Source organism: Cenococcum geophilum (assembly GCF_001692895.1).
Source record: "Cenococcum geophilum 1.58 unplaced genomic scaffold K441scaffold_90, whole genome shotgun sequence".
Classification (NCBI taxonomy): Eukaryota; Fungi; Ascomycota; class Dothideomycetes; order Gloniales; family Gloniaceae; genus Cenococcum; species Cenococcum geophilum.
Window position 1 is genome coordinate 270723 of NW_027137648.1, and position 143076 is coordinate 413798.

A 143076-nucleotide genomic window follows, 5' to 3' on the forward strand; every position below is an offset into this window, starting at 1 on the left:
GGAATAGTCGCATTTAATAGCGGTAAGTACGCGGTATACTTCCTTAATAACGCAACACGAATAAATAAGGTAGAGACAATGGCTAAGAAGTCGTCCCTTACCCAAATTATTATTAAATATTGCAATGTCATTAAACAACAATATAGCTTTAAGGTAGCCATTATCCACATAAATAGAGAGACGTCTCTTATAAGCGAATTTAAGGAATGGGCAGCTAAATAAGGAATTACTCTTAAAAGATTAGCACCTAATACTTAATTATTGAACGGTCCAGCGGAATAATCTAGGGGGGTAATTATACAGAAGGCTTGGTGTATAAGAATTAAGGCCCATCTACTAAAGGAGCTATATCCTAAAGTCTATAAAGCAGCTGCCTATCTACTTAATTAAACGCCTAGTAGAAGACTTAGGTGGCAAACGCCTTTTTAAAAAAATCTAGTTAGCTATAGGTATATTACTGCTAAAACTAAATATAGGCTACCTATAAGTCTACGGCTATAGGGCCTACCCTCTTAAATATAATATTCTACGCCTAAACAAGCTCGCGCTAAGGGCCTATATAGGATATCTAGTAGGGTATAATTTAATAAATATATTCCGAATCTACATTCCTAGTTAGAAAAAGGTCATTAGAATAAGAGATATAAAGTTTAATAAGCGGTTGCTCTATAATAACTTATAGCTAGATTTAGTAAATATACTCTAAGTAAAAACTAACTAAATATTAGAAATTATTAATATCTATTAAATATAGGATCTCTAAAACGAATTAGAATTATTATCTAATAAAAGTAATAAAACTTAAGATAAGATTCGAGTTAACACTAAAGGGAAATAATAGGTAGAATCTAGTAAAAATAAGGAAGAGCCTAATATTAAAAGTAGTAAGCAATAAGATTTAAGCTCTAAAGATAACTTAGCTTTAGGGCTTTTTACCCTAAATAAGATACTAGAACTTAACTCACTAGAGCCTCTACCACCGTCCTTAAATACCTCGGTAAAGAAGCCGTACTATATCCTAGTTCTAACTAATAAAGCTAAGCTAAAGAAGAAGATTAATAGCGATATAGGAGAGTAAAATATAGTTAAAGGAAAGAGACTTAAAGGATAATTAAAGATCTACATAGGCTTTTTTGCTAACGTTACTAACTAGAGCCTTCCAGCTTAAAGATTAGCCTTTAATATAGGGCTTACATTTTATAAAAAGCTGTACTATAATTAGCTCCTACCGCCGCCTAGGAATTAAAAGGAGCTTTAAAAACATTAATATAAGGAAGAGTTCGCGGCTGCTGCCTAAAAGGAATATACGGACCTTTAAAATCGAGGAACGTTTTAAGTCGTTAACGAGACAATCTATACTAAAGCAGTGCCTATTATCTAGGTATTTATATATAAGACTAATATTAACGGATATCTAACGAGGTTTAAAGCATGTTTTTACGTACAAAGTAATCTACAAGAGTTAGTTTATAAGGACACCTATACCGCAACTTTAGCAGCAAGATTGTTTAGAGCCTTAATAGCTATTATTGTAATATTTAACCTAGACTGCTAGTAAGGTAACGCTACTAATGCATTCGCAAATAGCGTAATTAATAAGGTCGTGTATATTAAGTGTTTAGATAGATTTCTAATTAAGGATAAATGCGTACTTCTTTAAAGAGCGCTCTACGGATTAAGGCGATTACCTCTGCTATAGTACGGTGACTTAACAATAACGCTAAAAAAGGAAGGCTTAAAGCCAGTGGCGGAGGAGCCTTGCCTATATCATAACGATTAGCTAATAGTCTTCTTCTACATTAATAATATTACAGCTATATTTAGGAAGAAAGACCTACTTAAGCTCTAAACCTTTAAGGAGCACCTTATAAGAAAGTATGAGATAAAGGACCTAGGTAACCTCACCTAGTTCTTAGGAATTTAAATTATCCGCAATAGAAAGAATAGGAAGCTCTGGCTTAGCTAGGATTCCTATATTAATAAAATTGCAATAAGCTTTAAAGTTAAAGATTATCGCAAGATATATACACTAATGGGTATTAAGGAACTTAAGCCTAATCTAGAGTAAGCCTCTAAGCAGGATACCTACGCCTATTAGAGGAAAGTCGGATCTATGCTCTATACAGCTAATATTACTTGTCTAGATATAGCGAGAATAGTAAGTAAGCTGTTAGAATTCTTACAAAATCCGTTACTAGTTCACGACGCAGCTGCTATAAGGGTAATTACCTACCTTAATTAAACCAAGACTCTTGCGATTAAGTACTTAAAGGAGAATATAATAAACCAGATCTTCGCAAGGGCAAGCGACGCGTTATTTGGCAATAATTTAGTAAGTAGGAAGAGTATAGAAGGCTATCTATTTACCTTATTTAGGGGACTAATTAACTGGCGATCTACAAAGTAGAAGTTAGTAATAAAATTAAGCACAAAAGCAGAGCTTTTAGCCCTATCGCATGCAGCTACCGAGTCAATTTAGTAGCAGCGATTCTTTAAAGAAATCGGATTTAACCCTAATAAAAAGCAAACAATATATTGCGACAACCTATAAACTATTTAACTACTAACTAAAAGCGACACGGAGCTTAACACTAAGCTTTAATACGTTAATATTTATTACTACTAGCTCCGCCAGGAAGTTCGTAAAGGAAGCATTAATATTAAATAGGTGCTTACTGCGGATATAACAGCAGACGGCCTAATAAAGGCTCTACCTCGTTAAAAGTATAAAACATTCGTTCAGTAATTAAACCTCGTTAATATTAAGGATCTAATTTAATTTAATTTAAATAATATTTAGGCAAGGTAAATATATAGAGGATTTCCTTTAACTTAACACCAAATTGCTATTGTAACTTTTTAGTATTTCTACAGCAGCCTAGAAGGCTCTATGTAGCTAGGGGGGTATATTAACCTAAATCGAAGTTCCTTACTACCATCGTAATACTGTCTAACAACCTAGATCGTCTATATGAACTATGTCTTAGTTGTCTTATATCTTAAGCTTGTATATCTTATTAAACGTCTTATTACCTATTTCTCTTAACTATGACCTACTATATAACGACGTTGTTGTTATTGTATTTGGACCTACCTAATGTATATAAGAGAGCTTCTAGAGCCCTCTTTAATAAACAAAGTTCTCATTTCTAATCATCTGTTTAACAGATTAGTTCGAATATAAGGGTGTATAGTAGGGAGCAGGTAAGCCGAGCATAAGTTATAAGGAGAGTTAATAGAAGAGGACAATATAGTAATAAGGGTAGGCAATAGCCTAAGTACAAAGAAAGAGACGAACCGATAAGGAGGGAAGGGCTATAAGCCTAAGGGAGCTTATAAGGAGGTGCTAAGGCCTAGCTAAGGGCTGGCCTTGGCAGCCGCCAAAAGTACCCTTATATATTATAAATTATAGCCTTAACCTAGGGACCCTTATTTAGACATATACGGCTACTATATATAACGTAGTCTGCGGGTAAATAGGCTATACGGGCGTATAGGCCACCCTATTAAAATATCGTAAAAAACGCGACGCGTTACTTAACTATTACCTTAATGGCTATACCATAGTAACAAAATCCTCTTTTTTAAGAGGGTAGACTTATTTTAGCTATTAATGCCTATAAGCTAGGCCAATTTCTAAGCTTCTAAGCTACTACTAGCACGTATAATATACCCCAAACTATAGCCTAGTAACGCGATAAAGGTATTAAAGTAAAACGCGGTCCTATTGCCTTAAATCGCCGCCTTATACTAGCATAAGAAGAGAGCCTTAAGTAGTGGATCCTATTAATAAATTAACGCGGTATGCTACCTAGGGCTACTACTATATAGTAAATAGCTAGCCTTTTAGCTACCTAGTACGCTAGATTATAACTAGTTGGCGAGTAATAGGTATATAAATTTATTAAGCGCTATAACGACCTTTAATCTAAATAGAATTGCAAGTATAACTACTAGTGTGCTAAATATAAGGATCCTATACTTATTTAGGGCCAGTTTAAACGCGTTTAAGATATAAAAATATAATATAGGATTTTTAATAAAGATACTTAGAATTTTAATAAGACTAGCTTCTAAATAGGTATTATTATAACTATAAAAGTTGTTACTAGAACTAATAGGGCTAACTAGCCCAAATTAATATAGCTAGGCAATTAAGAATAGGTTATAATCATTAAAGCTATTAATGCCCTAGGGGTTATAATTCTACTACTTATTGTCACGGCACTGACTTACCGCATACTGTTCCATACTGTCTTGTACTATTTCCTACCGTTAACTAGCCCACCACTAGCGCCTTAGCGGCTGGCCCTACTATTCGTATACAATACCCCTTTTTACCTTCTTCTCCCCTTCATACCACAACGTAGTTATTTGGTCTACTTTATTGCAGCACTATAACAGTTTGTGGTATCTCCTCTTGCGCCCTATTACAATCTTTATCTTCCTAGTTTACCGCCTCCGCCCATAGTCTTAATAACCTTAGTATTACAGCTAGCCTTATAGGATTTTAACTACCCTACCTAGATCCCTTAAAATAGGCGACTAAAACACAAATAATACCCCGTTAACGAATACACGCGAAGCACTTACCCGCCTCTTTAACACTACCCACACTAATATTGCCTAGGCAATTAGGAATAGTCCTAAGGACCCTAAGGACCTTAATATAGTAGAAACCTTCTAGCACTTCTCTATATATACAACCTTTTTAACTAGCGTTAAGAGCGGTCTCTAAATAGTCTATAATAAAGGTTAAACTACAAAGTCCTAACTTAAAGAAGCTTAATATAGAATTAACTCCCTTATAACGCTTAAACTACATATATAATAATACAAATAGTAAGCTTTTATATATACTAAGACTATATAAAGTCTAAGCTCTTAGATCGCTATACTTACTTAGGCTATTACCAATAAGAACATAAACCCTATAACTAGCTCCTTTCTTCCAGCTAAGCCCCGTAGAAAAAAGCGTAAAGTAAAAAATCTAACCCTATTTAATAGCAAGGGATCACCAATTAAAAAGCAAGAAAAATTTAAAATATAGAAAATAAAGATCTAAGGCGTTTTCTAGAGGGATATAAAGTACTTTAAGACCCTAATGGACGAAGTCCTCTATATATTAGACATACTAATAGATAAAGCCTATAACTATGTCAAACATAGCCTTAATATGCTACGTATATACCTAAATAATTTAAGTAAATAAACTTTTTCTAACCGAGAGTCTAGGTTTATATATATAAGAAGATACTATAAGACTATAGATATAACCTAAGCGGCTAAAAATAAGTTAGATACTTTATATTAAAGTAAGCGTAACTACTAGTCCTAGAAAGCAGAGCTTAATAAGTTAATAATTAAAGTAAATAAGACTAAGGAATAAAAAATAAATTTACTTAAAAAGAATAATTCCCCTAAGATAAAGGACCTAGCCTTTACCCTTAGCCATAAGATTAATAATGCCGACTATAAGGGCTAGAGTAAGCAAATAGACGTATTTACTTATAACCTATAGAACTATACCTACTACACTAAGCTAAATGCCGCTAAGCTAAATACCGCTAGCGGATATTAACCTATATTACCTAATAATAACACCTTAGTACTAGCACTATAGAATAACCTAATAGACCTTAACGCCGCTAAATTCGGCAGCAGTAGTAGTAGCCTCCCTAATAACGTTTAAAGATATCGCATGGATAACAGACTCTATATAGTATATAGTTAATCCAGCCACTAAAAAGATGCCTATAACCCTTAAATAAACCTAAATCCCCTTTTAATGCTACTACGCTAACCCCCTTCCAGCCACGGCGGATCCCCTAGCAGAGGGGATGGTAACTAAGGCGGTAACTAGGGATAAGGACGTGGGTCTAAACACAGAGACCTACCCCTATAATCTCCCTCCCCAACGCAGCCCTAGCTGACGGTCCCGTATATAAACTATAGATAAGTGCTCCGTACCGCTACCAATTATAAAACCGGCCATATTATTAAAGAAATACCCTCTAGCACATATACACCGTTAGAGACTAACACGTTAGGATATACTAGCTAAGACTATAGCTACTAACTAAGCCCCACAATCCAGTTATTAAAAGGCCAACCCTTAGACTAAGTTGCCTTTAAGGATTAAAACTATACGAGGAGGAGGATAAAAGGATTAGATCTATATTACTAAATTAGTTAGACCTTATTCTAAGCTAGCTACTTCTTAATTTTAGAACAGTAAATAATAATAGAAATGCCATCCTTATTTAGACCTACCTCTCCTTACTATATAACCCACTCCTAGAAGTTTTCATTAAAACAGTAAGCCTTATTAATAGTAGTAATATAACACCAGCATTTATAGATGAAGACTCGCTTATAAAAAAGCATAATATTATAATAAAAAGACTCCTAGTCCTAAAACCACTCCGCCTTACTAACAGACTCCCATCCAGCTTTATTACCCATTACTTTATAGTAAAGATAATAATCAGCCACCATATAGAATCTATGCTTTTCTACGTCACGAAGTTATTACCCTTAATACTAGTAATTCTTAGAATGCCCTAGCTTAAAAAGCATAACCTAAGAATAGACTTCCCCGTTCTAGAGCTTAAGTTTAACTCTAATTACTATGCCTATAACTGTCTCCTATAGCATACCCCTAACTATAACTAAGTAGTACTATATAGACGCATCGCATAACTAATGCTTAGATACTATTAGCCGATAATAAAAAAGATGCCTAATACCAGTAAGCTAATATACGCAGTAAATAAAATAGAGATTTTAGAAGACTGGACTACTACCTTATCCTTAAAAAAAAAACACCGCTAGAACTATAAGTCCCCCGCATATACCCGCTTAACCTAGGTTAGCTAATAAAATACCCAACTTTAAAATATTTGCTATACGTATATATAACCACGCGTATAATAGCTACGGCCAAAACCAGAGCAATTAAGACCTTCCCCCCGTAACGCCTAACCTTACACTTATCCCCCGCGCGCACTATATAGGGCAGCCGCCTTGTTTCCGCCCCCTTAGGCTAACTAAGCTGTACTAGCCTAGTCATAGCACTGGAGAACTAGACACGCCCTAACCTAGACAATATTAAATGCACTTATACCGTTAACTTTACCTAGTTCTATAAATAAAAAGGCGTAAAGGTAATAAGGATCTATATGGCGGAGCTAGTAGAACTAGTTAAATAAGAAGAATATTAATAGCTGCTTAAGAAGCTGCCTATAGGCCTAATAAAAGTACCGGATCTATTAGAAAGGTCTTTCCGCCGGCTAGTAAAAGGCGACTATATAATAGAGGAAGCCTATAAAGCGCTACCCCCTTATTTCTATAACTTCCTTAAGATAAACCTAGGGACTAAGTCCGAGTCTTTACGCCAGAAGATAGTTAATACTAATATTAAAAAATTTCTAAAAGGTAAACTAGGATTAACCCGCGAAGATATTTTATAACGCTTACTAAAGGAGTTTTATAAATATATTAAATACTTCCTTTTTAAGAATATAGATAAGCTGCCCTCTTACCAACCATAGGACTATAAAATTAAGATTATACCTAAAAAGTAGGCCCTATATTATAAGAATAGACCACTCTTACCCGCTAAACTTAGTTATATAAAGAAGTGGATTAACGAGATGCTAGATAAGGGTTTTATCCATAAATTAACCTTACTAGCCGCTGTACTACTTCTCCTTGCTATAAAACCTGGCGGCAGTATATAAATCTACTATAACTACTAAGGCCTAAATATAGTTACTATTAAGAATTGGTACCTATTGCTACTAATCTATAAGACATTTAACGCACTCTATAGTACTAAGTATTTTACTAAGCTTAATATAATTACTGCGTTTAACCGGATCTAGATTGCGGAGGGCTATAAGTAGCTTATAGCATTTATTACCCGGTTTAGGCTCTATAAAATATTAATTATACTATTTAGTCTTTATAACGCACCTACTATATTTTAGAACTATATTAACTATATTTTGTATAACGCCCTTAATAACTATTACACTCCGTATCTTGATAATGTCCTTATTTTCTTAAAAACATATACTAAGCATATAAAATATGTAAACGAAATTATCTAGAGACTTGGTAATGCTGGACTCTAGATTAATATTAATAAGTTTAAGTTTTATGCTACTAAAACAAAATACCTTAGCTTAATTATCTTTACTAACGGCATAACTATAGACCCTAAGAAGGTGCAGGCCTTACAGGAATAGAAAAACCCAACGTTAGTTAAGGAACTATAGCAGTTTCTTAGCTTCGCGAACTTTTACTAATAATTTATCTAAGGCTATTCTAAGGTAGTCGAACCTATAACTAGGCTACTAAAGAAGAGCACTAACTGGTTATAGGGCCCTAATTAAGCACAAGCATTCTAGACCCTAAAAACAGCGTTTACCACAGCATCGGTCCTAGCGTATTACGACTATATAAAGAAGACTATAGTAGAGATAGACGCCTTAAACTAGGCTTTAGGTAGAGTGCTCTACTAAGCCAATAAAAGTAATAAGCTTAAGCCAGTTATATTCTTCTCCGCTAAGTACTTAGCCCCTAAATATAACTATAAAATATATAACAAGGAGCTCCTAGTAATTATTAAGGCACTAAAAAAATGGTGCCCCAAACTATAAGAAACTAAGCAGCTGTTTAAAATTATTATGGACTATAAGAACCTCTAGACCTTTATAATAACAAAATAACTAAACTAGCGTTAAGTCCGTTAGGCTAAGTTCCTCTCTTAGTTTAACTTTATTATTACCTATAGGCCTAGCATTAAAGCCACAATCCTAGACGCTCTTAGCCGCCTCCTAGGCGTAGCACCTACCAATATAGGTAATAAATGTTTACGACACTAAGACCGCGTTATCTTACTACTAAAAAAAGTTAACCCCGCTATTTTAGAAGAGCTGCTAAGCAAATCCTAAGACTAGAGCGTTAAAAACTTTATTATAGTAATAGACCTAAAGCCTAAGAAAAAACCCCTTAAGAAGCTTATTAGGAATGCCTATAAGGAGAATAAACTTACTAGGGATATACTGGCTATACTACGCGAACGGAAAGGCCATATAGTACGCCGTTGGCTAAAGTAGATTAGGAAGTTACTCCGCTATAATAAATCTAAATGTTTAATTATTAATGGCCTAATCGACTATAGGAATTAAGTATTTATCCCTAATTTACCTAAACTCTAATTAGAAGTTATATACCGTATATATAGTTTAGGTCCTATAGGCCACCTAAGCCGCGTTAAGACACTAAACCTCCTTAATTAAACCTATTAGTGGCTAGGTATTTTATAGTTTATAGCTACCTTTATAAAAGACTACGCTTTTTACTTCCGTATAAAGACCCTACACTTAGCACTATCCGGTTTCCTAAAACTACTAAAACTACTAGTCCGCCCGTAAACTAATATCTCTATTAACTATATCATTAACCTACCTAAGTGCCTTCGCAACGGCAAAACATATAGATATATCTTTGTTGTTATTAACCGCCTAATGAAAATAAGACACTTTATCCCTATTACTAGCTTAAATATAAAGGAGCTTATTAAAGCATTTATTTACACTATCTATAAGTTACACGGCGCCTTAAGTACTATTATCTCTAATAGAGGCTCTTTATTCGTTTCCAACTTTTAGCGCCGCCTAAACTAGCGCCTAAAGGTAACTTTAAGCCCTAGTTCCGTATAGTACCCTAAAATAAATAGCTAGACTAAGATTATTAACGCAGTAATAAATAAGTATCTACGCACTTTCGTAAGCTTCACCTAAGATAATTAGGTAGATTGGCTCCCCCTTATTAAGTTTACTATAAATAACTAGGTTAATAAAACCATAGAAATCTCACCGTTTTTTGCCAACTATAGCTATAACCTACGTTTAGGTATTAAACTAGCAGGCCCCTAGCCATTAGCCCTATCTATATATATAAAGAAAGAGTACCTATAAGCGGATGCTATTGCTAACCGCTTTAAGCGTATTCTAACTTAGCTTAAGGCCCTAGCTTATATCTCCTAGCAACGCTATAAAGATAACGCTAATATAAAACGGGATAAAGGTATAATATTTAAAAAAGGATAATATGGTTATAGTTAGCCTTAAAAATATAAAGACTAACTAGCCTAAGAGAAAATAGAATAATAATTAGGATGGATCCTGGCCCGTCTTAGCTACCTATAAAGGGGCAATTATAGTGGACCTCTTAGACCATATTTATATTAATAAGTCTTTCTATACTATAAAAGTCCGCCTCTAGTTCCCTAAAGAGATCCCTAGCTAAGCATATATTAATAAAAAGGAACGTCGCAATATTACAGGCAGGATAGCTAAAAGAGGTAATAACGGCAATATTACAAACAAGTGGGAATTTAAGAAGATTCTTAATATATATAATAAACAAATAAACGAGCACGGCTTAACATATTATATTAAGTGGAAGTATTATAATAAGGAAACCTAGGAACCTAAAAAATCCCTAAAAGGGTGCAAGCGCGCACTACTAAAGTTTTATAAGCAATACCCTAAAAAGCTAGGACCCCTAAACTGGGTATAAGATAAGGGAGAGTTATTACACTAAGGTTAATTACGTAATAGTTAAAATATTATAGAACTTTAACCGCCGGTTAAAGTTATCTAATTAATTAGATTCTTACTAAAGGCGTAGCGCTAGATCGATTTAGATGGCGGTATAAAATTCTACTAACTCTATTTACTAAGCCGACTAATTAGGATTTTCTATCCCCGGGATAGAAAATCGCTATTAGCCCAGTTAAGGGCGGTAAGTAAAACTAACATCCTTGCAACAAAAAACGCGCATTACCTATTTTTAGATTTACTTATTTAGTTTAGAGTTACCTGTTCGGTTTAGGGACTAAACCTTTTAGGGGAGGGGAGTACTGTTACGGCACTAACTTGCCGTATACTGTTCCATACTGTCTTGTACTGTTTCCTATTATTAGCTAGCCCACCACTAGCGCCTTAGCGGCTGGCCCTACTATTCGTATATAATACCCCTTTTTACCTTCTTCTCCCCTTTATACCATAACGTAGTTATTTAGTCTACTTCATTGCAGTACCGTAACACTTATTATCTTTAAGGTAGTAATATACTAGGCAGCCTAGTATAAGGATAATATTATACCACACAACTAGCTAATTAGTGTTAGTAATAATAGCTAGATAATAAACAAGATTAGCCTAACCTAGCTAAATCTATTCTACGAGTATATAAAGGATTATATTATTGGTGCGCATTAGCTACTAGTACTAGATGGCCATAACAGCTATATACTACCTAAATTTAATTAGTTCTACCTAGATTATTAAATAGTCGTCCTTTATATACTAACGCATTTATTATATTTACTACAGCCACTAGATATGGGCTATTTCTTAGTCTATAAGCAATTATATAGAAGCCTTATTAAATAGATTATAGCCTATAGCATTAATTAACTATATTAATAAATACGAATTCCTACTACTATATAGGCAGGCTAGGCAGGCAGCACTGTATTAGAATAATATATAGGTAGGACTTATAGCTGCTAGCTTAGTTCTATATAATCTAGATTACGTGCTATTGCTACTATATACTAAATATTAGATGCTATTACCCCAACGTCCGCTATTAAATGCCTCTTAGGCAGCTAAAACGCCTTATAATATTACCGGCCTATAATAGCAGACAGCCTTAATTAGGTATTATCTTAAATAGCGTATATATAGCCTACTAAGTTTAATAGAATAAGCTTTTAGCCAGCTTGTTAAGGGATGCGAAATGGCAATATTAAGTGCTATGCTGCTTGTAAGCGAAAATAAGAAGCTACGTATGGAAAATTAGCGCCAGAAAAGGAAGAGGGTAAAGGAGTGCATATATATAGCTAGGGGGGGTATTTTATTAGGAGTAGAAGGGGCCTCTTATATATAAGCTGTCTAGGGAAGTGTAGTGGGGAGGGTAGTAGAGTTAGTGGCTAAGTGACCGCAATAAGTACTACGCAAGTGCAGTATGTATAAATTATTAGAATACACGGCACGTATATGTCCTAGACGTTAGACAACTAGCTAGTAGATAGCTATACTAAATACAATTATTTATAGTTAACTAATTCGCTATATTGCCCTTAGTAGCTTAGTAGGGTGACCCATATACCTATATAGCCTACTTGCCCACAGACTACGTTAGTAGTAATAAGGCTAATAATACTATATAGCGCCTAGATCTAGGGTATAGAACTAAATAGTAAACTATTAGTAAAATGCTTCCTAGCGCCGCTAAAGAAGCTATAAAACTAATATCTATATAGAATTATAGGGGCCTATAAGAGGATACTACGTACTGTAATAGAACGTAAAATATTAATACTGCTATTAGACATATATATAGAAGTAACTACTATATAGAGAGTATCTATAGTATAAGGCCACCTAGTAGAGAAGGAGATACGCTAAATATTAGAGCGTATATAAGGAGCGAGGGCCCCCTAAAGAGGTACTACGCCTAAGCTTATAAGCTAAAAAGCTCTCTACCTATAAGTAGTAGAGAGAGAATAGGAAATATAAGAGCTATTATAATATTAAGTAGAGACCTAGTGTAACGAAGCCTTGTAGGAAATACTACGGTAGACTTGTTAATAGGCTGGGTATATAAGTATAGAATAGTTAACAACGTAAATATAACTAGTAGAGTAGTTACCTAACAGATTAACTTTAATTATATTCTAAGATTTATTATAAAGAAGAGAAACTATCTATAGAGACTATATATCCTTAAATATATAACTCCTCCCTATAGTAAAGGTTTAGTATATTAGTACGTTAGTACGTTAGTATATTGCGTTCCCACGTTCCTATATTCCTATGTTCCGAACTTATAATGTAACTAGCTATATAACTTAGCTACCCCTTATTCTATAGCTTAATCGGTTCTAGCGCCTCTTATACTATCTTAACTAACCCATTTATATCTCTTTTAAGTAGTCGTATTATTGCCGATATAAGGTCCATAACACTATCTCTCCTCTCTTTATTTTTGTCCTTAAAGATATCTCCTATCTCTAAGTTATCTATTAGAGGTATAGCATTCCCGTCTTTAATTTAATAACCTTTATCGTTTCTAATACCTTTTATTAGATCTTTTATGTCTAATCGTTATAACTAGCTAGTAACATTTATTCTGTTACTTAGTAAAGTTATACCGTCCTATTCTTAGTGTGTAGAGAAGAAGTTAGTATATATTACGATTACGGCTCCGTCTAGTCGCTAACCTTTTTCCTATGCTAAGTATACGCGAGCGAATATACAATTATCCTATAATATTTAATCCGTCTTTAACGCTAAGCATATATATTCTACCATTGCTTATAACCGCCTAGCTCCCTATCTAACCTACCTTAGAGCCCTACGTATTAGCAGCGGCTAAAAGACCAAAGAGCAAGCTGGCTAAGGCCCCTGCTAAGGTTTAGCCTCGTTTTAATAAGGCGTCTTAGGCTCTAAAAGCTTAACTAAATACTTATACTCGCCTAAGCCGTCTAGTAAAGGTCTATAAAAAGGTACGCTTAAAGGAGTTATATTTAGTGGAGTAAGGTCTATCTAAGCTTAAGGCTAAGGAGGCTAAAAAGGATTCTAATTAAGTTAAGGTAAAAATAGTTTATACGCTAGTAGTAGATCCCTTAGATAATCTGGCTCGTTTATTACCTTTAACTAATCCTTCTATCTTTAGCTCCTTTTTAATATTACCCAACCCGTTCTCTCTTAATACTCCTATACCTTTCCTATAGCGTTTTTTAAATTCTATAATAGTTCCTAGGTAGTTTTATTATAGCCTATTTACTTAACCTTATACTATATTTTATTGTTAATGTCCTTATAACTAACAATCTTTAAAACTTACTATTTATCTTCTTCTTATCCTCTATATATATCTGCTTTATAAATTAGTAGCTTAATATTCCTATATACTAGCTCTAGCATTACGATATACTATATAGAGTAGATCTTTATCTTAGCTAGTAGGTTTAACTTAAATATAACCAGTAAAATCCCCCAAATAATTTTAAAAGGTCCTAGTCTAATATAGTCCAACTTCTTACTTAGTTATTAACTCTTAAAATTTTTGTATAGTAGCCACACTTTATCCCCCTCCTTAAGATCTAGTCCCTTAGATCTCTTAATATTATAGTACTTTTTTAATTTCTTTTATACTTTTTTTACTAATTCTATAAGGTCTATATAAAGATTTATTAATATCTTTATTCTTTTTTTAGCTATGCTACTTATTTTCTTTACTTANTATAGTAATAANNATATTCTTAGCTTATATCTATAATTTGCCTTAAATAGTAATATGCCTATTCCTTTTTATAGCATTACGTTATATATAAACTATATAACTAGTAANAATAATACCTAATTATTCTATGCATAATTAATATAATGCCTTAGATACTATTCTAGTGTCTAATTTAATCTTTTTATTTGTCTATCCGTCTGCGGATAATATATAGTAGAAGTTACTGCTCTAACTCCTTATTCCGCTAAAAATACTTCCTAAAATACTGCTATAAATCTTAGGTCTCTATTAAATATAATCTTACTTAATACTCTATGTCTTGTAAATACTTCTTTAATATAGATTTTAGCGATATCTTCCGCTGAGATTTCTTCTATGCATGCTATAAAGTAGCCCTATTTAGTTAATTTATCCACTATTACTAGAATTGTATTATATTCCTATTTAGTAATAGGATCTCTTAATTTTAGTAACTTAATAATAAAGTCCTATAATATAACCTCCCATAGTCTCTTTGGTATTTTAATAGGTTGTAGCCCTCTATATAGCTTATACCTTATTAGTTTATTCCTTTAGCAATCTAAATACTCTTTTATTACTTTTCTAGCTATGCCCTAGATTCTATTAATAATATATTCTTTCTAAAGTCTTAACACTAAGCCTGTTGCTCTGTTATATCCTTAAGTTATTCCCTTATAGAAATCTCCTATAAAATGCTCTACTTAGCGCGTCTGCCCTTGCATTCTTAGTGCCTTTAGTATACTAAATCTCAAAATAGTATTCTGCAAGCATTTTTTTTTTAATATCCATTGTATTATACTACATATAATACTACGCATGCAGCCTTAGGCTATAGCGCTATAGTTCTATATACATAAATCCTTTCTAGGCAGCTTAATATATACTAGTAGCTATGTCCTAGTAGTTTATAAACCCCTAAACTAGGAGTTTATAGTTTCCTAGTAAAATACTAAGATACTACAACTACTAGGGAATGAGAAAATGGTAAGAAAAACTATAAGAAATCCTAACCCCTGTCCCTATTCTTTTGCAATTTATTTCTATCCTTTTGCTCTCTAATATCTTTTACCCAAAAGCCTAGTAGGAGGTATCTCCTTCTAGAATCCTATTAATTTTATTCTTCTATAGAATCTTCTACGCCAGTACTATGTACTAGTTTAGCTGCTTTAAGAACCTCGCAGTCTTTGCTATTAGCAAAGTGTTTTTCTTTACAATTGATGTAAAGAGGGGTAGTATACTTATAAGGCCTGCCCCCTACTATACAGGTAGGACAGACGTGGTCTTTAGATAGATGTGCAGCCGCATAATATCTATAGGCCCTAGTAGAGCATCTGTCTCCTATATGGCCAAATTTTTGGCAGCTATTATACTATATAGTAGGAGAGACTTTGAGGTATTTTACTACCTTAGTAGCTGTACCTGCAATTAATATCTCTTTTTATTTAAGGATTTCTTGTCTTTTTTCTTTGTTCTCTATAGTAAAAACTATAAAGCCAAATCTAGTTTATAGATTGTGTCTTTTTATACTAGATAAGATCTATCTAGGTAGTCCTTATATCCTTATAGGATTAAAAGTCTTAATTTCTTCTTTTAGAAGCTTAGAGCCTCCTTCTCCTAGGAAAGGTAGGGTAGGAACCCTATAGGCTATAATTTAAACCCATAATTCTAGTTTTTGTTCTCTTTAAAAGGTAAAGTAGTTATGCCAGATTTCCTTATATTTGACTAGGAAATCCGTATTATACTCTTCCGTAGTTATAAGAAGAATATTTTATTTTTCTTTAGTTCTAGCTATGGATGCTAAAACAGGTTTTTCTACTTACAGTTTTAATGCAAATAGTTAATTAACTTTGTTTCGTATAGAGAAGGTATTTAAAGGTTAGTCCTTTTAGTCTGTAATTAGGACTAGCTTTTTTTCTTATAGCTGCTTTTTCTTACTTCTAGTAGAAGTAGAAGGAGTAGGAAATAGTAGTAATAAGGAGGGTAGAGAGGACGAAGTAAGGAGGTCCTTCTTTAGCCTCTCTGCGTAGGTTTCTTTAGTAGGGGCTACCTCCTTACGGAGAGCTCTTACTTCTTTAACTAGTCCTTTTAGGACATCTTTTATCTTTTCTTTTCCTTTTATAAAGGGATTTTCTCCTACTAGGACACTACGTGTATAGTCCTCTAGCTATTTAACTTGTTCCTTTTTATCTTCTTCTTCTTTTTCTTCTAGCCCTTTATAGGCCTGGGTTAGGCTATCTAGAGCCTTTTATAGGTGTTGTTCTAGAGAAAAGGGGGAGAAAGATATACTAAGTATACCAGCTGTAAAAGTTATTAGTTTAGTTATCTTTTTTGCAGGTTTTTGGTTTTCTTTTTTAGTAGAAGACTAAGGATATCCTCTTTTTTCTCCTGTCCTAAATAGGCTAGGGAGAAGGGCTAGAAAAAGTGGATATAGATATAGACTTATTACATCGGGAAAATATTCGCAGGATGAGATTTAAGTAGACTTTGGTTTTCGCGTTTCGCGTAATTGACATGCAATTTAACTAACTTAACACGTAATTAACCAACTTAACACACAATTAACTAACTTAACATGCAATTTGACCAACTTAATACGCAGTTAACCTACTTAATATGCAATTTAACCAACTTAATACGCAGTTGACCTACTTAATATGCAATTTAACTAACTTAATACGCAGTTAACCTACTTAATATATAATTTAACTAACTTAATACGCAGTTAACCTACTTAATATATAATTTAACTAACTTAATACGCAGTTAACCTACTTAACATATAATTTAACTAACTCGATATGCAGTTAACCTACTTAATATATAATTTAACTAACTTAACACGCAATTAACCTACTTAATATACAATTTAACTAACTTAACATGTAGTTAACCTACTTAACAACTTTAAAAGCTAACTGTATATTTCTTAACGTGTAATTAAGGTAAAGTTATATACTATATATTTAACTATTATATATAATCCTATATAATCTTATACAATCTCATACAATCTTATAGTCTTATTACTTGGAGGCTTCTGCACGAGGCTCTACACGAAGCTCTACGTACAGAGGCTCTGTATGAAGCTCTGCGCATAGAGGCTCTGCATCGGGTCCCCGCTATATTCCCGATAGCCTCTACACGTGCCTCTACCCTATGTAACCACCTTATTTTTTACCTTCCTTCCTTCTTTATATCCTCCCTACCTAGGGAGGCACCAGAACGGCAGCCAGCAGAGGACCGTTGCTAGAACTAGACGACCGTCGCCAGAACCAGATAACCGTTACCAGAACCAGACGACCATCGCCAGCCAGACGACCGTCGGCCAGAACCAGACGACTGTCGCCAGAACCAGACAACCGTCGCCAGCCAGCGACCGTTACCAGAACCAGACGACCGTTGCCAGAGCCAGACGACCGTCGCCAGAACCAGACGACCGTTGCCAGCGCCAGACGACCGTCGCCAGAACCAGACGACCGTCGCCAGCCAGACGCCGTTACCAGAACCAGACGACCGTTGCCAGAGCCAGACGACACCGTCGCCAGAACCAGACGACCTTTGCCAGCGCCAGACGACCGTCGCCAGAACCAGAACGACCGTCGCCAGCCAGACGACCGTTACCAGAACCAGACGACCGTTGCCAGAGCCAGACGACCGTCGCCAGAACCAGACGACCGTTGCCAAGCGCCAGACGACCGTCGCCAGAACCAGACGACCGTCGCCAGCCAGACGACCGTTACCAGAACCAGACGACCGTTGCCAGAGCCAGACGAACCGTCGCCAAGAACCAGACGACCGTTGCCAGCGCCAGACGACCGTCGCCAGAACCAGACACGAACCGGCCGCCAGCCAGACGACCGTTACCAGAACCAGACGACCGTTGCCAGGAGCCAGACGACCCGTCGCCAGAACCAGCACGACCGTGCCAGCGCCAGACGACCGTCGGCCAGAACCCAGACGACCGTCGCCAGCCAGACGACCGTTACCAGAACCAGACGACCGTTCCAGACCAGAGCCAGACGACCGTCGCCAGACCAGACGGACCGTCGCCAGAGCCAGACGACAACGACTAGCCAGCAGCCAACACTATAACCGATCAATCGATCAGATCGAAATAAGGTAGCACCAGATAGGTAGCGACACAAACAGGTAGAGCTAACGGTAGGTAGATAATAGATAGTAGGCCCGATGCAGACAGGTAAGCAGATATAAAGATAAGCCAGCGAAGATAGCAGACAAGATTAAGAGATAAAATGCAGATTAGGTAACAAGATGCCAGAGATAGGTAGGATAAGAGGCTAAAACACGGGTAGGTAGATAAGTAGAATAAGGTACCGAAGATAGCAGTGAACAGTAAGGCAGTATATAGATAGGCAAGGAAAATGCAGATAGGTAAGTAGATGCAGATAGGTTAAGCAGAAGAAGATAGGTAGGTCAGATGCTAACAGGTTAGGTCAGATACAAAACGTATAGGTATAATGCAGAGTAAGCAATGCAGATATAATAATAACAAGATATTAAACAGGCAGGCAGATGCAGATAAGGATAGAAAAATGCAGACAGGTAAGCAGATGTAGATAGGTAATAATGCAGAGGTAAGCAGATGATAGAACGTAGGTAGATGTAAATATAGATAGGTAGGTAGATGCAGATAGATAGGTACCAAATGCAAACAGGTAGATGTAGATAAGGAGGTCCGATGCAGATAGGTAGGTAGATGCAGATAGGTAGGCGATATAGGCAGGTAGGGTAAGTCAATAGGTTATAATAGATAGGTAGAAGAGAACCATCGCTATATATAATATTAAAATTATCTAAAAATAATAATATTTATTTTGCTAGCCTTAATAAAATAGCTTAAAATGCTTTTTTATTTATTTAAAATATGCTATTAGTATAAAAGAAGGTAAATTATAATTATGGTTACCAAATGCGCAGATTGCTGGCCAGTTGCGCGCAGGTTGCGCGTAGGTTGCGCGCAGGCTGCGCGCAGGCTGCGTGTTAAAAAAACGATATAGGCTAGTCGGTCGAGTTGCCAAATGACCTCAACTGCGCGCTAATTGCGTCAACCACCAACCATTGAGGCCATTGAAAGGGTACCATATTTTGCCGATGTATTACTTATTTCTATAGGAGGTTTCTTTTTAGGCCTACTAGGCCTTGGCATTTTATATCTTATAGGGGGGTTTTCCTAGTTTTTACTATCCTTATACCCTTTTCTCCTTATTAATCCTATTAGAAGATTTCTGGGGAGATTAGGCTAAGAGGTAATAGAGAAACTAGCCCCTATTTTATAGTTTTGGTATTAGTAGTAGTAGTAGTAGTTTTAGTGTTCCTGTCCGTGCCTCGCTTATAAGCTAGGGCCACCCTTAGAGAAATTTTTCTGTTAGGAAAAGGGGGTAAAATAACAAATAAATCCACCTTTAGCTCGCTAGGTAGTAGGAATTAGGTCTTAAAAGTTAGAAAATCGATTGTTTTTAATGGTAAGATGGGTATGCGTAAGTTTTGGAGTATGGCGCTACCTTTTGGTAAGGTTGCATGTGCGGTAAAGGTTTATTCTACAAGCATCTCTGCCTATCTAACTTATTTTTAGTTAAGTTCCTTTATTATTAGGAACCCCATTAGGTTCTTATAATCCGTTTTAACCACAAATAGTTTCTTTACAGCTTATAAAAATGCTCTCTATTCCTTAAGTGCTGTAACTATACCTAATAACTCTTTGTTATAGATGTTATAGTTTAACTCTAGTAGTATTATCTTCTAACTATAGTATACTACTAGATGCTATATATTCTTATGCTTTTATAGCAAATATACTCCTAGTGCGAAGTTTAATATATTTATTTCTATAACCATATCTAGTCCTAGTTAATAGATCTTAAGGATTAGCTCCTAGGTAAATAACTCTTTAAGTTCCTTAAACAACTTTTTTTATTTATCTCCCTATGCCTATAGTTCCTCTTTCTTTATAAGCCTAGTAAGTGGTTTAATATTCTTTAACTATTATGCTATAAACCTTCTGTAGTAGTTGCAGAACCCTAAGAATAACCTTAACTGTGTTACATTCTCTAGTTCTTGCTAATTTATTATAGCTTTAATTTTCTTTAGGTCTATATTAATATAACCTAGTTTAATAATAAATTTAACAAAATCTGTCTTTCAAGTAAAGAACTCGTATTTTTTAATTGCTACTAGCATCTATTCTTCTTATAGCCTCTTTAAAAACTATTTAACGTGTTCCTTATATTCTTCCTTAGTTATTAAGTAGATAATAATGTTGTTAAGGTATGCTATAATAAACTTATTAAGGTGTTTTCTTAATATACTGTTAATTCGTTTCTAAAATGTTACTAGTGTATTCTTTAACCTAAATTGCATAACTAATAGTTTATATAGTCCTTCCTTTAACCTAAAGGCTGCCTTCTATTTATCGCCTTCTTTAATTCTAATTTAGTAGTACGCCCATCTTAGATCTATTTTTCTAAAGATTTGTGTATTACCTATCTAATCCTAGATTTCGCTAATTAAGGGTAAAGGATACCTATCCTTTTAAGTAATGCTATTTAACTATCTATAGTTAATACATAGTCTAAGTTTTCCGTTCTTCTTTAGTATAAATAGTACTGGATATCCCGCTAATAACTATAATGGTCTAATATATCCCTTTTATAAGTTCTCCTGGACAAACTCTTTAAGTGCTCTTAACTCCTCTTAAGTAAGCTTATAGGTTAAAAAGAACCTTAGGTTTATTTTTAGTTCTAACTCTATTTTATAGTCCTATACTATATAATCTACCAGCTTTTTACTTTCTAGGCTCTATAGTTTTTTGCCATACTTATAGTATCTCTTTAGTATATAACTTAAGCCTTACTCAGTCTCTTTATATATTACTCTAACTTAATACTATACTAACTTAGTCTATTATCGCGTTTTATAGCGTTAAGTATTTTTAATATTAACCTAACCTGTAATCTAATTGATTTTTAGGTTATATTCCTATAACTAAGGCATCCCTAATACTGCCTTATCCCATCCTAATAGTAGGATATTAAAAAATATCTTAATTTGTCTTCCTTTAATAGTTATCTAAATAGGTCCTATTTTAAGGTTAATTATCCCTCCTCTATAGGATATTAGATCTCCTAAAATTATAACTAATAGGTAAAGTTGTTTCTTCTATCTATAAGGTAATCCTATTTTTTTTAAACTACTGCTAGTAAGATATAGTTCCGCGTTACTCTACTATCTATTAGTGCTTTAAACTGTTAATCCTACTAATTAACTTATAAATTTAGGTGTTATCCTTAAATTCCTTTAAGGGTTTAAGGCTCTACCACTAGCTTCTTTTAGTCCTATAGGCCTCTACTTTTTCTAACTATTAGCTACTTAATCCTATTATACTTAGCTTACTCTTTAGCTAATACCTAGTTCGCTTTTTATCCTCTATATACTATAGATATATATTCTCTAGGCATTCCCACTACTGTTATTTATCTAAGTATTCTTCTGTAAGGAATCTTTCTAGTTAAAGTATTAAGTCCCCTAACTCTTAAACTTTTACTAGATGCTAGCTATATATATACTTAGTATTTTTATACTATTGCTTATCTAGCGCCTAATATATCCTTATAGGGTATTTCCGATTCTTTTTTTTTGGATTCTTATATATCTTATATATATTGTCCATATATACAATCCATAATAGCGTATAATATACTAGGTGTTTTAGGTTAACTCTTAACTTATCTTTATCTTTAAGTTTAAACCTCTACCATGTTAATTTAAACGTTATAACTTTATTTATAGGTACTAAGATACGTCTCTTACTTCTCTAGTCCTCTAATTATTCCTCTAGATCCTTTAATATTATAATTAAGGCTCCCTTAATATAAGTTATAGCCTTCTCTATAATTAGGTAGTCCTAAATAACTTATTCGTCTAACTATATATAGAAATCTTCCCACTTATCGTTATATCGTTGCCTATACTACTTTTGGTATAGCTACTAGAGTATATACAGTTTATCCATAAGAAAGTATCTTTTTATTACTATATTATAACAGCCCTTTATATACCGTTCTTTAAACCTAATTAAAATCCCTAAATCCTCTTTATCTTCTAGTTTAGTAAGCCACTTAGCTCTTAGCGTATCTGCTCTAGGCCTATTAGTAATTCTTTATATAGGTACTTTGTCCCTAGTATAACCTAATATACTAGATTTCTAGTCTAGTTTTTATTCTTGCTATATAAGGATTCTTTGTCTAAACTCCTCTATAGTTTCCCTTATTTTATATCTTATAAGTAGATTTTTAAAGTCTTCTTACTTCTTAATCTTAGTGTTAATTTTCTTAATAGTCCTTATTTGTGTATTAAAATTTTGGTCCTATAGAACTTTTAATCCTAAGCTTGCTTCTTTCTTTAGCTTAGCTCTAGCCTTAGTTTAACTAGGCTTCTATAGTGTTCTTATTTTATCTTAAGAATTTTAAATCTTACTTATCTCGTCTTAAGAATCTTATGCCTTTAGGAAACTTTATCCCGAGCTTATTTATATATTACTAAACTAAGCTATTACTCTACTCTATTGGTTTTTATCTATTATAGGTTCTTAAGCGTGTCTTATTTCTTTTTAAGAATCTTAAGCCTGTAGCCTTTTACCTTTATTAAGTGGTAAGCTAGCACTAGCAGTTATCTACTTACTTAATCCTTTTCTTTAGATATTTCTCCTTCTATCTTATAAAGCAATGGATACCGTATCTAATAGTATTATAATCTTTATTACTAACCCTTACTTTATAGCGGTCTTGGTCTTTACTTCTAATATAATATCTCTAAGGTCTATATGCTCCTAATAAGCTACCTTTATTACCTTATTATTACTAAATATTTCGCCTACGTTAAATTTATTATCCTTAATGTCCAATCTGTAAGATAATTTATTAGTTCCTCTAAACTTTAATAATTTCGGCTCCTATAGATAATAGCTTACGCCATACTTAGCGTCCTTATAAATTCGGTATGCGTTGTTATAATAAAACGCGAAACTTTTAATTAAACATTCTTTCGTTCCTTATAGCATATTATCGTCCCTCTATACATATATGTTGTCTACTAGTCTCATTCCCCTTACTATATAGTAACTCTACCCACTTTTGTAGTCTCTAATAAAATAACCTTATTTTCTATAATTTATACAAGCTCTTTCTTTAAACTATTTTTCTTACTATAGAGTCCGCCTAAACGTCTTCTACTACTAAGATCCCTGGTTTAGCCTCTGCTCCTTAAACCTTTAATTACTTAATCCTTATCCTTTAGGTTTTTATAATTTCTTATTCTATTTCCTGTTTTCTTTAATACCGCTTAGGTCTAACGTGGTTAACGGGGTTTTGACCGCTCCCTGGGTTATAACCGCTCTAGCGTACCGCCTGCTGTTTTAAGTAAAGTTTTATTGTTCTGCCAAAATTAAAGTAACACATACATTTAAAAGGCGGTATGTCGTGATAAGGCTTACCTAGGCGTGATAGATATAACCTAGGTAAAGTTTTGATATTCAAAACGGTTATAACCTAGGGAGCGGTCAAAACCCCGTTAACCACGTTATTAGCTCTGCGCTATACTATAGTTTCTAGTTTTAACTTTATTATTGCGTGCCCTATACCTTATATAACTATAGAACTTTATCCTAACCCTTTTTAGTTTACTTTCTTTGGTAGATCCTATTATTAATCTTAATTACTTAATTAATTAATTCCCTAAGAGTATCCGCACCTTCTATTAGGATAATTGCGTTCTAAACTTTTACCTTAAGTCCCTGTTTATACTGTGCCATAAGCGCCTTGTTATTCTATTTAACTTATATAGCTAATATCTAAAACTATATCGTATACTCAATTACTAAGGTCCGTTGCATTAAATTTTAAAGCTTTTGTTTTGCTATAGTGGTTGCTTCTAGGTCTCTAAACATTTGCGTTAGGTGTTTTACGAACCTATTCTAACTGGCAAATATATATTATACTTCTTAGTTAGTAGTTGCTATACCGCTTTCCTATACCTCTATAAGGTAAGATTTAAACCACTTAAGTGCTCTTCCTATTAGGAATAGTCCCGCGTAGGCTATTTAATTTATAGGTATTACTAGCTTCGCTCCCTCTTGCGTAACCTTAAAATGTATTTATATAAGGAATCCTTTAAGTTTTAACTTCTTACCTAAGAATTGCTTAATAGATGGTAGCTTAATCTTTACTGCTCCTATCCTATTAATCCTTTCTTTAAGTATTCTATTATTATCTGTTAATTAATTAACTATAGCTTATAATTGTCCAACTATAACTAGCTAAAAGTCAGTATTTACTATACTAGTGTTATTACATAATCCTAATATAGTTGCTGCCGTTAACGACGTTATAACTACTGCTTTTAGTGGCATATTATTTGACTTCTTTTACTATAACTTTAGTAGTAAATGTGTAATAAAGCCTTGTAGGAAATACTACAGTAGACTTGTTAATAGGCTGGGTATATAGGTATAGAATAGTTAACAACATAAACATAATTAGTGGAGTAGTTGCCTAATAGATTAACTCTAATTATATTCTAAGATTTACTATAAAGAAGAGAAACTATTTATAGAGACCGTATATCCTTAAATATATAACTCCTCCTCATAGTAAAGGTTTAGTACATTAGTATATTAGTACGTTAGTATATCGCGTTCCCACGTTCCTACGTTTTTATGTTCCGAACTTATAACGTAACTAGCTACGTAACTTGGCTACCTCTTATCCTATAGCTTAATTAGTTCTAGCGCCTCCCGTACTATCTTAACCAACCTATTTATATCTCTTCTTAGTAGTCGTACTACTGCCAATATAAGGTCCGTAATACCTAGCACTACGCTAGTAGAGTATTATTATGGCAATAGAGGATATAAGACTACTAGTATAAGTAAAAATCCACTATATGCATTGCAAGATGGGTAGATATTAAGTAGAAATAACGCTAGAAGAAGGCGGCGAAAGCGTAAAAAGTAACTACGTAGAGCACCTTATAGATAATATTAACTCTTCCCCTATATAAAGGACAGACGAAAATAGAGTCTATAGCTGCCTTTTTACTATAAATGGAGGTTTTAGGACTAAATATATAGCTAGTAAGTATTTATATCCTAAATACTATACCATACTATATATACGGATAGCGTATATAGTTAGTACGCTATATAATACTCTTCTACAACTACTATATAGTAAAAAACTAGCTATTTACTAAGGTGGGTATAAATAATATTACTTAAATACTTTCTATAAGTAGGGGCCTATATATAGTAGTATAATAGCTTATAAGTTAAGGAATCCTTTAGTAGTTTTAGATGTTATATAAGATCTAACAAGAGGATATAGGAGGATACGCCCCCTTTTAGCCCCTTAGGGATTAAACACCCCTATTAAGCTAAAGGCGATATATAAGCGAATTACTAAACCCTCCTACTACTCCCTAGACCTTTTAAGATACCTTAAAAGTATAGTATAAAAGGTAGATATATTATAAAGGTAAATAGACTAGGCGTAGGTAGAGCGCATAGGACTAGCTAAAAGGATATACCTAGGTTTTTCCTTTATAGGGATTTTCCTCGTAAATAGAAGGTAGGAGCCTATATAGACCTAAAAAAGGGACTAAATCGGGCAATAAATAAAACAAATATATATATAATTAGGTGCTAAAGATATAATTCTCTAGCTAGAAAGAGATAAATATCTCCTTTATAAAGTTTTTCCTTTCCTCTATATATAAATTTCCTTATAGATTAAACCTTATATAAGGGGACTTTATAAATAGGGGGCTATAAGGCACGATTATAGAAATAAGATAGATTGTAGAGGAGACAAATCCTTAAGGAGGTAAGGCCTTTAGAATTAGAGAGACTATATATTATAAGTACGCGCCTCTAGTATATAACTATTTAAGAGGTATCTAGGGGTTATCCTAAGGGCATTCTAAGACAGCCGCAATAATATCCCTTATATTACCCCCCCTCCCCCCCTCTTATAGTTAGCCCCTAATCGCTATTACCTTATAATAGAAAGAGATTATAAAGGGCTTATCCTAGAAGGGGTTTAGGTAGGTATTAGTATACCGCTATATATAATCTAGCTATTTAATCCCTACTTTAAACTCCTTAAAACCTCTATAAAGCATTATATAAAGTATCGCCCTTAGTAATACTAAGAGCCTTACTACCACCGCTTAAGGCTCCCGTTTTACTACCTAAAGAGGCCTATTAAGGAAAACTAGAATATAAAAACTACCTAATATATAACTACCTAGCTTATAGCTAGGCCTAAAACTAGCCTTATCTAGCTAGTTAATATAAACGCGCCCTAGGCGTATAATAGGACACCCTTAGACTTATACTAGCTCCAAAATTATAATATAATAAGGGCGTAGGAAACCTCTACTTATAAGAACTTATTAAGGCCCCTTTATAAGGGCCTATTTAGTATCTAGTATATCTAAGTAACTTAGAAGAGGGTCTTAATAGGTGTAGTATATATAATCTAATATATATATAAGGCGACTTATAGGAGAGTTTTAATAGGTATAGTGTATATAACCTAGTATATATATATATATATATATATATAGTAGTCTTAAAGAAAATATAGGTATTAGTATGCTTTAATAACGTGCAGAATACATATATCACAATAATATATACTATGCGGTATTGTTAGTAGATTGTTGTTTTTTTACTTACGACGCGCGCCATATATATATATTAGGCGCGTCCTGCCATATTCTGCCATGTTCTGCCACCTCGCTATTAGCTCGCTTACCACTAGCGTATTAGCCGTGTCCTGCCATATTCTGCCATATTCTACCATTATACTATTAGTTTATTTACCACTAGCGCGTTAGCCGTCCTCGTAATATATTTAACGCTTCTAGCTATACTAGGAGTACTTTAGAAAATATAAAGAACTAGTAGGCTATAACTATATAGTCCGAGAAATCCATATACGCACTTCTCCTCCCTTCCTTCCCTACCCTATGCCTTTAAATTAACGCTATTATTAGTAGAACGTTCTACCCATTCTACCGTCTCTAACTTAATTCGGTTTGTATTAATAAGTCACTTAAAGGCTAATAACGGTTTGCTTTTAGTTATAGCGTCTATAGAGTTACTATCTCTATTAATCTACTTAACTTTAGCTATTTTATGTCTTTTATATAACTAGCGTAGGTATATAACATTAATTATAAGTCTCTTCTCCTATATTGTTCCTAGCTTAATAAGGTATTTATAGATTAACTTAAAATCGGTATAAAGGATAAGCGGTAGGCTAATGTTAAGTTATAGTTTAACTATAGCCTTAATTACAGCGCTAATATTAAAACTATAGGCCATAGCGTATAATTCGGAGGCTAGTACGCTTCTAGTAACTCTTTTACACTTAACTAAGAACCAGTAGACGATATTCGCCTTATTTAATAAGTTTACTAGTACTAGGATATATCTAATTTATAATAAGAGGTCCTTATTATTTATAAATAAGGAATCAGTAAATATAAGCAGTTAGAGTATCTCTATATTAAGTTTAACAAAGCTTAAACCTCTTATTAAGTTTTTAATTTGCCACTAAATTCTCTTATTAAGTAGTTTTATGTCTTTCTCATTAGGGTTAATTACCTAGGCAGCGTAGGATAAATTAAAAGAAGCTTTAGGCTAGCATATAGACGCAATATAAGCTCCTCTTACTCATTAGGCGACGTATTAGTCCTTAGGTATAAGTACCATATAAATAGTACCTCTAGAGCTAGTTATTATAATAGCTTTCTTAATATTAATAAGGGTTAGGTTCTAGCATTAGCGCTCCTATATAAGTATAATTATATAGTCCTGTTATTAAATAATACCTCCATTAAACTTAATTAGGTACTCTAGTATAAGGTACTCGCGTTCCTTAATTAAAAACTTTACTTTCTTAATCTTTTTTTATTCTAAAGCTGTAAAAACCAAATTAGTTAAGAAGAGGGTATTATTAGTCTAAAGGCCAACTATTCCAAAGCTTGTAGAATTATTAAGGTAAAGTAAGTAGGGGTTATAAGTGGATTAGTTTATATTTAACTCCTTAGTATAGTAGTTATAATAGGTCTTAAACTAATAATTACCTACTTCTAGGATGCCGTATAAAGGTCTAATAACCTTAAGGATTATACCTTATAAGACTCTAAGTGCTATACTAAGTTTAAGAGGTGCTCGGATATAAAAGTCTTAATTTAGTTTTATAATTAACTAAACATAGGCTTATAAGATGTCTTATAAGTAAAGGTATATATTATTAGTCTAGGTTATAGCCGTAATATAGAGAATAAGGCGTTAGCTAACTTATTAAATTATAGGTAATTAGGTTAGTACAAAGTCTTTTTCTAAGTTATTATAGGCCTATACAACTAGTCTTAATTTCTTAAAGGCCTTATCAGTACCGGGATTCTTAATTTTATCAATAAATCTAGAGTTAAATACTCTATTGCCTTAAGGTATATCCTTAATATTAACCAATTTAAAGACTCCTTTCTTAAGTAGTTCTTTAACCTCTTTCTATTATAAGGCTGTAAACTAACTATTAGTTTTATTCTTATCTTATAAGTATATAGATATATTTACAGTATTAACTATAATAGGATACTTACGTAGTCTGCCTTATCCTTGCTTAACTAGTTAAGGTTCCTAAGGTAGTTCTATAATTAACTAAGGTAGTTTATTCTCGTTATTAGGTTATACATCCTTTATATCTCCAGGTTCTTACAAGTATAGTTTTATAACTATACTGCAAAAGTTAACAGGGCCGTAGGGGAGTTATATAGTATAGGTCTTATTATTAATACTAAGTAGATTATAGGGACCTAACTAGAAACTAGGCTGGCCTATAGGTCCTTCTCTCTATGCTAGTACAAGTAAGTTAAGTAGTAGGTTATAAATTACGGTTATTTTAGGGCCGTTGCACATATTAAGAGCATTTATTACTTAACATTCGGCTCTAATCTTCTTAACTTCTTCTATAGCTTTCCTAAGGGCTATAGCTCGTTATACAACTATAGGGTTAGGTATATTAGATTCCACTATGCGCGGGTAAGCTCTAAATACTAGTAAGGTAGGTATAAGGCCGTTAAGGCCTACTAAATCGTTAATTGCCTTAAAAGCCATTTATAGAGCTATATCTTTATTAATATCTAGTAGTTCCATAGTAATAATACGGTATATACGGTAAAGGGGACTATAATAGCGTTCTACCATTCTAATTAAGTTATAGGCTTTAATGGGTACGCTTTTTATAATTATTCTAAATATTATAGCGTACTACTTAAATTCTTTACTTACAAAGTTCTTACCTATATTATATATAATTATATTGGGAGGTCCCAAATATATATTAATCTAGCATATTCGTAGTATATCCTATATATATTTAGCGCTAATGCTTTATAGCTATCTACCAGCTCAAAATTATATTCCTTTATTAACAATATATAGAAGGGGTGCGCTATTAATATACATAATGTCAACCATGATTAAGTAGTTAAAATTAAAATTATTACGTATTATAAATCTAAATCTACTAGGTAATTTTCTATATTTTTAATAATAATAGCAGTAGCGTATAAGATGGTCTAAAGTCTTGCTATTAACGTTATGTCCTAAGCGCTTAAGTACTCGCGTAAGGCGCTTAACTAAAGGGTGGCTAAAACGGCGATGTAGTTATTTCAGTTCTACATTAGTTAAGTAGTAAGGGTTTTATTTAAATAACTTAGTTAAATAAGTATATAGGGATATATCCTAAAGTAGGAAAGGGTGGCCGAAATAACGTATAACCAGCACTATACTGCGAGATATAACTAGCAAGTTCTTTAAGTTATTAAAATATACTTATAGGTAGTCTATATCTGCTAAGCAAAGCAAAAATAGGGTATTAACCTTAATAATATAAAACTCGATTATGCTAATAGGGGTAGCTACTTTAGCTAATCTAATACCAAATTATACGTTAACTATACCTTACGTAGTTGTATCAAGTTATACATTAGTATTAAGTCTTTAAAATGCCAAGAACTAACTATATCCTACTATAGAGCGTTTAGAGGCTCCTATATTAATTATAATACCTAGAAAGCGGTCTATAGTATGGCGGGACGTAGTCGTGTTATAAGTAAATAGGTCTTTATTAGTTACGAGAGGTATTTATATAAAAGGAGTTACGCTATCCGCAGTTGTGACTAAATAACTAAAGTCCTTATTCGCTAGGTTAGCAGCTATAAGGGTTGCTTCCTATTACTTAACTTAACTAAAGGATATATAAAGTAATTAATATGCAACTAATTATTCTGGTTAACTATCTTAGTACTTATATTAATAGTCAGTATATAAAAGACTTCTTTAAGCTCTTCTTCTAAGTTAATACCATTATTGTCCTTATAGTCGGCGATATATTAATTAAGGCATTAAGTAAAGCGATTATTAAACTTATTAAACTTGTCCTTATTAATACTTCTAAACTAAGCCTTCGCCTCTTCTTATTCTTCCTTACTATGCTTTTATAAGCAATAGTCCTCCTTATTACATATAAAGCAATATAGTTTATATTAAGGAGGGAATCGAGGTTAATTACAATTATAATTTTGGTTATAGTTGTCTCTCCTTCTAAGGTATCGGCGGTCTATATAATAGGCTTAAACTTATTCTAAGTTCTGCTTTTTATAAGCCGTAATTAAGGATTACAGTTTATTAATAAGGGGGCCTAGTTTATCTAGTAGATCTAATATAGCAATTTAATATGCGGGAATCCCCTAATAAGACATAATAAGCTTGTTATAGAGAAATGGGACTCCTTATAGTTCTAAATTTAGTCTATACTATAGTTAAGAGAGTTTAGTAACCAGTATCTAAAGACATTAACTAGTTAATTTGTCCGCATTCTTTTATATAACTATCTATAGTAATATCAAATTCCATTTATTAAGGCTTTTATATTTAGAACTAGGTCCTTTAAAGAAGCTATAAAGTGACTTATAAGCGTCCTTAAACGTAAGTATAGTAAGTCTAGTATTATAGTAGTGATCCAGAGCTAGGCCTTATAGCATAAGTAGGAGAGCCTTAAGGTAGGTATTAGGTGGAACGTCTGCTCTATTACAGATATCGTAGAAGATTATTAACTTAAAGTCAAAGTTTCTACTAGTACTACTGTATTTCTAGTCATCCGTATATAACTTAGCTGCATTTACTAGTTCCTTTCCATACCCTAGTATAGAAGTAGGTGCTGTGGCAATGGGTATAGTAGTAGTAGGTGTCGTGGCCTGCGGAGGTAGGAGTAGTGGACTTAGAGGCGGAGTTGTTTAAGACATTGGTGAAGTCATTATAGGTATGCTTTTGGGTATTAATTAAGGTATAAGGGTTTATGCAGTCTTATGTTTTAAGCCGCGTATAAATACGTTAGTGAGTACATTAGACTTAAAGGTGCCATCAAATTGCTCCTTATAGGCTTCATTAAATTCTTCTTAGCTCTATTTATATTAAGTTTCTTTAAGTAGTACATCAGCCAAAACTTGTGCAAGCTTAGTACGTTTATCGTTCTTGCGTATATACACTCCTCCTTTACAAAGGAGGAAAAGATTCTTAAGGGTTTTGGTGCTAGCTTAAGAGAATATATCCATAATAAACTCTTTAAAGTCTTCTTAAAAGTAGTCCCATAAAGCGCTATTAACAGAGTTGTCGTTATTATATTCCTATATCTTAAACTAAATATAGTCTATAATATCATCATTAGTCGCAGTTTATATATTAATTCTATTCTTCCATTACTCTACCTCTGCCTTCTAGTCTATAGGTATAGCCATCTTATCTAGTTATAAAGAGGTTGTTAATAAAGGGTGTTGGTGTTTATAGAAAGAGAGTATTTATAGTATTCGTAAGGAGGGAGAAAGGGTAGTTAACACAAGTTGTTAAAAACTTAACTTTTAATAAGGTAGGAAGCAATATCCTTCTAAATCTAGAGTGTATTATTTAATTCTTAGCAGTAATAAGGGTCTATAGGCAACGGCAAGCTATTAAGCTTCCAGATTATCCTTAGTACTCTCTTTAACTAAAATAAGGCCGTTATAAGGTGGAGCGTTAGACGTCTTCTAAACTAATACGTATTTCCTAATCTATGCGCGCTCACTAATTAGTATTAGTATACTTTAACAACGTGCAGAATATATATATCACAATAATATGTACTATACGGTGTTATTAATAGATTATTATTTTTCTACTTACGACGCGCGCCACATATATATATTAGGCGCGTCCTGCCATATTCTGCCATGTTCTACTACCTCGCCATTGGCTTACTTACCACTAGCGTATTAGCCGTATCCTGCCATATTCTGCCATATTCTGCCATCGCACTATTGGTTCGCTTACCACTAGCGCGTTGGCCGTCCTCGCGATATATCTAACGCTTCTAGCTATAATAGGCTAGTTAAATAAGGGCTGATAGCTAGAGATATAGGCTAGCTTATAAGAAGGGGGGATATAAGCTTAGTTAATAGGAGAGAGAGAAGTAGGTTACCTAGTACAAGACATAGCGTCTTTATAGCCCCTTTATAAAATATAGTTAGCCTATTATAAGTAGACTCTTATAGGTAACTAGTAGTAGTATAGGGTATTACGCCCCTATACTATAACTAGCCTCCTATAAAGCGTAGTGCGTAGTAGCTACTACTAGCTTTAGGTGTGACGGCGCGGGAGCGCGTCACCTAGTCAGGGGTTCGCTTAAGACTTGGCGTGTATATATAGACGTGGCCTCACCACCTTCTCTTGCTCCTTAGCTTAATATCTTCGTAATACAGCATTCGTTCGCTTGATCTTGCAAGCATTCGTTCAAGTCTCTGTTGAGACATTTGTTCGATGGTTTGAGCCGTCACATTAGGGACCTTACTCCTTAGCTAGGCTTTAACCCCTAGTGTACCTAGTAGGTAAATAGAATTATATTTTAGCTAGAGAGACTATTATACGGCTTAAGAGAATGGATATATACATTAGTATACTAATAAATAAAACTACTTACTAGGGCGGTATACTAATAAGGTACGCTTAAAGAATAAATAAAAGTTACCTAGGTATAGAGGGTCTAGTTTACCTTAAGAGTTATATCGCTATAAGCGTAAACTAGGGTAAGGGCCTAGATAGGTAAGTAGTTAAACCTTACTATTAGCTACTAGGTTATATAGCTTTCTACCTTAAAGCTACTTACTAAGCTATAAAACTAGGATATACGTAAAACTATAGGGGCCTATAAAAGAACACTACGCACCGTACTAAAACGCGAAGCAGTAGTTTTATTATTAGACCTATATATTGATATAACTACTATATAGAGAGCAGCTATAGTATAAGGTCATCTAGTAGAAGAAAAGATATACTAAATACTAAAATATAGATAAGGAATAAGATAGATATAAAGAGCGAGGGCTTCTTAAAGGGATAATACGCCTAATTATATTAGCCAGAAAGCCCTCTACCTATAAGCAGTAAAGAGAGAAAAGGAAATATAAGAATTACTAGCTTACTAGGCAAAGACCTAGCGCTATAACGGCGATATAGGATAGAAGGCTACTAGTATAGATAGAAATCTACTATACTAATTATAAGATAGATAGATCTTAAATAAAAGCGGTAATAGAAGGAAGTAGTAAAAATATAAAACGCAACCATATAGAACACCATATAGTTAATACTAACTCTTTCCCTATATAAAGGACTAACGAAGGTAAAATCTAAAGCCGCTTTCTTATTATAGATAGAGATCCTAGGGCTAAATACATAGCTATTAAGCATCTATATTCTAAATACTATATGTTAATGCATATACGGATGGCCTATTTAGTTAGTACGCTATATATTACTATTCTATAGTTACCGCTTAGTAAGGGACTAGCTACTTACTAGTGTAGGTATAAATAATATTACCTAGATACTCTCTATAAGTAGAGGTGTATAAGTAGCAGTAAAATGGCTTATAGGCTAAGGAATCCTCTAGTAGTTCTAAATAGCATATAAGATCTAATATAAGGACACTAAAGAATACGCCCTATTCCAGCCCCTTAAGGACTAGATACCGCCCACCTAGCTATAGGCGGTATACTAATAAATTGCCAAACCCTCCTACTCCCCCCCCCCCTTTTAGATCTTCCAATATACCTAGAAAGTATAGTACGTAAGGTAGACTAAAAGATACAAAGATATACTAGCTAGGTGAAGGCGGAGTGCATAGGACTAGTTAAAAGGAAATACTTAGGTTTTTCCCCTTATGGGGCTTTTTCCTATATAGTGTCACGGTAACTCAGTCAATCGAGACTCTAGCACTGTAATACAACGAGCGCAAGCCTGTACAATTGGAGTGTCTATGGACTCGGATATCAAGATGAGGAGCAGAAGGTGGAAAAGGACACGTCTATATACATATGCCAAGGCTCAAGCGAGCCCCCTGACTAGATCCGTTACGGTGCCGTAACATATAGAAAGGTAGTAGCCTATATAGACCTAAAAAGTGATCAAATCGGGCAATAAATAGAATCAATAATAATATATATATAATATATAGCGTCTACTTAATTAATAAAAAATACCCCTACTATAACGTGTCTCACTCTACGTCGCTATATGGTTAAAAAGACAGACAGTGCTCGCGAATCTATTGTAACCGTTGCGGGATCCAATATATATACTCTTACACTTATTTTATTATTATAGCTTTATAATAGAACGGTTTTAAAAAGGCGCATATTTTATTAAATAATATTCTTGTTTTTTAATAAGGAGTAGTTGTCTTTTTACTTTTATATACTAATTTTAATAATATATATTAATTGCTAAAGAAAGTGGTAATTTCCATACTACTTTGAATCCTGTCTAGATTTTCCATAAGCCTTCAAGGACAAGGCCTAGTTCTTGAGCCATTCTTTCACAAGCCACTCCACGCCGTCCTTTAACCATGGATCTTTGTCGACAGATTTCTCCCCATCAAAACCATGATTCCCGTCTTTCACAGTTAACTTTACCTTCGTGTCCGGAAACAGCTCTCTCACCTTCTCCACAAAGACTACACTAGACTCTACCGGTAAAATCTCATCGTCCCTCCCATGCAGAAGCCACATACTTGGGAAGTGAGTAGCTGTTTCTATTGCCTCTATTGGATAGAATTTAGGGTCATATCCCAGAAAATCGCACCATTTCCCATATACGGCCACGGCGAACATCAAATCTAGTCGAGCTGGTGGAGTGGCGTCACTAACCACTGCCCCTGGTTGAATCCTAGCGACGAACTTGTCCACAAAGTCTTCGTCGGGGGCTGGCATACTGAAGATCATCTTCGTCTTCTTTGCAGCAGCGATTTCGGTTCGTCGATCCGTCATCGGATATTGCGCCAGCACCGCGTTAATGAATCCTTCTGGGAGCATGAAGGCTGATAGTAGAGCCAAGTGGCCGCCGGCACTCTCTCCACACACGAGGATATGGTCGAAGTCCACGGTGAGTGGGACAGTGGACCTGGATGCTACGAAGGATAAGAGGGATTGTTGGACCCAAGCCCAGAAGTCTGATATATCGTCCAGAATATCGGAGCCTTTGGACTCTGGGAGGAGGCGGTAGTTGGGAGAGACGATGATTGCAGATTGAGCGGCTGCAAAAGAGACGATATATGGCGCGAACCATTCCGTGTAGAGGGAAGTCCCAGTAACCTGGCATTGATTGTTAGCTGACTATGAAACGAGGAGGCTGAAGCTGTTCTGGATGTCTTACCAAAAAACCTCCATGGAATCGAACAATCAACGGGTGACTGCCTGGCTTGATGTCCTTAGGAATGATGACATTAACTTCGATACCATGATCTCCGACCTCTTTGTAGTCGGTGGTGTGAATATTCCAGTCATCGAAGCGGTGTTCTTCATCCTCGACGCCCATTTTTCCTTATTAGGTTTTGATTCGGAGATTCCTTTTGATAGAGTTTGTGGAGGCAAGCCTAGGAAATAGGGTTCGGAAGAATTTGGCTTTGCTTTCTTGAGGAATAGAGAAAGGTGTTCTGAGTGTTGCTGTACCTCCAACACCGACACCTCTATACCTTTCTTCCACCTGATGTTACTCGCCACACGGCTTTAACGCTGTTTCTACTGTCCGAAATCCCTAAGACACGTTGCGCAATCCGCTGCGACTTCACCATGGATATCCAAGTTTATCTTCAGTTCCGTTTTCAGATTAGGGAATTTAAGGACGTGCGTTTATAGAAGAGGGAATTTCTGCTCGTGCAACCCATGCCAAGCGCCAGCGCCACTCGGACTCTGAACACCACGCCGAGCCGATGGAATTAGTCATTTTTGAAGGTGACAGCCGGATGCGATTACTTGGGATGGATTATGTTCATTTCACCTCCGTCAAGCGATTGTTAAGATCCGAAAGCTCAGACAGGATATTTAGGAACTTTAAGCCACAAGCTTAGGGCAGTGCTTGCGTACCTATGCTAGAATACTCCCTCATGTATATCTAGCATTCAAACGTCTATCGACTATCATATCCCTGGGCAGCTTATATCCTAAATTTCCTCATAATCTACTACATTCCTGCCTCATTTGATTCCTGTAAATACTATACAATCAATCTTTCTCGTCGACCTCTTGCATTAGAAGCCTAGGTCGGCTCGTGCACGCGGACGGCTCGTGCACGCTTTTCCTCACCAAAATCTACCCAAATACACCCTTTTCTACCACCTATAACTTAATAACCTTTGAATAGATTTTTATAAAAATTTAAATTTGGCTTATCCAATACTAAAGCTATGGTTTTATAATAAAAAATAATAAAAAAAGACTAATTAACTTATGCACGCAACTGGGTCATATATGGTACTAAATTGCACCAAAATATAAGCATTTTTACATGCTTATAACTTAATAACCATAATGGCTATTAATACAAAAATTAAAATATAGCTTATTATATAGTAGCTTAAGCATTTTATGGTATAAAAATATAATATTATATTATATTATAGCATGAACTAAAAAACCCCTATTTTTATATATAGTAAATTTTTGGAAATATTACATTAAATATAATAATAAGCTATATTATATTTTTAATAACTAATTATAATTATAATAAAAGACATTGTTAGTTTAAATTGTAATTTTAAAACTTTATTTATAATATAAATATATAAATATATATTTTATTAAATATCAATATAACTTATATAAAAACGCCTATCTGTTACGGACGCTTTAAGTACGATATTACAACTACTTGGAGAAGAGACGGAAGAAGCTAGTTAGTTAATTCAGGCACGGTCCAGAATAGAGCCGATAGAACTATATGACAAGGAATAGTAACCAAGGTCATATAATATGCTACGTATTAAATAAGAGGAACGAGAGGAACTTACGTACCTTACGTATAAGACGTATATTATATATAAGAAGGATTTTATAGGAGTACGGTTGTGTATTTAAGGACCCTTAATCCCTACCTAGATAGTTCCTTCCTTATAGTAATTCTTAGAATACAATTAGAGTTAATCTATTAGGCAACCACTTCACTAGTTATTATTACGTTGTTAACTTTTATACTTATATTTCCTATATACCTAGCCCATTAGCGAGCCCATTGTAGTTCTTACTATAAGGTTCCGTTACACAATTACTACCTAGTTACAGTATTAATATAAGAAGTCAAATAATATGCCACTAAAAGCAGCTACTATAATGCTATCGACGGCAGCAACTACTTTAAGGACAGGAGGTGACACTAGTATGGCGGATACTAACTTATAGCAACCTATAACGGTCGGACAGCTATAGGAAATAGTTAACTAGCTAACGGCTAATAATATAGTATTAAAAGAAAGACTTAATAGAATAGGAGCAGTAAAGATTAAGCTACTATTAATTGAGAGATTTATAGGAGAGAGGTTAAAGCTTAAAGGATTTCTTACGTAGATGCACTTTAAGGTCTCACAGGAGGGAGTAAAGTTACCTACACCCGTGGATCGGATAGCCTACGCAGGACTATTCTTATTAGGAAAAGCACTTAAGTGGTTTAAACCTTACCTTACGGAGATACAGGCGAACGGAATAACAACCACTAACTAAAACGTGTAATTTATATTCTTAAGTTGGGAAGAATTTGCAGAATAACTTACGTAGATATTTGGAGACCCAGAAGAAATAACTATAGCGGAAAGAAAACTCTAGAACCTCGTGCAACGAACTTTAGCAATTAAGTATATAATATAGTTCCAGACACTAGCAATATAAGTAAAATGGAATAATAGGGCGCTTATGGCATAGTATAAATAGGGACTTAAGGCTAAAGTTTAGGACGCAATTATCCTAATAGAAGATGCGGACACCCTAAGGGAACTAATAGATTAGGCAATTAAGATTAATAATTGGATCTACTAAAGGGAATAGGCTAAGAGAGGCTAGGATAGAGTTCTATAGTTATATAAGGCGTAGAGTACGCAATAANAAAAGCTAAGTTAGAAANTATNGTANNGCGCAGAGCNAATAGACNTAAGTAGTACTAAAGAAGCCTATAAGAGATAGAGTAAACTAGGGAAAACTAGAGGATAAGGATTAAGTAATTAAAAGTCTAAAGAGCAGAGGCCAAATTAGGGATCTTAATAGCAGAAGACATTTAGGCGGACTCTATAACAAAAGAAATGGTTTAAAGAAGGAGCTTATATAAATTGCGGAAAATAGGGTTATTANGTTAAAGACTGTAGAAGTAGGTAGAGTTACTATGTAGTAAAGGGCACGAGACTAGTAGACGATATATACGTATAAAGGGACAATAATATACTACGAGGAACAAAAGAATGTTTAATTAAAAGTTTTGCGTTTTGTTATAATAATATATACCAAATTTATAAGGACGCTAAGTATAGCATAAGCTATTAGCTATAAGAGCTAGTACCTACAGGATATAGAGGAACTAACGAACTAGTTTACAGATCGGATATTAAGGACGATAAATTTAACCTAGGCGAAACGTTCCGTGACGATAAGGCAATAAGGGCCGCTTACTAGAAGCGAGTAGACCTCGGAGATGTTATACTAGAGGTAGAGGATAATTCTACTATAGAATAAGGAATATTAGTAGGGATTAAAACCCTACTAGACACGATGTCTATTACTTTATAAGACGTAAGAGAAGTAGGATAATAAACCACTTCGGCACTTAATAAAGGCAAAAAGCTAAAGGCTTAAGATTCTTAAGATAAGATAAGAGATAACTAAGATTCTTAAAATAAGATAAGGTAAGCTTAAGGACCTATAATAGACAGAAACCAATAGAGCAGAGTAGCGGCTTAGTTTAAAGATATATAAATAAGCTTAGGATAAGAATTCCCAACGGTATAAGATTCTTAAGACGAGATAAGTAAGATTTAGGACTCTTAAGACGAGATAAGGATACTAGTTAAGCCTAGTTAGACTAAGGCAGGGGCTAAGCTTAAGTCAGAAGTAAACTTAGGATTAAAGAACCTAAGGGGTTAAGAATTCGGGGTATAAATTAGGACACCTATAGACAAGAGGCCAGGAGCTTCTTTACAGATTAGAGAATCTACGGCATAAGCAGTAATTAGACTAGGAGACGAATATATAGACCTAGAGGATTTACTAGTTAGATGAAGTATTCGGACTAAAGATTAAAAAGCCGATATCTAGATTAAGAAGTAAGATAACTTTAAGGATTAAAGCGTAAGGCGCAAACTAAAAGAAACTATAGAAGAATTTAGGCAAAGAATTATTATATAGTAAGAACAGAAACTAGACAGAAGATCTAGCATATTAGGACGTATAAAGGACAAAGCACTAGTATAAAGAATTACTAATAGGCCGAGAGTAGGCATACTAAGAGCTAAGTGGCTTACTAAACTGGAATAAGAAGAGGATCTAGGGATTTTTACTAGGTTTAAGGAACGATATATTAAGGGCTGTTACAACGCAGCAATAAAGAAATACTTCCTTACGGACAGACCATATATACTTTAGCAGCTATATTAAAAGTAGTATAGGCAAAGACATACTAACAAATGGGAAGATTTCTATATGTGGTTGGATAAGAAAGTTATTTAGGACTACCTAATTATAGAGAAGGCTATAACGCATATTAAAGGAGCCTTAATTATAACGTTAAAGGATTTAGAGGAATATTTAGAGGACTAGAGAAGCAAGAGACGCATCTTAGTACCTACAAATAAAGTTATAACGTTTAGATTAGCACGATAAAGATTTAAACTTAGGGACAAAAACAAGCTAAGAGTTAACCCAAAGCACCTAATATACCACACGATATTATAAATTGCGTATATAAATAATATATGCGAAATATATAAGAATCCAAAAGAGAAGAATTGGAAATACCTTATAAGGATATACTAAATAACGGACAAGTAATAGTATAGGAATGCTAAATATATACATAGATGGCATCTAATAGAGGTCTAAGAGGAAGGAAGTTTAGTACTTTAACCAGGAAGATTTCTTACGGAAGAATGCTTAGACGGATAATAGTAGTGGGAATACCTAGAGAACACATATCTATAGCATATTAAAGATAAAAAGTAAACTAAGCATTGGCTAAAGAGCGAGCTAAGTACACTAGGATTAAGCAGCTAATAGTTAGGAAAAGTAGAGGCCTATAAAACTAGAGGGAGCTAGTAGTAGAGCCTTAGACCCTTAAAGGAATTTAAGAATAACACCTAAATTTATAAATTAATTGGTAAGATTAGTAGTTTAAAGCGCTAATAAATAGTAGAGTAATATAAAACTATATCTTACTAGTAGCAGTTAAGAGAATAGGACTACCTTATAGATAAAAAGAGCAACCTTACCTATTAGTTACGATTTTAGGAGATCTAATAACCTATAGAGGAGGAATTATTAATCTTAAAACAGGACCTATTTAGATAACTATTAAAGGAAAATAAATTAAGATGTCTTTTAATATCCTACTATTAGAATAGGACGAGGCAGTATTAGGTATACCTTAATTACAGGAATATAATTTAAGGATTGATTGGATTACAGGTTAGGTTAATATTAGAAATACTTAACGCCGTAAGATGTAATAATAAGCTAAGTTAATATGGTACTAAGTAGGAGCAACCTATAAAGAAATAGAAAAAGGACTAAGCTATATACTAAAAAGATACTATAAGTATAGTAAGAAACTATAGTTACTAAAAAGTAAAAAGCTATTAGAATATATAGTATAGGACTATAAAATAGAGTTAGAACCAGGAATAAGTCTAAAGTTCTTTTTAATCTATAAGCTTACCAAAGAAGAAGGTAGAGCATTAAAAGAGTTTATCCAGGAAAATCTATAAAAGGGATATATTAGACCATCGCAGTTATTAGCGGGTTATTTAGTACTATTTATACTAAAGAAGAATAGTAAACTAAGGCTGTATATTAACTATAGATAGTTAAATAGCATTACTAGGAAGGATAGGTATCCTTTACCCTTAATTAGCGAAATCTAAGACAGGATAGGTAATGCGCAAATCTTTATAAAGATAGATCTAAGATAGGCGTACCATTAGATTAGGATTAAGGAAGGCGATAAATAGAAGGCAGCCTTTAGGTTAAAAGAAGGACTATATAAACTATTAGTTATATAATTTAGGCTTATAAACGCACTAGCAACGTTCCAAAAGCGTATTAATAATGTATTAGGAGAATACTTGGATGAATTTGTTATAGTATATCTTAATAATATTATTATCTACTTAATAACTAAGGAAGAATATAGGGAATATGTTAAATAGGTCTTAAAGAGACTATAAGAAGAACAGATGCTAGTAGTAATTAAGAAATGCGAGTTCTTTACCAGAAAGACCAATTTTATTAGATTTATTATTAAACTAGGCTAACTTAGTATAGATCTAAAGAAGATTAAGGCTATAGTAAATTGGTAGGAACTAGAGAATGTTATATAGTTAAGATTGTTTTTAGGGTTTTATAATTACTATAGAAGGTTTATAGCGCAGTAGTTAAAGAATATTAAGCTATTTACGCGGTTAATAAAGAAAGAAGAACTATAGGTATAGGGGGAGGAGTAAAGAGAACTCTTTAAGAAAGTTAAAAAGTTGTTTACCCAGGAGCTAGTTTTTAAGATCTATTAACTAGGACTAAAGACGGTTATAGAAATAGATATATTAGACTATATACTAGGGGCATGCTTTATATAAAGGCATTAAGATAAATAGCACCTAGTAGTATACTATAATTAGAAGATAACACTACCGGAGTTAAACTATAACATCTATAATAAGGAGTTATTAAGTATAGTTACAGTATTAAAGAAATAAAGAGTATTCTTATAAGGTATAGAGAAACTATTTATAGTTAAGATAGATTATAAGAACCTAATAGGATTCCTAATAACAAAGGAACTTAACTAAAGATAGGTTAAATAGACAGAGATGCTTACGAAATACCATTTTAAGATTTAGTATACTAAAGGTATAAATAATACGCGGGTAGATGCTCTAAGCCATAAAGCTAAACTATAAAATAAGGAAAAAATAAGGAAAAGCTATTAGGGGCTTTATTGCGAAAAGATATAGATAGATTAATTAGGTATAATTATCTAAAAATTATAGCAACTTAAGAAGATAATAAACTAGAGAAAGTCTATAAGACACTAAAAAGCTTTTAGGCATAAAAAATTCTAGAAGTATAGCTAGAAGATCTATAGACGGATATATACAAAAATTAAGAAGTAAAGTATATCCTAAAAAGCATAGTAGAGTAGTTTATAAAGGACTTCTATAAGGGACTAACCTAAGGACATAATGGAGCTATAGGCTTAGTGTTAAGACTCTAGGAGGAGTATATTATTAATGGAATCTGGAGGATGGCTAGAAAGGTTATAAAGGAATGTTTAGATTACTAAAGGAATAAACCAACGAGGCATAAGCTATATAGAGGGCTATAATTTATTAAAATATTAGAGAGACTATAGGAGGTTATATTATAGGACTTTATTATTAAGTTGTTAAAATTAAAAGATTCTATTACCGGACAAGATTATAACGTGATCTTAGTAATAGTAGATAAGCTTATAAAGTAGGGATACTTTATAGTATGCACAGAAGAAATCTCAGCGGAAGATATCGCTAGAATCTATGTTAAAGAAGTGTTTGTAAGATATAGAGCACTAAGTAAGATTATATTAGATAGAGATCTAAGATTTATAGCAGTATTTTGGGAAGTGTTCTTAGCAGAGTAAGAAGTTTAAGTAGCAACTTCTACCGTATATTATCCGCAGACAGACGGTTAAATAGAAAGGTTAAATTAGACGCTAGAGTAGTACCTAAGGCATTATATTAACCATGCACAGAATAATTAGGTATCGCTATTACTAGTTATACAGTTCGCATATAATATAACACCTTAAAAAGGGATAGGCATATTACTATTTAAGGCAAATTATAAGTACGAGCCGAGGACATTGTTATTACTATAGTAAGTAAAGAAAATAAGCAGTATAGCTAAAGAGAGAATAAAGACATTAATAAATCTTTATACAGACCTTATAGAATTAGTAAAGAAAGTATAAGAGAGAATAAAAAAGTACTATAATGCTAAAAGATCTAAGGGACCAGATCTTAAGGAGGGAGATAAAGTGTAGCTACTACATAAAAATTTTAAGAGTTGACGATTAAGCAAGAAATTAGACTATGTTAGGCTAGAACCTTTTAAAATTATATAGAGGATTTTACCAGTTACGTTTAAGTTAAACCTACTAGCTAAAATAAAGATCTACCCTATATAGCATATTGCAATACTAGAGCTAGCATATAGGAATATTAAGCCACTAGTTTATAAAGTAGACATGTATAGAGGATAAAAAGAAGACGAATAGTAAGTATTAAATATTGTTAATTATAAGGATATTAACAACAAAACATAGTATAAGGTTAAGTAGATAGGCTATACCAAGACTACCTAAAAGCTACTAGAGAATTTAAAGAACGCTATAGAAAAGGTACGGGAGTATTAGAAGAGATTAGGTTAGGCAGTATTAATAAAAAAGGATTGCTAAAAAACGAGTTACCTAAGGGGGACCTAAGAAGAGTAGTTGCCGAATTACTTAGATCTGTTTCCTTCTCTATTAGAGGAAAATCCGTTCTTTTATTACCTAGTTCCTATAGATCTTATTTTATAAGTTTCTACTCCTTAGAACAAACCTTCTTATAAACCTTCTTAAGATAAAGTAGATAAGTAGATGCCGTAATTTAAGCATCCAGAGCCTTCTGTTCCGCATTATAAGAACGTTTTAACTTAGTAAGGGCTTACAATAGTTTACCATCTAGCTGCGTAGCAGTAGACTAAATATAAGACCCTAAGACAAATTAATTAGGGAACCAGACGACTATTAAGAATAATAGGTCGCGTATATTTAGCATTAGAAGTAGAGCGAACGTCACAGGACAAATAAATATTTGCTTTAGTACACTCTACGCAAGAGGATGGTTGTTATAAAGATAGGTTCGCTAACGCAATATAAACCAACCCCTTTTTTGAACAATAAGAATACGGAGACAGTATAATCTTACTAAGAGATAATATTACAGCAATAGTGTAAGCACAACGTTGGGCGTATAAAGAAGAAATTGCTTTAGGTATAATAAGCAATAATATTAACTAAATTAATTAAATGGATATTATACCTCTAGTAAACGACTTAAAGATGTTTCAAATCTTTAAGGACGAAGATAAAGAGGAGGGAGATGGTGTTACGGACGCTTTAAGTATAATATTATAACTACTTAGAGAAAAGACGGAAGAAGCTAGTTAGTTAATTTAGGCATGGTCCGGAATGGAGCTAATAGAACTATGTGACGAGGAATAGTAACTGAGGTTATATAATATGCTATATATTAAACGAGAGGAATAAAAGGAACTCACGTACCTTATGTATAAGACGTATATTACGTATAAGAAGGATTTTATAGGAGTACGGTTGTGTATTTAAGGACCCTTAGTCCCTACCTAGATAGTTCCTTTCTTATAGTAATTCTTAGAATACAATTAGAGTTAATCTATTGGGCAACCACTCCACCAGTTATTATTATGTTGTTGACTTTTATACTTGCATTTCCTACACACCTAGCCCATTAACGAGCCCATCGTAGTTCTTACTACAAGGTTCCGTTACACTATCTTAAACTAAATAAATGCAAAAATTATTTATCTATTTAATAGTTATCTATTTATATATAATATAGCTATATAATATATCTATTAATAATATTTGTTGGTTACACAAGGGGATATCACGTAGCTACGGTTCGTAGATAGTATGATGATTGTTCTTCTTATTTAATTCTTGAGGAAAGGGGTGAGGAACTTAAGGTTCCTCACCACGCTAGTGCCGCGGCGGCACGTGACGGCAACTTGCCGCACGTAACGGCAACTTGCCACACGTGGTGGCAATATGCCTCATATAGTGACCACTTGCCTTTATTCCCAACAATATTTTTAATCTGCATTAAAAAGGTACTTTTCAATTTTATTTTTGATATGGATATTTTATATATATTATATATAAAATTATAATTATAGTACAGTCAGTTGCGAAATATCGTCGACAGTGCGCATAGACGCAACGCCGCGCATTGCGCCCCACCAAATTTTGTATGAGACGCGATGTTTTAAATTTCAACCACCACCAAACGCGTCAATACCTTGCTGCTGCTGCCCATATTGTGCTAAAACTTCCCTAAATAGGAAATTTGTATAGAAAATCTGGTGTCTCTTATGGATCCTCCTATACGTGTTTCCTTACGCACTACTAAGGGCCAGAGCCGCAAACGTATATTATTTAACACCTCGCCGCTACCACTATAAGCTTCCACAAAGCCATCCAAGAAGGTCTCTAAGGAGGCTCAACGTCGCTTAGCGAAGGCTACGCCACCGCCACCGTCCGCAATAGTCATAAGATCTTCGCCATTACCGGCCATATAACCAGAGAGAGGAGAGGACGAGGACGAGGACGAAGAGGTAGATATAGATATTTAGGATAAAGATGAGGATCAAATACCGCCGCCGCTAGCTCCTGTTAAGTTTATAAGTCGCTAGAAAGCAGTAGCTAGAAAGAAAACTCTTACCGGCGCTCAGTCTTAGAAGTTAAGCACTAAAACTATCTTCTACCACTTAATTAAGGCGTAGAGAGATAGTATAATTAGAAGGTATCTACCACGGAAGTTTACGGTTAATTAGCTTAAGGCAGCTGTGTTATATAAGAAGCAATTAAAAGCTAATATCTTTCTCTATAAAATTAATAAGCATATAGATCTTTATAAGGCGTATAAGCTTATCTATAACCTCCGTTAGCAATATCTAACTAAGCCATTATCCTTAGATCTTACCTTATATTTAACGGAGGAGAGGCCTATATAAGAGACGCTAGCACCTTTACTAGCGCCTACTAGTTAGTTAAGATCTAGCAGACAAACTGCTACCTAGATTTAAGAAGCAAATCTACCGAATATACTCGCTATCAAGAAGGCCTTGGGTAATAGGATACCAGCAGTCGCAAGCAAGTGGTCCTACATTAACGTTCACTGTCAAAATAGGGCGGGAATCTACTAGTAGAATAGACGCGGTAGTGAAACCGATTAAGCTAAGCACCACTATCCAGTGAGCTCCAATATCCTCTAGCGGTGGAGTAAAGAGATTTAGACTAAGGAGTTAACTATTAAGCAACCTTCTTAAAATATCGTTTGTTAGCTTTCTGCTTAGAAGATAAAATAACACTAGCTAAAGGGTAAAGAACCAGAACTAAAGGACAACTCACTCTTAGACTAGTTTAAGGAGCTTATCTAGCTAGTCACTATAAGGGAGCTATAAGCAATAAGACGAGATTAGTAGTAGAGTCAAAATTACCATATAGAGCCACCTCTTAATTTAAGCCCTATTTAATCCGAAACTAATTACAGCAAGATCCTTATACAGTTTTTTAACTAGTAGGCTATATAACTAGGGTATACTACTAAGCGCTAGAGGCAAATCCTACTACTAATTAAGAAAGCACTAGTGGCAGATAATTGGGATATTAATAGGATAAAGTTACTAAAGGATTTAACGATAGAGCTTTAAAAGGAGTACAATTTTCCTATTAGTACATTACCACGCTTATAAGAGAAGGTAGTAGAGTTTAAGCGCTAGAGGCTTAACTATAGTTCTATATAAAATATATATAGCCTCTACTTATTAATTAATAATATATCCTGCCTTAACGAAGTAAGCTTTTACATGTATTCTACATAATTAACCAATTATAAACTCTAAGAAGCTATTAAAGCTTTTAAATTTGGCGGCCAGTATATAGTTTCTTCTAATCTATACCTTAAGATCTTTAAACGTTGCCTTAATTGGATTAAAATTAGGTAAATATAGTAGTAGAAACTCTAATATAACACTAGAACAATTATAGAGCTCTTATAAACGCGCTAATTTATAAATTAAGGCGTTATCCAATATAATAATTAACCGTAGCCCGAGATATAGTGTATAATATAGTAACACCTAGTGTTCTATAAAGTCCTTAAATACCCACTAGTAATTACTTTTTAGAAGATAATATAGCTTATATAGCCATTAACCGTCAACGCCGGTAGTATACTCCATCGTTTAGATCTTTTGGCTAACGCTTATACCTCATAATTAACTCCAATTAGCGCCTAGCCGTATTTCCTATTACCTATTTATTTATTCACAGTAAACTTATTAAGGAAGATAAGTTAATCGGCAAGCTACTACTTCTATTAACCCTACCAGGCATAATAAAGTAGTACACTACGCTCAGCAGTACGCTTAGAGACTACCTTTTTTAACCAGCAAGCGGCTCAAAGGGCGCGGTGGATTGTGTATATTAAGGTCTAGATATCAAATTCGTTAAAAAGAAAGTCTCGCATCTCATCTAAATATGCCGTAGGTTTGCCCTTAAGGAACTCAAGCAGCCTCTATATAATAATATTAGCAGACACTTAACACCATACTAAAGATTATATACCAACTTCTGGTACTTTAGTAGAGTACTTAGTCTACTAAGCTTAACACTAAGTAGTGCATACGGTTAACCCTAAAGATTAAAGTTTAATTAAATCTTATATATTACGTCTCTTAACACCTTTAAAGCCCTTACTATATATAGAATCTTCTTATTAAGGTTAAGCCGAAGCTTAATTTGACTTACAACTTCATCTAGAAGGCGGCGACCCATTGTATAGTAGTTAAAATTCGAAATATCGCGTCTCGTACAAAATTTGGTGGGGCGCGATACGCGGCGTTGCGTCTATGCGTACTGTTGACGATATTTCGCAACTGACTGTATTTGACAGACCATATTTAAATTTTTATGAAATTTTATTAAAAGGTTATTAAGTTATAGGTGATAGAAAATGGTGTATTTGGGTATATTTTGGTATATTTTGGTGAGGAAAACCGTGCACGAGCTGATACCGTGCACGAGCTGACCTAATCGCTTACGTCATACATTTTATGGCCCGAGGATTCTGGCGAATTCTGGGTCTTGAGATAGTACCTAATCTAGGCTGTCCAGTTGCGGTATTATACCGCCTTTGATATTTCAAGTTTGAATCCCGAGCGTTGGTAATGAAAGACCCCGCCTTTAAAATTCGAGGTAATGGATATATGGAGAGGTAAAATCACACAAGCATTCACGCAAATTTTCATGAGATACTCTATCAAATGGTTTTTGGATTGAATTGATTCTAAAGGGACTTCTCTAGCTCCTCCATACGTGATATTGCGACATGCCATTTCTCCCACTCGCCTTCCGGAAGCTTTCCTTTCAATGGTAATCTGCCACCTTCCAATGTCCCCATCCCTAGCACCCGATATACGCCCTCTTTGATTCCCACTATACCCCACCTTACAATAAACTCCTCAGCACGACTCACCGCATACTGCATTGTCTGGATCTCCCTCAATGCCTTGGGTCCGGTTGGTCCCCTTTCTACTAGGGCCATCAACCGTGTCACGGTCTTCGGATACATTGCAGCAAGGCCATCAATCACACCTGCCGCACCGAAGTGTACAATTGGGCCAAGCTGCTGGCCGAAACCGCTGTAAACGCGAAATTTCTCGTGGTCGATTTCAGGATCTAAGGAGACTTGGACGTGATGGGATACGTTGCCGTGCGACCTATAATAATACTGTTAGCCTTCTTCCTCCTACTAAGTTTTTTGACCAATTGGATTATCGAAGCAGCCATAATCCACAAAGGTCCTAGAGGACGCTATCGGCAGATTTTTTCCTGGCTGAAAGGTGGCTCTCCTACATTTTGCAACCCACAATGTTAGGGTGTTGGGCAAGATGGGTGTAAGTCTCTGGAGTAACCATGATTTGGTTAGTTACACCAGGATAGTTGTATCTTGATTACTTGTCAGCTATGATAGAGAGCCAGAGAAATGGACTGGCTAAGCTCTTACATCAAAATGGGTATTGGGCTGTTGTCGGCCACAACTGTGTACCACTCCTTGAGATTCTCTTGGTTTGCTGCAAGCCCGAAGTATCCAGGTGCTAACACCAATCCCCATTGTGCTCCAGCTCGCGCAAAATCTTCTAACCACTTCAGCACCTCATCCACCGAATTGACTAGAACACCGGCCATAACTGGGTAACCTGGGAATCCGGCATCATCCAGACCTTTACGGACACCGGAAACTAACTCAAATCGCTCTGATCGGGAGAGATGGATAGCTTCGCCGGTGGAGCCGAGGAGGACGAGACCGCGAATTCCATTCTTCGCTAAATGTATACTGTGCTTAATTTGCGTTTTGACGTCGACTTCGGCTTGGAGAGCATTGCTGGATGATGCCGGATGGAAGAATGTTGGGACAGGGACGAAGACGCCAGTGGGCGGAGAAGTTACGGAGTCACGTGTGGATTTGGTCATTTTACAGAAAGCGGTCTTGGTTTACCTTCAGTGCTTCGATCCGCAAAACAGCACAGCATCCAGCTGAAATGCGATATATATCGCGGGCCAACCTCATATTTGTGAATTGCCCCTCGTACCCCTCGGTACATCTTCCCCGACTTACGTAAGGATGGAGTAGGGTTCTTGAGCTTCTCGCTGATCTTTAACCCTACGCCCGACGTCGGGATGCCTCGCAGAACGGCCTGCAGATTCAACCCGGAAAAGTCAGATTCCCACATCAAGCTATGGGTGCGAATATGATGAATTGTAATAGCGTCTGTCACCAGCGGATGGCATTCCACGCATCTCTTTCCAGCATATAGAGGCGCAAGAGACGCGCTATCTGAGACACTATCAATCAACTTCTACCCCCACCACCCGTCAGGTACTACGCTATCGATAAGGGTGTGGACCGTGCATATAACACCAAAGAACTGTACTCAATCCATGCCTCCTGATTGGCCAAATTCTTATCGATAACGCAGCACGACAATTGACGGGTGATAGGACAACGCGGCCGACTACCTATATCTAACTTTTTATACAATATAGCTATGATATAGTTATTAGATATAAAAGATAGCGATACTAAAGAGCTTCCACCTCACGGTTTTTTTATAATAATTAGATGTTAAATAAGGGACGAAATACAGCAGAGAAAAGGTAAGTTTTGGATGTATTTTGGGCTTGGGTACACCAAAGCTAGAACCATAAGCTCTTAGACACTCGCGGAAGATTCGTTTGGATAAGGAGCAGTATGCCCACACAAACGATTCACGGAGGGTCTAATTTATGATAGCAGGATGGACCGAGGACGATGCCACTCTCTTTACGCCTTCAACTATCAAAACATCAGAGGAAACTGTAGCTTTCATTAACTTATACTTCCCAAGCCTAAATTCAACAAGTGTTTCTAAGCTACTTTCACTTTATCCCACCTCAGACTTTGCGGGCAACCCTTCTGCCAATCTCAGCGCAGAATTTTATCGCAGTGCCCAAATAACCCGCGATATCAACTTTTCTTGTCCTTCCTTCTATTTCGGGTATGCCACGTCAAAGAAAGCCGAGAACGTCTATTTCTACCCCCACAACCAGACAATCTTCGGCCCATACCCTGCCTCTATTGAGTTACCAGGCCTAGCATCATCCACTCATCCGAGCTACCATATACGTTCGGTAACCTCTCCGTGTATGATACTGGCCCAACATATCAGCCGATGCCCGCGGATTTTGAGCTCTTACGCCAGATATCGCGGTCGTGGTCGTCATTTGCGAGCGTAGGGGCTCCTTCACTAGAGGACCATAAGACACTGGAGGGGTGGACGCCGGCGTATGCACAGGGTGATGCGGAGTTTGATGCACGGATTTATGTGGTGGGCGGTCCTGAAGAAGGCATGTCTGCATTGGAGTGTTCAGAGGCGAAGAAAGCAGTTGTAAGGCAGAAATCGGCGCAGAGATGTGCGTTTCTCAATAGCGACGACGTGATTGATCAATTGAGATATTGAGGGATCTTATCCATATCTGGTATATCATAAGACATATTCAAAATGATACGTAGCTCAACTCTAGGGTTCCTTTATTATTGGTGATTGACCAAGTTCCGAAGCCAGCCCGAGATTTGTCTCATTGAATTTCTAGGGGGAACGCTTTGGTCCTAGAAACGTTTTAACAGAAGACAGCCAATCATATCCCATGGCTTGGGCATTCTTCGTAGCCGTTAAAGAATAAAATCCATGTACGTGTCATGTTTAGAGAGCAACACCCCGAGACCCCCTGTATGAAGAATCCCAACCGCACTAGCGGGGGAGGGGCTTCAAGGCTAAATCTCTTTCAGGTAAAGCTTGCGGGTTTCGGCTCCCTGGATGCCTGCACTCCACCATGAACGCGCAGAATGTCTCCTAAAAGAGAATCATTGACGAAAGGCTGAGGTTATTTCGAAGCTGTATTTATACACACTGCCCGTGTGGGCCCGCCTCACTAAGGCTGATTTTGGATAAGCGCCATTCGTACTGGGGGGACAAAGCCCGTATGCTGGCATTTATATTCTGACCGTTTCCCTAGGATCAGATCATGAAATCAATCTCTCTTAACATTTTCCAGCGGACTATAGACCCAGGCTTGTCATTCCAACCTCAATTAGCTCTCCACCATGTCCACAGATACCCGTCCGTCGCCCGTATCACGGCTCCTGCCATTGCGGCTTTATCAAGTACATTGTTCAGCTAACCTTCCCGCCCAACCTTGATCCCAGAACTTCTTCTATACGCATGTACAAGTGCAATTGCTCTACATGCGTCAAGATGGGGATACTCCACCTCCGTCCCATCAACCCCGCCTCGGACTTCGTCCTGCTCTCTCCTACAGACCCAGTAACGGAGCTGGGTGATTATCGCTGCTTCGCGAAAAAGACGGACTGGTATTTCTGCAAGAATTGCGGCGTGCGATGCTTCGCCTTCGGTGGGTCAGTCGAGACAGTCGAGATTGATCTAGATAAATGGCTACGGGGGGTGGAGATGGATACGCAGGGCCAGGAAAACAAGACAAAGGTATTTAAACCGAAGGCAGGCGAGTGGAAGATTATATCGGAAGCGGGCAAGGAGGAGGTGCGGCCCAGCGTATACCTATCAATCAATGCGGTCACACTCGAGCCAGACCAGGAAGGATTGAGTTTGAAAGAGTGGACCGAGAAAGGGTGGATTGCTTATGTAGATGCAAGGAATCGCACGGGACAGCCAAGGTTGGGTGAGCCGCATGAGGGTGGGGTATATTAGGGGCTGGAGTATTATACCCCTTTCAATATGTGCAATGATCTGATGGGGTACGTGGACATCCACAGGAGCTTCCTGAGATCACATGATAGCTTCGCTTGTTGTATATATTCTCATCCCTCGTGACTACTCCACCGACAGGACACTATAGGAGGACCTATTCTTTTCTATATTATTATACTATTCTTACGCCTACCCTATACGGACACTGTCACGTTAGCCAAGTTAAGAACGGGAAGATGGAGACGGCAGAGGTGGAAGGAGGCTCGACGCGTCAACTGCGTCAGGGACGCGCCAAGACAACCAAGGCCCTTGAAGTCGACAGCTACGAAAGCGATACAGAAGATACGGTTTACGTGGTAGTAGTGGCCTCTGGTGTACCACGATCAAAGCGTATGGGGAAAAACTTACGCTCTAAGGATTAAATACTGTTAATAAGAAACCTTATAATGGCTGAAAAGAGAATAGAGCAATTAGTAATAACAGCTACTATAGTAAATTAATTAACAACTAAGAAGACAAATGTAATATTAAATAAGCATATTAAGGTGCTAACTAACCTAGTTATATTACTATTAGGGGCAATAGAGGAGTAGAAAGAGATATAAGCGAACTAAATTAAAGCTCTTACCGAAATATTTATAGAGTAGATTAATATGCTTAGAGTAAAGGTTATAGAAAAGATGGAGGTGATCTAGACCTAATTGTCTAATATTTAAGTACCACTGAGCGCAGATCTATTGTACGCGGAGGTTGCCTGTATGCCGCTAAATAGTTAACCAAGCAACCTAACATCCTTCCCTTTAAGGAATACTATGCCATTAACTATCACTAATACGCTATACTATATAATTAATATATCTAGAGTTAAAGAAGAAAATAAGAATAAAGCATAACCGGGGGTAATTAGGTAAGTAATTAAAAGTGGTATATGCTTAACGGAAGGCCATAAAAGCTAGCGCTGTGTAGCAGTAATTAAAGACCCTAGGAACCCTGTATGTATTAGGATAACTTATAAGAATAAAGCCGAGCTCTAATATATAAAAGAAGTGGCCTAAAAGACCTTAGTACCTAGTGTTTAGGTGCTGCAAGACTAGCTCTACCTAGTAAAAATTAATAACGCTAATTAAACAGCAGTTCTTAACTAGGAAGGAAAGATTTAAGATAAAGTAGTGGAGGTGCTAGAAAAAGAGAATAATGTATATATAGCCTAGATAGGATGGCTTAGTAAAAAAGATATAGGAAAGGTATATAGATTAATGGTTGTATATATTACTAAAAGTAGTAAAGCAGCACGGTTGCTATAGGACTAATACTTTTATATTGTAGGGGAATTAGCCTATATTAGAACCTATAAATCTAAAAGCGGTCTAATATAATGCTACTGGTATTAGATACTAGGATATAAAGCATTCGCATATATAAGACCGTAAGTATATACTAGATGCGCTTAAGAAGGATATTATTATAATAACTGCTAAGGATAGATCCTAAAGTGTATACCATATAGAGGACTATATAAATCGTTTAGTAAAAACTGTTAAGTGCTTTATCCTACCCGCTATATATAAGACACTTTAGATACTTTAACTAAATATCTAAAAGCAGAGTATAGTATAGTAGAGCCTAATAAACGATGAATAACTAAAAGACTTTAGAGTGTTAGCGATATTAGAGCTATATGCATGGAAAACGGACAATATAGTCGTAATAGTCCCTATAGGACATTTAAATTAGACTAAGGTAATACCTATAGTCTAATATAAAGAGAGGTAGGCAGTATAGAGTATACTATGGGTTTGAAAAGATATTAAGGCTGTATAGGTGCTAGTATAATTAGTAGACCTTATTGCGGCGGTACTGCGCCTTCCTAACCGATTAGTACTGGTAGTATTAGTATACGTTAAGGGAAAGAATATAGAGGCACTATAGGATATAACTAGTAAACTATACTAACTAATCTAGGAAATATAGAATAAGATAGGTATATAAACCGATATAATACTTATAGGAGACTTTAATTGGCATAATTAGCTATAGGGAGGAAATAATATATTATAGGTAAGACAGGGAGAAGCTGACCCGATTATTAATCTTATAGTAGATTACTCCCTATATAGCCTGCTGCCTAGGGGTATAAAAATATAGCAAAATAGTAACTGCGAAATAACGATTAACCTAATCCTAGTATTAGACAAACTAGCATCTATAATAGTAAAGTATATAGTATATAGGACAGAACACGGATCTAATTATAGGGTAATTAAGACGGTATTTAATATTATGGTCTCTAAACGCGCTATAGAATAGAGAATACTCTTTAAGAATATACTATAGAATAAAATTAGGAATAGGGTCGCTACCGCCCTTTATATTATCCTAGTGGGCGGTAAAGTGTAGTAGTAAATAGACTAGCTTATGGATATAGTGCTAGAGGTAGTTTATGCATTAACTCCAAAAGCTAGACCATTACTATATATAAAAAGGTAGTGGATAATAGACCTTATAAAGCTCCGCTAGGTATATATTTACTAGAGGAACCGGGTAAAGAACTAACGCTAAGTGGGCCAGATATTACTAGAACTAGAGTAATAAGTAAAGAAGGCCTTAAAGGAATACCACGATGTAATACGGAAATAGAAAAGGATATATTGAAATAACTTCCTAGCTAATAACGCAAACATTTAGTAAGTAGCAAAATACCTTAACCTAAGCGGCAACTTAGCGTTTAATAAGATACCACCGTTAGTAAGGGCGGATGGATCTACTATAGAAGGTAAAGATGAGTAAGTAGTAGAGCTGTTAACTATATTCTTTTCCCTACTGCTAATAGGAATAGAGAATAAGGGCCTACGGCCTTAATAAACGCTAACACTAATGCCACGTCTTATAATAGAAGAGGTGGAACGGAAGATGTTTGTGGTAAAGCTATAGAAAGCGCTAGGGGATAATAGACTACTAGCAATAGTATAAAGGTAGATATAGCCGGTAATAAAAGATAGGGTCCTGCTCCTTTTTTAAACCTTACTAAATAAAGGCGACCTTCCTAACTAATGGAGAAATACTAAGATTATACCGCTTAAGAAGCTAAATAAAGGAGACTATATAAAGGTAAGGGTATAGAGGCCTATCTCTTTGCTATCTATACTAGGTAAGGTACTAGAGTCTATAGTCACTAAGAGAATATTATACGCGGTAGAGATCTTTGGTCTACTACCTATAAATTACTTTAGGGTAAGGAAGAAGCGCTCTACTAAATAGGCGCTGCTGCTACTATAAGAATATATCTATAACGCGTAGAGGTCTAAGAAGGTGCTTAGCCTTGTTAGCTTTAATATAAAGGGTATATATAATAGAGTATATAAAGAGAGGCTATTATAGAGGCTTATAGCAAGAGGTATACCGCTAGTACTAGTATAGTAGATTAATATATTCTACTCTAATTGGATAGCAACTATCTTGGTTAATAGCTATACCTCTAACTAGCAATAGTTACTATAAGCAGGACTATTATAAGGATTGCCGCTCTTACTAATACTGTTTCTCTTTTTTAACGCTAACCTAGTTTAGTACCGGCTTAATATAAATAGAGGCTTAATGGCGTTTATGGATAACTATAATATATAGATTATAGGACTATTAACAGCAGTAAACTGCGAAGGTATTTAGGCTATTATTAATAGAGTAATAAACTAGGAGAAATGAAGCGGCGTAACATTTAAAGGTAAAAAGACTATATTAGTGCACTTTATAAGAAACGTAGAGCGGACTAATACTACCCTGTTTATAATTAAGGGAAAAATAGTTATATTAGGGTATATAGCTAAGATTTTAGGGGTAGTTATAGATGCGGAGCTTTAGTATAAGTAATATATTATAAAAGCAGCCACTAAGGGCCTTATCGTAGTAATGGCACTAAAGAGACTCTAGATGGTATCCCCTTTAACTATAAGACAACTATTTAGGGCAATAGTAGCGCCGGTAGTGGACTACGCCTTAAATATCTAGATATACGCCTATAGGGGTTCCGCGTTAGCCGTAATAAATAGGGTATAAAAAATTAGAGCGTAGGCAATTATAGGAACTTTTTATATAGTAGCTATAGTTATTAGGGAGGCCGAAGTAAGTATACGGTTAGTACGTAAGCGGCACTTAGAGAGGGCTATAAAGCTATAGGTTAACCTCTATATACTATATAAGATAAACCCACTATTAAGGCTCCGCATTAAGGTGCTCTAAAGGTTTACATCCCTACTATAGAAGATAGCCTATATATACCGATATATACTAATAGACAAGATGGAGGTTATATAACCCTATATAGTACTACTATAGGAGGACTAACTACCTATAAGTATTAACCTAAATAAAGATAAGGTAACTAAAACAGCTAACTCTACCTAAGGGATATAGATCGCAATAAGCTTATTTAAAAGGAGAGGCATAATAGGGATAGGAGGTATTATTTGTAATACCTTTAGTAATAGGGAAGCGGTTATATACTTAATTATATTAGAACTAAGAGTAGAATAGAACCTATATATGGCTAAACTAGTAGCAATATTAATAGCGATAAGATGCTTACTATTAGATCTATAGGGGAGATAGATTACTATATTTACTAGTAATTAGGCAGTACTACTAGCGCTTAGCTAACCTAAGCAATAGTTTAGCTAAATAAGTATTGTATAGATCTATAACATAGCCCGTATACTAAGGTAAAGAAGTAACCGCTTTCTTATTATATAGGTCCTATAAGGGGAGTTTAAACTAGGTAAGAAGGTAAAAATAGTAGTATAATAAGCTACTATATAAGGACGCTTACCGCAAGGATAATAATATTAGGCTAAGGCTATAATAATAAACACCGTAAGAATAAAATAGTAGGGTAGGAAAACACTGCCGGAAGGAGTAGGAAGGTACTTAAGAAAAATAGATATAGCGCTACTAGGTAAATATACCCATAGGCTATATAACTCCCTTAAGTAAGGAAAGGTAAATATATTAGCCTAGTTACGGATAGGAATAATATAACTTAATAGATATCTACACCGCATTAGGGTAGTAGAATTAAATTAATGTAATTATGGTTAGGTAAGAGAAATAGTTAAATACTTTCTCTTTAGGTGTATAAAATGGATAGTATATTAAGAGCAAATGCTACAGCAAACAGATATAAGAAGAGGCAGCTTATCCTTCTATTTTAGGGGGAAGGCGCTAACTAACCCTAGACAGTGGACACCAAATATAAACGCGGTCCGAGTGATAGTAAAATATATAATAGCTACTAGACGACTTAAGGTAGAATTAGATTAATAACCCGTCCACTATAGTTAGAAACTCCCCCCCCTTTCCCCCTTTACGCTTTAACTAACCCACACTACGTACCCTTGTGCCACCAGTAGATCTCGCTTTAATTGCCGAAGATAGGACACTAAACACTTAAAGGAACACCCCCCCCCTAAGACTACCTGCTATTAACCACCCATAAGATCTCGTAGAATAAGGTATAAGTAATACTAGGGAATACTAAATAAGGCATATATATGGGCTTATACGAGAATATGGCGAGACTAAAGGAAGCGTAATTATGTAATATAGTACTAGTGCCCTTTAGGCTTAGTGCCTCCGGGCGGAATAAACTTCATCATCATCATTACACCTACGTCCCCGCGTGACAGAATCTCTAGGAACGGGATACGTATTTAATTTTAATCTACTCCGGTCAACGTTCCAATGCCTCCATACATATCACGCTGGGATTTTAATACTAACTTAGCCAATTCTAAAAAGAAGTTTCCTTGGGCTGAACACCAACTCTAATTTGACACTTATCTCATTAAGAATCTACACCTCCTACTTTACCTCTCGGTGTTGTGTTAGCCTGTCCCTTATATAATTCACAATTTTAATATGACTATTTTGATATTCGTCCATGCCTTTCTGTTATACCTGAACGTAATTTTGCACCTGCTCAGTCTATTTAGTTACCTCTAACTACATCATATAATAACAAAGCCTACGGCTTTTCCAAACCCACATTTTTTCCGCCAACGTTTTCTGCTACTACCATACCCAAGTTCGGAAAGACCTTCGGATTTCCTCGAGCTCGATATCAACCTAGCAGAGTTCATGGGGCCTGGCCCAAACAAACGGCTTGCACTAGCCGCTTTTCTTCTATCAAGTTTTATTCTCCTAACGCCCCCACCGTGCCGCCGCCACTCCCGGGCTCAATTAACAAGTGCAGTGAGCTCAAAGTATTCATGAACTTTTCACGAATAGTATTTGGAGAAGCCTTCTCCACCAAAATCTTTCACAATGCTTTCTGTATAGGATTAAATTCTTACCAAGACAACCAAAAACCTCCGATTCTACGCAACCATGGCAGCGCTTACCGCCAGCATCACCCTTTACGCTTAGCCAGCCCAAAGACAATGTCTGCAGCTGTCAATGAGATAAAGTACAGTTCTATCAACACAATCGATGAACTCCTTATCAGTCGCGTAAAAACGGGCCTAAATGCAAGTTTATTTGCATATCCTGCTACGCTTCGTGGGAAGAGCGACTACATCAGCTACACCGCCAAGGACTTGGATAGGTTTGCTGATAAGGCAGCACGAAAGTTCGCGAGCTTAAGCTTGATTCCAGAAGTAAGTTGGTGAAGTTGGATAAATGCCATTGAACAAACTTATAGTCTCTAATAGCATTCCTCCGCCACCGAGGCCGAAGTTGTAGCTATACTTGCACCATCAGGTCTAGGCTATGTTGTCTCAATATTCGCTCTATCGCGGATGGGATTTGCCATTCTATTTTTACCCAACCGCCTGTCAACGGAGGCATACATCAATTTGCTCCAGAAGGCTAAATGCAGGAAGTTAGTCGCCGGCTCGAGTAATGCTGGGGCAGCGGAGCTCATTCAGGACCAATATCTGCTTTCAGTTTTCCCGTATTGGAAAGGGACAGAGAAGATACCTAGAAGCCATCTGGACTCGCTATCCAAGCACTTCATATCCGAATACCTCCAATCGTATTGCATTTATTATCCATTCGTCAGGCTGGAGTATATTTAGCAGGGCATTATGGAGCGTATGTATCATCTAAAACCTCAATAGGCTAGAAAGAGCTGACTTTATGCAAATAGGACCGAGATGGGACAACTTGTGACATCTTTCCGTTCACTGGAAGACAAAGCTTGAAATTATATGCAGCCACTTGCCTACGCCAAATCTTATCTTCGAATGGTCCCACGAGGTCCAGGCACTTGTGAATGTGTTGTGTTGACGGCCTTCCCTCGAAAGTGATCTCAAATTCCTCTGACCCTCCAAATTCATTCCATACGAATGACGCTTTGCCCACACTCCACCATTCCAGACACATGAAGTATCTTAGACGCTTAGAGATCGTATCACCCTTGTAAGCGGAAAAAGTCCTCCCAATCCTCTATGAGCACCAGATTCGTGAGCACGAATTAGTCTAAGGGAATGTTCGGTTCAAAACCGTCAGATTGAATATGAACTGAAAGTCCGGCAGAAAGAACGCGTTCCTTCCCGATTTGACACACGTCTGTGGCTCTACGGGTTGCACGCATGTGTGCAATACGGAGGCTTTAGATTGAAAAGGAATCTGAATGTGGAGTTTCAAGCTCCAAATCGAAATGACGCCAAGAGCTCCATTTCAGAAGCTGTATACGATAAAGTTGCCAATATTTTGGCGTACTATTCTGGCGTTTTGCGAGCGGTGAGAGGAACATTAAAATTTTGAGGCTGTGCAGACAAAATCACTACGAATCAACAGATTATGAACTGAATCTGAGGCCTCCATATTGCAACCGAACATCCCCTAAGAAGCTGTAACGTTCGGTGTTGGGCGAGCGGTCCCAGGATTGGTTAATGTGCCGAGCGAGAAAGCGGCAGGCATCAAAAAGAACGAAATACTAGAAACGCTCATGCCCATTGTTGAGCCAGCAAATGCTCGTACGGAAGCATTCTGTCGGGTTTCAAGGGAGATGGTGGAAATCCTCGATTTGAACACCGAATGTCCACGAATAGATAAGGGCACAGTGATTAGAGTAGCATTCTATAAAAGGTTTGCAGACGTAACTGATAGCATTTACGTCAGGTTTGGGAGGCCTGAGGAGGGAATGGACACGAACTGTCTGATACTAAGCCTGAATGAACTGGAGTCTTACCTTTTAAATGTCTTCAGGGATAAGATGAGATATCGCAATCTTGGAGCAACAACAGACTTTTTCGAGGCCGGCTCTGACAGTCTTCAAGCAATCACTGCTAGGGCACGGATTATGCGGGAGATTGACTTAGTGTCAAATGTCATTTTTGAGTATCCAAACATTTTAGATACTGGCTAAACATATTTCATCACAGCAAACTGAAGGAGAAATAGAAGAGCAAGATAAAATGGGCGTAATGGCAGAGCTCATTCAACTAGGGTCCCACCAGGTTGATGAATGTCGAACGACGCGCTAATTGCGATCGTCGTCCTGTTTCCTATGTAGGCCATTTAACTTGACTATATATTGAGGCTCAACAGCCTACATTAATTCGACAGAGTTCTCCTTCTTGACTGCTCCGTTCAGCAATGAAACAATTGTAAGTAGTGGATGCATTTCCCTCTTTCTCTACTACTGGAGCTCACACGGATCCAGATTCTGACCGGTGCTATCGGTTCACTCGGCGCACATATCTTGGCTCAACTAGCCAATCAATCAAAGTCAAGTTAGTCTACTGCCTTGCCTGCGCCAACTCCTCAACTGCAGCCAAACAGCGAGTTCTCTCCACTATCTCTGCAAAGAGGCTCGGATCTTTCGCCTACGGACAACTGGAGAAGATCATTTGCCTCCCTGCAGGTCTAAGCAAGGAGAACCTAGGCTTAGATGAAGCTATATTGAAAGAGCTCAACAATAGATTGACTACTGTCATCCACAACGCCTAGGCATTCGCAGCTTCGAGTCCCATCATATCAAAGGAACTTTTGACCTCCTGAACCTGTACTTAAGTGTCAGGACTGCTGATCCTGCAAGGCTCTTCTTCTGCTCCTCTATATCAGCGGTAGCGGGTACGCCATTGCCAGCAGCTACCCTGGAGACCTACACCTCGGAGCAGTCTCAAGCACAAAGCATAGGCTATGCGCGTTCAAAATTAGCCACGGAGAATATCATCCAGGCTGCATGGATAAAGACAGGTATGATTGCGAGGGTGTTACGCCTCGGCCAAACTGTCGGAGACACCCAGCACGGTTTGTGGAATACAACCGAAGCCATCCCATTAATGATCCGGAGCGCCACAACTATTGGCGCATTACCGGCGTTAGAAGAGGTGAGCCCTCCCACTCAAATCTCAAAACTCGTGCAAAGTAGTTGACTGCCCTAGACACCCTCCTGGATGCCTGTAGGCGAGGTTGCCCGCGCCGTGCTCGAGCTCTCTGGGCTTCGCTCCGGCTCGTCACCCAGTGCAGACCCGCAGTCTGACATTTCTACTGTCTACCATGTGCAGAACACGTGCCTGTTTCACTGGACACACGAGCTGCTACCCGCCCTGCGTGCTGCTGGTTTGGACTTCGAGGCCGTGCCCCAGCACGAGTGGGTCAGGAGGCTTCGTGAGGGTGAGCAGGATCCCAAGAAGAACCCGACGATCAAGCTGTTGGATTTCTTTGCCGAGAAGTATGATAACGACAAGCCTGGACGTGTGGGACTAGTTTTTATGACTGAAAAGAGTGGAGAGAGGAGTGAGGCTGTTAGGAAGGGATACGATGTTGTAAGGCGTGGTTTGATGAGCAAGACAATTGAGAGTTGGAGAGGGATGCGGTAGATTTACGAGCTAGTTTCTAGTTTATTTATTACAGTATTGGGAATTGTTTGCTCTCTACAATGATTTCGTGTTACCCGGAACCTCTAAAGCAGCCTAAATACAATCTTTTAGGTTCATGGCTCCGGCCCTCTTTTCTTCCCGGAATTTAAAAGCATCGGCTCTCATTGATCCTTGGTTGGTCTTGGCTACCAATGCGTAGGGCTGAGACACGCGTAAGCGAAGCAGAACCGTGGTCGCAGCCAGGGAGGGAGTCGCGGACATGATGAGTGCTTGCAACTGCACGTTGACGATCCCAGATTTGCCAACAAGCCAGCGGCCCGCGCAAGAACCAATTTCTGGTACAAGCTCATGTGTAAGCCATGATTGGGTCTGTGTTAGCGTGCACTGTCCTCATTCTGAGCTTTGCACACTCTGCGTACCACAAGCCAGCTTGGCTTGCTCATTAGCAAGTCTGCGGTCTGTGAGTGCAAAAGCTAATTGATAGTTGCTGGTGTAACATATGGTAATCTCCATCTTCTTGCCTGGGCTACACCGTTTGCTTCGCAGACGTAAAGATGATGAGGTGAATATCAGGGTTAGCAGTCATAATGTTTGCGCCCATGACTATAATCACAGTCTGCATATTTATTAGGACGTCATGGTTTCTAGGAAGCAGCCGAACCAGCCACTCAAGAGGCTCCAAAACACCGTCGTATATATTTATGTGGCTCTTTTGCCACCTGAATCTATCTATTACATTTCTCAAGAACCTTATCTTGCCGTGGAATGCTTATGAGTATCGTGCATCTTCCGGAAGAGGGTTACGCTTTACCAAGCTGGTCGCAATACTTTCCTTATATCACACGAGGCATTTATGTAGAAAGCAGAAATCCGAGGAGTTCTCACTTCAACTGTCGAATTTTTTATTATTATGCAACTAATGCGCTGGATAGACTGACAACGAATTTTTCTTATGCTTAGGTAAATTTCTTTCTATGCAACGCTACTAGTATATGCACAAGAAACCCTTTGGATGAGGCCCGCCTTAATGTACCGGAATCTGATATTCCAATAACAACCACATAGTGATACCTTCAATAAGCGCACACTCTCATGATCTAACGCACACACCGTCTTTACGACTACACTCTTACCTCCCCGGTCCCTTACCCTTTACCTTAGCTTTCTCAATCCTCTCGCTCTTCTCTTGTTCAAGGTCAAACACCCTCACAAACAGCCGCATCCATTTCTCCTCTCTTATCCCCAAGGGCTTCCCAGGATTCTTCCACGCTGCATTAACAATGTCCCGAACCCGATTTCTTAGCGCCTTTAGCGCAATCATTGTCTTCCAGTCCTTAACCGCAAATTTGAGTGCGTTGTTATTTAGGGAAATAACGCCCGCATGGAGACGGAAGTCCGCATCGCTACCCGCTAGCAGAATCATTGGTAACACGTACGCGATTGATGTTGAGTGCGCGTTATAGAATTTATTGCTGGACTGCATTATGTGATAGTATGAGAGGAATTTCGCCATGGTAGTGCCTTTGTTAACCGCGGTGGGTGCGAGGCTGACGGACTGGTTGTTGGCGATGTTGCGCCAGCCCTTACCGTCCCGAATTAGAATCCTCGGGTAGAAGGCTGCGGCAATGACTGAGCTGACGAGGACATCATTGGGAGAGTTCTGGTCTGAGGAAGCTGGCACGTTGACGAAAGTGCGATGGCGTGGAGAGCGGTGCTGGCTTAGCGCACGTCGCGAGTCTGGAGGAAGATGCACAAAACCGGCGTCATCTAGCGATGTCAGAAGTTGTGACTTAAGGTCCTCAATATTACTCAGATTCTGCGAACTCAGAAAATTCTTGTGGCAGAATTGCATTTCGGATATACCTGGCGTCACGCAGACGGTTTTCCATGTTTTGTATGCGTTGTAGGCTGTGAGGAGGTCGGAGTCGCCTCTTTTGAATGCAAGCCTGGCGGCATCTGCGCGCTGTCTGGCTCCGAGAGGAGTGACAAATGGCGATTTTGAGGAGAGAATAGCTGCAATCGTAATAGCGACGTCGACGCAGCTGAAGATTCCTGACAATAAAACCAGCTTGCCAAGATGGGCATCTAGGGGAAGTTTCGCTAATTGCCGCCCCAGTGGAGTCAGTTCCTCGCCGGAGGTGAGCGCATTAACCTCAATAAGAGCGTCAATAGCACGGCGAATATTCTTTGAAGAAGGGGGATCAAGGGCTTCTGACAGAGTCTGTGCGATATCACCAAGCTCGCAGATCTTGGTGCGCATGACTAGGTCCTGGAGTGAAAGTCGAAGCATTTCAGGAGTTTGTTGCTCGGCCATTAATTCGTCGTGTCGAAATTTTGTGAAGAGATGGAAGCAAAGACCCTCTTGGACCCTCCCAGCACGTCCTCGGCGTTGTTTGGCATTGGCGCGAGAGATGAAAGACTGGGTAAGACGTGAGAGTTGTCGCCGCTCATCAAACCTCATTTCCTTATGCTTACCAGTATCAACCACGCATGTAATATCAGGAATGGTGACTCCAGTCTCCGCAATATTTGTCGCAAGCACAATCTTCTTTACCCCGGGAGGAGGTATGAGAAACGCCTGCTGTTGGTCCTCGCTCGAAATTGTTGAATGGAGTGGATAGACGAGCCAGCTCCGAGCAAATGATGGATGAACCAGCAGCATATCGTTAAGTTGGCGAATCTCTGCTATACCAGGAAGGAAAACGAGGAAAGCCTTGCTGTATTGATTGTAGCTTGGATCGTAAGATACATGCTCAATCAATCGCAAAATAATATCATAATCAATCCGGTATTCATCGTAGCTTGTGAGGGTGTTCCGCGTCGCGTTACTGTATCCAGGTAATTTCTTAGGAATGCCGGATCTGACCCTGTCTGAAACTACATCATCGTTCTCACTTGTGTCTGAATCATTATATCCTTCATCGGCGGACTTGGTATAATGCGTTAGTTCTACCGCGTCCTCAAGATATTTGGTTTGGACAGGAAATGTGCGACCAGGCACATTCAAGATTGGCGCATCGTTAAGATATCTTGAAAACCGCTGCGCATCCACCGTAGCGCTCATCAGAACGACTTTAAGTTCGGGCCGGCGAAGCATCAGAGATCTAAGTACAATTAAGAGGAAATCGGTGTCGATGCTAGAGTAGGTTAACATATGCCTTTTATTCGTGATGAAGATAAAATATTTACCTTCGCTCATGAATTTCATCAATGATTAGATGCGTAATATCGCTCAACCTTTGAGAAGACTCCAACATACGCAGTACAATACCAACAGTGGCATATATGAGCCGCGTTTGAGCTGAAGTGTTGGATTCGAGCCGAATTGCATACCCTACGAGCGACCTTGATGTTCCGAGATCATTCTTGAATTCCCCTAGTTCCTCACTCACACGCTGAGCAAGCGAAATTGCGGATATTCTCCTCGGCTCTGTACAATATATTTTGCAAGGCCGCCCGTTGGAAAGCTCATTTTCAAGCAGGAAAGCCGGAAGCTGAGTGCTTTTACCACAGCCGGTTTCTCCGCAAATAATAGTGACTTGGTGCCGATCTATTGTAGCAAGAGCTGCGTCGCGAAATCCAAAAATGGGCAAACTAGATCGAGATACAAGCATGTGCTGATAGGCCAGCGTCGATGTCTTTTGCTTCCACAACTCTTTCAGTATATTTGACCCTGCGGTAGATCTAATATCACCACGACTAGAATCTTCGGCTTCCGAAACAGCCCCGCTTCCTTGGTTCCGCTTTCGAAACCGGTTCGTCAGTACCACACCTTGGGATTCCTCGTGTTCAATTTGCTCCTGAATAATAGAACGTAGCTCTCTAACTGTAGCTCGATCAGCAGCATTGAGTTGCTCTTTTTTGATATCGAGAAATTCTTTATACAGATCCCTCCAAACTGAGGGTAACCTGAGGTACGTCTTCTCTTCTTTTATAGACGGAGAAAATAACGAGAAAAGAGCAGCCGTAGATATATATCCTTCACTCTGAATCGTTGATGGGGTAGAGACCGTCGTTGCAGTGAAGGTCATTGACCGCGAATGCAACTCGGCATGTACACCTGGAACTACAAAATCGTAAACAATGTCCTGATCTTTGGTCCAACATATGGTGAGAGAATGTCGGCAAGAGTATGTAGTTGATGACACTAATTTGTACGACAATTTTGCTTCTGGGTCTCTGTTGGAACGCGTTAACCTCAGTCTTGTTATGCTTGAGTAATTTGTTGAATACCATCATTAAGAGCAAATCTTGACTTACCTGGCACGGATAGACTCTTCTAGGACCCTTCGTGGGCTTAGACCATTTTGCTTGCCAAAATCCCGCAGTCTTATGTCAGGTAAATCTGCAGTCGTTTGTCCGACCTGGGCTGGGCTCAACGGATTCCCCTCGCCCGTGGCTGAAAACATCTCCCCAAGCAATCCTCCATCAGTGAAATCATCTTCACTGTCCTTGGAGAAAAGATCGTTAGGTTGCTGTGCTGCGCTTGAAGTCACTTCTTCAATTGAAGTGTGCCCAGAATTGGACGTCGCTCTCCCATTCGCCACGCCTCTCTCACCGTCTTCCAATCTCAGTCTTCTTCTGGCAGCGCTTTCTTGAGCTAGTTGGTTTCGTTTGGCAGTCCATTGATGGTCGGCGTCGTACTTGTCAAAGAGAGCATCAGCCTCAATTTTCCGAAGTTGCGCCTGTAGCTTACGGACCGCTGATGACGACTTGGCTGGAAGAGAGATACGAAGTTTATCGGTGAGGGGTTCACGGGATCGACGTGCGGTTAGGCCAATAGATTCAGGACTGATGTCAAATAGCCGGGCTTTAATAGAAAGATAGGTCGATACCAGCTCATCAGGCTCTAAATCACTCTCCAAGTCACTCACAGTAACCTCGCTGTGATCAGATTCCGTAGGCGTAGAGGTGCCTCCGGCTGTCGCCTCTAACCTATGCGACTCTAGTTTCTTGATTTCTAGTACGTCAGGCGATTCGACCTGGGAGGTATGGATGATGGAAGGTGTCCCTACAAAATTTTAGGTTAGTATGTCAGAATCAACAAGGAGATAGAGTTACAGCATATTACGCCAACGGCCTTTGTAAGCACGACCGGTAATATTTAAGAGGGTAAAGAAATACGAAGAGGCATAGCTGGTTACAGCAAGGGACCAGGAAGGGCATCGATGTCTTTGATACCAACCCTTGGTGTGTCTAGAGCGACAATGACTTGCCAATGGTGATCGATATGGGACGTCCACTCTAATATAATCCCTGACTCTGGGCATTCATTTAAGACTTTTATTGAGTTCATGTAGCGAATTGGTCGAAATTTTGGCTAATGGTGATTTCCACATCTCGGTAGGGGGTTTCGTCTTGAAAGTGCGAAATTTCAGACTTACCGGGTCTAGAACTCTCAGTAGAGCCTGCGACTCCAGGTTTGATTGTTTTCCTATCATAGGGCAAAAGCTGTTCGTCATCGCCTTGTAGAGCAAGCCATTCTAGGCTCTCTTGGAGACCCCAAACATAGACCCCAGATTCGGGATTAATATGATTTGCGGAAAGCCATATGAGTGCTTGCTTCACAAGATCTTGAGAGATACCAAGGTCATTAAGTACTTGGTGTAGGATCCAGAGTTTCGCGGTTGCATCGTCCTCTGAAATCGACTTTAGTAAGGACTGCTGTCCCAATCTTTGGCTCATGTCATTGGTTTCAGCCTTGATAAAATCGATAATCTCATGTATTAGTTCGTCAGGCAACCAACCTCGAGTAGATACAGTCTGAGCTTGTGGACGAAGCACTCTCTGGTCTGTTTGTATTCTAGACACTTGTCGAGATGACTCCCGACGTATCTTCGCTGCATATTTTTCTACCAGAAGTTGGAGTTCATCGGACTCGAGTTGCTCTTCGAGATCTTCAGGTGTTGGCTGATGATTCCCTTTTGCAATTTCGGAAGCTATAGTAGGATTCTCTAGCGCCACGGGAATCGGCGGAGAGATAGTGCTCCCACTCTCGGGTGTGTCTGAAAGTTCGACGTTTTTGTCAGGCTTTGGCTTGCTTGCAATAGAAGTTGTAGCAAATCCTCGCGCCGGATTTGCGGCTGGTTTCTTCTTCTTCTTCGCAACCATGGCGTAAAGTGAGGTTTTCAGCGTCTAGGTTTTAGACGGAATAATGATGCAGAGCGTCCACAAAGCTCTTAGCGAGACGGCCCCTAACAGGAATATTTGAGTTGATGGAAGATATTTGCACGGGTTGGAGACATCCATAGGGCAGGAAATAATTTTATTCTGCAACCAAGGTGTTCCTAGTAAGTAGGTTCACAGCTTTGAAAATGTATGAAAGCGTCGTCGTTGAAGTCAGGGTTGAAGTCAGACGTTCGTCCCAAGCACTTGGTGGCTGGCTAGCTTGGCATTTTCGCGAAAAGATTCCCCTCCAAAGTTTGGCATATTGAGCAACATTTTGAGCTTTAAACACAACATCACCCTCCTTTGATGGATTATTGATGATGGCGGAAGCTGAGGCAAATGGAGGTCGATCTCTCGACCGCGATGAACTACGCAGAGGCCTTATAACTAGTTCAACAAAGCGCAGGGCTTCGGATCTCTCCAGCCTCCATATCCAGATTGTGGATAACAGTAAGCTAGCAGCAATACCCTTCTCCCGTACAGTAAATTTTTTTTTTTTGAATATTTAGCTAACATGACTTATTGTATCAAGCTCTTTCTTCTTCAGACCTACATTTCATCCTTCACCTACTTTTCGATACATACCCTCTCTACGATGACCGATCCTCTAGACACGCAGTTGAACTTTGCCTACGAGCTATAATAAATAGCCCTCGTTCCGATGAACTTTTGCCCATAATTGTAAAGTTCCTAAAGAGCGAGTGCTTGAAAACAAGCATCGCTCATGTCAATGCGTTTGTCTTGACCGACTGGTGTTCGATCTTACTGCAGGAGTTCGCCACGAAACCTGAAGAATGGGCAAAGTGGGGACTAGATATTGTAATTGTAGATGCTCTGGTACTGGAAACATGCTTGGGTTCAGGGAATACGCGTCGTGCAGTACGCATCAAAGAGTCCGCCCTCGTAACCACACGTAGAGCTCTCCGTAGCCTGTTCAAGCTTCAGAGCTCCCAGGAAGAGACCCAAAAAATAATCTCAACTCTCACGAATAAATCATCAACTTCTTTGGCAAGAAACGCTATTTTCTTGGGAGTAGTTGCGGGGGTATGCGCCCGTTTACCTCAAGCCAAACCCGTCCTGGAGCGCCAGAAGCAGGTCTACTACACATTCTATATCCGAGAAATGATTGGTTCTCGCACCTCTCTTCCTGATCATATCGCGGATGGACTGCATGATTTTTTTGAGTCTTTTGCTACCTTGGATGAATTACGAAAGGACGTTATACCTCCAATTGAAAAGGCCCTCCTGAGAGCCCCTGAGGTGGTCCTGAATGATCTTATAGCGCCTATGGTTCGCTCTCTTCCTACCGATCTGGATCTTTCTGAGATTCTCTCGAAGAATCTGTTGAAACCACTTATGTCAAATATCAAATCAACTAATCCAACCATCCGCGCGGGTGCTCGCGTAACATTTGAGTCTCTCGCCTCGCGTTCACGCGATGAAGGGATAATGGACAAATTGGCTGATGAAATCCTGAATCCCCTAAAGCAATCCAAGGTCACTGCCGCTGATCAGAGAGTTTTACATGCTCAAATGCTATCCGCCTTGCACAATTCAGCTCCTTTATCCAAGAAAATCCCTGCAGGCTTAGTGGGGGTAGCTTTAAAAGAAGCAAACGAAGCAGCTATAGCAACGGAAGTGTCTGCAATATGTAGACATCTCCGATATGGACTCGTCCATGACGTTCCTTTGGACAAATCGGTTCCTGAAGCCTTTGTCAAGGGAATGGGTGATAAACGGATACCTGTACGCAGAGTATGGGCATTGGGAGTAGGGGAAACTCTATGGGGCTTCAACGCTTCGCAACTCAGCCAGCCCGATGTGCTCGCTTTCTCTCAGTTTAGCTTGGGGAAAATGGTTGAGATATGGCCGGAAGTTATCTCTAACCCACTCCCTGCGGCACAAAGTGGTTTAGTGACAGTCGCTTATGTTCTTACTGCCCTGATTATCTCGAAGTTCAATAATATAGAAGATCCAAAGCTTTCGGCCATCAAGAAAAAGGTGTCTCTTCGTAAAGAGGTTCTCGTCGCTCATCCAAAGCCCTCCTTCTTGCTCAATCACCGAGTATACTCAAAACTCACTACCGAAGACGATATGCAGTGGAGTATCAGAGCGCTAGCAGCCGTAGCATCAGAGCTGGTTCCCGGAAAGGATGAACCAGGCGTAGGAGATGCTTGGTCTCAAGCCTTCATCTATTCAATCACCGCCCAAGGCCTACCCCCTCGAGCGCGGCAACAAGCGATCAAGGCCCTATCGTCTGCATATGCTCAACAGCCAGCTTTGATTGGCAAGGCCATTATCGACGGCTTATGGCACTGGTATCGAATGGTTGAATTGAATGATAAGGATACAACTGCTGTGACTGCCAAAACGGGCACTAGCGAACTTTATCTTGCGATTCAGTCCATCTGTCTAGCCCCGGAGGATTCGAAAAAGTTGAATGAACATTTTGATTCCGAGGCATTGCGGAGCCAACTTATAGAATTACTTGTACTAGCCCGTCCAGAGCTGGTTCCGCGCGTTTCCTGGATTGATCTGTGTTTAAGAGCTCGGGTAGATCCCGGGGATCTTGCTCGAAAACATTTTGAGAAATGTCTGAAGCAGATTATTGATGCAACTACAGTACGTATTAATTAATACATTAACTTACTCACATGAGTCTTACCTATGACTATCAGGAAAAGCCGAACTCGCAGTTTCTAGCAATTAGCCAAGCGGCGTATAATGCTGCTGCTGACTTGGCCTTCGTTGCGCCCGACACAGCTTTGCCTCTGCTTGTGCGCCAGTTCAGTCAGGATTTAGATCCGAAGTTGTTCGAATCCATTGGCCCCACAGAAGCCGCTATTTTTCGGACGCCTGAAGGCACAGCATATATTGATGTGCTCTCAAAAAAGGGTCAAGACTATTCTGTCGGTAGGAATGCTAAAGATTATGATACACTGAAATGGGAAGAAGAGCTTCGAGCCCAGCTCGCGCAGAAAAAGGGCCAGACAAAGAAACTCTCAGCAGACGAGCAAGCAAAAGTTAACGCGCAGCTTGCGAAGGAAGCCACCATTCGTCAGCAAGTGGCCGCAATCGAATCTAAGATGAGGCGTGGCGTTGGCATTATCCAAAGTCTTGCAACTGGGCCACCTACAGAAGCTGAGCAGTGGATGGGTCCAGCTGTTAATCTGCTCATTCAAGACATCCGCGCTGGCGCGGGGCTTATTCTTGGGGAGATTCCGGCAATAGCATACATCAGATGCGCACAGCGGATATCAAACCGACTAGGTGCTATAAGGCCTTTCATTGGTGTAGCAACCCTAAGGACTGTAGGCACTTTACAGCTTTCACCGGAGTACCACGAAGAACCTCTTGGAGGTGAGTAGGTCTTATCCCCAAAAAAGGAATGCGTCTTAACCAAGCTGAACAGACCTCGTAACGAGAGTTCTTTACCGCCTAAGATTCATGAGCGAACAAAGGCCTCTGGATACTGTCTCGTTGACGTATTGTCTCCCACTCATCTTTCTCGTTCTTGAGAAAGGTGGAATCGCACGTTCCTCTAGTGAAGATGCTGATGAGCAGATCGTGCTGAGCTTAGAGTTCCTTTCATTCCACACGAACTCTTGTACGAGTGCCGGTGTCGGTTACGAATTCAATATGCTAATAGAGTCTAGGTTCCGATCAGCGCCTACCGCGCCGAGAGCTCATTGAAATATTAATATCATCAATGCAAAGGTTCAGCCAACACTACAAACTTGTCAAAGATTGCCTGCTAGATCTATGCAGAGGCGTCGCGCCTAACATTTCCGACGAAGAGATTGCTACTCTAGTGCGAGGATCCATTGTCCCTGAAATATCCGTGCGAACGTCTGTGCTTCAAGCTATCGATGCGGAAATAGACTTAACTAGTCTTGACTTGTGCGAGGAAATATGGCTTGCATGCCACGACGATGTCCAGGAAAATGTTGACCTCGCACGGACAATCTGGGAAGACAACGCGCTTGAACTGGAGACTGAATCTGCTTACCAAACGCTCCCATACCTTGAAGTCCTAGACAAGCAACTGCGAAGAGCGGCCGCAAGATCTTTGGATGAGATTGTTGATAGCTTCCCCGATATATTCCATGGACTTGTCGCCCGTCTTCAAGCAATATACAAAGACAAGGCGAAACCAAGAGTCCCGGAAAGAGATGAGTATGGCATGCCTCGTAAAGTTGATTTGAAGGATCCGTGGGAGGCAAGGGATGGCATTGCTCTTGCCTTCAAGGAATTAGCTTCAAACTTCAAGCCTGCAGGGCTTGTAGACTTCATGCAGTTCATGGTTCATGACGGACCTTTGGGAGACCGAAACTCCACGGTGCGCGATGAAATGATTGATGCGGCCACCACAGTCATTGCCGCGAAAGGCCAGTCAAAGGTCGAGCCACTCATGCAACTTTTCGAAGAAGCTCTTGAGGGCCCTGATCGAGGTCAGGCCATTTACGACCAGGTCAATGAAGCAGTGATTATTCTTTATGGTGCCCTCGGTCGCCATCTCAAAGCTGGTGACAAACGAGTCCCGAAAGTTGTTCAACGTCTACTTGTCACACTTAGCACCCCTTCAGAAACAGTTCAGTACGCTGTAGCGGAATGCCTTCCACCCCTTGTTCAGGCTTCTGACCAAGAAATCTCTAACTACATTCAGCAAATGATGGAACAACTACTTCAGTCCAAAAAATACGCAGCTCGGCGAGGTGCCGCATATGGACTAGCTGGAATAGTCCGAGGTAAAGGCATTTCCGCTTTGCGAGAATATCGCATCATGTCTACTTTGAAGGGCGCAGCAGAAAACAAGAAAGATCAGAACCAAAGACAAGGAGCTTTCCTTGCGTATGAATTGCTCTCCCTTATTCTAGGGCGTATATTCGAGCCGTATGTTATTCAACTTGTACCGCAGTTGCTAGCCGGGTTTGGAGACTCAAGCGCGGACGTCCGCGAAGCATGCTTAGATGCAGCCAAAATATGTTTTGCAAACCTAAGCTCCTACGGTGTGAAGCAGATTTTGCCAAATCTTTTAGAAGGACTCGATGATCAGCAATGGCGAAGCAAAAAAGGAGCTTGCGACTCTCTAGGCGCTATGGCATACTTAGATCCTCAACAGCTAGCACTCAGCTTACCAGATATCATTCCGCCACTCACAACGGTCTTGACTGACAGTCATAAAGAGGTCCGCGCATCTGCAAATCGCAGTTTGCAGCGATTTGGTGAGGTCATCAGCAACCCAGAAATTAAGAGCACAGTCAACATTTTACTCAAAGCATTGAGCGACCCAACGAAATACACCGATGATGCTTTAGACGCTCTTATTAAAGTGTCGTTCGTACATTACCTTGATGCTCCGTCTCTTGCGTTGGTTGTCCGCATTCTTGAGCGAGGCTTAGGTGATAGGTCAGCTACAAAGAGGAAGGCGGCTCAAATCATTGGAAGTCTCGCCCATCTCACAGAACGCAAAGATCTCATTTCACATTTGCCGATTTTGGTAGCTGGGCTGCGAATCGCAATTGTGGACCCGGTGCCTACTACTCGAGCTACAGCTTCAAAAGCGCTTGGTTCGCTGATTGAGAAGCTTGGAGAAGACGCGCTGCCAGATCTTATTCCCAGTCTTATGGCCACTCTCAAATCAGACACCGGAGCCGGCGACAGGTTGGGATCAGCTCAAGCACTCAGCGAAGTTCTCGCCGGCCTTGGCACAAGCCGTTTGGAAGAGACATTGCCAACTATCTTACAGAACGTCTCAAGCTCAAAGTCATCTGTACGGGAGGGTTTTATGTCATTATTTATCTTCTTGCCAGCGTGCTTTGGGAACGGCTTCGCCAACTACCTCAGCAAAATCATTCCACCGATCCTTGGGGGTCTTGCTGACGATGTTGAGTCTATACGAGAAACTGCATTGCGTGCGGGTCGCCTCCTTGTTAAGAACTTCGCGACACGTGCTATAGACCTACTCCTTCCCGAACTCGAACGTGGTCTCGCTGATGATAGCCATCGTATCCGTCTTAGTTCCGTTGAGCTTGTGGGTGACCTACTATTCAACCTTACTGGCATCAGCGGGAAAGCTGAGCAAGACGAAGTTGAGGAAGGTGCTAAGGAGGCTGGCCAATCATTGCTTGAGGTCCTTGGAGAGGAGAGGCGGAACAAGGTTCTTTCGGCCTTGTATATTTGCCGATGCGACACGTCGGGTCTGGTCCGTTCCGCCGCTATCAATGTCTGGAAGGCTTTGGTCGCTACTCCACGGACCCTTCGCGAGCTCATCCCCACGCTTACTCAGCTCATTATCCGCCGCCTCGCAAGCTCAAACATGGAACAGAAGGTCATTGCTGGCAATGCTCTTGGTGAGCTTATTCGCAAAGCTGGTGAAGGTGTTTTGGCAAGTCTATTGCCAACTCTGGAAGAAGGCTTGCACTCCACGGACACCGATGCCAAGCAAGGCATTTGCATTGCTCTACGCGAGTTAATAGCGTCAGCCTCTCCTGAGGCCCTTGAAGAATACGAGAAGACACTAATCTCTGTTGTCCGTACCGCCTTGGTTGACCCTAGTCCCGATGTGCGAGAGGCTGCGGCTGAAGCTTTCGACTCTCTACAACGCATTCTCGGCAAGAGAGCAGTGGACCAAGTTCTACCTTACCTTCTCAATCTTCTACGAACAGAAGATGAGGCGCAGAACGCCCTATCGGCCCTTCTCACTTTGCTCACGGACCATACCAGGTCCAATATCATCCTACCGAACCTTCTGCCAACGCTCTTGACGTCTCCAATGACAGCATTCAATGCTCGTGCCATTGCATCTTTAGCTGAGGTCGCAAGCTCTTCAATGACTCGGAGACTACCGAATATACTCAATGCTATCATGGATAATATTGTGAGCTGCAAAGACGAAGAACTTCATTCCGAGCTAGACACGTCTTTTGATACTGTACTCCTGTCTGTTGATGAGTTTGACGGTCTCAATACAGCCATGAGTGTTATGCTTGCTTTAGTAAAGCATGATGACCACCACAGGCGGTATTCTGCAGATATGCACCTGGCTAAGTTCTTTTCTGCTACAGAAATCGATGTTTCCAGATATCATCCGGACTTAGTCCGTGCTCTACTCATTGCTTTCGACGACCGGGATTCAGAAGTCATCAAGGCTGCCTGGACCGCTCTGAGTGAGCTGACAAAGCGTCTACGGAAAGAAGAGATGGAGTCGCTTGTTATATCTACTCGTCAAGTGCTTGGTCAAGTTGGCGTTGCTGGCTCAGACCTTCCTGGTTTCTCTCTACCAAAGGGAATCAATGCTATATTACCTATCTTCTTGCAAGGTCTTATGAACGGAACAGCTGAGCAGCGAACTCAAGCTGCCTTGGCAATATCTGACATTATTGACCGCACAAGTGGTGAATCCTTGCGACCATTCGTTACTCAAATCACTGGACCTCTCATCCGTGTGGTTTCAGAACGTTCTGTAGAAGTTAAAGGTAACACCCCTCTCGGATACATACTTGATCGGGTCGACTAACGGAAACATGCAGCTGCAATTTTGTTCACCCTGAACAATCTTCTTGAAAAGATTCCTACATATCTGAAACCTTTCTTACCACAGCTTCAGAGGACATTCGCCAAGTCGCTCGCCGATACTTCTAGCGAAATTCTGCGTATCAGAGCCGCAAAAGCCCTGGGAACTCTAATCACCTTGACCCCAAGGATAGACCCTCTTATTGCAGGTACGTATAACAAAAAATTGCTCAAACCCACGGTATGCTAACTTAAAATGTTAGAACTTGCTACTGGTTCAAAAACGTCTGATCAAGGTGTCAAAAATGCAATGCTCAAGGCCTTGTTTGAGGTTGTTAGCAAGGCAGGCAGTAATATGAACGAAGCTTCGAGAAATTCAATTTTGGGGCTCATTGATACGGACACAGGTGACACTGACGGTGGGGTTTTCTCCCTGTTAGATTAATTGTATCTCTAATGACAGTTTAGACGCCATGGCGATTACCAATGCACGCCTTCTTGGAGCTCTTATTAGGAACCTACCCGCTGATATTGCCGGTAGTCTTATCAAGTAACTTAACCTCGGCGTTTTATTCGTTTAAATCATTCACTGACAATGTTTTAGGAGCCGTGTTCTCACCACCCATTTCAACAAAGCTTCAGTCCTAGCCCTCAATGCAATTCTTTTAGATTCTCCAGAAGCATTGACAGAAGCATTCGGAGACGAAACGCTTTCAATTATCTGCCAAGGAATTGGTGATAGCGTAAGCTTGGTTGACTCCCGTTATCACTTCGTATTTGTTAATATGGCCTTAGCAACCTACGATTGCGGACAATTGTGTGTTGGCCGCTGGTAAATTTTTATTGACGGAACCTACCAACAAGAGTTTTGAGTCTACCAAAGCCGTATTCGGAGCTCTCGCTCCTGTCATCCAGCCCGGCAACCCTGTAGACACGCGGCGACTAGCTCTCGTAGTTGTTCGTACGGTGAGCAGGGAAAATAACGATTTTGTGAGGCCGCATCTTCCTCTCCTTGCGCCGCCAATATTTGCCAGTGTCAGAGATCCAGTCATTCCAGTCAAGCTTTCTGCAGAAGCCGCATTTTTGGCTATATTCTGCGTAGTGGAGGAAGAGAGTGCTGTCTTTGAGAAATACCTTGCTGGGCCGGGTGCCAGCCTGCCACAGAATACAAGACGAAGTATGCAAGACTATTTCAAACGAGTAGCAGTAAGGTTGGGTAGTCAAGCAAGAGAAAGGAGAGATGCAGAAGGTGGTCAGGGTGGTTTGGGCCTCTCGAGTGACGAGAAGGAGGATGAACGGGAAGTTTGGAGTGTGGGTAAGGTGGACCTGGGAGAAGGAAACTTTGGCGATGATTAGATAAAATTAGGTGATGATTGATGAAGTCCCATGCATTGGGCGGAAAAGGCGCTTTGTTCATAGGGCAGTGGGCGTACGCATGGAGGGGTTTTCTGGAGTGAGAAATATCATGTTCTTGTCCTCCAGGTATCTCAACCTATGCCTTTCTCATAAATAAATAATGAACGACTCCAGCATCTGCTTTTTAGTTTTAAAGTTGAGGGCGCAGCGTTGTTGTCTCTGGGTGACCTCTCACAGTTTGGTCATTGCGGTCTTCGACCACCAGGCCACACGACAACGCGACCTCCGCAAACCGACCGCATGGCTATAACAGCCTGTCCGCCATCAATAGCGCCACCCCTCGTGGATATTCTTCATCGTTTTCATCTCTGATATCCTCCCGGCCCTTCAACTGGCTTAATTCACTCTATAAGCCCCTCGAAAGAGGGCATATTCACTTTCTTAATCCTGTTGCATCCTCGAGGCTTCATCACCCGCAATGGCCGGCACCATCCGCCCGGACACCATCACTGTATCTACCTCAACTCCCTTAATCTCCTCAAAAGCGCCTCCATCCTCTACGCTTACGCTGAAAACGGCGGGAAAGCCCACAGTGTCCGCTCAGCGCATCGATCTTGAGCCTCTGTACACGGCATTGAAATCGGCGATTGGAGATACAGATTGGGCGATATACAAGGAAAGCATAAGTCTATTTGTACTAGGTATATATCCCGGACGCCTCCCCGCCCAGATATGCTACCAGAAATGTCATAAGAGAGTCAAGAGGTTGACAACACTGTTTCCCCCAGGCCAACTTAACCAAGACGAGCTTTCGCGGCGCATAGATACCTTCATATGCAATGACCCTACTCGCGAACACCTCCATAACCAATTCATAGCGGCGATATACGGAAATGCGTCGCGCGATAGTCCCGAGCCCGGCGTAGCGAGCTGGGTCAGCGCGAACGACAAGCCGACGACAATCGCGAAGCCGGCGACAGGAGATGAGGCGGAGAGAAGGCTGAAGACTGAGGTGATGCAGTTGCCGAGGAGAGAGAGGAAGAGGTTAAAAGGGATACAGGAGGTATGATTCCGCTACCAGGACGAGAGTTTCCAGTGACTGCCCTGTAATTACGTTTGGGAACTGATACTGGACTTTTGGGACAGGCTCCGTTTGATATGTTCACACAAACTATGAACGACTACCACAATGCGCGACAGATTAAGCATCCAGATACCGGGCCTGCGTCTGCGGGAGGTTACAATAAGACCAGTAAGTCCGATTTCTTTCTTGTTACGAGGCATTGCCAATTTTTTAGCGCATTCTAACCAGTGTTCTTCCGTCAGATTGGGACCTCGAAATCCGCAAACGTTACGCTCAGCCTCTCTTCAGCGAAACAAATGAATTCCCCGACAAGGAAACTATAGAAGCGCGCATGTTACCCATATGCTACGAAGAAGGTCTGCCATCGGGCTGCGCGCCCGGCGCCGCAGAATTCATGAACATAGCGACCGAAACATATATCAAAGAAGCTCTGTCCAATTTCTTCGGCCGTGTCAGCTCAAACGGCGACGCTTACATAAAGACAGCGAGCTACAAACAGCAACTGGAAAAGGAGGAGGAGAAGTGCTTACGAAACGAAATCCGAAAAAATGATGGAGGACTGTTGCCGGTAGAGGTGGAAGCTGCCTCGAGGCGGCCCGCACTAAGCATGGCAGACCTAAAACTCGCACTCGAGCTCGGCGACGGGTATCTAGGCCAGGTGCCACTAATCGCGGGTCAGATCATCAACGGCGGGCATCTAGACGTCGAGTTTGAAGGGCGAGAAGTCGGCGACGAGGTAGCGCGCGTGCCAGATCGCGTAGGTAAGGTGAATGGAATTAACGGTTTAGGCACAGCGAACGGTATTGCGTATCATGTTGATGCGGACGCGATGGCTATTGATGAAGCAGATTGGGGCTGGCATGGTGGCGGGGTGATGGATCTAGAGATGCTGAATGGAGTGCTAGATCAGTGTCTCTCTGTGGGACTATGATACTTCATTTCCGCTCTGCCCTCCCCTTCCCTCATTTCCCTTCGTGCTCATATTTATCTAGGCTGTGGCGTTACTTGTTAGCTCTGAATGTTTCTCTTTACGCACATCATTTCTCTCTACGCGCATCACGCCTGGGATGTCATATTACCTGCATAAGGGGGCGTCGCGGGCTTGTTTCATTCAGTTCAATTTTTTCTTGGGGTTTTTTGCAAGTGGGTTTATTGGATGAATATATAATTGTGCAAAGCTGGGCTGGGCCGCGGTTTGGGAAAGAGCAGGGAGTTGTGGATCTGGGGCGTTTTTATTGTTGGTAAAAATAGGTTTCTGTCTGATACCCCACAGAAGTAGTGGTGTTGATATGATAGGCATATATTGCATAAATTCTACTAAAATAACATCCCTTTGCAAGGAAAGGCCTCCCATTTGGCCCATTACCACGGCAAAAAGCTAGGTCTTTCCTCAAACGCCTACCCAGGCCCCCTTTAATAAGTACAAAAGCTACTCACTGACCCGGTTTCTCTACTCCAGCTTCGTGATTGCAATCTTCAAAATCTCCTCCACGCTCTTCCCCGCATTCTTCGGATCCTTCGCGACCTGCTGCCAAATCTCTCCATGTTTCGGCTCCGCCATTGCAATCTTGCTAAGTACTTCTTCCTTTTTCTCCGGGATGCCATGTTGCTCTAAGAATTTGTAGTACCACGCCCACGTGTCTCCCAAGTCGGCATCAAGCACGATGGCTTTCTCAAACCAGGTCGCTGCTTTCTCCAGCCTGCGCTCACCCCAAAAGATGCGTGCCACTGTGACGAAGAGGATAGGGTCATTGTCGACTTTCTTAATGGCCTCAAGAGCGCGTGGCTTACGCTGGGTCCGAGATTCGAGGTGCATGATCTTTTCGGTCCAGAGAAGACCGGAGTTCGGCACTTCCTGCAACGCCTGCGCCATGAGCTTATTCGCTGCTGCCATATTGCTAGCACGGCGTTCAAGCCGTATACACTCGCAAAGAAGTATATCATTCTTTGGCACCGCAAGACGAGCTCGGTCCAGCGTAGAGCGAGCTCTAACGATGGCGCCAGACCTCTCCTGGACACGGCTGAGTAGAATATATAAAGGTACCGCCTTTGGACAAGCACGGGTGCCAGTCGAATAGGCCTCTTGCGCCTCCAGGAGTTTGCTCATTGATTCGTACAGCTGTCCTTTGATAGCGTGGAGCTTCCAGGCTTTGGGGAATAGTTGCAGTGCCTGGTTAGCGAGGTCGAGCGCTTCATCGATATTACCAAGATTTCTCTCGAAGGTAGCACTCCTAATCCAAATTCGGTCTGTAGAGGCTTCGTTTCGGGCTATTCGAAGGAAATCTCGTGCTTGGTTGAACTGCTTCGCATCGATTTCAAGGTCAACTGCCCTCGTGTAGATGTTTTCATTGCCCGGAAGTTGGGTAAAGGCCCTCGCAAGAACTCTTCTGGCTTCATCGAATTCTCCCGCGCTGAACCTTTCTCGCACCATTAATAACCAGAGTGCCTCACTTCCTGGGCAGGCATCCACGGCTTTCTCCAGCAACTGTAGAAGGGCTTCCCTAGTGCCATGATTCTTCTCCAAGTCGGCAGCGGCCTGCCATAGTGTTTTACTTTGATAGAAAATTCGCAATCCATAAGCATAAATTGCTCTTGCGGTTTCGTACTTGCCCTGGCTAATTGCTTCACGCGCATCCTCAGTAAATGTCTCTTTGCGGTCATCATCTTCATCTAAGCCCCAGGCCAACGTCGAGTTTATGATAGCTGTGCATGTAAGAATAGCACCCTCTTCCTCGCACTTGTAGGCTTCTTTTATCCACTCTTCTCGCTTGAGCATGGCATTCTCGCGCGCCAAAGATTTTACCGCACGTTCCATAATTTTAGACACCATGGCATTGGCACCGAGCTGTTCCTGGAGGCGGGCAGCCTGAATCCAGATAGCCGAGCTTGTGGGGATGGCTTTTCGAGCTTGGTTTAGGACTATTTGTGCTTTTTCTATAATAACGTTAGCTATGATGATTTCTCGAATGGTAAATTCAAGACGGGAGAACATACCTGGGTCGCAAAGCCTGCTGTAGCCTAACCAGAGTTCTTCGGCAAGAGGCACAGTTTCCACAGCTTTGGCAAAAAGTAGCCTCACCTCGTCTTCGTTCTCCGTCTCGTTTATCAGGCTTTTCCAGAGCAAAACTGATTGGGAATTATGATCCAATGCCTGGCGCAGCACCCTTTTTTTAGCAGACGAAGTGCTCTCTAACTCAACGGCGCTCATCCACAGTGATACGGCACGTGGGTTCAGCTTAAGAGCATTGGCAGCAATGATTTTAGCGTTGTGTAAATTTTCTCGATTAATTCTGATGTTCTCCTGCCAGCAGTCGATCGAATGGGGACACAACTCGCAGCCTCTTGCGATGACCTTCCTCGCCGTTGTGAGTTTACCGGCAAACTCTTCGAGTCGACAAAGCGCTACATGACCGGGCCCATTCCGTAAATTTGTCTTGACGGCTGATTCCAGCAGGATTCGTGCTCGATTGATGTCCTCAACCGGAACTTCTCCGGCCTTGAGTTCTGATTTTTCAAGGGATGTTAAATATCCTTTATGGTCAACCCCTAAACTAGTTTCTGTTCCTGAAGTATTGGCAGCTGCCGAATCAAGTCGGACTTGCAGCGCTGATTGCTGTGCTTGACCAATGGAAGCAAAGTTCGTCATGGTGCCGTCCGAAGTGTCCGAAGTTGATATGGAAGTATCCAATTGTCCAGATGAAGCTGCGCCGGCAATGACGCTGTCGGGGACTGCATAGAACCGATTATTTAACCTTGCCTCCCTGGCTCTTTTATTTCTTCCGGTCATATCTGTAGAATAGTTAGCATAATTGCGCTAAAGGCTAAGAGAGCATATGAAAACAAACCTCCAACTTCCGGCAGAGCAGCCCATTCTTCTTCTGTCACGCTCCCAAGAGCTCGTTTGAGATCGGCGAATTGTTGTTGAATCTTCGGGTTGTTTCTCTCGTATTCTTCTCGTTCTTTCTTCTCGCGTGCTTCCCTATACGGATGGAAACATCTTATGTCGGTAATCTGTTCCCCAAAACCAAATGAAATCGATAAATTGAATAATTCAAAAGGTGGGTAGGGATGTAGGAGAATTTGGAAAACTGACCTTCTTACTTTACGTCGACGATCCATACGGTCATCCACGGCTTGATATAACCTGTCCGCCTCATCATCGTCCCTGTCATAATTTATTCCAGAAGCAAACAAGCCGACTTCATTATCTGGGTCTTGGAAGCGGTCATCGTCATCATCATCGTCCTTCTTCTCGGTGGCGCCGTAGGCTGAAGGCGCGGCTTGTCCGAGTTGTGCTGCGCGCTTTGCAAGCAGCTCTTTCATCTGTTCCTCACTAGGGCCTTCCCTAGCAGGACCCAGATCGGATCGAGTTGTGAAGCCAGTTGCGCCTCGACCGAGACCGGCGACATAGTTCTCGGGCGCCTGCTGGTTAAGGAAATCTCTACGGCCAGACATGATTGCGGTACAAATGAATCTAAGGGACGAAAATGCGCAAAAGATCGACGAGGGAAGAAGGCCAAATTCGGGGATGTCGCGGCGCGTTCTGTACTGAAAGTTGCTTGGTGTGGTCTGTCAGTCCTGAATTCAGTGGTTATGTATACCGATGTTGCTGGGTATTTTAGTACCCTCATTTATATACAATTTAGACGTACCTTTCAGTGGCGCTATCTACAACAGAGCAGATGAGAGGTGTTATGGGGGCGTCGCGATATAGGCTGAAGTCGGAGCTTAAGGTTGATCATGGAAATCTTGATGAGTCATCCGTATAACCTGGCCAAAACTACATCACATGAAATTCCACCCCAGAATACTCAAATCTATGGAGGATTTTGAATTAACAAACACCTCTAGATACCATTAAAGTGATAGGATAACGGAATATTTTCAGCAACTTGAAGTTAGCAACATTCTCTAACTACTCTTATAGCCATGGCCACTCTTTCCCATTTTCCGCTGCGAGTTTAGAAAATAAAACATAAGTTTCCATCATGCTACGAGCTTCAGGTGCAGGCTCCTTCCAAAGGCCCAGTCACTGTATCTTATAATACATTTTGGTCACCCGAAAAGGCACGAAAACGGCCGCAACTCCTACAATCCGACCAGTACACCCCTATCCTGATGCCAAACTTTTACAGCGCCTTGATGCTTTGGAAAAAAGGATTCTTCAACAGCTTCTCGTTCCCAGCAACCAACTCTCTCATCTTCTCCACTTGCTCCGACTTACTCAGCCCTTTCTCCTCCGCCTCTTGCTTCCACTTCACCAGGACCTCCTTCAGAAGTATACTGCCCTCCTCAACGTCCTCCTTTGACGCCTGCACAAAGTTCTCCTCATGCTTACCCGAGAAATCTTCTAGCTCATCTGCTTTTCGTTTCGCCATATTGATGACTTTCCGCGGAAACCGCACAAGCTCCGCAACGTGGATGCCGAAGGACTGGTCGCAGACGCCGGGCTCAACCTTGTAGAGAAGTGTTACCTCACGCTTGGCCTTAGAGCCATCAGCTACCTCACTGATATGCGCCACAACATGAAGGTTCTGCACTTGAGGATAGGTATCAACGAGCGCAGTCAATTCGTGAAAATGGGTTGCAAAAAGCGCGAATGCGCCAATCTCCTTAACGATGTGCTCAGATATGGCCCAAGCCAAACCGAAGCCGTCGTAAGTACTGGTTCCACGGCCCAGCTCATCGATAATAATGAGAGACTCTTTCGTTGCGGATTTGAGAATATTCGCAGTCTCTAACATTTCGGCCATGAACGTTGATACACCCTTTAGTTGAGAATCGCTCGCGCCTACTCTTGCAAGAATGCTGTCGAAAATGGTAAGCTCAGCGTCGGAGCATGGCACGAAGCAACCAATTTGTGCCATTAGTGCAATAACCCCGATTTGTCGAATATAGGTAGATTTACCACCCATATTTGGTCCAGTAATAATAATGAACTCAGATGATCCACGCTCCAATGATACATCATTTGTGATGAAAGAAACATCATCCTGCATCTCCATGCAAGGATGTCGAGCTTCTTTGAGGACCGTGTTACCGGTACCACGGGGATGCATTTTTGGTCTTGTGTAGGCGGTCGGTGCATGGATTGATACATGAGCAAAGCTGACTATAACGTCAAGATGCGCAAGGACGCCGGCCAATTTCTCGATTACTGGACAGTATGATGCTGTTGGGTGATTAGCAACACAGTAGTTAATAAGCCTACGCTAGACGATTCACCTTACCTGCAACATTAACTACTTCATTCACAAGGCCACTTTGTGTTCGATTGTAATTTTCAGAAAGCTGATCGAATTCTCTTCGTAATCCCTGAAGAGTAGATGTTGTGAAGAAAACGCCGTTCTTTTGCGTCGAGCATTCCTGATATTCCTTTTTGTTTCGAATGCATCCAGATTCCTGAGGGAGTCAGCGCATATTCACAGTAAGGGAAGGACAAGCTCACGTTTCGAGTCAACCGGAAACACCATCCATGAACCCTATGGTTTTCGAGGAACAATTTCTTATCAATTTCTTGATTAAGATCCTGGCCTACTCTCCCGTGCTCGGATTCCATATCGTACTTGAGTCGATCTAACTTCTTGCGAATGGTTCGTAGACTATCATCGAACTCTGGTTTGATAATAAATTCGTGATTATCAAGTGCATCCAAATCGACCGTTGTTTCAACCATTTCCTGTAACTTCGCCAAGCTGTCGGAATATTCCTGGGGCAGTCAGTTTGGTCTAAGTCGGGCTAAGCTGGAAGTATGAGAACCTACTCTAAGCTTCACTGTATATTCAGCATCTAAAGGATCCCTATATTGCTCATCCATGACCGCCTCAAGCGTACCAAGAAATCCAGGAAGACGAATTGCAACTTGATATGCTCTAACAACATCTTCAAGATTTGCCATCTTTCGTTGGAACTTCTTAGAAAGTCTGTAAAGATCCGGTATCGATCTCAGATGCTCTTCTTGCATTGTTTGCCTTAGCTCCGTATCCATCACAAATGCTTCTACCAACTGCTGCCTCCGCTCAATTTCCTTATTATTCATGAGAGGCTGTTTTAGCCACTGCATTAGCAAGCGACTGCCAACAGGAGTCTTGCAGTGGTTTAGTAAGCCGTAAAGACTCATGGTCTTTGATCCGTCTCTTGGGCCAGGCATAAGGTTGAGTGCCTTAAGAGCAGCAGCATCAAGCTTCATATACTGTGATAAGTCGTGTTGGTACAGTTGGTATTGTCCAAAGTTAGAAGGGTCTGACATGACACCAAGATATTTGATCAGTGCCGCTGCAGATCCCATTGCCAACTTCAAATCTGTCTGTGGAAGAGTGCCGGCCGCTCGGTCATCCCGAAGGAGTCTGGTCAAGTCCTGCTCAATATCTTTCGTTCCAAAGTCGGCAAAACCCCTCTCTGAAACAGCGCAGCCACAGTTATCTGCGATTGTCCGTAGTTTATTGAGTTCAACATCTTTTCTCGTGCTGTCCGCCAGGATTAGGCATTCTTTCACTCCTAATTGGATGAGTAGTGACTCGAAGTTGGAGTATGAGTCGTTGTCAAGAAATTCACTGACGCCCAGTTCGCGAACACTGGCGTCTGCAAAACATACCCCGACGTTCCTTGCCTCGGAGGCTTTTGCTGTGGCCTTGACTGCTAATATGATGGGTGCATTTTCAAGCTGGCCGCCGAGCTCATCCTCTATATCTTGAAGGTTCCCTGGTGATGCCTATACTACCATGAGCTTCTCTTCATTGTATAAATATTGTATTCCATACCTGCTTCGTCACTTTCCAATTCATTCGCCCAGATGATTCCCATATCTCTACACGCTTGCTCAACCTAAACAATGACTCACGGAGGAAGTTACGAAATACAGTGACCGATAGGGTAACCGATTCGAGACCGGGTTCACGTCCTAATTGCCGGAGGACAGAAGTAGTGCGATAGACCTACTTTCAAGTTAGCAAAACCCCTCTTTAATCGGCAAATAATACGTACAGTTCGTGCAATGAATGTAGCGTCCTCTCCATGAGCTGTATAGTAATCACCTCTATTGAATATCCTCACGGTGTCGTCCCCTTTTGCAGGAAGACCGCGAAAGAACCTAATAAATCCCACCTCATCATCAACCTTGAGCTCAGGCCGGGAAGACATATTCAAGGCTGTCGTGGAAAGTGTGTCTAAGTAATTAAGTCTCCTCAATGGCTCTATACGAGACTGGGCAGAGAGGCGAAACTGGGGACGCGATATCGCGTTTTCTGCCACCGCCTTTCCGACGCGAACTTCACACCCCCAGCCCTAGCAATTTCAGAGTTCCCAAGCTAACCTGCAGCATCCAGGCTTTTATGTCGACAATATGAGTCCTACTCTTTGTGGAGGCTGTCCAGTTGATGGAGCTATAATTTTTCTATGCGAAACCCTATTGAAGCCAGTTTGCTATCTATATTTTCATGAACAGCATGAGTACATTTTCGCGAGCGCATCAGCTGAAAGGTTCATTGAATACCATTCAACCCATAATCAGATCCAGAAGAGAAATCGCTCTAGCAAAATATATCGCTGGAGGCCGTACAGATTCATGGAGAAGCTATCACTCTAGCGACAAATGCCACCAACAGGATATCGCCCTGACAGTGGCTGGACGAATGGAACTACCAATTTTGCGTTAGGTTTATCTACGTACAATCTTAGATAATCTCTGCGGTAGTTAAACGAAGTCAATCATTCTTTTTTTTTCATTTTCAAGGTTCGAGCTGTGGGCTTCCAAGTGAGAGTCAACGCTTTTCATATATTCTCTCACTCCAGTAATATCCTACTGGGATGAGGCGACACCAATTGTCATGCCTCCGTCTACACTTAAGTACTTGTCCTGTTACCCACTGTGACTGAGGCAAGCAGAAATATAAAATAGCGCCAGCAATGTCTTCTGCTGTGCCCATCTGAGGCCATGGAGTGGCTCTTTTCATCAACCCAATGATCTCCTAGTCCTCAAAGTTCTGGCCCGCCACCCCCGTAGCGACCACTCCAGGGCCTATGCAATTAATGTTGATATAGTCATTAGCGTATTCCAGAGCTCCGGCATGAGTCATATGATCGATGGATGCTTTCGTGGATGAATAAGCTACCTCTCCTGGAAATCCAAAGTGTCCAGCGCAAGAAGAGATGTTGATGATTCGCCCTCGGCTTCCCCATTTGCTGTCGACGTCTTGCTTCAGGAACTGCCGAATTGCCAATCATGACATCCTGGCTGTGCCCAAGACATTAACTACTACAATCTTAGACCGCACTTCGTCATCTTCCTCGTCAAATTTCCGGAATGGCGCCCAATATCCAGCACAGCTGATCAAGATATCAATCCATCCGAATTTCTAGCATAATGTCACTAGTTTAGTCATTAACCCAGAACATTCCTGCGTTCATACTGCTATTGACCTATCGAAGGCTACCTCAACCTCTTCACTGCTCGAAATATCGACTTGTGCGAAAATGGCGGACTCTCTACGCTGCAAAATGAGGTCCACAGTTAAGGTGCTAATGTTTGGTTCGTAACCTGCGGGATTTGCCCCCTTAAATCGCAACAAATAGGTTTCACCCCTTCATCGGCTAGGCTAAGTGATATAGCGCGATCCATGGACCATTCCAGAGGACGGTCCGGTCACCAAAGCGATCCTATCTCTTAAAAAACCTAACGACATGTATAGATTTTAATATGCTCAAATCTCAAGAAGTGTTAACGGAAATATTGAAGGTAACTCGAAGAGCAAAGCACGCTTGACATGAATGTTGTTATTTAGAGAATCCTCCACACTTTTGCATTCTTGATTTCCAATATCCCTAATCAGCAAATAGTGTCGGACAAATTATGCTTAGATTAGCTGAATTTGATACGCGTTGTTTCGATTCTGGTGTTCGTGCACGGGCCTTCTTCCCTCAGGCTCTCGACGTGCTAAGGGATAGCTATTGACAGCATAAATTGATAGAGACATTGAGCAGCTTAATTCAAAAAATTCGCTGATGTTCGCCATACATGTAGAAAATAGAGATAGATAACCTGAAGCGTGGATTTACCTTGACCACGGGAACAGACGCCTTAGGTAACCCGCGACAAGATACTGGACGGCTACATTATCTCATTCATTTATCTTCGTCGAATACACTTTCCTTGGAATCTACACTTGACAAGATACAATTTGCATAACTCTAGATAAGATTGATGATTAGGCCTACAGTTCTATTTAAATTCACGTACGCCGTGACAATATCTTCTCCCCTTGGCATGGAGTCAGATGAGGTCACACCAGTATGCTTGTAACTTTCCAGTTATTTCTCTCTCCGCTGATCTTACACCTTAACCTTTAAGCTCCCTTCGTAACTAGATATTCCGATGCATACCCGTACTCCGACAAGGCATTCACTAGAACACGCAACACTCCACTATTCTAGTTTCTAACCCCCGCTGATTAATACGCGAATTCTACGGGACTTGGCTTTGAAACAAATTGCAAACTCTCTCTACCAAGTCCCCCAGTGGTCCCGTAGCACTCCGTCCCAGCTCCCCTGTGCAGCGGCAGCGGGCACAGGACCTCGGCTATGGCATCATGAATTACCAATCTGGGTTCCCGTGCAGCGCATTTCCATTTACCCACTATTAAAAGCCTTCTAGCCCTTAAGAGTACAACGAAAAAATTTGTGAAAGTTCAGCATCAGTTCATGTCAGGGCTCCTGCACCAATTGGCCCAATCGCACTGCTTAGCGTTTTTCGAGTAAGAATCCCTGGCGGCAGCGCCCGTCATACAGGAACCCCACCACTAGCAGGAACCTTGCCCTGGAGACTATTTAAAGTGTACGTCATGGCTCGATGTTCACTCAACTGCAATTCCGATCGTAAGGTCGAGATTCAAGCTTATTTTTTCCAGCTTGGTTCTGCACGAACTCTTGCGTGTCCCATTTTAACGCTTTCTTGTCTATCGAGCCGGCTGGAGCTTGAGCACCGCTTCTTTGAAATAGACTACTTAGCTACCTTGGTACCCGAGAAAAATGACTTCCCATCCACCAGCCGCATGTTGCACTGTTGGTGTCAAACATGAAGGCACTGCTGTGGGCGAGATCAAAAATATTGGCGATAGTACGGCCCCTTCTCTCCTCTAATCACCTAACCTGCCCTCCCCTTTCCCTCGCAAATACATATAGATACTAAAAACAACCCGCAGTCTCGACATACTTCTCCTATCCGAAAGACAGGAGCACGCACAACGCGATCCTGATCATAACAGACGTGATAGGACATGAGTTCCTCAACGCGCAGCTGTACGTGCGATCCTGAGCGAGAGGAAGAGGGAACGGAACTCCACGAGACGGGCCGCGGGGAGAGGGTGCTGCTCGGTGACCTCACCCACTAATGCCAGCAGCGGCGGCAGCGGAAACAAACAGCTCACGCACCCCCTCCTTCCCTTCCCTCCCCCCCTAAAAAAAACCATCTCCATTCCCCCAGGCGCAACCGCAGCTAACCCCCACCCCCCACAGCATCGCCGACCAATTCGCCGCCAACGGCTACTTCGTCGTGATGCCCGACCTCTTCTACGGCGACACGGTCCCGCTCAACCGGCCACCGGACTTCAACCTGATGGGCTGGCTGCAGAACCACCTGCCGACGCACGTGGACCCGATCATCGAGACGGTGCTGAAGGAGATGCGTGGCCCGCTCGGCTGCAAGCGCATCGGCGGCGTCGGATACTGCTTCGGCGGCAAGTACGTCTGCCGCTTCCTGAAGGAGGGCAGGCTCGACGCGGGCTATACGGCGCATCCGAGCTTCGTGGAGAGGGAGGAGCTCGAGGGGATTATGGGGCCGTTGAGTATTAGCGCTGCTGGTATGTTGATCTTTGTGCTTTCCTGGTTGAATTTTTTTTTGGTTGGGGGGAGGTTGTGGATCTCTAGGCTATCTGGGGAGAGGATGGGATGGAATGAGATGGGATGGGATGGGATGGGGGGGATAGAAATGGAAATAAGGCTGATCGAGGCTGACTGTCCGGGCTACAGAAACCGACCAGATTTTCCCCGCGGCCAAACGCCATGAGACGGAGGAGATTCTGCTGAAGATGAACGTGCCGTACCAGATCAACCTGTTCTCCGACGTCCAGCATGGGTTCGCCGTGCGCACTGATATTAGCAAGAAGAGGGAGAAGTTTGCAAAGGAGCAGGCGTTCTTGCAGGCAGTGGCATGGTTCGATGAATATGTTAAGGCGTGAGTTATGCTCTGTCCCCTTAGTTGATTGAGTGGAGTTGATGGGGGTATGGGGTCGTTGGGTGGTGTGATGAGTGAAGTGGTTTGTAATGAATGACAGCGGTGTTAATTTTTGGAGCAATTCCAGTGAGCCGTCCGAGATATCATAGGGATACATGATTGCGGTATCGTCCTTCGGTCATCAGTAGTCAAGCGTTGAATACAGAAAGGTGAGCTGAACAGGATAGGAAATTATCACCAAATCTACCTATCACGGATGACGTGAGATATCTTGGAAAATTATACAGTGAATTGAATGCATGAAATCGGATTAGTCCAGCGGCGTGCTACCCTAGTCGGCTGAAGCAAGCTGCTTATGCTCGGCCTACGTCAGACTCATGTCGATGTGCATTACGAGGTCCATTACGAGAATCTCGGTCTTCCCAATGCCTGCTTGATCTGTGGTATGGCGTCCTCTCCCTACTGCGGTCTCGACTCTTACTTCTGCTTCTTCTTCTCCTCCCGCCGTGATGTGACCTGCTATGCTCATGCTGTCTTTCCCTGCTCCTACTCCTATGGTGCCTATGCCTTGACTTTTCCTTATCCCTTCGTCGACTCTCGTATTTACTGGAATCTGCCGCATCGATACTGAAGTCTTCCAACTCCTCATCGTCCTCAGATCGGCTCTTCCTCTTCGATCGGCTCTCCCTTCGCCCCTCCTTTTCCCTTGTAGCTTTCAATTCTCTGGTTTCCCTATCCTTCTCCTCAACCCACTTTCTACGATCCCTCTGGGCCTGCTTCAGCTGAGTCTGCGCTTTCTGCATGAATGCAAGAGGATCACTAGCGCTCATCCGCATCTTTTCCCGATCTTTTCGGCGAGGGTCATCATTACCCCAGGCATCCTTACTTGGACTACCTGTGAAGTCAAGCATCTTCCGATCACCATCTTTCGTGGCGTCCGTTCCACCAGCTGCCACATTCGTTGACGATGGCGCCGCGTACCACGGCTTCTCCAACCCGCTCTTCCCCGCAGCATTCGAGAAGCGCATAGTATATTGATCTTCAAACTCCCGCTCCTTTTTCTTTTTCTCCGCCTCCGCTTCGGCGTTCTTCTCGCCTTTCCGAGTATCCCGCTCGTCAACGGGGAAGAGGTTAATATGGCCCGCATGGTCTGTCAACGGTGCATTACTGGTGGGTTTCCTAGGCTTTTCAGAAGCTACACCAGCAGCGGCATCTTCGCGCGGCACCGTAGCAGCTTTCGCCAGCCGAATATCGCGATCAGTGTCATCCTCGCCGGCAAGACGGCGACGTTTGCGGTCATGCCCGAACTCAGTCCTTTCCGCTCTCCTGCTCGCCTTCTCGGGTTGTTCAGGCTGTTCTTCAGGCAGAGGTGGAGGTGTCACGCCACGGAGGATAGCGATGCGACGCTCAGCATCGAGCTCTTGCATGCGCTGTTCCTCGGCAGCTTCGCGGGCAGCAGCGGCGGCCTCGTCGGCACGCACGCGGGCGATATTGGCGGGATTGTAAACGTTCCATGATTTCTTGCCCAGCAGATGACTAGAAACTCCGTAAGTCCAATCCGATCGATGATAAGATGCAGTAACCAGAAGTGGGTAACTCACAGAGGCATAGTGCTGTATGATGAGGCTGAAAAGCAAGAAGGGGAGGCGGAAATGAAGGCGGGGGGGAATTCGAAGTCCTAGCTTCTCGAAACCTCGACGTGCATAGAAACCGCAGGTTGCAGGATCGTCGGCTTGCAATGGTCCCACCCAAACGCAGGGGTAGGTGCAGCCGAATAACACACGTCAAATCAGTGCGGTCGCAGAGGATGATGAAACGGCTGTTGTGCATTTGCCATGAAGTTCCAAGGTGGGTTGTGCTACGGTTCGTCCCTGATCGCCATTGTAGCGTCTCGGCGGTGGAGAGTCGCGGTTGGAACTTGGGCCTTGACTGCCATCGACTCTCTAGGGGGCGCATCGAAAGGCATCAGAAGCACGCACGCACCACCCTCTACCCACTACGCACCATCCACCATCCACCTCCCACTCCAAACCCACCCACTCACGCCTATTCCTGATATCATCACCAAGCCCGAAGCCGCTCTGATCCCTCGACTCCTCTCGACCCCGGTGACATTGCCACAGTCACAGCATTGGCCGTTGCCGCTTTTCCTATTTGGGCCTCCGAAAAGGAACAAGACGACCCGATACAGCGGACGCGACATGCATGTCTCCCAGCTTTCCATGCCCTGAGGAAACCAAGCCCATTTTGTGCTCCATCAAAACCCACCTTATCGTCTCTCAAGCTGCCAGAAAAAGGAGGGCAGGCTCTTTACCACCCAACCCCCCAGGACAAAAACGTCACATTGTCAGTCAGTCCTGGGAAGAAAGCATCCAGAAAGAAACAACCACGCAATCGCCTTCCTCCCTCCTCCGCTCACCTCCGCCGTCACACTGCCCACGCCTCAAGATTGGAGAGAAAGAAAAAGACACACCCAACCAACCCCATTGTGCGAGCGAGCGAGTGAAGAAGAATAGCCCAAGCAGACAATGCCCACCTATCTCCTCCACGGCTTCCGCTGGCCGAGGCCCCTCATCCGCATCCACATCATCCTGCAGAACCTGGACGATGCGGCCGCCGAATGGCTGATGGCGCCCGCAACCGCCAGCACTCTGCACGCCAACTTCGCGTCCCTGTACCCAGACCTGATGCCCTCGCTGCCCTCGCTGCGCTTCATCGAGCAATACGACCCCAGCGACGACACGACCAAGTCCCAGCCCTACGCCTACGTCTGCGACCAGGTGCACGAGGTCAGTCTGGGCGTCGATATCGATGAGGTGCGTGGGAAGGGCGTTGCGAATGAGGCGTGGGGTGCGCTGGTCGAGTTGCGGGATAATATCGCGCCGGGGGAGAAGGTCGCGTGGTTTGTGGTTGTCAATGGGGATGTGGAGAGGTGGGCGCCGCCGACGGTTGGGTTGTTGGAGGGGAGCCAGGGCGAGAGTGCAGGCAGTGGCGGTAGTCATAGGAGCCCGGGGAGTGGGAGCGGGAGCAGTGTTATTAGGGAGGAGATTGAGCCGGTGAGTTGGGATGGTGTCTTTTCTTCCTACACCGAATCCTTGGACGAGGAAAAGAATAAACGAGCGAGAAAAGGGAATGAGCATTCAATACAGAACAACCGGGCTAACTGCAACTTTTTTCCACTAGAAACGCCAATCTAAAGGATTTAAGAAATGGTTCGGTCGCCGCGAGACCCGGAAACCAAAAAGGTACTCCCCATCCCATCGCCTCCCAACCTTACTATCTCTGACCTGCTCTCCGCTCTACAGCATAAAAGACCTAGCAATCGAACCCGCCGTCCGCTCCCATCCAGATAACCCACCACCCTTGCCTCTCAACTCAACCATGTAACTCCGCCCACCACCATACTAGTAATCCACCAGAACGTCCCATTTCCGTTACCAAATCAGAGAGAAGAGAGAGGGCTAGGCTAGGCTCAGGCGTTACTCGGGTGTCCCAATCTGCATTATCACCATATTTCCTATGTTCACATGCTCGCAAATTATTAGCACGGTGTCAATTGGTCCTTTTATCTCCGAAATCCCGGCGCAGAGATCGGATGAAAAAAGCGTTCATTATGTTTGGCAACCTATCTTGAAAGTGCGATTTCCCATCTTTTCACAAAATGTCACGCCGGGTCTGGCTTTCCTTTTTTTTTTTTGCATACGGTTACGCAACGCGGCAGATAGTGCCCTTGTCACACTCCGCCTCTTCTTTTGTGTATATCCTTACGATGACATTTCCGGAGGGGCGTGCCGGTCGTAAACTAGTACCGCCGCGTTTATGTACTGGTATCAGTGACTCCTACTCTTCAACCTGTCCATGACCATGCTCTAGGGCTGCTGTCCTCTGCGCTAAGACTCTCGGTGCATATCCTCTCCGCTCAAGAGAGTTTGTGACTTATTCGTGCCAGCGCTGCATTCCCCGGCCTTCACTGTAACCAAGTTGTGTCGTGTTGGAGACTAGCTGTTAATCAGCACTACTTCCCCTTTTTCTGCTTTGGGACAGCGACGAAGATCATCCCACGACGATCGGTGGTGCCTGTGCTCAAATAGACAATTCTTCTCTTGAGAGAGACGGCCGGGGGAGAAAAGAGGGTATCGCTCGATCCCCGGAGTTTCTCTTCTAGCCGAGACGATAAAACGCCAACGCCCAAGCGCCCAATGCACGGCTCGCTACAGAATACGCACGATGCACCGCCACCGCTAATCCTATATTTCCTTCTCCAACGCCACCTATCCATCACCTCTTCAACTGCGCAAACCTCCTCGCCAACTCATCCACATCCGGTATCTTCCCTCCAGGCCCACCTCCCGCCGTCCCAGCCCCAGCCCCAGCCCCAGCTGCACCGCCACCCGCCCCAGCAGCCCTGACCTCCCCCTTCCGAACCTTAGCACCACTAGCCGCATTAGCCGGGCCCGTCCCCGCCGTCCCCGCCGTCGTCGCGCCGGGCAGCCGCAGCTTCGGCGCGACGTTATCGGTGCGCGGCGACGGCGGCGTGATGCGCAACGGGCTCTGCGGCCCGCCCAGCAGCCGCGGCGGCGTCGCCCTGCTCAGCTGCACCACCTCGTCGTCCTCATCCTCATCCGCCGCGCGGCGCGCCTTCTCCTTCTCCCGCGCGCCGGCAGCCGCGGTGGGCCGCCCGGGCGACGCTTCCAGCGGCGGCTCGAGCGCTTTCGCTGGCTCTGCTAACTCGCCGATTCCACCGCCGCCGTTGCCGCCGCCCTCCTCCCCGTCGTCGTCGGCGTTGTCGGTGGTGGCAGAGGCAGGGTCGTCGTCCTCGCCGAACGGGACGCCGTAGAAGCGTGCGATCTCGGCGAGGTAGGCGGCGACGAGGTCGGGGCTCGGGGTCGCGATCTTCAGTTTTGAGAGGACGCGCTCCGCGACGCCCTCGCCTTCCATGCTGGCGAGCGCGACGTCCTTGCCGAATTTCTCGATTAGGAGGGCGCGGGCGGCGTGCAGCTCTTTCACTTCGGTGCGCGGCGCGGCGTAGATGAGGGAGCGGACGGCTTCTTCAAGGGCGGGGTCCAGGGGAGGAATGCCGTGGGGGTTGCTGTGCGGCGGAGGTGTTAGTTGGGGCGGGTGAGAAGGAGGCGAGGTGGGTTGGGGAATGGGGGAAGAGTGAAGGGGAAGTGGGAGGAAAGGGCAGCTTACGGCGAGCTGTAGGGCGAGGATGGTGGGTCGAGCAGCTGGGAGCGCGCGAGGAGCAGCTCGCAGTACAGTTCCAGCATCTCGTGCAGCTCCGTCGTGATGTCACTGCGGATGATGTTCTCGACGCGGATGCGGGCCGATTCCACCTTGCCTGCCTAGTATTTCCCCCCGTGGTCAGTATCGGTGGGTAGGGCGATGTCTGCCGGGGAAGAGGGGTTCGGGGAGGGTGGCTACCTCGAGGAGCTGGGCCATGGCTCGTCGTTGCTGCTTGGCTAGTGCGGAGTCTTTCTGCTGCACCATCCGTAGCCGTGATATCGACAGCTTGAGCTGCACTTTGAGCTTTGACTGTAGGGGGCTGATTAGGCTGGTGCGGGATGAGTCGTGTGGAGATTTGCTTACTACTATAGATGATGGGGGCGCCATTAGGGCGACTATTTAGAGAGGATAGGGCGTGTAAGAAATAAGGAGCGAGGGGTGATATGAGACAAAGATAGACGTTTTGAAAGGTGAGGTTGGTGTTGAAAGTGGGGGGAGGCTAAATGAGCTCCGAGGCGGGGCATTGTGGGACAGATGCTGAATGTCAAGCCACCATAGCGAAGATCCAAAGACAAGCTTAGCTTCAACGTCCTATCTCGTTCTACGACGCGTAGATACCCAGTAATACGTATAGAAAACGGGGGGTAATCAAAAGTGAAGTATTACATAACGACCATTTACGCACTCAAATCATCCTCGACTCTGCATAAATCTGGATGTTGTCTAACTCTCTCAAGGTTATCTCATGAATCAGACCCCTGATGGATCGTTGGTACGTGCGGGCATACTGCTCCCTATCCAACGAATTCTCTATCTGAGAGCTTATGGGTGTCGTTTTGGTGGTAACGAAGCGTCAAAATACACCAAAATCACCTTTCTCACTGCCGTATCTCGACCCTTTTATAACGTCTTGTTATTACAAAGTAGAAGCCCTTTAGCTTCTCTATCTATTATATCGAATAAGGACGTCGTAGCTATGCTATATAAAATATTAGATATAGGCAGTTAGTTATATTTAATTAAATTTTATCTAAAACTTATTTGAAAACTTTAAGAGAAATTTTAGAGAATTACTTGCCTTTTTTAATAATATATCTCTACCCTTAATATTATAAATATAGAGCTATAATATATATATAGATACCCAGATACAACACCACACTGCACGTGCGGATGGCCACGCAGTCAGTACGCCACGTGCTACTCTTCTGCAACCACCGCACGGCAAGAGACAAGCTATTCGCTAGGGCGGGTACAAATGATATTACCCAAATGCTTTCTACAAGTAGGGGCCTACATGCAGCTGCACAATGGCTTATAGGTCAAGGAGTCCTCCAGCAGTTCCAGACAGCATATGAGATCCAACAGGAGGACACCGGAGGATATGCCCCCTTCCAGCCCCTTAGGGACTGGACACCCCCGCCCAGCCGAAGGCGGCACGCAGGCGAATCACTAGACCCTCCCACTACTCCCCCACCTCTAAGACCTTCCAAGATAGACATATTACAAAGGTAAACAGGCTAGGCAAAGGCGGAGCGCGTAAGACTAGCTGGAAGGATACACCTAGGTTTTCCCCTTACTAGGGATTTTACCTATATATAGAAGGTTAAAGCCTGCATGGGCCTAGAAAAGGGACCGAATCGGGCAATAAATAGAATTAATAATAGATATATAAGATTATTTAAAGAATCTATTATATTAAAAAAAATTATAACTTATATATATAAGTTATAGTATATAAAAAGACATAAAAAGAGGAAATTTAAAAATTAAAAATAGTAGCTCTTAGACGCTCGGTAGAGGGTGTGTTGGTGATAAGGAGCAGTATGCCCGCATGTGCGCGTAGTGCACGTACCAATGGTCCACTTGGGTCTGATTTATGAGATAATCTTAAGGTGCGTGTAGACCTTTACCCTCTTTACAGGTATCGCTTTCTTTAATTATCTCTAAATCCAGGTTGTTAAATAAATAAATAAAACTAAAATTGTAATTGTAATCGTGTTATAAGCCACCATTTATTACATAAAATCTACCAATTTCAGGCCTAAGGCTACGCTTATGTAGCTAATTCCCTTGGCATTTCGCTGACTAGCAAGACAGCTACCTAATCCCACCTCGCTCCTGAGTGGGGGATGCACAGTTTCCGCCCCCATTTGTCTCTTTCACCCATCTACTATAGCGCGATATACATCTCGATAACGCCATTCGGTACTCTCTTTGCGGTTTCCCGCTTCACTTTGGGTAGCTGAAATAAGAGTATGGCGGCTCGGACTTCCCTATGGATTTGGGATGAAAATTATCGCGAACATCGCCATTGGAGCGAACAACAGCAGTGTTGGATATTTCAAGATGGTCGACGAGTTAATCCATCACAAACCAATCCAGCACAGAGCCAAAAACCTCTATCTTCAAGCCTGACGAATCTACCTCAGCAAAGCTCTAATATAGAAACCGAATACACAAGGTCCAGAATGCACCGAGACTCAGAAAATTCCACAGATTCTGGTATCCATATGGACGCCGCCCGTCCAATTCATCAATATGACCGTCGAAGCTCCGTGCCAAGGCAATCACACAACGCCTTTCAGACTCAGACAACCTATAGATACTCGGATCAGTCTTACACTTCCACTCCTACACCTTGGCATAACTACGCTTTTTCATCTCCTCCCGGTCCCTGGACTACAATTGCTCCGCAGGACACGTATTCTTACCCGCCTTCACCAGATATTCCAATACCCTACTTACAACGTCATCGATATCTGACAACACCAAACTCAAATCATCCAGTTCCAGCCCTACCTCAAGAAAAACACCCATACCCACAATCCTTATCCGCTTCCGGCTACACTTCCTCGGATATGGGACAAAGTGTCCTTCCCATTAATCGCAACCAGAGAAAGAATACCAAAACTATTATGCACAAAACGCATAATAGAGAATCTAAGATCTCTACGCCTCGGTCCGATCTAGATATGAATTCCTCAACACCTTCAAGATCCGATTGGCGTTCATCGGCAAGAACTAAAAGTATTGAAATAAATGAATATGAAACTGGCGAGGATGATCTTGAAAGAACATCAAACATCAGCCAAGTGGGTGGTGATCAATCTGAAGATGAACTATCAGGCGAATACGAACAGGGAAATGTAAAAGAGAGGGAAGGTGGAACGGTAGCAGATGTGGCACTATGGGCGCCTCACCTAAAACGAGGGAGACAATCTTCCTATGAGGATCTTTCTTCTGCTTCCATTCAGGGCTTCCATCAGTATTGAATATTGCTTATTGATATTGAATATTGAATATTGAACGTTCAATATCAATATCAATACGACATGTTCAATACTGAAAGATATTGAATATTGAAAGAGAATATATAAAAGTATATAAAATAGCCAGTTTTATAAATTCTGCTATAATGAGTATTAGAAATATATACTCTGCTATACGCAGTAGAGTATAATAAGGTGTATAAAGGCTATAGGACAATATAAGGTGGCTATTATAGATGTAAGGTGTCCGTTTTGGGCGTACGTTTATGCTAAGGCCTTAATTATGCACGGTTCGCAGCCTATATTTGTATGGAGGCTTGGCAAAAATTCAATATTCAATATCTTTTCAATACTGAATTACTATTCAATATCAATATCAATACGGCCTTATACTGATATTGAATATTGATGGAAGCCCTGCTTCCATTAAGCTTCACATGGAAGCAAAAAGGTCTACGTATCTAAAGTCACCAATAAAGGTGGTTGCTTCCTCCAAAAGTAGCACAGGTCGTAGTTCCAGCGCCCTAAGAACCACCGTAGAGGACTATGATTCTGGGGACTGTGTCTCTGAAGAATATGAGGATTTCGCGTCTACAACTCGACAAAGAGGATTCTACGGCAAGCCCTCAAAGCCTCAATCATTACACTCAATTGCCCCGCAAGACTCTTGCTTGCCTGATGATGCTCACCAAGAAAATCCTATCAATGAGGATCTACGAAGATGGCAGCCCCAAATCGTATCTTCGCCCCAAATAGCTCATGAACCTAATCTAGAGTCTTTGTCAGATTCTTTTGCAGCAGCGAACCTTAGTGATATAGGTGATTCTGCAGGCAATGGAACTGATGAATCAGACTCAATCGGTAACTCGGACGCTCTTAGTGAAATCTCTTCTCTTCAAGTATCAGTACATGAGCGAAATCCAACGGAGGTGCTTACCCAGCAAGTGCATTCATTTTACGAAACTGCAAAATTGGCGGTCATAGATACCCTAATGAAAGAGCTATATGCAATGTTGAATCCTGAATTTGGGGCGCAAAGCCGTGCTGGGCGTACGACCGAAAATTCACGGGATCAAGCAACAAATTCAAATTATTCAAAGCGGACCAAGACTCCGTCAAGAAAGAACGGCTCCGGGAAGAGATCTGCTAGAGGGGACAATGAAAACGGGCAGGGGGATGAAGTAGATGACGACGCCTCAAATAAGCGTCGAAAACGGGACGATGAGCCAGATGAGCCAGATGATACACTTTCCAAATTTCCGGGGCGTCGTTTTGCATGTCCCTTCTTCCAACGCAATCCTACAGAACATAAGGGCAGGGCATGTAGATATCCTGGTTTTACGGGTATTCACAGGCTTAAGTAAGTTTCTTCAAAATCTATTCATGTCACTACTAATCAGCTGCGGAGAGCACCTGTACAGATGCCACATTATTATCCATTGCAAACGTTGCCGACAAATGTTTAAAACTGAGAGCGAACTTGAAAATCACCAACGACAAACTGAACCATGCCAAATCAGCGAATTGGAGCTGCCTGAAGGCCTTGATTCCAAGCAAGTGGCTCGGCTTAAAAGCAAGAAGAAGTTTGGAGATGAGAGAACTGATAGGGAGAGATGGGTGGCGATATACCACTTCCTATTTCCAGACGAAGATGCAACTCTAGTATCACCATGTAGGTTTTTATGGGCCGAAAGAGAGGTTTGATGACTAACTTGGACAAGATTGCGAGCTAGACCGACCGATTTCACCTGAATCCAAAGCTCTTAGAGACTTTGAACGATTCTCGCTGAGAGAGTTTCCCCGTCGCGTGAAAGAAGAACTTGCGGGACTGTGGGACCGAGAAGCGCAGCAGGTGGGAGATCGCCTAAAGGCTGAATTCATGAATATTGTACGCGATTGCCAAAGCAATCTTTTCAAAGACTACAAAGAACATGCGACAGGGATCATAAATGAAAGTGATGGTAGGCTTGTTTGTTGAAATAGTTTCTAGCGCGAAGTGAGACTGACTTCAGCGCTAGAGGAAACACTAGCCACCATGGTAGAACCTCCTCCCCCAACGGATGATGGTACGCCCAGTCCTAGCCTACAGGATGTTCGAGCGCAAAAGGGACGCGCCAGCCAAATATCTAAACGGTCGAAAAATCCAACCTTGGATACATCAACCTCGACTACGGAGATGTCAACTCGGTCTTCTCAGGAAACGCTGCCTACTACAGTCGATCCTGATAATCTTTTGCTTTGTGGATCAAATCAAGTAAATTGGGAATTGTGTAATCCCCTGGGAAATCCAAGTAACCTATCGGATGCTGGAGATCCGTCGTTTACCAGTCAACACCTGCCTAAAACACTCAAAAGAAGCATAAGCAGTTTCACTGAATGCCCTCAATCCGCTTCGTTTGACCTCCAGCGTCAATCTCAGAAATGGCACCCCTCCAGAGTTGGCGCAGGCCTCCGCAACCTTCAGCCAGACTCCTCGCTCTCTGTCACTGATGCATCAGACTCAGACAAATTCCAGCTTCAAGCGAATCACAATCAGGCTGAATTTGCTCTCTCAGAACAAGAGGGAGTCTCGTTGGATAACTTCGACTTCGCATGGTCGATTTCTGACAATCCCTTCGATGCCAGCTTCGGTCGTGACGCTTTCGAGTGGTCATCATATAAAAATTAATTTATGTTGTTAGGCCCGGACAAAGTACTCCTACAGTTTTGCGTAACGGAGCTCGAGTTACCTGTTCCATTATGTGAGAGCTCTTTTGTGTAGTTTTGAGACTTCTTTACAGGTGCGATGCCTGGAATTACAGCACCAAGATCGACGACAATGTTCAGTCTGTGGTTCTTCTACATGGCTGTCCCCAACGGGTACAGTACAACATGTTGCAGCTGTGGCAGGACACTATACCCGTTATCTAGGACAACTCCTCGCTCTGTGTCGCGGACTCGACAGGATACATGACATCCAGCCCCAACATGACAACGCTGCCGAGTCCCCTCCGCGGCGGACAGCCTAGCCTCCCTCACTAAACTTGGCCATCGCCAACCGCGCCGCCGACTTGAACCTCTCGCTCACCGGCGGCCTGACAGACGACCGCCAAATCGCAATCTACATTGTCGACATCCAACCGTGTGACCGCAAAGGGCACTGCCTCGAGCCGAGGGTCTATGAGCCTATTCTATTAACCTGCATAGGCGGCAGCTGCGTGCCACCCCATACCTGCATGCCTTCATGCAGAATCGCGGGTAAGGGCGACCCGTGCAACGGTGCCAACGTCTTTTGCAATATGGGCGGTGTGCAGGAGGGCAAATTGACAAGATAAACGGTGCTGGTAGTACGTCGCCGCATGGGAACTTTAGTTGCTCACTACGGACAGGGCTATGTAAGCCGCTTGTGGGTACTCCCAATTTAGGTTGTCCGTCGCCGCAGTAGAAGGCCAGGATAAGAGGAGGCGGATTAGGAACCCCTTCAAAACAAGAGATTATTTCTATAACAAGTTAGCACTCGACTAGGGACTTTGTCAATGCCAGCGATAAGACCTCTGACTATAAAAATTACAAGTCTATAGTCTTGGCGAGTGTCACTCTTTGTAAGACGAACGATTTATTAGCTTTATAAAGGGAGGTCAAGGGGATGTCCTTGGAGTCCCAAACAAAGCTTATGCCACGCAGTAATGGGTGGGATTTAGGAGAGTCTCCTCTTTAAGGTTTAATACAGAAGCTCCGTATAAGATTTTCTACAAGCCTGTAAGAAAAAGCGGTAAATATAAGCCCTCTATAGAGAGGTTCTGTACGAAGCTCTGCACAAAGCTCTACGCAGAGCTCTCTATAAAGCTACGATCCCTACATACAAAGGCTCTGTGAGAGCTCTACACGGGGCAAAGCCTATATAAGAAGTTATACTATAGTTGGGCCAGGGATTGCGCAAATCGTTAAGTTAGATGTAGTTGTGATAGAAAACTCCCGCCCTTATATGTACCTAAGTTCAGACTTGCTATTAAGCAAGCAAGCCAAGCCGGAAAGCCTTAGCTTGCTGGCTTGAAAATTTTCGCACCTAAAGCTGGCTTGCTTGGCTTAATAGGTCGAAACAGTCGGCTTGCTTGGCTTGCTTGAAGGCTTGTTTAATTTTATAGATATTTTAGAGTCATACAAAATTAAGCCTCCGAGCCACCGATTTGGCCAAAAAGCTCCTCTACAGCCCGATTTATAATCATTATAATATAAGATAGCATAGAGAAAACGTAATAGGAAGTTCGCGTGGCTGAGGGCGTCTATCGCAAGGCTTGGCATGGTGGTAAGGAAGGTTTCGTTAGGAAGGCTTTAGTAGGAAGGCTTTGGTAGGGAGATCCTGCTGTTAATTCCAACGGTTAGCTACTAGTTATACTAATCCCGGTAAACTTATTACCTTATCTACCAGGTCCTTAGAGCTTATTCTTAAATAGCTGCGATTGTACTGCAAAGCAGTAATAATATTAGGGTGAAGCTTTAAGAGACGTGGTTCTAGTAGATCACCAGCTTTACCGAACGCCCGTTTGCAGTCGTTGCTTGTAGCCAGTATAGTTAATATATTAAGAGCCATCCATGCGAGCTTCGGCTGAGTCGCCAATGGGTAATCGTCTGGTAGTGGCGGCAGAGTCTTCCAAGCTTCGTATTCGTCCGACGCGTCGACAGAGCTTTGAACCACGCGGCTGGTGTTACCTAAATAGTCCTGTTTGCTCAATTTGCATACTCAGAAATATCCAAAATCGTTCATCTACAACACCAAAAATCTATCACGAACTTCAGATCTCTGCCAAAATTATATATATATATTTCCTATCAAGCGGGCAAGCAAGCAAGCAAGCAGGCCCTCTTTTGGCTTGCTGGCTTGCCCAAATCAGGCCCTTCGGCTTGCTGGCTTGCTTGATTACCAATCAAGCAAGCCAAGCAAGCTGTCAAGCCAGCTTGCTTAATAGCAAGTCTGCCTAAGTTGCACTTTAGTTGACTCTAACACGCGTACAATTAATAAGCGTAAGCCATGTCGAATTTTCGTTGGCACCCCAAAGATATGCAGTTCGTTTCCACATCCAATGGCGTGTTCCCCAAAGAAACTTTAGCTGTAGTACGACTGACTAAATGCCCGGTCGGCGGGTTATCCGTTTCCTGATTGCCGGTCCAGGAATTTACCCGCTCAGCTGGCCTTTTAAAGTATTCCACTCTAATCCGCAAGGATGCCTTATCAACGATGGACCAGCTCCGCGCACCTGGGGCCTCAAACTCACCACCTCCAGATCCAAACATACACCCGCACTCCCTCTCCACAGACCTATATACAGCTCAATATCTCAGACGATTGAGACATCACATCATTCTTTTTCGCTCCTAAATCCCACTTTAAACCTCCTATTGCGTTCAATCTGCAATCTATCAAGCATATAACAGGCCCCCTCTGGGGCATGAATGGAATTGTCGACCAAGATCGTACCTGTCACCCTATGACTCACCATCTGTTTCCATTATCTATTACCGACTGGGTGGGAATATCGACAGAGTGGCAATGAAGAGACAATTACTGTCAGCCGGAGTTTGAGGTTATATAATATCTTAATTGGCGCTGCCAATAAAGCCCGATTCTTTTGGTGCCTGATTTGTGTGCGGAGCTGTTCCTGCCGATCCAGTGACCGTGTGTCGGGATTCTTCTGAAGGAATGCGAGCAAATGGTCACATTCTTGTGGGGCCAAAGCGTTTGATGCTGTATTTGCAAAACAAGTAACTAGCCATCTGCTCACCCGAAAGACTGACGCATTGGCTAGTGTTGTTTCTGATCGGTGTGTCGTTGTTGAAGGTTGCGGGGTTGGATCAGAGAGCACGGTGGTGGGTAAGCGCCTCCACTATTCGAGAGGCGTCCATAGCTGTGCAGTGGTCTTCCAGTGGATGTTAAAATGTTTGATGGAGCATCTAGTATAGGTAGCCATACAGAGGGATATTTTGCAGCCGAGATCGCTCTCTTACACCCAACAAACTTTTTCCTCAGTGTAGGGTGATAAGGCACTTTTGAGTCATTTAGCCTTTAGGCATCGAAAGCGATATACATGGAAAAGTAGAACCAAGAAGAAATCCGGGAAGCTAAAAAGAGCCAACGAAAAAAGAGGAGCGAGCGTGAATCGAACACGCGACCACAAGATAACCACAACAACTGCAATCTCATGCTCTACCGCTGCTGATGAGAGTTAGCAATTGCACAAGTAGAAACATTCACCAACGTACAGCTATCGCTCCAATGAAAGAAACTTCTTGTCAAATTTAATGTTGTTTTTGCTAAATCCTAATATATAGTATGGTATTATCGGGGAATATAAAAAGAAAGAGGTAATAGAGCGGAAAGAAGTCGCAAGGCTGGAGTAATTTTTAGTTGAAGCTTCGTCAGCAATTTTTTAACGCCTTAAGGAGACCAGCGGAAATATATCGTCGGGGGAGCCGAGGATTTGCCGAGGAAGACTTGTTTTGCTTCTCTCGCCAAGGTCGACCAGCTATGTATTAATCAAGATAACATCCAAGAGAAGATGGATCAAGTCCAAGCAATGGACTTAATATATCAGCGAGCAAGTCGTGTCTTGATCTCCCTCGGCGAGGCGGATAACTACAGCGACAGTGCCATGGATGCCATTGCCGAACGCAAAACTTCTAGAAGTCTGTCCCACCTTGTGCACGGTCCCACCTCGTGCACAGCACCAAAATACGTCTTTTTAAAATACTTATATCTTAATAACCATAATAGCTATTTATATAAAATTATAAATACGGCTTATCAAATAGTAAGAAAAGCTTTTTATGAAATAAAAATATAAAAATAATATAATTTATAGTATAATATGAAAGAAAATCACTTTTATACAGGTTAAAAAAATAAAAAGTATTGTGTAAGGTCTAGTTTTAAAAGTTTTATTTTATAAAAAGCTTTTTTTACTATTTAGTAAACTAAATTTTTTAAATTTTATATAAATAGCTATTATGGTTATTAAGATATAAGCATTTTAAAAAGACGTATTTTGCATAATTTTGGTGCCGTGCACGAGTTAGGACCGTGCATAAGGTAGGACAGACTTCTACTAGCTCGATACAGAAAAAGGTACTCGATTTTTTGAACACCGGCTATATTTTAGTGGTGTCTAGGTATTATAGGAGGTGGCCTTAGCAGACTATACCCTAGCAATATATAGTCTGGAGCTTAGAAAGTATAGCCAAAAGCTCTAAAAGTGTAGAAATACGCCACGTTGCAAAATATTACACTAGATAAATTTTAACACTATACGCGTATACCTAATAAGTTTTTAATACAAAATTCTTTAAAATTATCGCCATTTATATATTAAAGCTATACTTAATTATATAATTATAAGGTAAGGATATAGATAGGGAGTCCAATAATAGAATAATAGGGTATATTATATAGATAGAGACGAATCCTTAAGGGAAAAGGAGGAGTCTGTGTGCGAGGTAGGAAGGGTTTTCCCTATATATATATAGCGCATGTGTCTTATGGGCAAGTTACCCCTAGGTTGCCCTAGGGTCGCCCATACCTTATAGCTATATAATTATCTGCTTAGGTTTTACCTAATAATGCCCCTTTTTTTAAAAAAGGGTTGTTCCCAATCCTTTATATACTTAAGCCTTAATAAAATCCTATAAAAAACCTTAGTAAGGAAAAAATTTAGAGGGGAGGGAGTATTTTAATTTTATATATAGAGAGATGGGTAGTATATATGCGCGGCGTAAAGATATTAAGGAACTTTAACTGGCAGTTAAAGTTATTTAATTAGTTAGATTTGCCTTACTAAGACCCCCCCGCATTTAACTAAGCTAATAGCGATTTTTTATCCCTAGGATAGAAAATCCTAATTAGTCCATTTAACGCCTAGAGCCTATAGCTTAACGTTATCGCCCAAATTTAGTAAACTATTAGAAGTATTCCAAAGCTCGCTTATATAGGTAGGTCGCTAATACCTTATAGGTAGGTTATAGGTTATTTATATATAATCAGATTTATAGATAGTAAGGCTATATACCTATTAAATCCGCTACTAACCCTACTTCAGCCTTATATTATACTGGTATAGCGCTATATATACTTCGTGGGTAGGTTATAAGTTACTTATATATAGCTAGATTTATAGACGGTAAGGCTATATACCTATTAAATCCGCTACTAACCTATACTTTAGTCTTATATATTATCTATATAGTATATATATAGAATAGTATATAAGTTGTCGGTATAGGTTACTACTAGCGGGTTACTAGTAGGCTATAGACCCTAGTTATAAATAGGCCTATTCTCTAATATAAATAATCTACTAAGCTAGCATAGAGTGACGGATTAGGTCTAGGAAGGGTGCTTTTTAAATTAAGCGCGAGCGTTACTTATTCTTTAATCCCTTAGGACGTCCTTTACTCCGCTTTAGTACAGATTATATTTTAGCAGCGGCGCTTACTTTTCGCCTACGCTTTAACTACAAGGCTAAGGTATTCCGCTTACGGTACTCATTTAATAGTTATTAACAATTCTTAAGTTCTATCTTATATTTCCATTTATTATACTTTTTTTTTTTTTAGCTATCCTAGCTATTTAATAAGGTACTATAATTATCTAGTACAATCCTAGTAGGCAATAATTACTTCTACTTCCTAGCTGCCTTTCTTAAGCTCTTTTACTACTAGGGGTTAAAACCTAGGATATAACCTATAAGGCTCTAATAGGGAGATATAGAAGACTAGGTAGAGCCGTACTATAGTAGGTAGAAGCTCTAGCTTATATACTTACTACCTTACGCGCTTTAGGATCTAAAACGGTCCTATAAACTTGCTATTAAGCTTCTTATAAGGACGTTTCGTGCGGATATTCTTGAAAGGGAGCAGGACTCGTTTACTGACGGCGAAATACTTAGCTAGATAGTAACGATTATAGTATTTTACCTAAAGCTTTTAGGCGTACATTATTAATGCCACTACTACTTTATATATAAGGCGTAGGCGTTATAGATATATCTCTACAAGTTAGATATTTATTAATTTAGACCCCTCCATACCTTACTAGGCGTCTTAAACGCTATCTAAGATTCTATCTAGGATGTTTAGTAACTAGCTATAGACAAGCTTAATAGGGGAACGCTTTATTATAGTATAGACCTTAGAGTTATAGGTAAAGGCTACTTCTTTAAGTAGGGAGGCCTAATTAGACTGTTCTTACTTTGTAAATATATATAGGTATATTTTAAGCTCCTAGTTCTAACGCTTTATTTAACTATTTATTTACGGGTAAAATATAGTGCTAAGTTTACGTTAAACGCGAAGATAGTAGTATATAGTACTTTAGTACTTGCTTATAAATACACTACCCCTATTAAAGACGATATTATTTAGAGGCCCTATTTATATAAAGACTTTAAATAAGAGTTCTATAAGTTACGTAGTATTAATTATCTTATATACTAGATAGTAGCGCATTAGCTTTATAAAACGGTCTATAAGGATAAGGACGGAGTTATACTCTACGCTTTTAGGAGTCTTAGACTCTAAAGGATCTATAATAAAGTTAAGTAAATAATGCCGCTAGGCTTAGGTAGGGACCTAAAGAGGCTATAGCTTACTATAGGGTTTATAGCGGCGCAATTTAGAGCGTTAGTAGGCATTATAATTATCTAGGTATTTATAGAGGTCCTAGATAAGGCCGTTCTAAATATACTTTTATATAATTACCTTAAAAGTATAGTTAAAAGTATAGTGGCCGCCTATAGGATTATTATAATTCCACTTAAGGATCTCCTATTATAATAGTATGTAATTTAGTATATAAACCTTATTATTTTACCTTAAGAGTTTTTAATTATTAAGGGTATAGTCCTTATTACTAGCAGGAACTATTCTTAGGTTAACTAATTATATATAGAGTGTATAAAGGCGTCCCTTTTTATACTTTATAAATAAAATTAACTAGTAACTTAGGGGGGTATTTTATAAACGCCGTTTTAGCTAAAGTAGCTACTACTACCTCTTACTATGGCACGAAACTCTACGTAAAGTTAGTGCTAGTGAAGTAATATATAATATATAGGTAACTTACTAGATTATTACGGGGGACTATAGACTAGGCTAAGGGGTCTTTCCTAGGGTTAAGCGCTATTAGGCCGGTTAAAGTAGTCTTAAAAAAATAGTAGGACACTCTAATCCGCCAGCGCTAAGTTTATAAGGGTTGTTTATATACTATACGTATACTACTTACTAGTATAGCATAGTAGTACTAGTATAAGAGGCCAGCCTAACCAGAACGTATAATTATCTAATTAACAGTGTCACTAGTAAGTAGAAGGTAAGTTAAAGGTAGAATGAGTTTTACGTATTAAAGGACAAATACTTCTAACCACTTCTATTTAAAGACTAATTGCTAGTTCTTCTCTAGAGGGGAACCAGCTTCCTATATATTCCTTTTAAAACGCTAATAAAACCTTTCGCCCCTAACCTATCTAACTATATCTTCTAAAATATAGATAGGATATAGATAAAACCTTTTACTATCTTATTAGATATGTACCTCCTAGGGGATTCTATTATAATTACCTCCCCTCCTAAGGTCTTAGTCCTCTAAAACTTCGCCTCTACTAAGCTTTTATAGAGTTCCGGCTAAAACTACTAGGGAAACCCTTAGTAGAAAGGTACTCTATAATGCGACTTATTGCCAGCTCTTTACTAGCGCGGAACTTTACTTTATCTTTTATTCCTCTGCTCTTCTCCTACCCTAGCTCCTTATAGTGCTTTTATAATAGGATTTTAATAATAGTAATAAAAATTTAGTAGGATTTACCTCTTTAATTTTAGGAATTTGTTATAAATAGATCTAGAGGTTATCTGGTATAATACGTTAACTAACTACTAACCCTATTTACCTAAATAGGCTTTAATAATAACGTCTTTTATTTTAATTTCTTTCTGTTTATAAGTCGTCGTCTCTCCCTTATTCTTCTATTAATAACACTATTCGTCTCGTTCTTAAACAGGCTGTTTTTATTATATCTCGCCTTTTAGCTTCTATATCTTTAGCCGTACTTCCATTACTACCTCGTTATCTTTTTTTAACGCGTCTATAAGAAATAGGATCCCTACCTTATCTCTTATAATAATGCTAACTTCTTAAAGTATTCTCTTATAATAGCTTATAGTCCTTCTGCGCGTCCCTAGACTAGCGGTAATATTATTTCTCTCCCGGTGACGCCCTAAACAGCGTCTATTACTCTTATGGCAGTTTCCCTAAAATGCTATTATTGCTACGTTTATACTCTTACATAGGACCCTTTCTACGTCTATAAAATGCCTTACTCCAGTAAAAATAAATCTAAGTGCTCCTATTATTATAGTAGGAGAAAGACCTACGTCCTAGTATTTCCTATTCTATCCTATTCTAAATTTCACTAATTATACTAAATCCCCGCTATCTATACGCATAAGACTTATAGGCTCTAACGCGCCATCTAAGATTTCCGCTAATATCCTAATAGTAATAGACGGGGATAGAAGGTATCTTCCCTTACTTATAGACTCTTTAATTTAATAAGGGTTTCCGCTACTATAGAGACGTAATAATTTTAGATATATAGTGTCTAGAAGCGTATATACAAATAGCTCGTCCTTATTAATAATAATATTTATACTTTTACGCGGGCTACTCTAGCTAAGTAAGTTTCTTTAGTAACTTACTTAGGAACTATACTAACTTCTTTAGCTAATGTCTCTCTAATCTCTACTTAGACGCTAATTTAGAACCTAGGGATACTAAGGATAGCAATAAAGGTTAAGATAAACATTCTCCTCGCTAGTCTCCCGCTTATGCTAGTCCTTTTAGTACCCATTATTCTAAAAAGAATATTAGTAGAAGTGCTAATACTTCTAGGGATAGAGAAGCTGATAATACTATTAATAATAACGTTAAGATAGACGAAGAGGCTCCTATTACTACTGCTGGTATTTAAGTTATTACCTAGCTCTTTCCTTCTTCTTATAGAATAGCTTTATATAGTACTTCTTAGGTGCCTCTAGGATGCCCTATTATTAGGAATTAACTTTATACTTTAGGAATGCCTTTATTCTAAGCTTTAGTAACAATCTATATAAACGCAGTATACTACTATAATCCCTATATGTGATAAACGGGTAGTATTTCTATAGGTGCCTTATAATTCCTTAAAATTTCTAATTCTTTATAGGCTGTCCTTTTGCTCCTCTTTATACCATTAACTCTATTATATATCTCCAGTACTAGGCCAGATACTCTCCTTTTATCCCTAGGGGATCTTTCTAAATCCCTAAGGCCACTTCTTATAGTACTACTACTCCTTCTTAAATAGCGTCTCCTTTAAACAGTATCCCTAGTAGTTCTCCTGTAGATCTTTATAGGCTTTCTCTTATAGAATTCTAGAATCCCTATTATAATAGTAAAACGTTTCTGTTCTTAATACCTATACTTAATTCTATAGTTTTAAATTATGGGGTCTTCCCTATTGCTTTACCTATAGTATATTTAGAACTATTTCTAAATCTTTACCTTTAGTTCTTAAGAAGGTTTTAATTACGGTGTTATATCCCGGCTAAAGGTGCTTCTTAGGTTCCCAACTATTATACGCCTAGAAGTATCCTTCCTAATAAACTAAAAATTCGCACTTCTTCTAGCGCCATTTTTAGTCTAGAATATCTTCTATATTCCATTCCAGTTCCCTATTAATTTCGCTAGGTAGGGGTAGTTCCGCACTATTTTTTCTCTAATATAGCTTTAGTAAGGAAATATAAAATATAGAATATATTAGATAAGATTTCGGTAATTCTAATTTATAGGCTTAGTTTCTTTTAGTTTTCCTAACTATCTTAAAGGGTCCGAGCTATTAGTAATCCAACTTCTTCTTAATACGTTTTATTTAGATATTTTTTATAAATAGTAAGACTTCGTCTCCTATCTTAAATTCTTTCGGTATATATTTTTTATTATAGTACCTTTTTTATACGGCCTGGGCGTCTAGTAAGTACTTTTTAAGTTCCTCTTTACAAATTCTTATTTACTTAATTCTTTTGGACGCCGCTAATACCTCTTTTTTAGGAACGATGTCCTTAACATTCCAGGGGTTATTTACTTTTACCCCAAATAATGCTTTATAAGGGGTCATTTTTATACTACTATAGATGCTTATATTATATATGTGCTATACTAAAGCTAACTATAATGTCTAATTATCCTGTTAATAATTAATATAGTAGTAAAGGTAGTGTTTTAACAACGCATTTAGACGCTCTATTAGCCCGTTTATTTATAGGTAGAAGGTAGTACTTATCCTTCGCTATATTTTTAATAAGAGACAAAATAAAGACTAAAATATACTATTAAATATGGTACCTCTATTAGACACAATTCCCCTTAGCGTGCTAAATAAAAGCCACTGTTCTAAAAACAGGTCTGCCAGTTCTGCTGCTATAATCGTTATTATAACAGTAAAGTATCCTAAAAACTTTATATACCTATTGACGATTACTAGAATAGTATTAGCAACCTCTTTAGTTCTTATTTTAGTAGGGGGTAAGCCTATAATAAAATCTATTATTAATTCTAACATAGGTCCCTATAGAATAAAAAGCACTAATAACTCGCCGTATAGGCGATGCCTAGATATCTATATCCTTTAGCATATATTATACCTTAATATATAGTCCTTAACCTCTTTAGACATTCCATCCTAAAAGTATTTCCTTTAAACGGCCTTAAGGGTTCTATTAGCACCGTAGTAACCCCTAAAAGGGTTGTTATAAAAGACCTTTAAAATTTCGTCTTAAATTGCTTAGTCCTTTAGGATATATACAGCACCCTTAAAGCGTAATAGACCCTTTTAGTCTTGCTACTATAGCTTTTTAGTAACTCCGGCCAAGTTAGTCTCCACTATATCTTTCTACCTCTCTCTAAAGGCGAAGGCGTCCCTTTATTAAGCTTAAAGAAGAAGATTTAAAAAGGTTTTGTATAGATCACTTGCTTCTATTTCGCCTGCCGCTATTATAGACTTAAGGCGTGGCACAAGGCGTTTTAAACCATTAGTACCAGCAAATTCTCCTACTGTTATGTAGTATACTATGCTGCAGATAGGCATCTTGCCTATTCCCCTTAAATCCGAAAACTTGTAGCTAATACGCCGTTAAGTTAAAGGTGCCGTAATACCTCTAGTATATCCTATAGAATTCTCGCTAATTCTAGGGTACGCCAACTTTATAACGTCTGCTTGGTCTATAACTTAGTCTATAACTATATCCTATAGCTCTATAATTATGTTACTTTATAGCTATATTACCGGAACCTTTACCCTATTACGAAATTCTATAGTTCTAGGGAAAGAGTTTTCTTTTTTTAAGCAAATTTTGCAATATAGGGATTATTTCCCCTATACTATCCTAGATCCTCCCTATTTTGTAATTTAGACGTCTTAATAACCTATTAGCAGGATTTATCTTTCCTAGGCGGTACGTAATCTTAAAGTCGTACTATAATAGTGCCTTTACCTATCTCGCTTGTTAACCGCTTAACACCTTTATAGTTATAAAGTATTTTAGGTTATTATAGTCTATAAAGACTTTAATAGGATAATTACTTCCTATACAATAATATCGCTAATACTTTATTGCTGTAATTATTATAAGTAGCTCCTAGTTATGCGTTATATAATGCTGCTCTATAGGGGTTATTTTTCTTAACTAAAACGCTATAGGATGCCATTTTCCGTCTTTTAATTAAGATATAATTACCCCTAGGGTAAAGCCGGATGCATCCGTTTTAAAGTATATATATAGCTCCTAGTAGAAGTGTATTAGGATAGGCGCCAATATAAATAAATCCTTTAACTAGTCTATTACCTGCTTAGTAGCTTCCCTAAATATAAAGGGTCCTAACTTCTTGCTATTCTTAGATCCTTTTAGTAGATTGGTAATTAGGAGTATTACTTATAAATAGTAAACAATAAACCTTTGGTAGAAGTTTGCCGTGCTTAAAAAAACCTATACTTCTCTAAACGTTATAAGGTATGGCCATTCCCTAATAACGTCTACCCGGCTTTTCTCTATTAATATTCTATTAACGCTAATAATAAAGCCTAGAAAATTAATGCTAGTAATATAAAAAGAGCATTTTTTTAGGTTTATATAGAGCTTGTATTCCCGTAGTCTTTCTAGTACTATTCGCACGTAGTACATATATACTTTGTAGTTATTAAAGTAGACTATAATATCATTAAGGTAGACTATATATATTATATCCAATAGGCCTAATAATACCTTATTAATATAGGCCTAAAATATCGCCGGTGCGTTAGTAAGCCCAAATAGTATTACCAGGTACTTAAAGTGGCCGTACCGTATTTGGAACGCCATTTTCCACTTATCGCCGGCTTTAATAGTATATATCTTTTAGATCTAGTTTTATAAATATCTTTATGCCTAACAGCCTATTAATAAGCTCCCCTGTTAAGGGTAGCGGGTAGTAATTCTTTATAGTAATCCTATTAAGCGCCTAATAGTTAATATAGAGGTAAAGGGTCCCGTCCTTCTTTAATATAAATATAATTGGTGCCCCTACCAGGCTTATAGAGGGCTAAATCTATCCTTTCTAAAGATTGTCTACTATATACTAACGTAATACGGCTAGCTTATTTTCTAATAAGTTATATAGTGGTCTAAAAAGAGGTTGCTTATCCCCTATATCTATCTTATGCTTAACTAATATGGGGTTAGGTAAGGTTTATATAGCCTCTTTATTAGAAACCTTTTCTAGGTCTATATATTCCTATAAAATCTCTAGTTCCTTAACTATATATAGCCAGATATCCAAAAATAAATACCCTATATCTTTATTCTTGGGGTTAAGAGTGGTATATATAGCATATGCCCACCCTTCTTCTTATATATAGCTTAGGAAAGTCTCTTAATCCTTAACTATAATGCGCGATTAAGACTTCTGGTATTAATATAAGGCTAAAGGCCAATTAATATCTAGGTTAACTTGGCGAAGCTATAGGTATCCTAAAACAAGGTTATACCCCTTAATTTCTATAGCGCAGAAGCGTATCTCCTACGTATCCTATAGACTATTACGGTCCTAGCTAGCAATAGAAAACATCTATTCCCTATAGTACGGAATCTAGTAGCCTCTAATACTTTAAACAGTACGCACCTATAAGCCGCTAAGGTCCAAATCTAATTCTTTTACTAGTAATTAAGAAATAAACCCTATACTCGCGCCGCTGTCTATAAGGCAGTCTCGCGTTACCTATTTATTATTAACTTAAATGGAGATAGGAATAACTATACGGTAGTTTATTCCCTTCTTCTCTTGCTAGCCTAGTATAAGGGAGTAAAAATCTACTAGGCTATCCCTTTTCCTAATTAGGCCGACTCTTACTTCTTTTACCGGCAGAAGCGGCTTATATAGCCCTTTTTACCGCAGTTATAACAGGTACATATTTCCTAGTTCCCCTCCTATAGATTAAGTCTTTGCCTATTATTATTTTAGGGTTAACTAGCGTTACTTTAGGGCTACAAGGCCTACTCGCGTTATCCTTTTATAGAGCGGTTAGGTTGGAATCTACCCCTATTATTAAAGCTAGGTCTAGTCCTACACTCTTTATCATTAGCGTCTTATTTCTTTCACTTACCTAAATAGTCTCTTTTAGCATTCTTAATCTAAGTAGCTTTAGAGATAAGCTTTTCTTAAGAGGTAGGAATTTTGCCCTTCTCTTATATAGCCTATTAAATCTTAGGTTATAGCTTAGCAAGTAGCTAGTAAAGTCGTATAGTATTATCCTATAAATCTAAGTAGGGTATATTATCTTTTAGTTCTTTTAAGTAGTTTATAAACTAGACCACAGTCTAACTATCCCGCTATTTAGCATTATAGTATCGCTAGTTATAGTCCATCCCTTAATTAGTAGGGTCTTAGACCTAATTAACTAACTAGGTCCTAAGTTTGCTAAATTTAAGGGGTATAGTAAGTTTCTTCTTATAGTATGTCTATAAACTCTTAACGGTGCCACACAGGAAGGTAAAAGCAATTAATATCTAATTATACTTATTAGAGTAACATTTCGGATCTAGCTAAAACTTAGTTTCGCATTAACGGATAAAACAATTACGGTTCCGGAGACTATTACTATAGTACTTATTAGGTTCCTTTATACGAAATTTAGGGTTTTCTAACATTATAGTATAGTATAGCGTTACCCCTTTGAGTCCGCTTCGTGTCTAGGGTGTCTATACTTCCCCCAATTGTCCTTACAATTATTCTTAGTAGTCTTAATATACTTATCTTAATTATATCTCTAACTCCTTTGTTTTTTATAGGGTCTTATATAGCGACCTCTCTAATAATTCCCTAGCGGTAATCGTTCCTAAGGGTCTTATAAAGTTAGATAGACCAGCCGTAGCTTCCTAATCTACTCTTTCATAAGTAAAGGGAATGCGCTCCTCTAAAGAGACTCTCTAAGCCTCCTATAGTAAGGGCGTTACTTTATAAGGTACAGGAGTATAGTCCGTTATTATTAATTAATAGCCGTACATTCCTAACGGATTGTAAGTAATTAGAATTATAAAAAGCCAGCTTAACTGGAACGTATAATTATCTAATTAATAGTATCACTGGTAAGTAGAAGGTAAGTTAAAGGTAGAATAAGTTTTATATATTAAAGGACAAATACTTCTAACCACTTCTATTCAGAGACTAATCGCTAGTTCTTCTCTAGAGGGGAACTAGCTTCCTATATATTCCTTCTAAGACGCTAGTAAAACCTTTTACCCCTAACCTATCTAACTATGTCTTCTGGAATATAGATGGGATATAGATAAAACCTCCTACCGTCTTATTGGATATATACCTCCCGGGGGATTCCGTTACAACTAAGGCCGCCCACAAGGCCTATAACCCGCAACTTTTGCTATAATATAGGCAGTATAGTATTAAGGACTATCCTCTTACTACCGTCTTTAAAGCCTTTAGTATAATCTAGGCGCTAAAATAGTATATTAATAGGATTTGCTTTACCTAGCTTATATTTAATCTTAAAATTAAACTTAGCTAGTTCCTTAGCGTACTAGGCCTAGTAAGTAAATAAGCTTTTAGTAGTTATAAAAGACCTAAGATTATTATAATTATAGAGTACGCGCGTTATATACGCGGTATATTTAAGGTAGTAGCGCTATATCTTAAGTATTACACTATAGCGAGTAGTTCCTTATTATACGTATTATACCGTACTTTTAGGCTAGTAAGCTTCTAACTATAATAGGCAATTAGGTGCTAGTAGAGTTAATATCCCTATTTTAAGGGCTGTAGAAGTATACCGCTATAGATATAATTAGAAGCGTTAGTAATTACCATTAAGGGTAGATTAAGGTTAAAGTAGTAAAGTAGTAAAGCTTATATAAATGTAGTATATAGCTTACAGAACGCCTACTAAGTATTATTAGGCTAGGACTAAGGTTAATACTATTTAGTAGGCCCTTTTAACTTACGCTTCTACTTCTTATTCCTATCTAACATTAGGTTACAATATGCTTATATAAGATATATATATAGGGGGTATATAGTATCTAAATAGTTCTAAATAAATCGCCTATAGAAGTTAGCGAAGCTAAAAAAGACCTAGATATCCCTATAGGACTTAGGCTTAGGCCGTTCCTTAATAACTTTTACGCGGTTAGGGTCTATTATAATACCCCTAGGGGTAATAATATAGCCTAGGAACTTAACGTTCTTAGTATAAAAGATATATTTTAATAGTTTAGCGTATATGCCTAAGCGCGGAGCTATTACAGTACCTACTTAACATACTTAATATACTTATCCTTATTATTTAAGTAGATAAGGATATTATCTAGGTAAACTATATAAATAGTATCTACTAGGGTTTTTAGAGCTTTATAAATCTAGCTCTTAAATATTATAAAGGCGTTAGTAAGACTAAAGAGTATTACTAGGTACTTAAAGTAACTATAGCGTGTCCTAAATGCGGTCTTTTATTCATCTCCCTTTTTAATATAAATCCTATAGTACTTATTATAAAGATTTAGCTTTATAAATATCTTTATATAGTTAAACCTATTAAAAAGCCCGCCGACTAGTAGTAAGGGATACCAATTCTTAATTATAATCTTATTTAGGCGTCTATAGTTAACGTATAGCCGTATTATACCGTCTGCTTTCGGCATAAAGAGGATAGGCGCTTTAGTAAGCGACTTACTAGGCCTAATCTAGTCCTTTTTGAGAGCACTGTCTAGGTACTCTTATAAGATCTATAACTCTTTCTATAAGAGGTTATAGAGGAGCATTTATAGTGGCGTTTTACCTTCTTCTAAGTTAATTATATAGTCGTACTTAGAGTTCTACGGTAGCATACTTGCTAGCTTATTAAAGAAGATATTAATTTCCTCCTTATATACCTCTAGTAGGCCGGGGGCTATAGAGGTTAAAGCGATTATTATATAGTAGTATGCTTTTAGGAGCTAGTAGAGAGAAGGGTATAGCTAATATACGTTTTATAGGTATGCTCGCACTAAGAGTATATATAGCTCTGCTATAGTATACTTAATAGTTTTAGGGTTTTAATTACCTCCCCCTTATATATAGGTAATCTACGCTAGCACTAGAGGGTCTCTACGGGTACTTACTACTAGTGACGGTAGGTCCTCTACTATATTTATAACTGGTATCTCTATATCCGGAGGGTCTATATAGGTACTCGCTGCTAGTAATAATTAGTCCTCTATTATATTTACAACCGGCGTAAAAACGAAGTCTTCTAGCTATAGCATATAAACTATTTCACTAGCCTTAATATCTGCTAGGAGAGTATTAAGGGTAACTATTTAGAGGCGTTTAGGGTTTAAAGTACCCTAGATAAACTATCTAAAATGGAAGCTAATTAATAGATCTGCTTTCGCGAGCTAATTCTATCTAAGAACTATATTATAACTATTAAATAAGCCGCCCTAAAAGGTCTGCGGGCTAATAGTATAAGGGGTACTTTAGGAGTCGCTAGTAGTAATTATTAGATTATAAGTATCCTAAATTATTATCTGGTTACTATTAAGGAAATATATAATAGGTTTACGTAAACATAGTACGTAGCGTATAGGTAGGTTAAACTTAACGTGTTTTATAAGCGAGCGACGCACCCAAGCGAGCGACGCGCGCCCCACCAGCGCGTTAACTGCGTAGTAACAATATATAATGTCTTAACAACGTAATATCCAAAAGACTTCTTCTGAAGTAGATATACAGCTTACTATCTTTAATATTAAATCCCAGCAGATTTTAAGTATTTGACACGCTGTAAAAGTATACAATATCCCTAAAGCCTTAGTTCGCCACCGTCGTGTTAGACGACGCATAAGACATAACTACGAACTAAACTTAAAGCGCCTTACAAAACTAAAAGAGGAGGTTATTATTTAGAGTATCCTTAATCACTCTTTACGTGGGCTACCGCCCTTAAAGGCTATAGTATAAGATATGGCTAATAAACTGCTAAGAGAACGAGGTGGTAAGCCTATTGGTAAGAACTGGGTTAATAGCTTTATTAAGCGTATACCTAAGCTAAGAACGCGCTAGAGCCGTCCGTATAATTAACAGCGAGCTCTCTATAAGGACCCGGCGCTTATTTAGCGCTAGTTTAAGCTTATTTAGACTATAAAAGAGAAGTATAGTATTACTAAGAAGGATATATAGAATTTTAATAAGTCTGGCTTCCTTATAGGCAAGATTATACCTTAGCTTATAGTAATAGGCTTAGAGAAACCTAGAAAAGCAAAGAAACTTTAACCTAGCAATTATAAGCGGGTTACCCTAGTATAAGCCGTCGGGGCAATAGGGAAGCGTATACTACCCTTTATTATCTTTACTAGTAAGGTTCTAATCTCAACCTAGTTTAACCTAGGTATACCACGTAATTAGGTAATATTAGTTAGTCTAAATAGCTAGACAAGTAACGATCTAGTACTTACCTAGCTTAAATACTTTAATAAGCATATGAAGCCCGTAGGGGTATATAGAATGCTTATTATTAATAGCTATAAGAGCTATTGCTCTATAGATTTCCAGGACTACTATAAGGAAAAGAAGATAATCGCTCTCTATATACCTACCTACTTATTACACCTATTACAGCCTCTTAACGTTGCCTGCTTCTCGCCATTAAAGCGCGCGTATAGCGATAGTATATCGGCCTTAGCACGCAACCACGTCCACTATATTAGTAAGGAAACCTTTTTACTAGCCTTTAAAGCTGCCTATAAGCAGACATTTACTAAGGATAATGCTTGCGCAGGGTTTTAAGGCGCTAGGCTTATTCTATTTAACCCAGAGGTAGTGCTATTAAAGCTTAACGTAAGGTTACGGACTCTAACTCTACTATAGCGAGACGGCGTCGTATAGAAGGCGAAGATACTACGCAACGCTAAAGAACTAGAGGCTTAGACTACACTTATTTAATAAAGGATAAAAAACCGCTCTAGGTCTTTTAGAAGTTCGTTAGATAAGTAAGTATAATAGCTAAATAAAGGCGCCTAGCAAATAGCTTATAATATAGTATTAATGCAAGAGGAAATAGGCCGCCTATAAGACGCTATTAAGGCGTTAATAAAGCGTAAAATATATAAAAGGCGGTATATACAGATAGAGGAGACGCTAATGGTTAGGGAGGTATCTAACTTTATTACTAAAAGGGAAGGTAGTAGTCGTAACAACGGCGATACGGCTGCGAAGAGGGTGCGCGTTAGTAGACGCTGCGGGCGCTACGGCGAGGTTAGATACAACACCCGCACTTATACAGCAGATATAGAGCAATTAGATAATAGCAATAGCCCTAAAGAATAGTATAATACTACACCAAGTATAAGAAATTGTTGCGGTATTATAATATAGCGCTGCGTAGTCGACGCGCTGGTAGGGCGCGCGTCGCTCGCTTGGGTGCGTTGCTTGCTTAGGTGCGTCGCTTGCTTGGGTGCGTCGCTTGCTTATAAAACACGTTATAGACAATATCTTAATTAATAAGGTTAATTTGGCACCTATTATTATATAAAGTATATAGGCAGACTTTGCCCTAAGGCGTATTTATTATAATATATACTATAATACGTTTCTTCTTTCCCTTTATATTAGGCCCTAGTTATAGTTAAGAGAGATACACTACTAGGGCTTTAGGTTTTCTAAAGGCCGAGCTAACTTCTCTTTATTGGCCTACTTTTAGTATTCCTTACAGTGGCCGCCTGCGGTCCTTTAACTCGCATATATAGTACTAGCGTTTAGAGGGTCCCCTAAGCCGTCCAGCTTTTAGGTAATCTCCCTAGAAGTTTACTTAAAGCATTACCCTTTTTAAGTTCTGTTTCTTAAACCTAACTCTATAGAGCCTATACTGTGACCACGCTTTATATATAATAATTTACCGCTACTACTTACGCAATCTTCCGCGAGCTTTATAGTATTAAGTAATTACTTTACACAGTGGATTTTATTAAAAAGGTCCTTAATAGTTCTTACCTATTAGGTAAAGTTCTATTAGAAGAGCTCTACTTATAGGTAAGCTAAGAGATATAAGAACTAAAAGTTTACTTATTATATAGGATTAATAAAAGGGGTATATAAGAAGAGATTCTTTAAGCTATATATACGGGCTAGGAAGACGTTAAACCTCTAGTTCTCCTTTATAATAGCCATATAGTATATTATAGCATTATTAAAGCGTCTTACTATAGGGTTCCTAATCTGGTCTTAGACTATAGTCTTAAACTTATTTTATAGTAAAGGACCTTTATCCTTAGTACCTAACCAGCAATAAACTAGTTAGGTAATTATCTTTTCTTTTATAAGACCTTTAATAGCCTAGCGCGTGCGTTACTTATAGTTATAGTTAGCGTTATTAACCTTAAATTGGTTCTTAACTGCGGCAATCTACTAGTTAAAATGCTATTAGGTAGTACCGCTAATATTAGGTAGTAACTTCTTAACTAGGGTGTTAAGATTTGTTCGGCGTATGCGTTTACTATATAACTTATACTCTTTACTAAAGAGGCGACGGGAGGGCTTTATTAAATTAATAATGCTCTATAAGTTGGCTATTTTCTTAGCTAGCTTATTTAGCTCCTTTATATTAGCGGTATTATGTAGGACACTAGTAACCTTACTAAGCTCCTATTAAGCCTAGGTATATAAATTAAACTAGTCTCTAGCGTTTATAGATATCTAATCATTTTAAGGTTTAGAAGGTAGCTTAGATACTACTAGTATAGTTTTAGCGGTTTCGTCTATACCAGATCCTAAGGCGTTTTATAGTCGCATCACTAGCGTATTACCGTTAGATATAGGCGTTAGTTTTCTTTTTAGAGGTATTATAGAAAAATTAAACCAGCTATCCTTTTAAGGGGATTAGTAAGAATTTAAATATAAGGTAAGAATATAGATAGGGAGTCCAATAATAGAATAATAGGGTATATTGTATAGACAGAAACGAATCCTTAAGGGAAAAGGAGGAGTCTATGTGCGAGGTAGGAAGGGTTTTCCCTAGATATATATAGCGCACGTACTTTACGGGCGAGTCACCCCTAGGTTACTCTAGGGTCGCCTATGCCTTACGGCTATAGAACTATTTACTTAGGTTTTACCTGATAATAATCTTTAGATTAAAAACAGCTAATAATATACAGCTACCCTAAAGTGCGTAAAGATGTATCTAAAATATTACAGACCTTATATTGGCAGTAGTATAACTACTAAGAAGAGATATAAATGGGTTAGTTAAAATAGTATAGGAGGCACTAAAACCGATCGAGCTATAGTATAAAAAGTAGATAAGTTATATAGCTAGTTATGTTATAAGTTTAAAATGTAGGAATATAGGAATGTAGATAATATACTAATATACTTAGTATATTTCTTAGGCGCAATATTATATATTTAAAGGACTATAGTCCCTACCTAGATAGTTCTCTTCTTTATAGTAAATCTTAGAATATAATTAGAGTTAATCTATTAGGTAACCTACTTTACTAGTTATATTTATATTATTAACTATTTTATACCTATATACTTAGCCTGTTAATAAGTCTATTATAGTATTTCCTATAAGGCTTTGTTATATATTTGCTACTAAAGTTATAATAACGGAAGTTAAATAATAATACCACCTAAAATAGTAACTATAACGCTACTTATAATAATAACTACTTTAGGATTAGGAGGGGATACTAGCATATATAATAACGACTTAGTAGTAGTTGTAATAAATTAGCTTAGGAGTATTATAGAGTAAAATAATGCTAATAATTAGGCATTACTTTAGCAACTATAAAATATAAAGAGAGAAAAGATTAAGATGCTATTAATTAAAATTTTTTAAAGAGAAAAGTATAAGCTAAAAAAAACCTTATATAGATAAAGCTAAAAATCTAATATAAAGGAACAAAGTTAGAATAGGCTGTAGATTAGGTAGCGTATATAAGGCTATTTTTAATAAGTAGAGTACTAAAGTGGTTTAAACCTTATTTTATGGAGATATAGGCTAATAAATTAGTAACTACTAACTTAAAGACGTGGTATATATTCTTAAGTTAGGAAGGATTCGCTAATAGACTAATATATATATATATATAGAAATCCGGAATTAATAGCTATAGCTAAAGGGAAGCTATATTAACTTATGTAAAAGGAATTGGTAATAGACTATATAATATAATTCTAAACACTAGTAGTATAGACTAAGTAGAATTAAGGAGCGTTAATAGCTTAGTATAGAAGGGGACTAAAGGCTAAAGTTTAAATAACTATAATACTAATAGACAACCTAAGTAATATAAGAGAGCTAATTAAATAAGCCATTAAGGTAAATAACCGGCTATACTAAAGTAAAAAGTTAGGGAGAACGTAGTAAGGACTAATATATATAAAGAAGATATACTAGTAAGTATTTAAATTATAATATAGCGTAGAGCTAATAGACCTAAGCAGTACTATAGAAACTAGAAAGTAAAATAGGTAACTATAGAAACCTAAAGGATAAGTATTAAATAATTAAAGGTTTAAGAAGTAGAGGCTAAACTAGGGATCTTAGCAGTAGAAGATATTTAGGCGAACTCTATAATAAGAAAAGTAGTATAAAAAAGGAGCTTATATAAACTATAGGAAATAGGATTATTTTACTAGAGACTATAAAGGTAGTTAGAGTAACTAGATATTCTTAAACTTCCTAGTAAAATCCTATAACTAATTATACGGCCTTAGCTAGTAATTATTGGGTATACTATTAAACCCTAATAATTAAACGCTATAGGTAATCTAGATTAGTGCAAACCGATATAATAAACATTGCTTTAAATTATAAGCGTACTCTACATACGGAAGTAGCTTATACTAAGTATTATACTAGTAGTTTAAATATATTTATAGGTAAAACTCTAGTTCCTAGTTCTAGCGTTCTATTTATCCATCCGTTTATAGATAAAAAGTCATACTATAATAGTAGTTTATCTTTAAATGGAAGTATAGGTCTGACCAGTATTAGCTTATAAAGACGCTGCCTCTAATAGTAATAATAGAGTACAGCTAATCTACTTTAAAAAAGCATTTCTCCTTAATTAGGTTAGCCAGCGCTTATATATTAATTATTTTATTAACGGGAAAGTATTAGACGTACTTTAAAAACCTATTAATAAGTATAAGAACAAAATTATATATTTATCCTTAGCCATCTTTAAATAGCGGGAGATCCGTAATAAAGTCTATAGCGTAATATTACTATAGCTTACTAGTAGGGGGAACTAATTTAAGTAAACCCTATAGCTTATGCCTACGGATCTTATATACTTAATACTTCTTATAATAGCTAATATACTCCTTTACTTCCTAATTAAGCTTTAGCTAATAGTATTTACGCTAAAATAATTCCACTATTTTTACTTAACCATAGTAGCTGCCTAAAGGATTATTATAATTTTTTATAAGAATCTTCTATTGTAGATTTGCTTCTTATAGTACCTAAACCTTACTATTTTTATATAGTAGGCCTATTAGGTCTAGTTCCCAATTTTAATATCTAATAGCTTCCTTTTTATTACATTTCTAGTTTACTTTTGTATTAAAAATAGTATAAAAGGTATCCCTCTATTATACCTTTTAGATAAGATCTATTAAACTTTTAGATAGTTTCTAGGTAAAAGCTATTTCGTTTTATACTACTCTAAGTATAAAACTAGACAGTACTATAGATCTTATAACTTCTTAGTATGTATATATTAAAAAGGCCGCTATAAGGTTAAAGTCCTTTAGTTATTATAGGGCTCCGAGTTCTAATTACTTTATAGCTTCGCTATTAGTGTAAGGGGATAGCTTAGTAATTAAAGATAGTATTGTGGTGGTGTAGATTGGACGTCGCCTACTATCTTGGCATTTTCCTATATTTATAGAGCCTTCGGCTTCCTTCCTTCTTCCCTCTATCATATAGATATCACGACCTTACCAGTTACCGGAAATACACTCTTTTCTTTCTTTCTTACTGACTGTTCTTACTAACTGATTATGACTGACTGACCGACCGACCGACTGACCGACCGACCGACCGACAGACAGACTGACAGCACTGTGACTTTCCCATCTTAAAGAGGTCGTACCCTCCCACAGTATATTACTAGGTTCTGAGAATATATTAGGGACGTCCTATCTAGGTATATTTAGACCCTTATTAGTAATAGACCGGGTACTAGCTAAAATATTAGTAAAAACTAACAGGGTTTATACCGCCTAAGACTTAGTATATAGGGCTATAGGTACTTAAGTATTCTATACCTAAAGCTTATTCTATAATATAGGGAGTAAAATATCTATTATCTATTTTCCTTCTCTCATTTTAAAGCCTTTGGTATAGTTTAGCTATAGTAATAGTCTATTAATAGGGTTGTTTCCCCCTAGCTTATATTTAATCTTAAAATTAAATTATATAAGCTTCTTTACCTATTTAGCTTATTAAAGTATAAGCTCCTTTATAGTTATAAAATAGCGTAGATTATAATAATCTAAGAGTATATAAGTAGTATAGCTTACATACTTAAGGTAATATCGCCACTATTTAAAGCAGTTAACTATAGCTAGTAGTTTGTTATTATGGGTATAATACCTAACTTTAGGCCCCTAGAATTTTCTACTATAAAATACTACTAGTCTTTAATAGAGCTGGGTAGCGTCTAGATACCTATTAGGTTATAGTAGAATACTAATAAGGGTAAATTTTAATGCATTAGTAATTATTATTAATAGCTAATCTAGGTTAAAATACCATAGCAATAAAACTTTTATATACTTTACGTAAAATTCCTAAAAGGCCTTTTAAACCTTTCTAGGCTATAACCATAGTTTATACTATTTAGTTAGTCCCTTTTTAGTTTTCTTTCTTACTAACTTTAAGCTTTTTACTCCTTAGGTTAGGTCTTAAAAAGCTTCCGTAATATAGTTAAATAGGTATTAAGTAATATCTAAGTAGTTATAAATAAAGCGCCTATAGAAATTGGTAAAGCCTAGGAACACTTAAATATACTAGTAGCTCTCTAGCTCCGGCCACTCTTAGATTATTTATACCTATACTAGATCTATAACTATATTGATAGGCGTTATAATATAACCTAAGAACTTAACCTGCTTAGTGTTAAAAACATACTTTAATACCTTAGCGTAGAGGCCCTAATTATCTAAATGTTCCAGCACTTCGCGGACGTATTACTTATATTAATCCTTATCTTCTAAGTAGATTAAGATATTATCTAAATAAATAATATATATACGGTTAACTAGTCCCCTTAAGGTTTTATAAATATATAATTAGAATATTATAGGCGTATTAGCTAGCCCAAAAGGCATTACTAGATACTTAAAGTGGCTGTATTAAGTTTTAAAAGCGGTCTTTTACTAATTTTTTTCTTTAATATAAATCCAATTTTATAAAGATCTTCGCCCTAAATAGTTAATCCAGTATTTTACTAACCAGTAGTAGTGGGTAATAGTTCTTAATTATAATCTTATTAAGGCCGCGATAGTTTACGTATAGCCTTATAGTTCTATTTAGTTTTAGGATAAAGAGGATTAGCGCGCCTGCCGGCGGCTTACTAGGCCAGATTTATCCCTTTTTTAGTAAACCATTAAGGTACTCCTATAGGATCTTAAACTCTTTATAAGAGAGGTTATAAATAAAAAGGTTTAGCGGTTATTTACCTTTTTCTAAATTAATTATATAATCGTATTCTAAGTTTTACGGTAGGACTTTAGCTTATCTACCTAAAAATACCCTTAGTAAGCCCCTTAGGCCTAATAGAATATTTAATAAATTAGGGTCACGTTTATTCTTTATATTATCGTTAGGTAGGTCCTAAAGCTCTCTTAAAATACTTATAGGCAGCGTTATACGCTATAATAGTTGCTTATATATAGTTACTACCATATATTAAACCTTTTTATATAGTAGCTAATAAAGGGTAGGGAATTCTTTAACGCATTGTTTAAGATGCCGTAGTATACTCTCTATATATTGCTTAAGCTAGAGTAACCTATAGCGGTTAAAGTATCTTATAGTAAGATCTTTAAGATCGCCGCCTTTTTATAATATCTTCGCGACCTATCTAGTAGTTCCCTATAGGGCCTCTAATATAAAGGGATTATTACCTATGCTAGGCTTTGTATCTATCTTATTATTAAATAAGGGTTAGATTTAATACTCCTTTAGATATAAAGTATATACTATTTTACCTAGGGCTATATAACGGCGCTGGGGCACCGCCCTATGCGACGTCTACATGCAGCCTAGTTAGGGGCTCGCTTAGAGACTTGGCTCGTGTATATAGACGTATCCTTTCCTCGACCTTCTTCTGCTCCTTAGCTTAGTATCTTTATAATACAGCATTCTACAAGCTTCGGTTTAGAGGCATTTATACAAGCCGTAATATTATACTAAGCTCACCTACCTAGGGGGGACTTCATTTGTTTGGAGCTCCCTCTTTACCTCGCCTAGAAAGGCCTGGATAATCTCCTACCCCCATTCCGCGTGTTCTAAGGGGATACGCGTCAAATACCCCTAGCTGCGCGTCGTCGACGCGTCGAGTCGCTATCATTGATACTGGGAGCCGGTATTCAAGTAGCTAAAAGGTCTTCTGTGGATAAGGACAACTGCCTAGAAAGGTAAGAATATCTTACCCCCCTAACCTTTTCAACTAATACGGAGTTGTATAAGCTACAGAGATAACCTTAATTAAGACTTAGCCTAGTACTGCAGAGAACGACATAGTGATCCTATTACTAAGCCTAGCACTAATCCCGCAGTATTAGCTAAGATAAGCCAAGATATAACCTAAGCCGTGCCATTAGGCGGTAGGTATATATTGTCCGCGAAGTCCTCTAGTATATATTAGGTTCGGGCCGACAGCTAAAATAAGCTGACTTATAACCCGCGCCGTGCTATTAGGCGGTAGGTGTATATTATCCGCAAAGTTCTCTGGAATAAATCCTACCTATATCCTCTGGCATAGACTACGCTATAATAACCACCCTAATTGATACTAAGCTATATAAGGAGAGACGAAATTAATTAGGAAGGATTTGTTAGCACTATACTACTACCCTAAAACCCTAAACCCGATAACCTGTCGCGCCGATATGCCTGCGATATAACTCTCTAACTTGTCTATAAATGCCTTTATAGACACCCGTCAAGTTCTTATTAATAACCACTATACATAATTGACCCAAACCTTACTATCGACCTAGGTAGTCCTTTGATTTTACGGCCGAATATATCTGCATCCTATGTATAGGGGTACTGGAACCTAAGGGAGAATTTAAGTGATTTATAGCACTCTTAATTAGGAGAATAGATTAGGAGAATTATTCTAATTTATGGTACTCTCCAACAGCTCTATAGATGAGCCTATTTATCTCTATAACCTCTTATAAACTATTAACGCGTTTCTCTTAATAGCCTTTTATACGACCTTCTATAAATAAGATAGCCTACTATTACGAAAGTATGTCTTACTAATTGTTAATAAGAATCGAAATATTAACATATACGCCTTAGTATATACGCTCTTAATACCATTTATTAACTACCCTTAAACTACTTACTACTTAACAGCAGTCCTCCTTAAATAATAATATGTAAATCTGCTTTTTAATAGTATCTTATTAAATTAAACGCTATATAATAGCTTACCCTCGTATAACTATGCTTAAATATTGAAGCGTACTCTTTCTTTAATACCTTTAACCCTCTAACAAGAATTAAAATATTGACACGTACCCTCTTAATACCTCTTTTAATACCTCTAATAATGATTTAATATGCTAAATTATAATAGCATTCCTATAAGTTCTTAATTAATCCTAGATATCTGCTACTTATAGTGATATTCTTAATTAAATCTAAGTATTCGAATACGCCTGTTAACTCTATAGCGTACCTTTAAATAACTAACAACGTTTTAAACTACCTACTAATTAATAGTAGACCTTAAGAAACCGATAGACGGATTGTGTTGTTACGCCTACGATCCGAATGCGATTTGAATGCGACCTAAACGCAATTCAAATGCGAACCCGACTGACCGTTATGCCGATATGCCTGCGACACGAACTACAACTTTAACAACGACTGTATGAGTTTGTTAACAATCGACTGCCTCCCTAACCGATTTAATTATCTTCTTCTCTACCTATAGTAATCCTTTTTAACTAACACTAAGCTACGTATACTAAGGAACAACTATGGTTAATACTAAGTTATATAAGCTTTACCTTAAGTATTTATATACTCTGATAACGAGGTTAATACTAAGCTGTATAAGCTTTAATAACGAAATTAATTTAGACAAACTAGATAATAATTACGCCGTTACGCCTGCGATCCAAATGCGATTTAAATATAATTTAAATACAAACCGATTAACTAATCGTGCCATTATGCCTGTAATTAATTGACCAATAATAGCGCTGATACGCCTGCTATTTACTATCGGATGCTAGTACCGTACTGCTATTAAATAGACAAGAGCTCGTGCTAATACGCATATAAGCTATATTTCTTTTTTTTATAGCTTAGGGCGCGCCATATTAAAGGAGGGGGTAGTAGAGCTAAGGAGGTACTAGAGTTCTAAGAGGAACGATAACTATAGAGGGCTCCTAGCGATATACACCCCTCGCAGTAGCAGGACGGCTATATGCCCTACGCTAACCTAATAATAACTATACCTCTATGCCTACAGTCTAATAACTAAACGATCGCGCTAATACGCCCGTGATCTATAAATAAGATAATTGTGCTAATATAACTGCTATCGCGTACTACTATAACAACAATCGCGCCGTTACGCCTGCGATCCATTAATTAATGATTATACCACTACGCCTATAATCTATTAACCAGCTAATAAACCGAGCTCTAAATATTTGACTAACTATTACCACTTAATGCTTATACCGTACTGCTATTATAATAAACCACTTACTACTCTACCTATAGTAACCTAATTGACCTTCTGCTGCTCTGCCTATAGCATTACTATTAACACCTACTGCTCCGCCTGCAGCTAACCAATACCTTACTGCCTTACTTGTAGTACTATAATTAACTCTAGCTGCTCTGCCTGCAGCTAATACTAATTTAACCTCCGCTACTTCGCCTACGGCGAACCATTTTCTACTGCCTTGCTTGCAGCACTATAATAGACTATTACTGCTCTGCCTGTAGTCTACAACCAACTTTTACTACCCCGCCTATAGTAATAACTGTATATAAGGGAGAGCTTTGCCCCTTAGAATACAACCCCGCCGCTAGCACCGTACTACTACCTAAATTAATAAGCTTCGCGCCGATACGCCTGTAGAACTACGACCTATTAATAGACGAGCTCTATGCTCGACCTACTATTACCACCTAACGCTAGCACCGCACTGCTATAAGAACCGACACCTTGCTGCTCTGCCTGCAGCTAACTAATTAAACAATTATACCGATACGCCTACGATCCGAATATGATTCGAATGCGACCTAAACATAATTTAAATGTATACCCGACCAACTGATCGTGCTAATATACCTGCGATCTACTGGCCAACTAATAAATTAAGCTCCGAATATTTAACCTACTATTACTACCTAACGCTGGTACCGTACTACTACCTAACTAGACAATACCTTACTGCTCTACCTATAGCTAACTAACTAGACAACGATAGCGTTAATACGCCTGCTATTACAACCTAATAATAACTGTACTGCTACGCCTATAGTCTAACCGACAGACCGATCGTGCCGTTACGCCTATAATCCGCTTACGACCCAAATATAATTTAAATAATACCTAAATATAATTTAAATGCAAACCCGACTAAATAATAGCGCTAATATGCCTACTATTATAATAGACCCTTACTACTCTACCTATAGCTAACCAACCCTTACTACTTTATTAGTAGCTAGCCGACCCTTACTACTCTGCCTGCAGCCAACCAACTTTTGCTACTCCGCCTACGGTAACACCTATATATAAGGTAGAGCTTTACTCCCTAAAATACGGCCCATCGCTAGCACCGTACTACTATAATCCTAACAAGTCACCGCGCCGATACGCCTGTAAACCACTACCGATAAGACACCGTGCTAATATACTTACGGAACTATACCCTAATAACCCGTCGCGCTAATACGCCTATGACCCGAATATAACTAGGTAGAGCTTTGCTCCCTAGAATATAACCCTATTACTAGCATTATACTGCCACCTAAACGACCCGTTATTAGCACCGTACTGCTACCAAACGGATAAGAACTCGTGCCGATATACATGCAAGTAACTCCCTAACCCTTCCACCCTTATTAAACCTTTACGCCTACTTTTCTAAGAGGGGGACTAGGGGGGCTTTTTTTATGGCTTAGGGCGCGCCATAATAAAAGGGGGGAGAGTATAGCTAGGAGGTACCGGAGTTCTAGGAGGAGGGAGAAGGAACAACAACTAATGGAGGGCTCCTAGTAATAGACCCCTTGCTGTAGCAGGAGCTGCAGGACGGCTGCCTACCCTACGTCAACTAGGTATAGTAATATACCTCGCAGCAGCAGGAGCTACAGGACTACTATAAGTCCTATGTTAACTAGTATCGCGATTAAGCGCCAGATACAAGATTTTTTTTCTTTTCTCTTTCTTCTCTACGAGGGGCTAAAGCCTAAGGGCAGGCTTTTTTTGAAAAAAGGGGGTGATGTAACGGCGCTGGGGCACCGCCCCATGCGACGTCTACATGTAGCCTAGTTAGGGGCTCGCTTGGAGACTTGGCTCGTATATATAGACGTATCCTTTCCTCAACCTTCTTCTGCTCCTTAGCTTAGTATCTTTATAATACAGCATTCTACAAACTTCGGTTTAGAGGCATTTGTACGAGCCGTAACAGGCTATATTCTCTAGAATATTCTTTAGGCTTATTAGTAATATACGCCCTTTTAAATATATATCGTTCTACTATTTAAAGGCTTCTATTTTAAAGCGTATTTTAAAGTTTACTTCTATAAGCTAAGGGTATCTAAGGATAAAGTTATAACCTATAAAGTTGGCCGCCTAAAAGGGTTCTAGGCTAACTACCTTAGTGCAGTTATATATATCGGCTACTAATACTATAAGCTTATAGGCACTATATAGTTTAATCTAATACTTATCTAGGAAGCCTATAATAAGTTTTTACTACTTTTATAATAGGATAAGTTTATACTCTTTTACTAAATTATATTATATAAGATTAATTTTAGCGCCGCTGTTATATAGTACTTAGAACTATTATACCTTACCTATAAGGAGTACCGTTTCTAGCTTAATAGCAATATAGAGAGTCTTTCCTTCTATATCTTGCCCTAGTTATAGCTAGAAAAGGTCCGCAATTAGGGCTTTTCTTTTTTTAGATTATTAGTACGGTTATTACTTTACTTATTTTTCTAATAGGATTTACCTCTAAAGTTTTCTCTTAACTTTTTAGAGTGTTCCTATAAAGGTGCAAGATAGGTATTAGGTTAGCCCTAAAAGTCTTTCCTATTACTTAAGGCTCCTAACTTTAATTCTTCTAAAGTTTTCTTTAAGAATAGCTTCTTTAAAGGTTAGATCTGCCCTATATTACTACTAAAGTGCCTACGCTTTTAGTAAACCCCTAGTTCCTACTAAAAGAGGTCTAGTTCCTTACTATATCTTTAGTATTTAGAACCGCTCGTTTAAAAACTATATATATAGTAATCCGCAATAAGGCTCCTACGCGCTTTATTTTATTATAAATTACTAGATTTATTCTAGCCTAGATAAACCTAATCTTCTCCTTATAAATACTACCGTCCTTATTTTTTAAAGGGCTCTAAATTTATCTATTAAGTACGAGTTTCTATAAAGTTTATAAACCGGTAAAAGTCGTAGCGGTTAAACTATATCCTATTTTAAAATAGCTCTATATTATTATATTATATTATATATAGATCTTAAGTCTATTTCTTTAGAAGGGTTTATAGCTATAGCTATATAGTAATTTGCTCTTTATTAAGCTAATTAAGTATAATTTAGTTTAGCGATCGGTTTTTAATCTTACTAATAATCTAGCGTATACGCTCTTTAGTATTATCTTATATTATTAGCATCTTAAAGAAGTTATCTACCTTATAAACCTAACTATCTAACTACTAGGCGTTAGGTCTATAGCAGAGTTTTAAACTAAGTTAGTTTATATCTTTTTTCCGTTTATAGCGTAGATAACTCTTTAAGTCTTTTATACCTCCTTAGGTAGATACTAAATAACCCCTAAAAAGCCTTTAGCCTTAGCTAGGTTATAAAAGATTTTATTCCGCCTAGATTAAGCTCTACTAAATCTAAACCTATCCCTAGAGGTTTTTAATATATTTATTAGTAGCTCCTTTCTATATAGCTTTTAAAAGCCTTATAGTAGCTTCCTAATATCTATCTTAAAGATAATTAGTTTAGAGCTTTTAACTTTCTAACCTTAGCCTTAGGGAAGCTCTAGCTATAGAGGTAGTATTAGTACTAGTAGCTAGTATAGGCTTCCTAATAAGGCTTAGGTCTTAAGTTAGTAATTAGTTTAGATTACTTAAAGGGGTAGGCTGTTATAGAGTAAGTATAAGCGGCGATAATATATAGCAAGGTAGATATTATTAAGCTATATATATAGACTATATAAGGAGGTTAAGACGTTATGTAAGGAAAGAAGGTAAGAAAATAGGGAGAAAGGGTATATATTATAGACTTAGTTGCTTAGTTAATATATATACAGAGTAGAATAGGATTTAGGTAGTAGTCTTAGTAGGACTTAGCAGGATTTAGTAAAACTTAGTAAAACTTAGTAGAATATAGTAGAATATAGTAAGTTGCCGTTAAATTGCCGCAGATTGCTATTAAATTGCCATTTTATAGTTAGTCTTTAGTTACTAAGTTGGTAGAAACAGGTAGATATATATAAGGTGTTACGGGGGTATCCTATAACATAGGCCTACTTAGCTTATAAGCAGTCTATATACTACTACTATACTAATTATAGGCTAGTAGTCTTCTAGGAGGGTTCTAGTTAGTTCCCTAGTTAGATATATTAGTGTATTTCTCTAGCATTTTTAGCTTAGAGGAAGATCTTAGAGTTACCTCTAGCGCTTAATCTTCTAATTAGCCTAGGTAGGGCTAGAGGGACTTTAGTTACTTTTTAGTAGCGTTATAACTATTATAGAGGGTATTTACGTTTTCCTTAGCGGTAACCGTAGGTATATAAGAGTTTTTAAGCTTCTAGAGCATCTAGGTATTAGGGCTTATTTAGCTATCTTACCTAAAGGGTTATATTATCGCAATCTCTCGCTATTAAAGGGACCTTTCTACTTTAGCGCGACGGCTTTTTATAAGGTGCTTATAGGGTTTCCATTTAGATTATCGCAAGATTTTTTTAAAAGAGAATAATGATTATAAATAGAAGATATAAATAAATAATCTAGTCCTTAAAGCCAACTACCCTTCTAAAAAGAAGTAGAAAGGATTTAAATATAAGGGGACTTTATAGATAGGGGCTATAAGGACACGATTATAAAATAGGATAAATTGGTAAGAGAGACAAACCCTTAAGGAGGTAAGGCCTTTAGGATTGTGGAGACTATATATTACGGGCATGTGCCTTTAGTATATAACTAGCGACCATCTAAGGGGCGTTTAGGGGTTGGTGGTTACAGGTCGGCTAGGCCACGCTAAAGGGTGGGTCTACCATAAGCGCTAATGCACAATCCCTATATAGGGCAGCCTTAGCTAAAAATATAAGATTACGTGGTTAACCGAGCCCAAATCGCTTATCCTACTATATAACTTACCTCCTGGCTCCAAAACAGAACTAACCATTATAGGTAACTAGTTATAATGTGTTTGTAACGTGTTCGGAATATATTTTAATTTAAATAGATCTATCTAATAATTACTAGCCACTGGATTTCTCTAGTAATAATAAAAATAAGTTTAAAATTAATTCGGAAGACAGTATTCTTAGGTTAGAAGATTATATACTAGAAAAGAGTTAAACACAGCCGCAAGATTAGATTAAGGTAAGTTTTTAATATATTCTAAATATGTTCTGGTCTAGTTCTAAATATATTTAGCCTAAAGTTCCTTATATTACATTTCTTACCAAGGCATCTACTAATTCTCTTACTATACTTATAATTAGGGATTGTTTAAGCCTTCTAGAGTACCTATAGACGCTAAATAAAGGGTTATACTTACCGTATTAACTTAAGAGGCACAGATATACAAAAAGCCATATAGGTAAGTTAATAAAAATCTAAATTATACTCTAACTATATTTATAACTAGTTTATAACGCGTTTAGATCTAATACGGAACTAGACAAGTGCATACTCCTAAGCCTGTAACGTCCGCTCTCTTAAATGCAAGAGGTAAAAAATATAAAATGCGTTGTTTAGGAGTAAAACAGTACGAATATCTTTAGAATTTATTATAATCTTTAAGACACACTATAGTTTTTAAAGAGATATGGGGTTTAATATAGAGAGAGCGGGCAGCCCTAGATAGAAGCAACCTAGATATTCGTAAATATAATATAAATAGGTACGGAACTGGTTCCAAATCTATTTAGTACTTAAGTTAATATATATAAGCTTGTTTTTAGCAGCCTAAAGATAATTTTAAGCTAGAAATATATATAGCTCTTAAATAGAGGCTTATGCACTAATAATTAAGCAACAAAGATACTCTATATGTAATTACCTTACCTAAATATATTTAAAACCCAACTAAATTACGTTTAGAACTAATTACATTAGAATATTGCTAATGTTCGGCACTCATTTCTTACCTATATATAGGCTACTATAGAAATACATTTAGAGCACTTCTAAAAAGTATTATTAGCGAATAAGAAATATAATACTGCGTATTTAATATCTCTTATTTAATTAGGTAATATAGGTAATAAAGTAATGGAGTAATACGGAGTTATTAAATCAAATTTTTATAGGAGGGTAGACTATAGTAAGAAAAATATAACCTATTTAGAACGCGTTCTAACTACGTTCGTAACATGTCTATAACGTATTTTTAGGAATTAACTACCCCCAGGGACTAGGGAAACTTAACCATTAGGACTATAAGGTTACTTTTTACGTTTTTATTCTAGACGACTTAGAAGAAACTCCTTATATTCATTTTACCTCGTATAGGGTATATAGTTATACACCACCCCCCCCAAATAAGCCGCCTCTAGAGATACTAAATAAGGTAATTAAGTTGGTTTATTAAATGTATAATCCAGATCTTACCCTTAGTAAATATGTTTTAAACTAATTACAAATAAATACCTAACGTCTTTATAGGAAAGTTTCTTCGAAGTCCTGCCTTTAAACAGTTTTACATAGAGTATAGGAAGGCCTCTTTAGTATAAATTTACGTAAGCTTTGCTACCATAGATCGTATTACTAGATTAATTTAAAAAGAGAAGCTTACTCTATATCTAAAAGGAAAAGGACTAGTAGGGGTAGTATATAAGTTTGATTAAAAGCATTAAAATCCTAAAATAGTATATAAACATATTATAAACGCGTTCTAATAGGCTTGCTAATATATTATAGGCTTATATCTAATAGATCTATAATAATTAAAATGGAGTTATAATAATCTGCTTTCTATAAGAGTAAGCTAAGATCTTCTTAGCCTAAACTATATTTAAAGTTAATATATCTTTTAAACGTATTATTAAAAAAAATATAAACGAGATTATATTCGCTGTTTAGCTTAAAGAGTATAGCAAAAGTATTATTATATAATATAAACCCGTTTAGAACGCAATACTAATATATTTTAATAGTTTTTATACTTATACGTATTATTACTAATACGGAAATAAGGTGTACTTACTAGTTATACTTTAAGCGAGTCTTTTAATTACTTTCTAAATATCTTTAAAAGCAGATTCGTTGGAAACATATTTATGGTAATAAGGGAGGCTTTAAAGCTATTATATCTAATATAAATAGCAAGTAAATGGCTAGTAGAATACCTAAAACGCAATTAGAACGCCTTCCTAACGTGTTATAAAAGGGTTTAGGCGGTATCTACAGCATATTAATCCTCAGAGGCGCAATTGGACGTGGCATCTTAGGAAAACACTAGTTTTCTACCAAGTATACTTCCTGCGAAGTATCTTAAGAGCCGCGGGTAACTATAAAACGGCCTACTCTATATATAAACGGATAAAAGCTCTTCTTATATATAGGAGCCAGTTAGAATATAAAGAACTCTATAATTTACTAATTGGTAAGCTATTCTAAACCCATTTATAATGTGTTTAGAAGGTATTAATAGTATAGCACACAAATCTTAATTAGTTGCTAATTAGGTAAGATATAAGAGACACCTAGTTATTACCTTAGGGTTAAATAAGCACTGCTCTCTAATTAATTATAAGCTATTTAATAGATTAAGACACTATATAAATATAGTAAAACAAATAGTAAATAAATCATATGTATTTGGTATACGTTAGTTTCTTCTTCCTACCGTTATAAGATATTAATATGTTCCTAACCCGTTTATAATATACTTATATTATATTTAGCGTATAAAAACTAGATTAACGGGACGTTAATTAGTATTTTACTTAGAGCCAATTTAGAATATAATATATATAAAGAAATATATTAATATTGGCCCAGTATATAAACTATATAGGTAAAGAGAGTATATATTTATTATAAACCTCTTCTAAACCAGTTCCTAACACGTTTAGAATAAAAACGTTAATAACTTTAAGAGAAATTAAAGCAGGCCGCTGCTAATAATAGTAGGGATAATATTTTATTTTATGCATTATTATTAGGTATAGTAAGGTCACGATCTAGTTCTGCTTAACGTTTAAGGGGGCCAAGATCTAGATCTATATCGCGTTTTAGGTTATCCTCTATAGTATCTAAGGAATTATAAGGCATATTTATATTTTAATATATATATAACCGGTTACTAATATATTCTAGGCGTATTAGCACCAGTCTCTCGCAGTTACTAAAGTATTAGGCCTTAAGCAATAACTAGGATATTTAGGAAAGACGTTAAAGGCTTAAACTTCGTAAAATAGAGATTAAATTAGAGGTAAAGGAGCTAAAGAATATAGAAAAAAGAATTTAACTAGAGGTAATAATAATAATAATAAATTCAATTTACCGCCCGTCCCGGTCCCCCTAGTGGGTCCATATAGGCTAATACCTTCTATAGGAAAAACTCTATTTTAGAGAAAACCCGATCGCGGGCCGCGCTGGAGAGACGACAGCGTTCCGATATCGGGACGCTAGCGACTCGCCTTCTACCTGGCTCAGAGTCTGTATATTAAGCTAACTAACCGCGCTTCGCGGACGATCTTATACTGCCCCTTCTTCCCTTATCCTTTTGCCTATATTCTTTTACTAGTTCTCTAAGCTTTAAAAGGGCTAGTATCCCCTTGTATCCTCTACGTCTATTACCTTTATAGCCTAGAACTAGGCTAACGCACCTAACTATACTAGCCACTTTACAGCCGCTTAGGCACTTCTTTTATTACTTAAGACGTCTTAAAGGCGTTTAGAGGCACATTATGCTATAAGGTCCACCCTTTAGTATTATAGATATTAGAATAATATATAGTATACTATCTGCCTTATTTACCTATATATATACTGCCCCTGAGGATTCCAGCTCCTATACGAACTAAAAGCAGCCACACACATATGCTTTATAATTAGTAAGACTATTAGCCTATCCTTATGGTTATAGCAGGCAGTCAATCTAGATATTACAGTTATAACAATCTAGATATATAGAGGACCGGTATAAATTATTAATGTATATAACCCTAGGGTCGAAGGGGTCCTATAAACAGAGAACATTATATTAGTAATAAGCTTACTTAAAACCAAAGGCACAGAGTCTATCCTATTAGGAGATATAAACCTCCACCACCCGCGGTGGGGGGGTATCTACGTCGCTACTAAACAATAGGTAGAGTGCCTACTAAAAGCTATAGACACCTAGGGCCTTAAGCTGGCCACCCCCCCTAGAGCAATTATATGGCAATGAGGATCCGCCAGAAGTACAATTAACCTTATATTTATGGACGAAGGCCTATACTAGAGACTCGAAAGGTGCAACCCCGAAGAAGAATGGGTACTTACTTTAGACTATATCCCCATCTAGATACAGCTAAATTTAGACATTAAGGCGTAACTAAATAGCAAAAGATACGCAATAAGGATGCTTAAGGTAGACAGCTTCCTTAATATAGTTAAACAACAACTTTAAGACTTAAAAGAAATCCACCCGATACCAAACGAGCGAGGCTTATTAGCTACCCCTAAGGAAATTGACCGAAGACTAGAAAGGATCTAGGCAGCGATTAAAAATAGGTTAAAAGAGTACTGCCTAGTCTTAAGACCGGGCCCCTATGCGCGATACGCATAGTCCGCACAATACGCGGTTTTTATAGCTAGCCAATAACAAGCAAGAAGGAAATACTTAAGTAGCTATAACCCTAAAGATAAGAGACGATATAAAGATATAAGAAACTAGTTAAAGAATACCCTAAAAAAAGAAGTAAGGAACAACTGGAGACGATTTATAAATAAGCATACTTTTAACCTAAGCCTCCCCTATAGTAAGGGCCTGTGGGCTATAGCGAAATAGGTAAAGAAAAAGGTAGGGCGACTAGTAAAAGACTTATACCTATTACCCCTATAAAGAGCAGGGGAATTATAGGCCACTAATAATAACGATAAGAAGGTAAAGATCCTTATAGAAAGGTTCTTCCCCTAACCGGCTTTAGTAGACCTTAGTAATATTATAAGTAAAACACTAGTAACTCGCCTATAGGTCGACAGCGATATAATAATAGAGGAAATGGCCAGAACTATTAGCCGCCTTTTAAATAACACAGTATTAGAACTAGATAGGATTTTAAATAAGGCCCTAAAGACCTATGGACTACTTATAGCACCCTAGCTTATAGATGTAGCTAAAGTATGCTTTACTATAGGCTACTACCCATGACTTAGAAGATCTATAACGACGGTTGTTCTATAAAAAAAAGGTAAAGCAGATTACTTAATCTTAGGAAGCTACCGCCCTATTGCCTTAGAAAACACCCTTAGCAAGATCTTAGAAAAGGTAATAGCGGACTATATAGTAGACACGGCTAAGGAATACACCCTATTACTATAGAGCTAAATAGGGGTAAGAAAGAACCGCTTAACACTATTAGTACTTACGCTACTTGCTGCCACTATTAAATCTATATATGTCACGGAACCCCACCGCAGGGGCCTCCATAGGAGAGCCCCGTGCTCTCGCGTACACCTCGCGTACAGCTTATGTCAGCTACGCGTAGGTATATCACCTCCTTACGCCCTTAACCCTTACGATCGATCGCGTAACGTCTTATAGACTCCTCGAATACATACGTCTTGTAGCCACTGCCCCGTCCCNTGACATTACGTTGCGCCTTTTTACCACNNACACCCAGCCTACGACNAATTCTACGTCTCTATAATACTATAGGCGCTGCCANAAGCAGCGTGCCTATAAGTTACCTNACTTTATACTTCTAAGGAACCTATAATAGTAAGACGATATTCCTTACTAGCCACTATATTAAACCTAAAGAATAATCTAATACCTATACTTAACCTACGACGCCAATTAATCCTAAGAGAATTCGATTTATTAGCCCTAGCCTTAACCCCTAAGGAGATAGACACCAATAATATCTTATCTTTTATTAACTATATAACTACGGACAAGCAAGCAGAAGGGCTACTATCTATTAAAATTGAAATATAAGACACTAAGACGTTTATAAAAATAGTAGCACGAGAACCTAATAAATACTACCGCCTTCTATAGAACTACTACCTAAAGCTTACACAAGCCGAGATACGTACTGCTTAAGATCGCGATATTATCCAAGACCTATAAGCTCGCGAGGCGCTCACTAATAACACGCGTTAAGAAACTAAAGACGACCTCTATATATCTAAACGCGACATCTAACAGTTAAAGAAGGCTGAGATTATACTTATTGCTATGGTTACTAAAAAAGAAGGCATAATTAAATACCTATAATCTTAGCTTAATAAATATATTTATAATAACGCTAGACACCTCTCTACTGCATATAACGCCACTTATGTCTCTACGCCCCCGGCAACTTCACCTACTTAACACTTAATAGAGGGTCAGCGCTAAGTAGCCTTACCTAACGGGAACCCCTACTAAAGCAATAATAAAAGCTATAACGACCGAACCTAAGCTGCTACCGTAGGGTCTAATATACGTTACCCTAATCCCCTAGTTTTTTAGGGAAACCGCAAAGAATACAGCCACTAGAAGATATAAATCCGCAAGAAACTAACTTAGAGCGCCTACCTTTTTCCTATAGAAGATACTAAGATTAGCTATATTATCGGGTAAATAAAAGGTACACTATTTAATAGACTCTTCGCCTAATGGGAGACTAATAGCCCCTAAAAGTGGCAATCCTACTAAGAAGTCCTTAATAATCTTAACCTAATATACCGCGACTATAACCTACTAGCCACCAACTAAGCTAAACTACGTGCCCTAAAGATAAGCCCTACCGAATTATTTAAT

The 143076-nt window shown here is 39.1% G+C and overlaps 21 protein-coding genes across 21 annotated transcripts; 12 read left to right on the forward strand and 9 right to left on the reverse strand.

Moving 5' to 3' along the window:
* Nucleotides 1-35241: 35241 nt before the first annotated feature.
* Nucleotides 35242-36631, reverse strand: K441DRAFT_648948 (alpha/beta-hydrolase). The gene is made up of 2 exons (XM_067646919.1): nt 36185-36631; nt 35242-36123 (listed from the first exon to the last, which is right to left on the reverse strand). Exons 1-2 carry the CDS (start codon nt 36344-36346, stop codon nt 35329-35331), a joined length of 957 nt encoding a protein of 318 aa, XP_067496695.1. The 5' UTR covers nt 36347-36631; the 3' UTR covers nt 35242-35328.
* A 12518-nt stretch (nt 36632-49149) lies between these two features.
* K441DRAFT_701430 (aldolase) lies at nt 49150-50427 on the reverse strand. The gene is made up of 3 exons (XM_067653336.1): nt 49908-50427; nt 49757-49849; nt 49150-49620 (listed from the first exon to the last, which is right to left on the reverse strand). Exons 1-3 carry the CDS (start codon nt 50372-50374, stop codon nt 49188-49190), a joined length of 993 nt encoding a protein of 330 aa, XP_067496696.1. The 5' UTR covers nt 50375-50427; the 3' UTR covers nt 49150-49187.
* An 836-nt stretch (nt 50428-51263) lies between these two features.
* Nucleotides 51264-52069, forward strand: K441DRAFT_671130 (uncharacterized protein). The gene has a single exon (XM_067650383.1). It carries the CDS (start codon nt 51613-51615, stop codon nt 51898-51900), a length of 288 nt encoding a protein of 95 aa, XP_067496697.1. The 5' UTR covers nt 51264-51612; the 3' UTR covers nt 51901-52069.
* A 103-nt stretch (nt 52070-52172) lies between these two features.
* On the forward strand, nt 52173-53166 carry K441DRAFT_691299 (uncharacterized protein; the record flags this gene model as incomplete). Its single annotated transcript, XM_067652468.1, has 2 exons — nt 52173-52229; nt 52555-53166. The coding sequence occupies 2 exons, from the start codon at nt 52173-52175 to the stop codon at nt 53164-53166; spliced, it is 669 nt and encodes a 222-aa protein (XP_067496698.1).
* A 6431-nt stretch (nt 53167-59597) lies between these two features.
* K441DRAFT_595033 (uncharacterized protein) lies at nt 59598-60233 on the forward strand (the record flags this gene model as incomplete). The annotated part of the gene is made up of 2 exons (XM_067644978.1): nt 59598-59813; nt 59868-60233. 2 exons carry the CDS (start codon nt 59598-59600, stop codon nt 60231-60233), a joined length of 582 nt encoding a protein of 193 aa, XP_067496699.1.
* A 2130-nt stretch (nt 60234-62363) lies between these two features.
* On the forward strand, nt 62364-62987 carry K441DRAFT_709510 (uncharacterized protein; the record flags this gene model as incomplete). The annotated part of the gene is made up of 2 exons (XM_067653851.1): nt 62364-62495; nt 62550-62987. 2 exons carry the CDS (start codon nt 62364-62366, stop codon nt 62985-62987), a joined length of 570 nt encoding a protein of 189 aa, XP_067496700.1.
* Nucleotides 62988-64116: 1129 nt separating this feature from the next.
* K441DRAFT_682801 (ATP-dependent RNA helicase A) lies at nt 64117-69098 on the reverse strand (the record flags this gene model as incomplete). Its single annotated transcript, XM_067651621.1, has 4 exons — nt 64117-66091; nt 66177-67190; nt 67248-67998; nt 68372-69098. The coding sequence occupies 4 exons, from the start codon at nt 69096-69098 to the stop codon at nt 64117-64119; spliced, it is 4467 nt and encodes a 1488-aa protein (XP_067496701.1).
* A 344-nt stretch (nt 69099-69442) lies between these two features.
* On the forward strand, nt 69443-78201 carry K441DRAFT_648960 (ARM repeat-containing protein). Its single transcript, XM_067646920.1, has 10 exons — nt 69443-69605; nt 69688-71777; nt 71834-72515; nt 72568-72762; nt 72812-76633; nt 76688-76879; nt 76934-77089; nt 77139-77220; nt 77275-77413; nt 77466-78201. The coding sequence occupies exons 1-10, from the start codon at nt 69473-69475 to the stop codon at nt 78024-78026; spliced, it is 8052 nt and encodes a 2683-aa protein (XP_067496702.1). The 5' UTR covers nt 69443-69472; the 3' UTR covers nt 78027-78201.
* Nucleotides 78202-78504: 303 nt separating this feature from the next.
* K441DRAFT_682803 (uncharacterized protein) lies at nt 78505-80041 on the forward strand (the record flags this gene model as incomplete). The annotated part of the gene is made up of 4 exons (XM_067651622.1): nt 78505-78727; nt 78815-79089; nt 79173-79278; nt 79353-80041. 4 exons carry the CDS (start codon nt 78505-78507, stop codon nt 80039-80041), a joined length of 1293 nt encoding a protein of 430 aa, XP_067496703.1.
* Nucleotides 80042-80365: 324 nt separating this feature from the next.
* Nucleotides 80366-83565, reverse strand: K441DRAFT_701435 (uncharacterized protein; the record flags this gene model as incomplete). Its single annotated transcript, XM_067653337.1, has 4 exons — nt 80366-82044; nt 82105-82899; nt 82956-83121; nt 83212-83565. 4 exons carry the CDS (start codon nt 83563-83565, stop codon nt 80561-80563), a joined length of 2799 nt encoding a protein of 932 aa, XP_067496704.1. The 3' UTR covers nt 80366-80560.
* A 454-nt stretch (nt 83566-84019) lies between these two features.
* Nucleotides 84020-87293, reverse strand: K441DRAFT_701436 (DNA mismatch repair protein). Its single transcript, XM_067653338.1, has 6 exons — nt 87094-87293; nt 86871-87044; nt 85874-86821; nt 85559-85819; nt 85341-85512; nt 84020-85282 (listed from the first exon to the last, which is right to left on the reverse strand). Exons 1-6 carry the CDS (start codon nt 87247-87249, stop codon nt 84240-84242), a joined length of 2754 nt encoding a protein of 917 aa, XP_067496705.1. The 5' UTR covers nt 87250-87293; the 3' UTR covers nt 84020-84239.
* Nucleotides 87294-88076: 783 nt separating this feature from the next.
* K441DRAFT_595083 (uncharacterized protein) lies at nt 88077-88322 on the reverse strand (the record flags this gene model as incomplete). The annotated part of the gene is made up of 1 exon (XM_067644979.1): nt 88077-88322. A coding segment is annotated over one exon (246 nt), but the record flags the coding sequence as incomplete, so codon positions are not given.
* Nucleotides 88323-90132: 1810 nt separating this feature from the next.
* On the forward strand, nt 90133-91340 carry K441DRAFT_595158 (alpha/beta-hydrolase; the record flags this gene model as incomplete). The annotated part of the gene is made up of 4 exons (XM_067644982.1): nt 90133-90220; nt 90306-90402; nt 90619-90962; nt 91132-91340. The coding sequence occupies 4 exons, from the start codon at nt 90133-90135 to the stop codon at nt 91338-91340; spliced, it is 738 nt and encodes a 245-aa protein (XP_067496707.1).
* A 123-nt stretch (nt 91341-91463) lies between these two features.
* On the reverse strand, nt 91464-93258 carry K441DRAFT_671142 (uncharacterized protein). The gene is made up of 2 exons (XM_067650384.1): nt 92938-93258; nt 91464-92872 (listed from the first exon to the last, which is right to left on the reverse strand). Exons 1-2 carry the CDS (start codon nt 92943-92945, stop codon nt 91690-91692), a joined length of 1191 nt encoding a protein of 396 aa, XP_067496708.1. The 5' UTR covers nt 92946-93258; the 3' UTR covers nt 91464-91689.
* On the forward strand, nt 93059-93627 carry K441DRAFT_373993 (uncharacterized protein). The gene has a single exon (XM_067641471.1). It carries the CDS (start codon nt 93172-93174, stop codon nt 93565-93567), a length of 396 nt encoding a protein of 131 aa, XP_067496709.1. The 5' UTR covers nt 93059-93171; the 3' UTR covers nt 93568-93627.
* A 237-nt stretch (nt 93628-93864) lies between these two features.
* Nucleotides 93865-94281, forward strand: K441DRAFT_506197 (uncharacterized protein; the record flags this gene model as incomplete). Its single annotated transcript, XM_067642054.1, has 1 exon — nt 93865-94281. A coding segment is annotated over one exon (417 nt), but the record flags the coding sequence as incomplete, so codon positions are not given.
* Nucleotides 94282-95614: 1333 nt separating this feature from the next.
* K441DRAFT_623470 (DUF292-domain-containing protein) lies at nt 95615-97084 on the reverse strand (the record flags this gene model as incomplete). Its single annotated transcript, XM_067646041.1, has 6 exons — nt 96923-97084; nt 96758-96868; nt 96527-96678; nt 96024-96425; nt 95770-95921; nt 95615-95682 (listed from the first exon to the last, which is right to left on the reverse strand). Exons 1-6 carry the CDS (start codon nt 96944-96946, stop codon nt 95615-95617), a joined length of 909 nt encoding a protein of 302 aa, XP_067496711.1. The 5' UTR covers nt 96947-97084.
* A 1626-nt stretch (nt 97085-98710) lies between these two features.
* K441DRAFT_671146 (uncharacterized protein) lies at nt 98711-100251 on the forward strand. Its single transcript, XM_067650385.1, has 2 exons — nt 98711-100163; nt 100193-100251. Exon 1 carries the CDS (start codon nt 98818-98820, stop codon nt 99832-99834), a length of 1017 nt encoding a protein of 338 aa, XP_067496712.1. The 5' UTR covers nt 98711-98817; the 3' UTR covers nt 99835-100163; nt 100193-100251.
* A 590-nt stretch (nt 100252-100841) lies between these two features.
* Nucleotides 100842-101809, forward strand: K441DRAFT_595122 (uncharacterized protein; the record flags this gene model as incomplete). The annotated part of the gene is made up of 3 exons (XM_067644980.1): nt 100842-101191; nt 101232-101503; nt 101553-101809. The coding sequence occupies 3 exons, from the start codon at nt 100842-100844 to the stop codon at nt 101807-101809; spliced, it is 879 nt and encodes a 292-aa protein (XP_067496713.1).
* A 2114-nt stretch (nt 101810-103923) lies between these two features.
* On the reverse strand, nt 103924-104417 carry K441DRAFT_671147 (uncharacterized protein; the record flags this gene model as incomplete). The annotated part of the gene is given in 3 exon segments (XM_067650386.1): nt 103924-104153; nt 104168-104173; nt 104228-104417. Coding segments are annotated over 3 exon segments (233 nt in total), but the record flags the coding sequence as incomplete, so codon positions are not given.
* A 34086-nt stretch (nt 104418-138503) lies between these two features.
* K441DRAFT_595127 (uncharacterized protein) lies at nt 138504-138734 on the forward strand (the record flags this gene model as incomplete). The annotated part of the gene is made up of 1 exon (XM_067644981.1): nt 138504-138734. A coding segment is annotated over one exon (231 nt), but the record flags the coding sequence as incomplete, so codon positions are not given.
* Nucleotides 138735-143076: the final 4342 nt, after the last annotated feature.

What these genes read in the sequence shown, in the direction of transcription:
- K441DRAFT_648948 (XM_067646919.1), bottom strand. Translation starts at nt 36,346, where the DNA reads ATGGGCGTCGAGGATGAAGAACACCGCTTCGATGACTGGAATATTCAC. An exon ending in GATTCCATGGAGGTTTTTTG is followed by an intron (nt 36,124 to 36,184) that starts GTAAGACATCCA and finishes AATCAATGCCAG; the next exon opens with GTTACTGGGACTTCCCTCTA.
- K441DRAFT_701430 (XM_067653336.1), bottom strand. Translation starts at nt 50,374, where the DNA reads ATGACCAAATCCACACGTGACTCCGTAACTTCTCCGCCCACTGGCGTC. An exon ending in AGCCCAATACCCATTTTGAT is followed by an intron (nt 49,850 to 49,907) that starts GTAAGAGCTTAG and finishes CAAGTAATCAAG; the next exon opens with ATACAACTATCCTGGTGTAA. An exon ending in AACATTGTGGGTTGCAAAAT is followed by an intron (nt 49,621 to 49,756) that starts GTAGGAGAGCCA and finishes GTATTATTATAG; the next exon opens with GTCGCACGGCAACGTATCCC.
- K441DRAFT_671130 (XM_067650383.1), top strand. Translation starts at nt 51,613, where the DNA reads ATGCCCGCGGATTTTGAGCTCTTACGCCAGATATCGCGGTCGTGGTCG.
- K441DRAFT_648960 (XM_067646920.1), top strand. Translation starts at nt 69,473, where the DNA reads ATGATGGCGGAAGCTGAGGCAAATGGAGGTCGATCTCTCGACCGCGAT. An exon ending in TATCCAGATTGTGGATAACA is followed by an intron (nt 69,606 to 69,687) that starts GTAAGCTAGCAG and finishes TATTGTATCAAG; the next exon opens with CTCTTTCTTCTTCAGACCTA. An exon ending in AGATTATTGATGCAACTACA is followed by an intron (nt 71,778 to 71,833) that starts GTACGTATTAAT and finishes TATGACTATCAG; the next exon opens with GAAAAGCCGAACTCGCAGTT.
- K441DRAFT_701436 (XM_067653338.1), bottom strand. Translation starts at nt 87,249, where the DNA reads ATGTCTTCCCGGCCTGAGCTCAAGGTTGATGATGAGGTGGGATTTATT. An exon ending in GTTTCCGGTTGACTCGAAAC is followed by an intron (nt 85,513 to 85,558) that starts GTGAGCTTGTCC and finishes TGACTCCCTCAG; the next exon opens with GAATCTGGATGCATTCGAAA. An exon ending in TGAAGTAGTTAATGTTGCAG is followed by an intron (nt 85,283 to 85,340) that starts GTAAGGTGAATC and finishes ATCACCCAACAG; the next exon opens with CATCATACTGTCCAGTAATC.
- K441DRAFT_373993 (XM_067641471.1), top strand. Translation starts at nt 93,172, where the DNA reads ATGAAGTTCCAAGGTGGGTTGTGCTACGGTTCGTCCCTGATCGCCATT.
- K441DRAFT_671146 (XM_067650385.1), top strand. Translation starts at nt 98,818, where the DNA reads ATGGCGGCTCGGACTTCCCTATGGATTTGGGATGAAAATTATCGCGAA.